Raw genomic sequence first — 134,738 nt, 5'->3', positions numbered from 1 at the left:
TGGCGACAAGTTTTGATTTACATGTTAGTGCATATCAGCTGTGGTTCATTTTCTTCTCATTCATATAATCAATTCCTACATCATTCATTTTTCTCCATGTACTCATGTATTCTCCTTTATAACAAAAGTTCACTAATTTATTGATTATAAAAAGAACGTTTTAATGTTTAACTGCAATTGCAGCAAGTACAATATGTGCAGATGTGTTACATTATTTACATGCGCCAAATGTGCGTGCGCAGATTGTGAGGCAGAAAGGGGCCCACGAGTCTTGTGTTTTGTAAACATTACTACGTTCATTTCGAAGAGATCATCACGGAGAAATTGATTTAAAACGAAACGAAATGCCTCACTGTTGTTGCGCTGTCGGTTGTCCAAACCGTAAAGATTGTAAGAACAAGCATCTGCATTTTTATCGCTTGCCGAAAGGGAAAACTCCAATCGAAAAACGAAGAAGACAGGATGGATTCATGCGATCCGCCAGGAGGACTGGAAGACGTGGTCAGAAGAGAGCAAATAACAAACGTGAAGATTTGCGGAGAACATTTCATATCTGGCGTGTATCCGTTTCTTACACAAGTAAGTATTGTGATTGAACATGCGCAAGTAACAGCTCTAAATGTGATACTGTCCTAGTAGAGCAACTGCCAAACCAACGCTTGAGTTGTTAATACATAGCCTTCCTCAAATTTGACAGTGATTCCATCAGCTTTCTTGTGTCATGATGTTGGAGGTCATAATTCGACTCCAGCCTCGATCTCATAACCGTACAAACAATTCAACTTTTGTTGAATACAAACAGTTCAGCCGTACAAACAAACTACGAGGGCTTACCTTTGATTTGATGAAGCAAAACTTGTTTTCCTTCGATAAGGGATGGTAAAAGCAGTCTTGGACATGTCCACCAGCAAAGTAATCGTATGCTTCTAAAGACTTGTAAGCCTTCATTGATTCTTTCATGAATGTACTTGGTGTGTCTATGAGGTATTCAGTCACATCCCTCCAGCCGATGTCTGGCAACTTCCCTGTATCACTTGTCCACTGAGCTTCAGCAAGCATAGATGGATCGGGAAGTTTTTCCTCCAGTGCTTAGCATAAGTTTAGACTCGTAATGCTTTCTGTCTTCCTTGCTTAGACCTTCAATATAATCTGAGATTTCCATTTTCTCATATTTCTAACTTTTCTCCATTTAATTTTAAGTTTTATGTGCTTTCATCTGTAAAATTCATAGGTATGCACGTTGTTTCTTGGCCATGTTTTGCCACATGTTGTGCTCACGCATCTTGTTTACAACACAGCTTTTACATCATGCGGTAAGGGGTTATTGTAACAGATATGTGTATTTTCACAGATTGTGCTTAGGGAGTCCCATTCTGTGCAGCTACAAAGCTGTCAGTGTACCTGTGTGGCAGGTACAGCTTTATGCAACCATGTGACAGCACTTCTTTACCAGACTGCACATTATTCCCAGCTGAAGTTCCCCCAACACACAGCTGCACGGAAACTGAACAGAAGTGGCACAAACCAAGAACCATGGTAACTAACTTTCTTAACATAGTACTTTTATTTTATTTATGGATATTTGTTTATGTTTATTGAAAACTTGTTGAAATTAAATGCCCAAATGTTTCAAGTTATGCGGACTGCCCCTACATTAAGATCAGTTAGGGCACTCATACACTAAGGAAATCCCATCCGTACTTTTGGCAGATCCAGGGTCAGCTGTTAATGTCTGGACTTGAATGGTGCGACTTTGTTGTCTACACACAGGGAGACATGTTCATTCAGAGGATTTCCAGAGACAAAGAAATCACAGCCACAGTCAAAGAAAAAATTGACTATTTCTTTTTTTTCTTTTTACCTCTCTGCTTCCCTGCAATAGAGAACTGCTCTGCCGCTGCCTTACTCAGCTCAGTTTGTTACAGGGATAGTCAGTGGTAGTGTGTATAATGTAATACTGTGTGTTTAAATGTTTATCTGTAATTTTCTGTAGTGCACTAGTTTTGTTGTTAAAGTGTACTGAAGTGGCAGATCAAATAACATGGTTAAAGTGTCTGAGTTAAAACAAAAAAAGGTTGTAAATGCAGTTGCAAGAACAATACTTTCCTCATATTTTCAGATGTTTGATTAGAAAGAGAACTTATTTTAATTGTAATTATAACTATTCTAATTATCTGTTAACACCCTCTGTGCCTTCATCTGTTTCGCTCTGTGGATGTGTCGTTTTTCTCTCTGTATTGAGTGGTTTGACAGTGATTGTTGTTATTTGGAGTGCTTTAACTCAGCGTAATAAAGAGAAATGATCAGCATTGGAATATTGTGTCTTGTATTAACTACAGTAATTGTTATAGAAAGGTAAATGAGCAGAGGTGACAAGTGGGTGACAAAAAAAGAAATCTGGTGAGTACCAGTTAAATTGAACCAAGTGAATGTAGTTCAGTTAACCAATATTCAGTAACTTGAACAGTATACAACAGATTTCATGTAGTGTATATACAAATATTTGCTATTTACAAGATCCACATTTTATCCTCAAGATGGTACACAAATCATTTCATCATCATTGAACAAAATGAAATGAATTCAATAAACCAATATCAAACAACTTTAAAAATATAAAAAAGCTTTCATGTAAGTATACAGATAATTGCTATTTACTGGATTGACATTTTGTCCTCAAGACAATACACATCCTCTGCTGGGCTTTTTTGGGGATGGAGGCAGTGGCATCTTGCCTAATGCCAAACTGCTGCTTCATCGTAAGCTTCTCAATTTGTGTCCTCAGCTGGCGGAGCTGCTCTCTGAGAGACATGTTTTCATCGAGAGTTAAATCGACAACTGCAGGATCCGGAGCCGAAGCGTAGTCCTTGTCCCTCCGGAAAGCGACAATCCATTTTCGCCTGGTTCCCGCATCGGAGGGAAACCTATGAAAACTAAGTACTTTGTTGTACTTACTGGAGGCTTGGTACGAAGGCACACAGCAATGTTCCGCTGTCGTGCTATCGGTGTGTTGAAACTTAAACTTATTTTTCTGAGACGGCATCGCCATTTGACAAAAATCATATGAACAGTATGGATAGCGGAAGTGAACAAGCTGGCAGAGATTTTACTGAAACTCCATCAGCACCACTGTGTGCATGTAGACCATTGCTTTAACAAAATTACACAACTTATTTGAGGGTTACATGTGGGTATCACTGTATCCACCAGAACTCATCTGCAGGTCCGTCAGGTGATTGGTTTGTATGAAAATTAGGAATAAATCATCTTTAGTATAGTTAACCAGCTAGCTCCATGAACAGACACACATCCTTTTTTGGCTTGAGTGCAGGATAACCAACAATAGTTATCTATTTAAGAGCAGATCTGCCTCTGGCCCAAATGGCCCCGGGTACGGTTCCTCCCTCTGTCTAACTGCACACGTCCTAAAGTTGGCTGAGAAAAACCCACCTAAGGGAGTCCAGGACTGCCCTCATGGTATGTCTATATAGAATTAACCCCCCAGTTCAGCAGCAGCATACAGTATGATGAGGACATAGTGAAACATGTCCTCATCAGCAACATCTTTCACACATGGGATGCTGAAAAGTGGTTTGGCAGTGTAGTGAATTGGTAAAAACCACGTGGCGTGAGAATGTTTATTCACTGATTCTGTCACAGGGAAATTCGGAGGTCACCCCAAAGTCAAATAAAAAGCAGCGCTGCCTAACTGATCCAGTAGTTTGTCAAGCCTGGGTATTTTTTGTAACCCTCCTAACATTTTACCAAGTTTGGTATATCCAATTCCCCGTTTTCCTAAAATGCCATCCTTGCACAACCATTACAGCGGTCTGGGAGGGTGTAGACTTCCACGTTGATGCATGTGGATTTTCACAACATTTCCAGGGCCCATAGCTATCAAACATCTCAGAAGAGAAATTAGTCCCAACTGTTTGACAGAGATTGAAAGACATGTCCACCAGTATTTAAGAGATCTGGAGAGATGTCATTAACCCATAAGGAGTTGCCAGGGGACAAAGATGTGTACATTTAATGTCAGGATTGAGGGACAAATTGGGATCTGACTGGAACACTTTTTGTCACTGACTATCCAGGATGCAATCTCTCTCATCAGTATTTAGAACTTGTCATTGCTGAAGAAGCGAACATTTTTTCAGCATTCTTGGCAACTGGAAAAATGTGATAATGCCATAGTGTTGATTTAGGTCCACAAACATCCATCAGTTGAATTATTACATTAAACTCCCAATGAATGCACAGATTTATTTTCCTACCATACAAAGAGACAGAACACAGAAACAAGCTGCTGGGTTTCTGGGAGCTGTTGATGTTATTAACAGAATACTACTGCTACTACTACTACTACTTTCAGCTGCTCCCTTTAGGTTATTAACATGGTTATTAACAGAATACATATTAATATTATTGCCCTAAGTGTGGACAAGGATTTTTGAATCTCAACCAATACCATGGCGTACACTTCTAAACTGTGATGGGTACAAACTAATTACCAATTGTCAAATGGCCCCAGACGTATGTATGACTTTAGGGGGCTCAGTGAGAGAGGTCTCCAACTTTTGTTTGAGAGCAACCAAAATCCCCTTGATCTCACTTGGTTGGTGACAAATGCCATCCATAAAAGTCACGCCATCAGTGAAATAATGTATGTGTATGCACTCGCACTTCAGAGAAAACTCTTTGTAACTTCACCTTGCGGCTTAAAGTGGCATAATCTAGTGATGTCAGTCTCTACTACTACTTTCAGCTGCTCCTGTTAGGGGTCGCCACAGCGAATCATCTGTTTCCATCTCTTCCTGTCCTCTGCATCTTCCTCTGTCACACCAGGCACCCGCATCTCCTCCCTCACCACATCCATAAACCTCCTCTTTGGCCTTCCTCTTTTCCTCTTCCCTGGCAGCTCCATATTCAGCATCCTTCTCCCAATATACCCAGCATCTCTCCTCCACACATGTCCAAGCCATCTCAATCTTGCCTCTCTTGCTTTGTCTCCAAACCATCCAACCTGAGCGGTCCCTCCAATCATTCCTAATCCTGTCCTTCTTCATCACTCCCAGTGAAAATCTTAGCATCTTCATCTCTGCCACCTCCAGCTCCGCCTCCTGTCTTTTCATCAGTGCCACTGTCTCCAAACCATATAACATAGTTGGTCTCACTACCATCTTGTAAACCTTCCCTTTAACTCTTGCTGGTACCCTTCTGTCGCAAATCACTCCTGACACTCTTCTCCACCCACTCCACCCTGCCTGCACTCTCTTCTTCACCTCTCTTCTGCACTCCCTGTTATTTTGGACAATTGGCCCTAGGTATTTAAACTCATACACTTTCATCACCTCTACTCCTTTGGAGTAGAGGTGGAATCATTGAGCCAATAATATGGGGGAATGATTAGGTGGCCAGATGGAGAGAGCCAGGTTGGGAATGTTGCCAGGACACCGGGGAACCCCCTACTCTTTGCAATAAGTGCCGTGGGATCTTTAATGACCACAGTGAGTCAGGACCTTGGTTTAACGTCTCATCCGAAGGACGACGTATCTCTGAGACAATTGATAGCTATGGGCTCAGATTGACGTTCCCAGATCCATCTGTACAGCTGGATGTGTCAGTGTACACCCGTAGGACACACTTGTTGCAATGACTGGTCACATTGCCTCTTATTAATTGATATTCTTGACAGGCAGCACAAATCTGCATGAAATGCACAGCCATTAAAAACCAGCCATTAGCTGATTGAATGTTTTATCCTTCCCCAAGGTGACCAGACATAAGATTATGATGAGCCACCTGGAAAACCATTTGCCGATGGATTTGGGGGACCAACAATTGGGTCATTTCCCAATTTATCACTCTGCACAATCCATCCATGGTCAAACAAAAATAAGTGTGTCTGTGCTGTCAGGTCGCCCATGCATGTTAATAATCTACTTAAATGCAAGTCACGAGTTGTCATCAGCAGACGGTTTTTAGGAGACAATCCTACACAGGGACTACCGGTGGGGGTGTATCCGATATCGCATCCTTCCACAGCATAATTAATGTTTCTGCAAGACCGTCAGAGCAATGGACCAATCACATTGCTATGCTGTCGTGTATATCCGACTCAGGGAAAAAGAATTGCGGGGTTAGGTTGTGGGTTAGCTATCAGTTAAGGTTAGGTTGAGGTTGAGACTATGCTGGTTAGCTTTGGTATTTTTTCCAGTCTTTTTCCCCGTGTCACAAAGGCATATGGTCCTGGACCAACATTAATTATGATGTCTTGGGAACAACACCGACATGGTGACATCAGATCGTACACAAGTGGGGCTGCCAGAGACTCACGGGAAATATTTGTTTTTTTTTTTTGTTTTTTTTTTTGTTCCTCTTGTTCAGTCCCAAGTAAAGTAAAATTCCTGTTGAACACAGTACAAAACAGACATTTTCCCATTTGTCCAAAGAGCTGCCCTGTCTTTTTCTCTCGGATGTCGAGAAAAGGGTCTCTACTTTCATCAGAGCCATCTTCTTTGATAAAGTAAAGAGGCGCGGGCCACTGGGAAGCCCGAGAACAGTGCACGTGTCATCAGAGACACCGCCTCGTATTGCTGCTGTATTTCAAGATGGCCCGTCCTGCAGGCAGGGTGAGGAGAGCTGACTGAGAATCTGGCAACAAGACAAGTCAGCCAGTAATGGAAGAGTTGGCAGTTTGAGTCCCAGGACTGGCTCGGTAATCCAGGTTTTGGACTTGGCGGACAACTGGAGGCTTTCTTGTATTAGGATCCTTGCCTGATATTCAGAGTGAATGGCCATTTCATTACCGCTGCAAGATTCAGTCTGTAATTACCTTTGCGCTAGCTGTTTTCGGTGTCTTTCTCCGGGGGGTTAATTTTACCAGAACCATTTACTGGTGACTGACGTCTCCAGACGCTCTGACATCATTTTTATCCATCCGCTCCATCCATTCTATTATCCAAGCCACTTATCCTACTCTCAAGGTCGCGGGGATGCGACGTAGGACGACCCGGGACGACCCCCGAGGTTGGAAAACCTCGGGGCTCGAACCCAAGACCTTGCTGCTGTGAGGCAACCGCGCTAACCACTGTGCCATCGTGCCTTTGATTAAACATACATGCATCATAATATGTACATTAAAAAGGAGATAGTAATATCTATCTCTCATCTAGCTCATCCGTCAGGATGCCCCTTTAGTGTTTTGGTTGCGCATTTTGTTTAAAGCATGGGGCGCTACTCCACATGCAGTTGTATGGTTCTCTGCTAACTGAGATTTTGTGCCTTTCCATTGTCAAGATGCATTGATCATCTGCAAAGCCACGATGTCCCAAGGTCCATAACATCAGTGTATCGATGAATGCACCTACGACTACTGCTACCCATAGGAGTAGCAGGATTTATCATCGAGGTTTACACCTCCAGATCCGCCGTGTTCTGCTCTGTTGTCTCCTGACAACGTTAACAGGATTACCACGAGGAGGGTGTTGCTCTTCACCACGCACGGACGGTCATTCATCATGGAGAGGCTATATTTTGTGCTTCACATGATGCTGGGGTGTATGGAGACCAGTCTAGGACGCCACAAAGGCCATCTAGGAAAGGTACTCCTCCTATACTTAACCCCTTAACCCCAATAATATCTAACCCCAGTAATATCTACTAGCATAAATTACATGTCTTCGTGCGACTTCATCTGCTCACTGCATTCCCGTCACATCCAAGTAACGGGGAGTGCAGAAGAGAGGTGAAGAAGAGAGTGCAGGCAGGGTGGAGTGGGTGGAGAAGAGTGTCAGGAGTGATTTGCGACAGAAGGGTACCAGCAAGAGTTAAAGGGAAGCTTTACAAGATGGTTGTGAGACCAGCTATGTTATATGGTTTGGAGACAGTGGCACTGACGAAAAGACAGGAGGCGGAGCTGAAGGTGGCAGATTTGAAGATGCTAAGATTTTCACGGGGAGTGACGAAGAAGGACAGGATTAGGAACGATTATATTGGAGGGACAGCTCAAGTTGGATGGTTTGGAGACAAAGCAAGAGAGGCAAGATTGAGATGGCTTGGATGCCGCTCTGATGGCCGAGCGGAATAACCCGCCGTTCTTGCAACCCGCTCGTCATGTGGCTGGGAGGTTCATATCCCGGACTCGCCGTATCTGGTCACAGCCAGAGCGTCCACGGGGTAAAGCATTCATTAGGCCACCCTTACCCGAGGGATAGTGGGTGTAGATCGGTGTAGTGTTCGGGGACTCGTCGTTCTCCAGCGACCCCTCTGGCCCACCCGGGCACCTACAGCCAAGCAACTGAAAGCATTCTCCCTACGCCTCCTTCGCGGCCTGAAGGTGATGCAATCCATGCGAGGCTTCAGCGTGTAAAATAGCGAGAGCAGCCAACACGAGTTTGAAGGAAGCTGGTGTTACGACAATCTCCTTCCTGTGGAAACGTGAGCCGGGGCAGTTATTCGACAAGAGTTCCGGCCATATGCCACTGGGTTAATCGGGTGGGATAAGGGGAAAAACTAGAAATAACGTTATAAAGAGATGGCTTGGACATGTGTGGATGAGAGATGCTGGGTATATTGGGAGAAGGATGCTGAATATGGAGCTGCCAAGGGAGAGGAGGAGAGGAAGGCCAAAGAGGAGGTTTATGGATGTGATGAGGGAGGACATGCAGGTGGCTGGTGTGACAGAGGAAGATGCAGAAGACAGGAAGAGGTGGAAATGAATGATCCGCGGTGGCAACCCCTAACGGGAACAGCAAAAAGTAGTAGTGGTAGTAGTAGTGCAGCTTCATCCACAGTCTTGAAGCAAGCATTTCCAATATTAGATTCCATGCACTGATCATCTTCGGGATGATCTATTGAAGTATGTGCTGGACAAAAATCGGCGACCAAGAGAGCTGATTGTGAAGCAAGGCCAAATCTGCCTCACACTAGAAGACTTTTGGAGGCTGGGTTTAAGCCAGTGCATGGAATCTGACATCATTTCCAGCTGGTTGCTACGGGTAGGTTGTCCTCGAGTACTGGGGATGAGCTCTGGGCCTGTTCCGGAAGAGTGTGTGTGTGTGTGTGTGTGTGTGTGTGTGTGTGTGTGTGTGTGTGTGTGTGTGTGTGTGTGTGTGTGTGTGTGTGTGTGTGTGTGTGTGTGTGTGTGTGTGTGCACTTGGCTGCTCTCCATCCGGCTGCACTCCTGCATCGGTCTTGCTGCGCTTTGCCCTTCTCTTCCAGTTCAAGAACGCATATGCAGCACACACACCAAATTATAGGCCTAGGATTTGCGGGACAGGTGAGGTGCAAGCCATTTGGGTGGAGGTGTGGTGAGCGGTTTAGATCTTGCCTGCGATGCTCCAACCCCTGCTTGCACCTTGGCAATATTTCTAAATTGAAATGCAGTCATGTGTTTCATGTGTGACTTTAGAGAAGGCTGAATGTAACCTTCATTATTTTTTTAATGTATTTCCTATGTGTGTCATGATTTTTATAATGTTTACATGCTAACATGTTTGTATTATCATGTTAACATGCTGAAATTTTATTGTCATGTTAGCATGCTAACATGTTTGTGTTGTCATGGTAACATGCTAATATGCTTATATTATAATGTTTACATGCTAACATGTTTGTGTTGTCATGTTAACATGCTAATATGTTTATATTATAATGTTTACATGCTAAGATGTTTGTGTTGTCATGTTAACATGCTAACATGTTTGCTATCCTGTTAACTTGCTAACATGTTTATATTGTCGTGTTAACATACTAACATGTTTTCTGTCATGTTAACATGCTAACATGTTTGCTGTCATGTTAACATGCTAACATGTTTGTGTTAACATGTTGGTGTTGTCATTTTAACATGCTAAAATATTTGTATTGTCATGTTAACGTGCTAACATGTTTGTATTGTCATGTTAAGATGCTAACATGTTTGTTGTCATGTTAACATGCTAACATGCTTGCTATCATGTCATGATGTTGTCCTGTGACCTGCTCTGACACCACAGCACATCTTCTGTGTGATGGTCTCACACCCTCTGGTTCACATGAGTGTTACCCCATGTTAAACATTAAGCCTTCCATCCGTCCATAGTGATGTTTAAAACACTTGTCCCTCCGCTGCGATGAATAGATTACGTAATCTTAAATAAATTTATAAATCCGAGGATTTGATAAATTCCTACTTCATGTACAAATAAAGTCTTTATGCCAGATGCTAAACTGACTGGTGGATATTAGTGTTTAACTTGGCGATCATCATAAAATCCACTGTCACCACAATAAATGTGTGCATCTTTCTAATTCATCAAATAAACATGGAATATTAACCCAGTATCAACTAGTATAATATGATAGTACAATAGAATATTAATACAATAGTAAATAATATAATTCATAATAATAGCAGCGTTCCATATATTTGTCTCCTGTGTTGTGGAGCGCCACCAGACAAAGCTGTGATAGACCCAAGTGTGGAGGGGCGTTTTTTTCCAAGTCAGAGAAATTTCAAATAATTTCAATAGTAAATAAATCTTGTTCATAATTTCTGAAACAAAAAGCCAAAACTCGCCTCATTGCTACAGTATAATTGGGGAATTAGGCGTATGCATGCCTCATGTTATATGAAATAACAGACTAAAGAGCGTTGAGGTGGACGGGTTTCATATGGAACGTCCCGATATCCTCACACAGGGAATGATCTGAAACTTTAACCGAGAAAAAAACAGAGCGACGGAGGGATCGACTCAGAAAGAGGTGTACGCTAAACAGCTTCCAGTTGTTTCCAGTTGCAATGTGTGCACATTAGTATTTGCATTGCTTTTGTTTTTTTGTTTTTTGCTTTTTTGTCATTTTTGTTTTTGTTTATTTTTCACTTGCCTTTGGCAATGGTATGTTCCCCATGCCATTAAAAGAGCTTTGATTTGACTTGAATTGAGAGCAAGTGAGACAGAGATCATCTCATAGCAAGAGAGAGAGAGAGAGAGAGAGGGATGAGCGAGCGAGTGAGGTGATGTTATAATCCTCCTCTCTGTATAAAGCAGGCTCCGGTGGAGCGTCCTCCCTGTCATCAGTCTGCATGGAGCAGCTGAGAGGATGCTGATGCTGCTCCGTTCCCGGCACAACACTTCACCCGCCTCCCTCCGCTTCACTGATGGACTATCTGCCCGTCTGATCCAGCATCATGACTTGGTTTATCGCTTTCTACACTCTTTTATACGTAGATGTTCTGAGTCCAGCCTTCGGTAAGTACAAGTACTCATCATGCTCTTCCAGGGGTTATTTTTTACTATGTTATGATATGAATCCTTGCACATTTTGAGAAGGTGTCGACACCGATGTAAAACCTTCATCTGTTATTTGGTCTTGTGCATTGTGCGTCATAGTTTGGCAGTAATACAAGTTTAATTCTTTAAAGATTGTGGTTCATTGTTTAACCGAGTTAATTTTACGACACAAGTTATTTCCACTGTTTAGTGGAGCAGTTGTGAGGACGTATGTTAAGCTGCTATACATCCTCAGATGATGACCCCCGTCTCTCATGATGACACCGCAGCACAACTGTAACACAGAAGTTTCCCCCTTTTTTTAAATACTGAAATTCAGTGTGACTTGAGAGTTTTTTACTTGAAATATGGATTTTCTGAAGGATAAAGCCTTTAATGTGACTACTGGATGGGTAACGCCTCTAAAATGATCTTTGACCCTTTCAACACAGAGTTGTGTGTGTGTGTGTGTGTGTGTGTGTGTATGTGTGTGTGTGGATATATATACAGAGAGAGAGAGAGCGAGCGAGTGAGAGAGAACGAGAGAGAGGGAGAGATATACAGAGAGAGATACAGAGAGGGAGAGCAAGAGAAGGTGAGAGAGAGTGAGAGAGCGAGAGAGAGAGATGCAGAGAGGGAGAGCAAGAGAAGGTGAGAGAGAGAGAGAGATACAGCGAGAGAGAGTGAGAGAGAGAAAAAGTGAGAGAGACAGAGCGAGCGAGAGTGAGAGACAGAGCGAGAGAGAGAGAGAGAGAGAGCGAGAGAGAGAGAGAGAGCGAGAGAGAGAGTGAGAGCGAGAGAGAGAGAGAGAGTGAGAGAGCACGAGAGAGACAGAGCGAGAGCATGCAAAAGAGTGAGAAAGAGACAGAGAGAGAGAGAGAGAGAGAGAGAGAGAGAGAGAGAGAGAGAGAGAGAGAGAGAGAGAGAGAGTGAGAGATACAGCATAAGCTTCATTTCACTAAGCCTGTGTTTCGCAGCATGCGGGAATCTACAGCGTGAAGCTAGAGACTCATTAGGATGTGAAAGAGATATTTATAGAGAAAGACAAACTAACAGAGAGGGAATAGAGATGGTATATTCAGGGTTGGTAGTCTGTGTGGACACAGTTGAATTTCCTACTAGTAGACCTACAGCACCTGAAGATATCTTAGACACGAAGACCTCCTGTCAACATGGACTACATGACAGATCTTCTGCTACATTAGGACAGTGAAGCATCTTCAGTGTTCTCCTCACATGACCAGTCTGTCATAGACAGGGTGCGTGCTGTGTATGTGTGGGTTCATATTTACTTTCAGTCTCAGCAGTAGACAAGGCTGTGGTCAAACCATGAAGGTGTTTGGGTTTTGTAGTCACATCTTAAAGGATAGTCCTGAACGTTCCACTACCTTCTCTCATCATTATGGTGTCTTCAACTTAACGATCAAAAGTTGGTTATCGGTTTTGCTGCTCATCATCCGTCATCACAGAGCAGATCCACATTTCTCTCTGTTCTGATTTTAGGAGTTCAGAGGAATATCTAATAGTTCCCCGTCAGGCTGGGTTTTTGCAGGATGACAGAGGATTCTCGTGGTGACTGTCCTGAATATGAAACCTAGCCCCGTGATTAAAAGACAGCACTCACATTTATTGAAGCGCTGGTCGTCTCCACAGAAAGTGGTTCCACGTGGATGGACCTCTGCCCTTCATCCCTTCAGACGGGAATGCTTCAGCTTGTTTATAAGTGAACGAGTCTGATCTCTCCTTCGAGAACAGGGCAGATTCTGCTCCTCCATTTAGGGAGAAAAATGCATCATGAGTGGAGAGATAGGACTTGAATGAACCAGATGGGAAAGGAAACTCCTTAAGAGCAATAAAAACACGATGTAACCCTGAATCTGATAAAAATCTGATATCAGAACCTTTTCTCTTTGTGACACCGTGAAGCGGTCATACTACTCTGAATCATTCATTCATTTATCCGCCGCTTCTCCGGGGTCGGGTCGCGGTGGCAGCAAGCTAAGTAAGATGTCCCTCTCCCCAGCAACGCCCTTCAGCTCCTCCTGGGGGATCCCAAGGCGTTCCCAGGCCAGATTGGACATGTAGTCCCTCCAGCAAGTTCTGGGTTTACCCCGGAGTCTGCTCTGAGTTGGCTGTGCCCGGTAAACCTCCAAAGGAAGGCACCCAGGAGGCATCCTAATCAGATGCCCGAACCACCTCAACTGGCTCCTTTTGATGCGAAGGAGCAGCGGCTCTACTCCAAGCTCCCTCTGGATGTCCGAGCTCCTCACCCTATCTCTAAGGCTGAGCCCAGACACCCTACGGAGGAAACTCATTTCAGCCACTTGTACTCAGAATCAGAAAATCAGAATCAGAAACACTTTATTTGTCATTTCATTTCATGCACTTGTGCACATGAAATGAAATGAAATGTTTCCCCCAGCCCACGGCAGTGCAACACAAAAACAAAAACACATATCCAAAAACTACAAGAACACATATATCCAAACTAACACATATATCTAAAGTAAAGAAAAAAAAATCACTGCCCAGAGAACAAACGCCAGCCAGGATGACCGCCCTCGGTGTTTCCTCTTCGGGTGCAGCTCCGGTCAGGGCCGTGGTCCTTGGGCCCACAGGATGCAGCAGACCAGGCTCCCTCAGCTGATCAAATGCCAGCTCTCCCAGCCAGACACCTTCGACACACCTCCCCGCACTCCACACGACAACACTAAAAACACAGTCAAGGCTAGGCGAGGCCGCCGTCAGACCACCCTCGGTGCTACTGGAACTGTCGGTCTACATGGGATAGCAGTTAGCTTAGCCTGCCCCGCTTCCGCGTCCTGTCAGACTGCCCTCGGTTTTTCCTCTTCGGGTGCAGCTCTGGTCAGGGCTGTGGTCCCTGGGCCCACAGAACGCAGCAGACCAAATTCTCCCAGCTGATCCAGCGCCAGCTCTCCCAGCCATCAAACGAAGACAAAACTTGGACGCAGACGTGGACAAAGACACTGCATGGACAGTACTGTGTGAGGCTGCCGCAAACGTGAATTTGCGCCGCCATCTTCCCTCATCGGTACTGGATGAGGCTGCCGCAAACGTGAATTTACGCCGCCATCTTCCCACTCCGGAAGCAGAAGTAACATTTAAACATGTTAAAAAAGTGTTCAAAAGTAACATTTTAACAATAACAATACTGCACAGTAACATTTGAAATAGGAGACATGAGTCTGGACTGTCTCATTTCAGCACCTTAATCTCATATGTTTCTTTCTGCTGCATTTAGTTCAAGGACTGCCGGTCGTTGTTTACAGACACCATTATAATCACTTGTCTCAGGGATGTCTCTCCACACACCAGCACTCCAAAATGTGGCAATCTGACCACTCTAGTGTGTGTGTGTGTGTGTGTGTGTGTGTGTGTGTGTGTGTGTGTGTGTGTGTGTGTGTGTGTGTAAGTGGACCAAGCCATCGCTCGGCAAACGGCAGGCTGTGTGGATGAAAGGCTGGAGGGGGATTAGGGAGAAAAACATGGGAAAAATAATCTGCAGGCAGGCTGACGTCATAGTGTTGAGGCCAGCATGGTGGAGGTGGGGCCGTCCATTATCATTCAGGGGATTTGCGGCGTCCTCGGCCTGCGGGACCGTTTGTACATGGAGTGATTATTCCAGCACCCTTACCTTGAGGCCAGGCAGCGGTTACCTGCCATAATTCAATTCAATTTATTGTCATTAAAAACAGTGTGCAGGCACATGGGTAAAAAAAAAGAGGGATGCAGTGCTGCGAAACAGTGCAAGACAGACATAGACAAACATAGTAAACATAGAATAAGATATGCACAGATCAAGACTAAAAGCTAAAGTTAAAAAAAAAAAGAGCATGAGTATACAGATATTTACAGACATTCAGTGGGTAGCCAGGTTCAGGTGGGTAACAGATTGGGGAAAGAAGCTGTTTCTGAGCCTGGTGGTGCTGGCTCTGAGTCTCCTGTAGTGCCCCCCAGAGCGCAGGGGGGAGAACAGTCCATGGTTGGGGTGGGTGGGCTCTCTGCTGATGCTGAGACCCCCTTCGAAGGGAGCGTTTGTGATAAATGTGTTTTATGGCTGGGAGCTGGGTACCGGTGATATGCTGGGCCGCCTTGACGACCCGCCGCAGAGCTTTCTGGTCTACTGAGGTGCAGCTGCCGTACCACGCTGAGATGCAGCTGGTCAGGATGCTCTCTGTGGTGCAGTGGTAGACGTTGGTGAGAATTCTGGGGGATAGACGGGCGCTCCTCAGCCTCCTCAGGGAATGCAGGCTTTGTCAGGCCTTTCTCACAAGGGCCTGGGTGTTTGATGTCCAGGGGCCTCATGTATGAATCGTTACTATGGGCAAATGTGTTCTTACACACCCATGGGATTTTTTACCCCTGAAGTTTGTCTCAGAGACCAGTGTAGAACCTGGGTAACCCCTGAATTTAGACCCCGATTGGCTAACACTGATGTCTTTGCAGGCCTGGGTGATTGCTCGTTGCAAGAGGTAGACAATAGATGTTAGGAGGAAGGAATTACAAATAACCATCATGCTTTGCTACTGACTGTCAAAACAATCTTGAGGGCTAAAAAATTCCATGGATGGGTAAGAACAAATTTGCCCATTGTAACGATTGATACATGAGGCCCCAGGAGAAGTCCTCGCTGATGTGGACTCCAAGGAATTTAAAGCTGGAGAAACGCTCCACTTCCACCCCATTGATGTATATGGGGGAGTGGCTGCAGCTTCTAGACCTCCTGAAGTCCACAATCAGCTCCTTCGTCTCCTGCACATTGCCATAAAGACTACCCAGTGTGAGTGGATGAGCCCAGATACAGATATAGAAATACAGATGGGTGAGTCTTGTTTAACAGTTCCGGGGGTTATTTTAACTAATGCTGTTTTACATTAATGTCACATGATTACTGAAGAACCACATGTAATTTCCATGTAATTACATGTGATACCCATGTGTACCACATATATTCATTCATTCATTCATCATCGGCCACTTCTCCGGGGTCGGGTCACGGTGGCAGCAAGCTAAGTAGGGAACTCCAGACGTCCCTCTCCCCAGTAACGCCCTCCAGCTCCTCCCGGGGGATCCCAAGGCATTCCCAGGCCAGATTGGACATGTAGTCCCTCCAGCAAGTTCTGGGTCTACCATGGGGTCTCCTCCCAGTTGGCTGTGTCCGGTAAACCTCCAAAGGAAGGCGCCCAGGAGGCATCCTAATCAGATGCCTGAACCACCTCAACTGGCTCCTTTCAACGTGAAGGAGCAGCGGCTCTACTCCGAGCTCCCTCCGGTTGTTCGAGCTCCTCACCCTATCTCTAAGGCTGAGCCCAGACACCCTACGGGGTCAGCCACTTGTATCCACGATCTCACCCTTTCGGTCACTACCACATATAGTCACCACATATAGTCAAGTCAATTTTATTTGTGTAGCCCAATATCACAAATTACAAATTTGCCTCGGGGGGCCTTACAGCAACACAACATCCTGTCCTTAGACCCTCGCGTCAGATAAGGAGAAACTCCCGAAAAAATCCTTTAATAGGGAGAAAAAATAGGAAGAAACCTCGGGGAGAGCAACAAGACGGACAGCGTGCAATGGGTGTTGTGTGTACACAATTTACAGAATAGAACATTGAAAGAGGATAACAGAATTATAATGGAATTATAACATATGGGCAGCACGGTGGCGCAGCGGTTAGCGTAGTCGCCTCAGCAAGAAGGTTCTGTGTTCGAACCCCAGGGTAGTCCGACCTTAGGGGGGGTTGTCCCGGGTCATCCTCTGTGTGGAGTTTGCATGTTCTTTCCATGTCTGCATGGGTTTCCTCCGGGGGCTCCAGTTTCCTCCCACAGTCCAAAGACATGTAGGGCAGGTGAATCGGCCATACTAAATTGTCCCTTGGTATGAATGTGTGTGTGTGTGTGTGTGTGTGTCAGTCCTGTGTGATGGCCTGGCAGTCCATCCAGGGTGTCTCCCCGCCTGCCGCCCAATGACTGCTGGGATAGGCTCCAGCATCCCTGCGACCCTGAGAGCAGGATAAGCGGTTCGGATAATGGATGGATGGATTATAACATATATGAAGAATATGATGAGGGGGGTGCCAAGCAGTGTCCAGGTGCCACCGGAACAGCCCAGGATCCGAGCCACGCAACCACCATTACCACGTAGGCCTGACAGGAGAACAGACTACCCATGCACACAAGAGAGACTCACATCACACCATTCACATACGCAGGAGAAGAGACAAGAAAAACACACTAGTCACACAGCTGAGTGAGAGAGGATGTAACATTGAAACGGGATGACAAAATTATCTGGATTTATAAGATATATAAAAAGATATGTGATGAGGGGGATGCCAAGCAGTGTCCAGGTGACGACCACCATCACCACGGAGACCTGGGAGGAGGACAGCCTGCACGTGCACACAAGAGAGACTCGCATCGCACCATTCACACACACGGAAGAGAAAGGAGAAGACATCATTCGGAGAGAGAGAAAAGACATGTGAGAGAAGAGAACAGTTTGCAATAATCAATCTATATCTATAATCTGGTTGGCAGAACAGTGATTGGTAAATTCATTGAGACAGAAACCGACCCGCCATGCAGTACAGGTTGTGAAGCACCCAACTTAAAGTCAACTAATTGTAAGCTAAGACAAAAAGATGAGTTTGAAGTTTGGATTTAAAGGACTCAGCAGACTCTGATTGTCTGATGGCAGCAGGCAGGTTATTCCACAAGAACCGGGCCCGATAGGAAAGGGCCCTGCCACCAGCTGACTTCTTTTATATATATATATATCATATACACATCACATCATATACTCATGTTTACTCATGCTTTGGTCACCAAATGTGGAAAGACATGCGTGAGAAGGCCTGCAAGAAATCACGCCAATCAACTTGTCAACGACACAGGATGTCCATCCTTCCAGCTGCTATGCAGGACAGAGACGGGTGGCGTGAGCGGGTCAGATCCATCCGAGGATACTCGACCTGATGATGATGATCCTCATGTTATCACATGCAGAGCACCTGTTCTGTGCATATTAACACAAGTTTTCTGTGCTAAACATGAACTTTGCCCACAAAACCATGAAAACGTTCAAAAAACATTTTTTTCCAAAGTGAAAAGCACATACATCTACATATTGGCCATGCAATTTTACCGAAATGAAACTGCACCAATGTGCCGTACAGTTAAACAGATGGACTTTTATCCCATAACTTACTCATGTCCCTTGAGCAGGGAGTGATACCATGAACACATCTTTTCGCTAGTGTCACCAAATTGCTGTAGAAAATAAATATGACCAAGTAAAAGCGAAGTTTTCTCATTAGATTTACTACCAAACATAGATGTTACCATGGTAACCCTTTTAATCATTTTCATTATTTACACCCCAGCCATGAATTTCACAGCCGGGGAAAGTGCTGAACGGTGCAGACGACATGATTTAACATTCCATCCATTATCCCGACCGCTCATCCTGCTCTCAGGGTCGCGGGGATGCTGGAGCCATCACAGCAGTCATATGGCGGCAGGCGGGGAGACACCCTGGACAGGCCGCCAGGCCGTCACACAGGGCACACACACACACATACACATTCATACCTAGGGACAATTTACATGCAAACGCCACACAGAGGACAATGTGGATCGACCCCCCCAAGGTTGAACTACCCCGGGGCTCGAACCCAGGACCTTCTTGCTGTGAGGCAGCCGCGCTAACCACTGCACCACCGTGCCTAAATGATTAAATATGTCCAACCTTAAAACTCAACCCACCCACTGCACAGACAGAAGCACGATGTCTTTCAGCTAGGACAAAACTATGTTTACTTCCATCAGCCACTGGCAACTAAAGCCTACCTGCAAGCATCAAGATAACGATTCCACACAATGCAATTAAATGCATAACTTTAATGTTGCTGGGTTGATTATCTCTCAATAGCCCTCCCGTTTGTAGGAACCCCAGATGAACCCACTTGGGTCCGGCCTTTTGAGATCACACCGTAATCTTACATGTGTGGCTGCTGAATCGCCTCGGTGTCCGCCGTCTTGGTAGAGAAATTTTGGGCGGAAACCGTTCTCCATATCTCCACGGTAACCACACAAAGTCGCCATTTTCTTCCAGAGTTGCGTCCAGTTGATCCATATTAGATATTTTTGGGTGAAAATAGTACACATCTAGGCATTTTTAGCATACATGATTTTTTCCAGACTTCTAACATTTTGATATAGAAGTGTGTACTATTTATACAGTATGTACAGTATGTACTATATACTATACAGTACACACTGCAGTGTTCGGACAGAACGCGTTTTTCTCCACGTGAATATAATATACACAGAAGGGTCTTTTTTGCTCATATGTTGAAGCTGCCGTTGATGAAACAGAGGAACCATAACAGACTTCCACATTTCCAATGTGACCTGAAGGGAATCTTTTCTCGCATATCATTAGTTCTCAATCAGGTCCTCAGGTACCGCTTGTTTCCTGTTCATTGCATTCGCCTCTATAAACTTGCTGACTAAGTGGCTGGAATACACGACTAAATGCCTCCGGCTCAACTGAAAGTAAAACTTTTCATTTTCTCCACCAACACCGGGGGCTGAGAGTAAATTAACTTTTATCAGATTTACCTAAGCAGCAGAATTTAATAAACGCCTAAAAACCTGCAGAGGGTGTCGTATTTGGGTGTGTGGCATGGGGCTTTCAGTCATTTGGTTGCTGGTTGCACAACATTACGGTGTCGATACAGTGTCATGAAAACTGGTCCAGAAAAACCATCCTGTCTGACAGTACACATCATGGTTCTGGAAGTTGAAATCCACTTTTGCCTCTTCTAAATAAATGAAGAAATTAATATTTTTTATGGTCTTTCTGAATTTATCGATTTCTAAACAAATTAAGAAATTTAGAAAGACCATAAAATGATTAATTGCTGACCGGTGATAAGTATGATGACGTGGTATTTAATGATGCATTTGAGTTTCAACTCCTGTGAATAAAAAAGAATAAAAAGAATAAAAAAAGCATCTTAAGACCATAAAATGTTGTATTAAGACGTATCAAAACTGTCCTTTCTCATCAACAGGTTACTTAACTGTCAGAATTGAGCATCTCCCTCCTGTTGTTATCGGGGACACGGTGACACTCAAGTGTAATTTCCGGACGGATGGCAACCTCCGAGAGATCGTCTGGTTTCGGGTAAGAACACATGGACTGAAGTACATTATTTTACCGTTGACTTGCCAGCTGACCCCATCGTAAGACTGTTAATGTCAATATTACCTTAAAAATGTCACAGTGTGGGGGTCCGGCTTGGTCGGGCATCCGTCCCTACAGACACAATTGGCCGTGTCTGCGGGTGGGAAGCCGGATGTGGGTATGTGTCCTGGTCGCTGTACTAGCGCCTCCTCTGGTTGGTCGGGGCGTCTGTTCAAGGGGGAGGGGGAACTGGGGGGAATAGCGTGATCCTCCCACGCGCTACATCCCCCTGGTGAAACTCCTCACTGTCAGGTGAAAAGAAGCGGCTGGTGACTCCACATGTATCGGAGGAGGTACAAACAGTACACGACCAATTGTATCTGTAGGGACACCAACCAAGCTGTAAGTAACACGGGGATTCGAACCAGCGAGCCCCGTGTTGGTAGGCAACGGAATAGACCGCTTCGCTACTCTGTTTCCATCTTTAAAATGGATGTGATGCCAGTAATTGGTGATGCCATGATACTGTAGTAAATAATGTATGAGAACAGTGGGTCATTTCAGAATTCATCTCAGCTGATAAAAATATGGGCTTGTAGCATCACTGAAAGCAAAAGAGTCTAAAAATACCGCTGGATGTTGTTAGAGGCAATATTTTTACACCCCTGCACATTTTTCCATTAAGCTGAAACACAAATGCATCTGGGCTTCCATACAAAGACATGGAAACGAGGTGCCCCTGTAGAGGTCCATTCACTTCACGGGGCAAGAAGGGCTTTGCATCGCCCCTGTAGAGGTCCATTCACCTCACGGGGCAGGAAGGGCTTTGCAGCGCCCCTGTAGAGGTCCATTCACTTCACGGGGCAAGAAGGGCTTTGCAGCGCCCCTGTAGAGGTCCATTCACCTCACGGGGCAAGAAGGGCTTTGCAGCGCCCCTGTAGAGGTCCATTCACCTCATGGGGCAGGAAGGGCTTTGCAGCGCCCCTATAGAGGTCCATTCACCTCGTGGGGCAAGAAGGGCTTTGCAGCGCCCCTGTAGAGGTCCATTCACCTCACGGTGCAGGAAGGGCTTTGCAGTGCCCTTGTAGAGGTCCATTCACCTCGTGGGGCAGGGTCCATTCACGTCACGGGGCAGGAAGGGCTTTGCAGTGCCCTTGTAGAGGTCCATTCACCTCGTGGGGCAGGAAGGGCTTTGCAGTGCCCCTGTAGAGGTCCATTCACCTCGTGGGGCAGGAAGGGCTTTGCAGTGCCCCTATAGAGGTCCATTCACCTCGTGGGGCAAGAAGGGCTTTGCAGCGCCCCTGTAGAGGTCCATTCACCTCATGGGGCAGGAAGGGCTTTGCAGTGCCCCTGTAGAGGTCCATTCACCTCACGGTGCAGGAAGGGCTTTGCAGTGCCCCTGTAGAGGTCCATTCACCTCGTGGGGCAGGAAGGGCTTTGCAGTGCCCCTGTAGAGGTCCATTCACCTCGTGGGGCAGGAAGGGCTTTGCAGTGCCCCTGTAGAGGTCCATTCACCTCGTGGGGCAGGAAGGGCTTTGCAGTGCCCCTATAGAGGTCCATTCACCTCGTGGGGCAAGAAGGGCTTTGCAGCGCCCCTGTAGAGGTCCATTCACCTCATGGGGCAGGAAGGGCTTTGCAGTGCCCCTGTAGAGGTCCATTCACCTCACGGTGCAGGAAGGGCTTTGCAGTGCCCCTGTAGAGGTCCATTCACCTCGTGGGGCAGGAAGGGCTTTGCAGTGCCCCTGTAGAGGTCCATTCACCTCGTGGGGCAGGAAGGGCTTTGCAGTGCCCCTGTAGAGGTCCGTTCACATCACAGGGCAGGAAGGGCTTTGCAGCATCGCTGTAGAGGTCCATTCACCTCATGGGGCAAGAAGGACTTTGCAGTGCCCCTGTAGAGGTCCATTCACCTCATGGGGCAAGAAGGACTTTGCAGTGCCCCTGTAGAGGTCCATTCACCTCATGGGGCAAGAAGGGCTTAGCATGCACCTCAGCCGTTGAGCTCAATGGAGACAAAGTGTTTTGCTGTCAAGTCAAATTTATTTCTTATAGCCCTCACCCAGAATTCAGTGCCACGGGGCTTTTCAACCCACTGCAGAGAATCGACATGCAGGGTACATCAGCGCCTAAACCCAAGGCTGTCGTGTAGAATGTTTTTTTTAATGCCATTTACAAAAGGGAAGGAAGCTGTGTTTATGTGTACCTGAACTTTATGAGCAGTACAACAACATCAGTTTACAGAACGGCACGGCGACTTGTTCAGCTTTTCTCCTGACTGCACTTTATGACCTGTTTTTATTAATGTGCTTGTTTTATCACATTCTGCCTTCACTTTAGGTCTTATCGTAGATTATTTTATTCCAGTGCCGCTGAGAGGAGACTGAAAGTCAAAGCGCTTCATTGCCAGGAACACGTCCACTACCGTGCTTAAGACAGATGACGCTTCAAACTTTCCAACGCGTCCATCGTGTTTGTACGTCAAAACAGACAAAAAAATAAACATACTGAAATGCTGCTTACAAATTTTCACAATTGCTTAAGTGCAACTCCTGAAACATTGTCTAATTTCTCAAAATTGTAAGTACAATCTGCACAACAGTCAGCACAACACTACACTTCACTTCACTATACTTACTTTACATACTGACCTTAACACCTGATGGTCGCCATATGGCTATCATTAGTCTATAGACTACCATGTCTACTGCTGCTGTCAGGAAAGACTGTTCTGCACACAAAGATTATAAAAAAAAAAATTGCAGAAATACTGTAAAGAGGGGTGGCGCAGTGGTTAGCACGGTCGCCTCACAGCAAGAAGGTCCTGGGTTCAAGCCCCGGGTTTGTCGAACCTTGGGGGTCATCCCGGGTCGTCTTCTGTGTGGAGTTTGCCTGTTCTGCCCGTGTCTGTGTGGGTTTCCCGCAGGTGCTCCGGTTTCCTCCTGCAGTCCAAAGACATGTAGGTCACGTGAATCGGCCGTACTAAATTGTGCCCAGGTGTGGATGTGTGTGTTGGCCTTGTGATGGCCTGGCGGCCTGTCCAGGGTGTCTCACCACCTGCCGCCCAATGACTGCTGGGATAGGCTCCAGCATCCCGCAACCCCAATTGGGATAAGCGGCTTAGATAATGGATGGATACTGTAATGAAGGAAATACTGGGAAGATAGTGTAAATGTGACTGTAGTATCTCAGCAGTCATCCAGTCTCTCCTGTCTGTTCGGACACATTTCAACACGTCACAGTGTCGGTGTGTTAACTGTCGGTTTTACTATTTTGCATGTTGAGGATTTGTGTAGTGAACATGAATACATGCAATGTGAGAGCGATAGAATTTGACTGATGAGCATACCATCCATTTTGATTAACAAGACTTGGTTCACTGATTTTTGTGTCAATTGTGTGAAGTGTGTTTACATGGTTGCAAAAATGTGTTTACCATTTGCAGTTTGTGTGAAAACTGTCAGACATTATATTGTGTTATAGTGTTATATGGTGTTCCATAGAGTTATATGGTGTTACATAGTGTTCTATGGTGTTATATAGTGTTACATAGTGTTACATAGTGTTACATAGTGTTCTATGGTGTTATATAGTGTTACATAGTGTTACATAGTGTTCTATAGTGTTACATAGTGTTACATAGTGTTCTATGGTGTTATATAGTGTTACATAGTGTTACATAGTGTTACATAGTGTTCTATGGTGTTACATAGTGTTCTATAGTGTTCTATGGTGTTACATAGTGTTACGTAGTGTTCTATGGTGATATATAGTGTTATATGGTGTTATATAGTGTTATATACTGTTACATATTGTTATATGGCATTATATAGTGTTACATAGTGTTATATAGTGATACAGAGTGTTAAATAGTGTTACATAGTGTTCTATGGTGTTATATAGTGTTACTTAGTGTTATACATAGTGTTCTATGGTGTTATATAGTGTTACATAGTGTTCTATGGTGTTATATAGTGTTACATAGTGTTACATAGTGTTCTATGGTGTTATATAGTGTTACATAGTGTTCTATGGTGTTATATAGTGTTACATAGTGTTACATAGTGTTCTATGGTGTTATATAGTGTTACATAGTGTTACATAGTGTTCTATGGTGTTATATAGTGTTACATAGTGTTACATAGTGTTCTATAGTGTTCTATGGTGTTATATAGTGTTACATAGTGTTCTATAGTGTTCTATGGTGTTATATAGTGTTACATAGTGTTACATAGTGTTCTATGGTGTTATATAGTGTTACATATTGTTCTATGGTGTTATATAGTGTTACATAGTGTTACGTAGTGTTCTATGGTGATATATAGTGTTACATGGTGTTATATAGTGTTATATACTGTTACATATTGTTATATGGCATTATATAGTGTTACATAGTGTTATATAGTGATACAGAGTGTTAAATAGTGTTCTATGGTGTTATATAGTGTTACATTGTGTTATATAGTTGTTATATGGTGTTACATGGTGTTATATGGTGTTTATAGTGTTATATTGTGTTCTAAAATGTTACATAGTGTTATATAGAGTTATATAGTGTATATAGAGTTATATAGTGTGTTACATGATGTTACATAGTGTTACATAGTGTCATATTATGTTATATGGTGTTACATAGTGTTATATAGAGTTATATAGTGTTATATGGCATTATATAGTGTTATATAGAGTTATATAGTGTTATATAGTGTGTTACATAGTGTCATTATGTTATACGGTGTTAAATAGTGTTATATGGTGCTATATAGTGTTTTATAAAGTTATTTGGTGTTATGGACAAATGAGTTAACGGTGTGGTGTTTGACGCTGTTTTGAGAATGCAGCTTATCATTTGAGGATTGTATTTAAGCAACTGAGAAAAACTAAGAAGTGAAAGCAAGGTGTCTTACTTCAAAAACTAAGATTGGAGGTGTGAGAGGGTCACCTGTATATAAAAAAGGAAAACCAGAACCATCAGAAGAGTTTCTCTGTCTGCATAAAACCTTTTATCGAGCGTCTGCAGTAGAGAGGTCTGAGGTTTGCTGAAATGTGTGTGAAACTAGACACATGTCAGAATTGGTACTACAGACCTGTAGTACTATTGTAGCACAGACTAGTCGTACAAGTGCTACAGGTTTGTAGTACTATTGTAATACAGGTCTCTGAGCCCGAAGTCTGACCGACTGTTGAGTCCGATTAAGGTGGATTTAGGTCACTTACCCAGTCTGTTTTCAGGGATGGATGAAACAGGTGTCGTCCATCCCATTAAAAGGCATAGATGACAGCTTCTCAGTCACACTTGTTTTTTTTGGTTTTTAATGTTTGTTTTTTTTAAAATTCCCCCCCATCCCCATTTACCCCACTCTTCCAAGCCATCCCAGTCACTGCTCCACCCCCTCTGTCGATCCAGGGAGGGCTGCAGACTACCACATGCCTCCTCCCATACATGTGGAGTTGCCAGCCGCTTCTTTTCACCTGACAGTGAGGAGTTTCACCAGGGGGACGTAGTGCGTGGGAGGATCACGCTATTCCCCCCAGTTCCCCCTCCCCCCCAAACAGGCAGCAGACACAGCTAATTGTGTCTGCTGCCCAACCAAGCCGGCGACCAAGCCGGCGGTAACACGGGGATTCGAACCGAAGTTCCCCTTGTTGGTAGGCAATGGAATAGACCGCCACGCTACCCGGGACGCCCTTGGTTTTGAATGTTGATTTGGGAACTGGTTTAAAAAAATACTGAGTCATCTAACATAATATCCCCTAGGCAGGACGTTGGGAGATCCAAGTGGCGTTGAGGCCATAAAGTCTTAAGTCTAGACTTTAGGTCGGCTAAAAGAAACCTTTGTGTTGGCTCAGACGGTTCTGTAATATAGACAGAGCTGTTACCCCGCAGTCATTTAAAAGGGATGGGTAAAATATCACGACAGGTTACTAGAGACTGAATGTCAGGATTGAAGTGATGCGATGAAATCTGTTTTTCCTTCACAGGTGTTGGACGACGGGACCGCTAAGCATAAAATCTTTACCTACGATGCCATGTACAACACCAACTACTCCAACATGGAGGACACCCACCGACCGGAGGACCTGGTGTATCAGTCCACCGTGCGGTAGGATAATCACTACTAAGTGACAGCTTGTTGTGTTTTGTTATTTCCTTTTGTGATGTTCAGATGAATTTAATCTGCAGTTTATTAAAATTTTGGTAGTACTGCTAATGAGGGTATTAATAGTTCTTTAAAACAACAAGAACAAAAAGGGATTGGTCTCATTGGGTTCATCATCTACTTTCATGCATAGATGTTAAATTATTGAGTCACAGCAGCGGTATCGTGACTTCGTGGACGTCGCCATCGCCTCACAGTAAGAAGGTCCCGTGTTATATCGAAGCTCTTCTCTGTGAACTTTTCCTGTTCACCACGTTTGTGTGGATTTCTTCCCTCAGTCCAAAGAAAAGCATGTCCGATCACCCGGAGACTTGATTATTATTTCCTATAACTGTGAATGGATTGTGTGTGCAGGCCTGACATGGACTAAAAAAAACCTGCCCAGAGCATCTCACCGTCTTCTGCCCAGTGCATGCTGGGACAGACTCCAGGTCGCCATGATCCTGAATTGATAAAGGATAAATGAATCTATAGTCAATCTATAATAGCAACTGCCATACATCTTATCATCTGTGTTGTAGCTGAAACAGTGGAGACCTGCCCACTAAAGGACCAGTAACTACACAGCTGTTGCTGAGTTTGATCTCTGAAAAAGTAATCAATTACTAATTTCTGACCTTGTGCATCCCTAGTGGCTGGGGATGCAAAAGCCAGTGCATTCTTAATACCGGTCCCAAGCCTGGATAAATGGGGGAGGGTTGCGTCAGGAAGGGCATCCGGCGTAAAACCTTTGCCAAATCAAATATGCGGCTCAAAATTCAGATTTCCATACCAGATCACTCGAGGCCCGGGTTACCAACGACCACCATCGGTACTGTTGGCCAGCAGGGTGCCAGTGGAAACAATGCTACTGTTGGGCGAAGGAGAGGGAGAGGAGGATGGCATGTCCAGCAGGAGAGGAGGAAGGGTAGGAGTGTGGAGGTGAGAGTCAGAACTTTGAATGTTGGCACTGTGATTGGTAAAGGGAGAGAGCTGGCTGATATGATGGAGAGAAGGAAGGTGGATATACTGTGTGCAAGAAACCAGGTAGGCCAGGAGCCAGTTTGCACCCACTCCTTACAGGAATGGGTTCAAACTCTTCCACCACGGTGTGGATGGGAGGAGAAATGGAGTAGGATAAGAGTGGAGGAAAGCGCACACAGGTGGACTATATCTTATGTAGGAGGCACAATTTGAAAGGGATTGGCGACTGCAAGGTGGTGATGGGAGAATGTAGCTAGGCAGCATCAGATGGTGGTCTGTAGGATGACTTTGGAGATCAAGAAGAGGAAGAGAGTGAAGACAGAGCCAAGGATCAAATGGTGGAAGTTGAAGAAAGAAGAGTGTTGTGTGAAGTTCAGGCAGGAGTTAAGACAGGCACTGGGTGGTAGTGAAGAGTTGCTGGATGGCTGGGCAACCACTGCAGAAATAGTGAGGGAGACAGCTAGGAAGGTACTTGGTGTGTCATCTGGACAGAGGGAGGAAGACAAGGAGACTTGGTGGTGGAATGAGGAAGTACAGCAAAGAAGAGGTTGGCAAAGAAGAAGTGGGATAGTCAGAAAGATGAAGAAAGTAGACAGGAGTACAATGATGTGGCGTAAAGCAAAAAGAGAGGTGGCAAAGGCAAAGGAAAAGGTGTATGGTGAGTTGTATGAGAGTTTGGACACTAAGGAAGGAGAAAAGGACTTGTACCGATTGGCTAGACAGAGGGACCGAGCTGGGAAGGAAGTGCAGCAGGTTGGGGTGATGAAGTATGGAAATGGAAATGTGCTGACAAGCGAGGAGAGTGTGTTGCGAAGGTGGAAGGAGTACTTTGAGGGGCTGATGAATGAAGAAAATGAGAGCGAGAGAAGGTTGGATGATGTGGGGATAGCGAATCAGGAGGTGTGGTGGATTAGCAAGGATGAAGTGAGGGCAGCTATGAAGAGAATGAAGAGTGGAAAGGTGGTTGGTCCAGATGACAACCTGTGGAGGTGTTTAGGAGAGATGGCAGTGGAGTTTTAACTAGATTGTTTAACACAATCTTGGAAAGTGAGAGGATGCCTGGGGACTGGAGAAGAAGCATACTGGTCCCCATTTTTAGGAATAAGGGTGATGTGCAGAGCTGTAGCAACTACAGAGGTATAAAGTTGATCAGCCACAGCATGAAGATATGGGAAAGAGTAATAGAAACTCGGTTAAGAGGAGAGGTGATGGTCAGCCAGCAGCAGTTTGGTTTCATACCACGAAAGAGCACCACAGATGTGATGTTTGCTTTGAGAATGTTGATGGAGAAGTATAGAGGAGGCCAGAAGGAGTCACATTGTGTCTTTGTAGATTTAGAGAACGCATACGGCAGCGTGCCGAGAGAGGAGGTGTGGTATTGTATGAGGAAGTCGGGAGTGGCAGAGAGGTATGTAGGAGTGGTGCAGAATATGTATGAGGGCAGTGTGACGGTGGTGAGGTGTGCGGTAGGAGTGACGGATGGGTTCAGGGTGGAGGTGGGATTACATCAAGGATCAGCTCTGAGCCCTTTCTTGTTTCTTGTCAACTGGAGAGGTGGAGGTATGCACTGGAGAGAAGAGCAATGAAAGTCAGTAGGAGCAAGATGGAATACTGTGTGAATGAGAGGGAGGACAGTAGAATGGTGAGGATGCAAAGAGTAGTGGTGACGAAGGTCGATGATTTTGTATACTTGGGGTCAACTGTTTAAAGTAACAGGGAGTGCAGAAGAGAGGTGAAGAAGAAAGTGCAGGCAGGGTGGAGTGGGTGGAGAGGAGTGTCAGGAGTGATTTACGACAGACCAGCAAGAGTTAAAGGGAAGGTTTACAAGATGGTTGTGAGACCAGCTATGTTATATGGTTTGGAGACAGTGGCACTGATGAAAGGACAGGAGGTGGAGCTGGAGGTGGCAGAGTTGAAGATGCTAAGATTTTCATTGGGAGTAACGAAGAAGGACAGGATTAAGAACGAGTATATTAGAGGGACAGCTCAGGTTGGACGGTTTGGAGACAAAGCAAGAGAGGCAAGATTGAGATGGTTTGGACATGTGTGGAGGAGAGATGCTGGGTATATTGGGAGAAGGATGCTGAATATGGAGCTGCCAGGGAAGAGGAAAAGAGGAAGGCCGAAGAGGAGGTTTATGGATGTGGTGAGGGAGGACATGCAGGTGGTTGGTGGGACAGAGGAAGATGCAGAGGACAGGAAGAGATGGAAACATCCGTTGTTGCGCCCCCTAATGGGAGCAGCTGAAAGAAGAAAAAACTGATGGAAAAGCTTTGTAATTTGAAGGTAGTTTTGGCGGATGTAGTCAGACTAAATGAGCAACTTTGCATGCTTCTCACCATCTATTCAGGCTGAACCCCAGACCCCATCAATTTATCAAAGTACTGCCTCTTAGATTTCATAGAGCTGAATCTGGAACTGGGCTTGTGCTTGATTTTAGTCTTGTGTACAGAGAGTAAAATATGAACAAACAGAGAAAGAGAGGGAGAGTCTGTCAGTAAAAGACCATGTTCAGGGTTTCATGTTTCATGCCGAAAGTAGTAGTAGAAGGTAGTAGTAGTAGTAGTAGTCGTAGATTAATGTTAATTGCACTACCAGGTTAAGTAAAAGTTGAATAATAGTAAGTGTATTCATCTTGTAATGGTTTCTTGTATTTGTGGTCAGGCTCCCTGAGGTGCAGATGGAGGACGACGGCTTGTATGAGTGTCATGTGGGAATCTACGACCGGATGCTCAGAGACAAAGTTGTTCTGTCCTCCAGCAGCATCTTCCTCTCCATCATCGGTAGGAGGAGAGACTCACTACTGCAGAGTTAAAGTGTTTCATTTCTGTTAATTCTCCACCCCCCTTTTTCTCTCCAACTGTATCCGGCCAATTACCCCAGTCTTCCGAGCCGTCCCGGTCGTTGCTCCACCCCCTCTGCCAACCCGGGGAGGGCTGCAGACCACCACATGCCTCCTCCCATACATGTGGAGTCGCCAGCCACTTCTTTTCACCTGACAGTGAGGAGTTTCACCAGGGGGACGTAGCGCGTGGGAGGATCACGTTATTCCCCCCAGTTCCCCCTCCCCCCCGAACAGGCGCCCCTACCGACCAGAGGAGGCGCTAGTGCAACGACCAGGACACATACCCACATCCGGCTTCCCACCCACGGACACGGCCAATTGTGTCTGTAGGGACGCCCGACCAAGCCGGAGGCAACACGGGGACTCAAACTGATGATCCCTGTGTTGGTAGGCAACGGAATAGATGCCCCTTTTCTGGGATATCTACACCGGTGTTTTTGAGCATCGAGACATATTGACAGATTATTTTGCCGGTTTTCTTACTTGAATGTGTGGTAATTTTGACACGGCGTTTTGCAGTGTATATTTGTGCTCTGTCGGGGGTGTCCTACTTGATAGGCCTTTAACCAGAAAACTGGTCTAAAAAAAAAAGAAGAAAAAAAAAAGACTTGATGAAGAAGGTACTAACATTCCAGTGGGGGCTCTATGGTGTTGTGTGTTGCGGGGGGTCGGAGAGGTTCGGCTTGCACTTGTAACCTGCTTATCTTGTTTTCTTTTTTTCTGTAGCACCTCCAAAGTCCATTTCAGTGGTGGCCGCCGATAGTCCGGCTCCCTTCAGTCGCTATGAGGCCCAAAACTTCACTCTGGTCTGCATCGTCACGGGAGGCAAACCAGCTCCTCAGGTGAGCTGAAACCTGGATTCAGATGTCATAATCTACGAAAACACCCATTCTGATTCTGGTTCTGCTGCCAGACTGCTCAGAGGAGCAGCAAGCCTCCACCAAACCTCCAATTGCTTTGTGAAATGGAAGAAAAAGAGGCCAAACATCTTCCAACTACAGTTAGAAATGACGTGAGAGGGGCGTCTGGGTGGCATGGCAGTCTATTCCGTTGCCTACCAACATGGGGGTCGCCGGTTCGAATCTCCGTGTTACCTCCGGCTTGGTCGGGTGTCCCTGCAGACACAATTGGCCGTGTCTGTGGGTGGGAAGCCGGATGTGAGTATGTGTCCTAGTCACTGCACTAGCACCTCCTCTGGTTGGTCAGGGCGCCTGTTCGGGAGGGGAGGGGACTGGGGGGAATAGCGTTATCCTCCCACACGCTACGTCCCCCTGGTGAAACTCCTCACTGTCAGGTGAAAAGAAGTGGCTGGCGACTCCACATATATCAGAGAAGGCTTGTGGTAGTCTGCAGCCCTCCCCGGATCAGCAGAGGGGGTGGAGCAGTGACCGGGACGGCTCCGAAGAGTGGGGTAATTGGCCAAGTACAACTGGGGAGAAAAATTGAAGGAAAAAAAAAAGAAATGAGGAGAGAGGAGTGAACCATCCACAGTAGAGAGCAGGGCTTGACTAAGGATGACTGAAGTACAGTCTTATCCATGAACATCTTTTACACGATATCTAGGACAAGATGTTTTGAAAATTCATATCCTTTTAAATAACTAATTTGGTGTTTTCCAGAGTGGATTTGACTAAAATATGGAGAAATTTTCTGAATTTGTTTTAGATATGTTAGGTCAGTTCAGTTTTTTGAAATGCTGAGTTTTCAGAAGAAACTCACAAGTTTCACCTCATAAGTTTCATCTCACAACTCCTTTCAGGTGTACTTCAAGCGGGACGGTGAACTTATTGAAGTTGTGCCTTCGGGCCAGTCCTCCTCATCATTGGTGAACGAGAGTAAACTTCAGGGAACAGGAAGGAGCCAGGCCAAGGACAAAGGGGGTGTTCAAAGCTCCCAGCTTCTCATCAGCCAAGACCCAGATGAGACCAAACTGCAGAGGTCTCTGTCTTTGCTGGAGGAAGAGGGAAAGCTGCCTCAGCTGGGCAAGGAGGGCCCCACAATGAAAGAGGATGAAGAGCAAGGGTTCGAGCCGGACCCCAACCCGACCACGGAGGTCATCCCCGAGACCGTGGTGAGCCGGGAGTTCCCTCGGTGGGTCCAGAGCACAGACCCACTCTATTACTTCCAGCATCAGCGAAAGGTTGCTCGTGACGGGACCATGGAAGTGCGAGCCATGCTGACCTGGAGCCTCAACCCCCAGCTGGACAACGAGGCGCTCTTCAGCTGTGTGGTCAAACACCCGGCCCTGTCCATGCCCATGCAGGCCGAGGTCACCCTGTGTAAGTGGAGCCATTTCAAACTAAACAAGAAGTGGTTGTACAACTGCTGAGAACATGTATTCAGTAATATGTGTTGAAATGGATTTGTTATGGACGAAAGACTTCAAATATAAACTAGAAGAGTGCACTCAGTAGACTGCAGATCCCCCGCCAGGTGTATCTCCTCTTCTCCGGTGCGCCACACTCAGTTGCGGTATAGAACAGGTTTTTCAAAGGTTTTGAATCACTACAACCACGAGAAGTTCTTCATCTTACACTCATAAATCGTAAATGAAGTGTATTTATACTTCATTTACGATATAGTTCACTTTTCTAGTCTACCAAATATAGTTCACTTCATAGTGGTATATTTGGTAGTGGTATTTGGTAGTGGTATATTTGGTAGTGGTAGTGGTATTAGGTAGTGGTATATTTGGTAGTGGTAGTGGTATATTTGGTAGTGGTATATTTGGTAGTGGTAGTGGTATATTTGGTAGTGGTATATTTGGTAGTGGTAGTGGTATTTGGTAGTGGTATTTCGTAGTGGTATAGTGGTATATTTGGTAGTGGTATTTGGTAGTGGTATAGTGGTATATTTGGTAGTGGTATAGTGGTATATTTGGTAGTATATAGAACTTCATATAGTTCACTTTTCTAGCCTACCGACCACTCAAAACTGTGCACAAAAAAAGTTAGGCTGATAGGTCCAGTAGTTTGCGAGATACACACACACACACACACTCCCATCATCATCGGCAGTCACTCGGGGTCGAGTATGACTGTCCTCCCTCTGGGTCCCTCTGGGTCTTCAGGTGGGTGTAGAGGTTGATCCTGGAGCCACATAATGGGAGGATGCCTGCGCATGACAGCTTTTCACGTGGAGTGGCTGGTGCTCCTGCAGCCACCACACGGTCCTTGGCAGGGGGTGGCCAGAGTCCAATGGCATAGAGCAGTGGTTCTCAACCTTTTTGGGGTCCTGGACCCCCTGCGTATTTTTGATCTACCCTGAGGACCCCTCCACCTGATCTTGGGGGAGGGGGGTTGCAATTTGATAGAAACAGTAGAAACTGCATTTTAAATTGCATTATAGCATTTATTCACTCTTTGGGGCAAAAATAAGAGCTTTCAGTTGTAACTTAGATATGGTTAACAAAACAGAGTTCTTATGCAGTAACTTTCAGATATATGTAACAAAACAGAATATGTATTCAGTAACTTTCAGATATATGTAACAAAACAGAATATGTATTCAGTAACTTTCAGATATATGTAACAAAACAGAATATGTATTCAGTAACTTTCAGATATATGTAACAACAGAATTTTTATGCAGTAACTTTTAACAATGCAAACGGGAGCGAGATCTCTTATTAAAATACAATAAATGACACTTGTGAAACAGATGTAATTAGAGAAAAAAGTCCTGTTACCCTTTATAGTTTAGGTAGATAAAGGTCTCAGTCACATTTGAGTAAAATAATCTTATTTCTATAAATGTCATAGGATCTTTTTTTTAAAGATATTTTATTTTCACGGACCCCTTGCAATTACACCATGGACCACTAGGAGTCCGCGGACCCCCGGTTGAGAAACACTAGCATAGAGAACCAAGACGATTGAGGACCACCCTCTGCAGCCTTCATCCGCCCTCTGAAGACATCTTCCTCCAGTTCCACCGTTGAGGTCTTTGTTGGATCGCGCTTCGTCTGGAATCTCCCCCTTGACCTGTCCGCCTTGGGTGACCCTACCAGGAGCCGAGCTCCGGACGGCATAGCTTTTGGGATCATTGGTACACGCAAGCTTCTCCACAACAGCAAGGGGGCCATCCAGGAGAAAACGCGCACACACACACACACACACACACACACACACACACACACACACACACACACACACACATAATCCCCTCCCAGGCTACCTGCTGCCTGGCAGGGATAAATAAATATGGAAGAAGAAAAAAATCCCTAATTCCAGCATTTTACATAAAAGACAGATTCAGGAGGTAATCCCAAAATATTATCATCCACTTAGTTCAGGGATTTAAGTAAATTTACTACATATAGCTGTACAGGATTATGTCTTTTCTCAGTAAGATGCTCAATATAAAGACATGTGGACTTAAAAAATGTTTTGGAAGTTGAACAACAAAACACTAGGATCACCTAATTTCGAATAAAAACTAGGTATACTATAGACTGTACTATACTATAATTATATATAGAAACCTAAATCTTTCTATGCAATATGGTGTAGAGAAATGAGTGTACTATGTACTGCGTGTGGTGGTGTATGGAATCACATTTCTGATAAAAGCATATAGGGCAGCGTGGTGGCACAGTGGTTAGCACGGTCGCCTCACAGCAAGAAGGTCCTGGGTTCGAGCCCCGGGGTAGTCCAACCTTGGGGGTCATCCTGGGTTGTCCTCTGTGTGGCGTTTGCATGTTCTCCCCGTGTCTGTGTGGGTTTCCTCCGGGTGCTCCGGTTTCCTCCTACAGTCCAAAGACATGTAGGTCAGGTGAATCAACCGTACTAAATTGTCCCTAGGTATGAGTGTGTGTGTTTGTCGGCCCTGTGTGATGGCCTGGCGGCCTGTCCAGGGTGTCTCCCCGCCTGCCGCCCAATGACTGCTGGGATAGGCTGCAGCATCCCCGCGACCCTGAGAGCAGGATAAGCGGTTCAGATAATGGATGGATGGATAAAAGCATATTACACACACTGGACAAAATAACGGACACTACACAGGACAAAGGAACTTTGAAGTAACTAAATTTAAAGTAACTAAAATCACCACTTCAACGGCCCATGAAGTTGAACGCCAATTTTCAGAGAAGAAATTTCGTTTTAAAAGCGGATGTGCTAGCAGTAGGTATAAGCTGTAAATGTTTCACAAGTACATGCAAAATTATAAAAACCAGATTATCATTTTGAACTATTGTTCTGTAAAACACATAATCCAGTTTCTTCTCCTACAGCGGACGACGACAGATATGAGTATTACGGAAAAATAGGGCAAACGAATGATTTTTATGATTTTTGCATGTACTTTTGGAAATGTTAACGCTAGGTTAACGCGTTAAAAGCCTTACTGATCAGCTTCAAAGGTGTATTTCCCTTCTACTGCGAGGAGACTCTGAGCTACGCTAGGCTAAACTCACCACTCGCCACACCTTCAGACTGCACACACAGACATAAAAAAATACATCCACAAGTTTCTCTGACTGTCTTAGTAGAACAGATAGTGAAAACCCCGTGAACCCAGCTACAACTTTAACCCGGTAGTTCTCAATCAGGTCCTCTGGTACCAGCAGTACTGCTGGTTTTCTCTTCTAGCAGGTAGCTCAGTACCTTCTCCTGTTATTCCAGGTGTAAAGCCTCCCTGGTTGTGATGATGTAACTTTATTGATCCCCGTTGGGAAATCACGCTCTGCATTTAACCCATCCTAGCTGTGTAGCTAGGAGCAGTGGGCAGCCGCCGTGCAGTGCCCGGGGACCAACTCCACTTCGTCTTGCCATGCCTTGATCGGGCACAGACAGGAGTATAAACCCGAACATGCATGTCTTTTTGATGGTGGGGGAAACCGGAGCACCTGGAGAAAACCCACCGCAGACACGGGGAGAACATGCAAACTCCACACAGAGGACGACCTGGGATGACCCCAAGATTAGACAACCCTGGGGTTCGAACCCAGGACCTTCTTGCCCTGAGGCGACAGTGCTCACAGCAAGAAGTGCCGCCCAAAAACTACTTTAAAAATACTCTGAGGGAGGTCAGCCTTCTATACCTCTACAATCCAATCCACAAGTTGGGGTGCCAACACTGAAAATTGTGAAGTTGAAAACCCTAGCAGCAAGGGTAAAAAAAAATCAGAATATGACCCTAAAAAGAGTATAGCCAAAAAAGGAACATTTTAAATATATATTTTTTCTGTTTCTTGTTCACAAGTACAGCTTTGGTTGTGGCTGAATAACTGAAACAACAGGTGAATGTAATGACTAACCTGCTAGAATAGAAAACTAGCAGTACTGCTGGTGCCCGTGGACCTGATTGAAAACCACTGCTTTAAGCAATTGCCCCATTGGAGTATATTATAGCCTAGCATAAAGATCCAGGAAAGTGGTAAGTTTCTCAATACTGAGGGAATCAGTGACGTTTATCTGTATTAATCTAAATGATGCTCGACAACCTTTTAATGAGGTGTGGGTTCAAAACAGGTGACACTGTCCTTTAATGAGTCCAGTCTGCATTGTCGAGCTGACTGTGGCTAAACCACAAAATGGCTTAATTCTCACAAAAGCCTCATCACTCCCACCTAAAGCCAGGAGGCCCGGGGAATAACCTATGCCAAGCACCTCGGTAGGTCCTTGCGGGGTTAAGATCGGAAACAGTAATTTAGCAAAGTGAATTCAAGTGGAGTGACAGACATGCTGGGGTCCACCATCATAACCAGAGGTGAGGAATGAAACGTTTTAAAACTGGGACTTCTGTTGGCATAACTTTTTCTTTCAGCTGCTCCGAGGGGGCCGAAGCTGTCGATGAGCCCTAACAAAGCCAAGGTCGGTGACACCGTCCGGATTACAGTCCAGGGGTTCCAGCTCGGGTCATCTGCAGTAAGCAATTCAATTTTTTGTACGTTAGTCACTGATGTCAGTGGAACGGTGGAGACAGATACCATTTAATATAATCAAATAGGGCGAGGAGCTCGGACATCCGGAGGGAGCTTGGAGTAGAGCCGCTGCTCCTTCGCATCGAAAGGAGCCAGTTGAGGTGGTTCGGGCATCTGATTAGGATGCCTCCTGGGCACCTTCCTTTGGAGGTTCACCGGGCACGGCCAGCTGGGAGGAGACCCCGGGGTAGACCCAGAGCTCGCTGGAGGGACTACATGTCCAATCTGGCCTGGGGACGCCTTGGGATCCCCCAGGAGGAGCTGGAGGGCGTTGCTGGGGAGAGGGACGTCTGGAGTTCCCTACTTAGCTTGCTGCCACCGCGACCCGACCCCGGAGGAGCGGCTGATGATGAATGAATAATTAAATCATGGCATCTATAACTATTTCTACAGGGAATAGAGTGTTTTACCTCATTGCTTTGTTTACAGAATGGGGTGTTTCCTGAACCCCTGTTCACCTGGACCAAGGTTGGTGGACATCTACTGGATGGCCGCGAGGCGCATGACGGCAGAGAACTCATACTGGAACGAGTTCCTGCCGAACTCAATGGCTCCATGTTCCGCTGCACGGCCCAGAATCCTCTGGGCTCAACCGATACCCACACACGTCTCATTGTGTTTGGTGAGTCCGTCTGTCGGCGTGTTCTTTAAATTGTTGTTCACCATTTGTACTTGGAGTTCACAGCGATTGTGATTTTCTCCCCCCCCCCCCCCCCAGAGAACCCAAGACTCATGAAAGGAAAAGGAAAAGAACACTTGATAGGTAAAGCTCATGAATATATCTCTCGATCATTTTACATTCCAGGCGGGTAACCTGTTCAGGCAGATGTTTTTGCAAACCCATAATTCACAGACACTTTTCTTTGCTATGAACTCCTATTAGAAGACGTAATAAGTGAACTGTTCATTTTGTCCAGCCACAGATGAGGCGTGCTGTCTCAAGTCGCTGGGCCTGACCTCCATCTTGCTCCGACTCACGCTGGTGTTAGAAGTGACGTGACCACTCAGGAATTTCGACTCCTTTTTCCAGTTATGTTGCGCCCCAACTCTACTTGCGGCACCCAGTGTGAAGTAACCCTGTAGCAGCTCTTCAACTGTTGATGAAGGTTGTCGGTTTGAAGAAGATTAGACATCCAGAAGGAAGACTTGACGTATTGAGTACTGTCAGAGCACAGAAGGTTGATGAGAACGTCCACCCCGAGACCCTGCGTGAGACGCCGCTATGCTTTTCTTAAATGCAACATGACAGAATTTTAGTCACAATGCAAAGTTGAAGCCCCCGCACACAATACCTCAGTACTCTTCTACACTTCCTGTGTCGTCTTTCCAGCTTCGCATTCATTCAAGTCTTTCATAAAATGAAGAGGACCATCTGCTTAACTTGCCAACGAGCTGAAGATTTCAGATATTAAACTAAGCAGGAGATGAATGAGTGTGATTAACGTCACAGTTTTGATTCCTGGAAAGGAATTTGGATTGTGTGCCGAGTGTTGTTCAACTGTGCCGACTGGCATGTAGGCAGACCGGTGTCATTACTCAACACTGTAGTCTACTTTTTTTAACAAGTTTATCCATTCTGTGTATTTCTTTTCGGAAACCTCTCGATTAGGGTAGTTTGAGCTGTGACGCCTCATTCCCACCAAACGCTGCAAGGCAACAGGAATAAATGAGAAGTAAGCGGAAAGCTGGGACTCGTGGCTTTGTTTCTTTAGGCTTCCTCACGTGCCACCAAATATCCCGAAGGAACAAAGCCACAGTCACTTCTGTTTGGGATCACAAGGCCATGACCCAGCTGTCATGCCGGAGAAGAGAGGCCAAAATGGAGGACAGATTGATTTGTTTCTGGAGTTGCATGATACAGAGACTGAAATAAGAAGTATTAACAAGGTGAACGGTCAGCGAAGTTGTTGGATTCTCTGGTAGGTTTTCAATGGCGTCGAACACGCTGTCGCTGTAGCTGATGCTGTATTTAATATGTAATGTATATTTATTAATGGTGTCGTCACGTGAACTTACGAAACTGTGGTGCTACTCACGCTACTTGGTAGCACTAGCATATTTAAAGCAATATGCAGCTTTTGGTGTGAGTTCAGCATGAGAAGGAAATCCTCCAAAGATCCAGTTTAGGGGGAAGAAAAAGTTCTTCTGAAGCCGCTCACACCTACTTAGGATAATTGTCAAGAGCAACTCTAAAAGGGTTTTATTTTCCATTTATTTATTTTAATAACGACTGACCTGAGTGCAGAGGGTCAGAAAGGCGTAACCAGCCAATCACAACCAAGTTCCGAACCAATAAACTACAAGGATTCAGACATACCTCTGCCTCACAACGTTGGCTCTTTATCCTGATCTTGCGTTTCTTTTTTGGGGAGAATTTTCCCCTCGTTTTCTCCCCAATTGTATCCGCCCAATGACCCCACTCTTCCGAGTCGTCCCGGTCGCTGCTCCACCCCCTCTGCCGATCCGGGGAGGGCTGCAGACTACCACATGCCTCCTCCGATACATGAGGCGTCGCCAGCCGCTTCTTGTCACCTGACAGTGAGGAGTTTCACCAGGGGGACGTAGCACATGGGAGGATCACGCTATTCCCCAGTTCTCCCTCCTCCCCGAACGGGTGCCCCGACTAACCAGAGGAGGCGCTAGTGCAGCAACCGGGATACATACCCACATCCGGCTTCCCACCCGCAGACACGGCCAATTGTGTCTGTAGGGACGCCCAACCAAGCCAGGGGTAACACAGGGATTCGAACCGGCGATCCCCGTGTTGGCGGGCAACGGACCAGATCGCTACGCTACCCGGACGCCCTTATGTTTCTTTTCTACAGGTTTTTTTTTTTTTTTTGCAGTGATATATTAAGCAAGTCTTCATCATCCAACTCATATTAAAACTTGTTTGAATAAAAAGCATGTTAATGTGTTTATCCTTGATCAGCCAGTATACACCTGTTTAAATGCTACCGTCTCAGCAAGCCTAATTAGTTGCATCCATCACGTGCCCCACTCAGTACAGCAGCAGTCTGACCCTCATCATCAGCATCTCCTGACCAGGCTGCGAGATCTGGGGGGCTTTTGAGTTCGAGATCATCTAAAAACACAACTTAATCACCGAGGCTTCAGCAGCAGGAAGCTAAAGGAAGAATCCTAAATGATACTGAAGTCTTTTTATCCTTTTATGAGCAGACAAGCCAACCAGAATACAGAACAGACAGAGGTCTGCTGCCATGACAACGCCAAACCTCCTCATGATGGACTAAACGCTACACCCAGCATCCCGGCTGCAACCACGAACAGAAGAGGTGTTAAGCCACTTTCACATTCAGACACGAGGCGGTTTTGCGCTGCGCGCGCCTCTGGATTTGGCAGAAGAAGACAAAGCAAAATAGGCGGAGATTCCAAAACCACTAGTGGGACTTTTAAAAACCTCTAGCAGGACCAGTAATTCATTTTGTTGTTGCCAAAAAACTAAACCAATTCTCGACTAAGAAACTTTAAGAGGTCTGTGGAGCTATTGAGGGGGAACACACCCAGCAGTCATTGGGCGGCAGGCAGGGAGACACCCTGGACAGGCCGCCAGGCCATCACAGGACACACACACACACACACACACACACACACACACACACACACACACCTAGGGACAATTTAGTACAGCCGATTCACCTGACCTACATGTCTGTGGACTGTGGGAGGAAACCGGAGCCCCTGGAGGAAACCCACACAGACACGGGGAGAACATGCAAACTCCACACAGAGGACGACCCGGGACGACCCCCAAGGTTGGACGACCCCGGGGCTCGAACCCCGGACCGTCTTGCTGTGAGGCGACCGCGCTAACCACTGCGCGGCCCCCATAAGACAATCACATCTCGTAAAAACGAACAATTATTTTCTCTATATTCAAATTTGTTAGCGCCTTTTTAAATCCTAAGCAGCCCGCGTGGCCTGATGCAGTAAAGCTGTTTGAGTCTGGGGGTGAATGCAGAGGATCCGTGTGAGCGCCGTCCTCAGTAAAGTTAAAGTACCAAACCTGCACACGGGGACTTCTGCAGCTGTGGTGCTTTATTATACGCAGTGTAAATTTGACTTTACAGCAGCAGTTTGTCCTCTTATCTTTTACGTCTGTCGGTGAGAAGCTGCGATCGTCCGCAGATCCTCTGCTGCTGAACCACCTTTCACCGAAACGAACGACTCACGCGCGCTCGGTTCGGCCCGGCGAAGGCCGAGTCCACTCGGCAAAACGAGCCGAGCCGAACTTCAAGTTCCTCCCAGGAGATCCTGTTCAGTTACGAGCCGTCCTCTCGGGAAATGTAGTTAGAAGGGACGTCAGTAAAAAAAGGGGCCGCGAAATAAAAAGTTGTCACCTCAGCTTCGAGGTCTGCGATTGTAGAAGACGGCAGAGACGGCGACCCGCAGATCCATAGTGGACTCCCACGTTGCGAGACAACCGGTACCAACATCTCCACCCGGGAAATATATTCTCTCATAAAGAAAATAGTTTTAAAGGCAGTTTGTTACAGCTGTTCACATAGACTTTCTTCATTATTTTCCATATATGTACACATTTGTTTTTGTTTTACAATTTTAAATCCATATGTGCATTTGTCTATTCACAAACATATAACACTTGTAGTGTCCCTCTGCTGGCGCCGGCGGCCGTATCCACATGCTCGCACAGGAAGAGAGCCAGTACACGTCCATCTGTCCTTTAAATATACACTGAAATAAACTACAAATCTGCTGTTATTCTTCCTGTATGTTAAATTCTCTGAACAGATTTGACAGACGTCTGGTCCGACCTCTCTCCGCATCCAGAAAAACGACTCCCTTTTAGTGCGAGTTTGTGATTTTTGTCAAACACGTCATCGTAAGTGAACTGGATAAGGGTCGACTATTCCCTTCGGGGTAGGAGAACTCTTAGTGTTTCTTAAAAACTGTGGTGGGTGCGATATCTCCCCTCACGCAACACGGGTAGACGGCAGTTCATCTGGTTTGGGGGTTTTAGGACTCCAGTAGTAAGCAGCTGTCGTCCTCGCTGGGCGGCAGCATCAGCTGCTGCTCGTAGTAAAGACTCTTGGCATAGTTGATTTCTTGAGAGATTTTGATCGCAAGACTCTCACTCTTCACATGAACCTGTGAAGGAGACAGAAAAGACAGCACTGAAATGGAGACCGCCACAGAATAGAGACAGACTTCATTTCCTGCTAAAGGGGAAGGGCTGCGGGCTGTCTCGTCCATCCTCAGTGTCTACACGAATGTAGAGACAAATCCTGATGGTCACAGATCAGTGGGAACATGACAGAGTCATACCAACAAAACATCCATCCATCCATTATCCCAACCGCTTATCCTTCTCTCAGGGTCGCGGGGACGCTGGAGCGTATCCCAGCAGTCATTGGGCGGCAGGCAAGGAGACACCCTGGACAGGCCGCCAGGCCATCACACAGGGCCCACCCCCCCACACACACACACGCCCACACACACACATTCATACCTAGGGGCAACTCAGTAAGGCCGATTCACCTGACCTACATGTCTTTGGACTGTGGGAGGAAACCCACGCAGACACGGGGAGAACATGCGAACCCCACACGGAGGACGACCCGGGACGACCCCCAAGGTCAGACTACCCCGGGGCTCGAACCCAGGACCTTCTTGCTGTGAGGCGACCGCGCTAACCACTGTGTCACCCTCAACAAAACATCTCCGCTCCTATTTGTAAGAAGTGATAGGTAACTTCTTACAAATATTTAGAGGTCCACATCGGGGCGTCCAGGTAGTGTGGCGGTCTATTCCATTGCCTACCAACCCAGGGATCGCTGGTTCGAATCCCCGTGTTACCTCCGGCTCAGTCAGGCGTCCCTACAGACACAATTGGCCGTGTCTGCGGGTGGGAAGCCGGATGCGGGTATGTGTCCCGGTGGCTGCACTAGCGCCTCCTCTGGTCGGTTGGGGCGCCTGTTCAGGGGGGAGGGGGAACTGAGGGGAACAGCGTGATTCTGGTCGGTCGGGGCGCCTGTTCGGGGGGGGGCTGGGGGAGAGAGTATGATCCTCCCACGCGCTACGTCCCCCTGGCGAAACTCCTCACTGTCAGGTGAAAAGAAGCGGCTGGCGACTCCACATGTATCGGAGGAGGCATGTGGTAGTCTGCAGCCCTCCCCGGATCGGCAGAGGGGGTGGAGCGGCGACCGGGACGGCTCGGAAGAGCGGGGTAATTAGCCAAGTACAATTGGGGAGAAAAAGGGGAAAAAAATCCAAAGAGGTCCACATTGATAGTGAGTTTCACTGGCACACATGTGGCAAGTGTCTGTGCAGGAATCCATCAGCACCTCCGTCTCCTTCAGACACGGAGTTTTTGGTGTTTGTGGGAATATTATAATTTTCTATAGAACTACTATAAAGTCCATCTTACGTTATGGTACTACCAGCGGGTTTGGAGACTAACGGTCAAGTTTAAAGCGCAAATATTTAGTCTGGTTAAAACTGCAGGGAAGATTGCGGGAAGGCCCACACCCCTCACTCCCCAAGACATTTTTTACCAGTCCACTATTTGGCAGGCCACCAGGATTTTATGTGACCCTTCCCGTATCTTGAACTCTGAGTCTGTACTAATGAACTTTGGAAGGAGGTGCAGGGTCCCTTTGTGTAAGCACAGCTGTTAGAAACATTCATCCATCCCTGTCAGTTAAACTTATCAAGGGGAACTTCCTGGAGGACAGACCCAACAGCAGGGAGACTAATTCAACTGCAGGTTCCACCAAGCTTGGTGCTGGTTTCTTACCATGGGCTTCTGGTGAGACGGGCCGGGGATGGCCACGCCGCTGCTGGAGCTCTCAGCCTTTTTTGTGAGCTGCACGTAAACCTTCCCGTGATCTTTAGAGACCAGGCAGTGGTAGAGGTCGTCGTACTTGACCTCCAGGAAGATGGCCTCTCGGTCCACGTATTCACCGGGCTTCAGGAAGTACACCACCTTGGAGGAGATGAGCACGCAGTAGGTGTCGATGGGCTCCACTGCAACGAAACTGGGGTTTTGGGGGGTGCGGGTGGGGTATTTAAGAATGGAGTTCAGAAACAACACGTTAACTTCAGTGTGGTCTCATACATGTGAAAGTAAACTAACATGAAACACCACCCACATGTCCAGTTGCACTTGATTCAACTCCTTTGGCTAACCATGACCTGGATGAATGAGAACATTCACAGACACCACCCACATGAATAATTACTGTAAGTGTGGAAGGATGGCAGTCGAGGATGGAAGGGATGTGTTGCAACAAGTCCTTAACTTTGGTCCTGGAGAAGCAATAGATAATACCCCTCCGTAATTCCACAAACCTGATTATTGAGTCCCCAATTAAGGGGAACTCAGGACGTCTGTATTTCCTGTTGTACACGGCAAGGTTAGCGGGTGCACCACTTGAACGGAGGTCAAAGACACAGACATTAAGCATTTCTGTCAAGGCGTTCTCTCCTATATATTTGTATACAGTATATTTTAATCCTCAACCCGTCAGTGTTTTGTGTGTTCTTTCGTGACAATTGAGTGTTTGCAGGCAATTTCCACGACACAACGTGCATTTCCTCTCAGTCTTGGAAGTTAGTATTTTGTCCTGAAACAAGATTGCAAGTTTTTTTTCTTCTTTTTAACGACATTACACACGGTCCTGAGCGGTAAATCGAAGTAGAATCTGGATGTTCGCCACACAAAATATCAAAAAGAGAAGCCCGTGACTTCACAATAAGTTTGACGGTTTAAATAGACAGAATTAAAAGGACTCACAATTCAGAGTGGATGTTGTCGGTGAGGCGGAACAGTTGTTCCTGTCCGTCGGCTTGCGTCACCAAGTAGCGCGGCAGGAGGCCCTGCGGTCCTTTACAGCAACGCGGCTTCCGGACGCGATGGACGCTCAGCCTGCCGGGAAAACCCAGAGGAAAACCACCGAGTCAACACAAACCGAACACAGCAGAACAGGAAAGGGTTTCTTTCTAACAGTCACTCCATAAGACGTCTGATAGAAATGAAAAGGGGGGGGGGGTATCGCAGGTTACAGGAGTAGCACTCTCACAAACACGTTAACCACTACCTGTGAAAATAATAAAAAACCTCAAGGACAGGAAATAGACCAATAAAATGGTGGACGAACAGCAGGAGACGAGAGAAATACGTTTTATGAAAGTGTTTTTGGGGGCACCTCTGTGGCCGAATGGTTACAGCGCATACCACATGGCCATAATGTTGCAGGTTTGAAACCAGCCAGCGACTTTTATTGCAAGTCATACCCCCCCACCCCCCACCATCTCCTGTCTGCCTCCACTATTATTATCCAATAAAGGTATAAAATACCCGACAACAAAAAAAACCTCGTAAAAAATGAGAGTATTTACATCTGAAAATTTTATTTTAGCTGACACTGGACTTGTTTTAAGTTGTATTAATCCTTCAGAGAAGACAGTAAACCCGCATGAGCATCTTGATATTTAAAATGCTATCTTGCTCACTAAACAATCCTTCGTCTCCCTCTGAAAAATCTCCACAAAGACAATCCAAAGATTCATTTAATTACGTCTCCTTCACACTGTCTCGTGTGACTTAATCTCCTCATTGAAAGATGGCGGACAGTAGATGGAATATCACACAAAGAAGACCTGATGAAACTAAGCCTCAATTTCTGATGAAACTGGGATACAAATGGCACCTCGTGTCCCTATGACCTCCGTTCTGTGTGTCTGTCCATATGATGAAGACTGGTTATTTGTTTTCTACTGTACTTTCTAATGTCTGACTTTGTCCGGGGAGACCAGAGGTGGGGGTCTCTGTGCGTACCTGTGGTTACTCAGGCTGGCCATGTCCCGGACCGTCTGTGCCGTCTCTGAGGCAAAGTCCAGTGCTCCGGCGACGGGTTTGGTCACCGTTCCCACCAGACCTTTACCGAGACCGGAGAAGAAACCGCTGACACCGCCCTCGGTCTTCACTCCCTCTACGGTGGAGGTGATGATGCTGGTCATGCCCCCAATAATGCCTGCGGAGTGCACGGTATTTCATTAACAGGAAGACGGAGCATTCACATGCATTCCAACACTTTTTTAAATTACTCCTTCGTTTAACCAACAGTCAGAAGCCTGCCTCCATCACTGAGTGAAAAGATAAACAGTAGAAACTGAAAAGTTTAACTTGTGCTGTGTTCCTGATATGGTGGGATCCGACCTTGTGTTGAAAAGTTGAACTGATGCATGATCCCCTTTCTACACATGCTGACAGTAAGTATTCCTACACATACACATATACAAATTGATCATTTACAACTCAAGCATAGACAAGACACACACTCAAGCGCAAGTAAAACCAGGTAAAAACCCTAATGAGGGCTCTCACATCAGGAGTTCACTTGAATCTCATCTATAGGAGCAACATGAATCCTCAGATTCACCCATTTTATCATTTAAATAATGCACGTGTGAGGAAATAGGGACTGAACTATTTAGTTCAGCTCAAGTACCTGTTGTGAAAAAGTAAAGAAGTTAGGATATCAATACTATTAAATGCTCAAATTAAACAAGCCATTTCGACCTGAAGCATTAAAGATATATTTCAGTGTCTCCACTTCCTTGACCACGTACTTAAGTCTTAACAGTTCCTTTAAACTCAAACAGAATCAGACAGAGACGTCTTTTGGTTCTATTGCGGTAAGGACTCAGCCTTATGTGGTCTGCACTCTACTGGGTGAGCCACCGGGGCGCCCCTCTATTCTGAGTGTAATTCTGAATTTAATCTGTACCGTGAGCCAGTCCATGGATTCCTGCCACAAGATGCTCCCCACTGGTGGCTCCATGATAACGGATGTATTCTCTTTCACTTTGGTGGCGGTTGTCCATGGTCTTACCCAGCCCATCTGATAGAGTGCCTGCAAACTGATAACAGAGAGAGAGACAGAGAGAGATAGCAAGAGATATTAACAACCCCTCTCAATTTGATTGTGAATAATTCAGTTAAGAGTGATAGTTTGATTATGGTGTCTACATGTATTTGCAATAATATGATCTCTTCAACAATTCGAGTTTTTTACTGTTGTTCACCATGTTGTTCTTTGTCCATCGTTTCCGGGACAGATGCCGGTCACTTTTTGGTGCATATTATTTAGTTGGCTATGGGTTATTTGAGTAGAGATGTGAAGTGTCCAGCCAGTTGTCTACAGAACTCAGGTGTTTTGTTGGTTGATTTGAAAGTGTAGAACATGATTTGCCAGCCACATACACCACAGTATCGTCAGCATACATTTGAAGACCTGCACCTGGGCATGCTTCTGGAAGATCTTTATATATAAAGTTAAGAGAATTTGTCCAAGGACTGAGCCTTGTGGGATGCCCATTTTTGTGTTCTGGAATGTAGATTGTATGTTATTTACATACAATCTACTATCTGTAGACAACCAGTTCTCTGAATGAACTCTTGATTAAGTTGAATACAAATCACAGTAAATCAAATGATCAATGAAAAATCTATTTCTGTTAATCAGTTTATGCTTACATTGATTTAGACCTTAATTTGATAAAGATGGTTGGATTAAGCTGTTTACATGGCAGTAGTTATTATCAAATTATAGCCTTAACCTGATTGAAATTGAATTTTTAACTTGCATGTAAATACACTGAGGTTTACATCCTGCTGTCTGCATGTAGACTCCTCCACCATTTCTGACCATCAGATATAATGGATATTCTCTTATATACCTTTGCTGCAGAGTTGGACACACCATGTGTGACGTTGCGGATGAGCCCGCCGACGTTTCCGTACTTGATGAGTTCAGAGACTCCCTCAGTGACGTCGTTGAGGAGGCCCATGGGGTTCCCCAGGAAATCCACAGAACCGAGAATCTGAGCTGCCTGGCTCATCAGCTCCTACAGCAAAAATACAGATATAAAATTAGTACAACACATAATATTCTACTTTAAAGAATTGATGGTATTCTTGAAGACTTTGCTGTACATCACAGTTTGATCAGTCTCGGGTAGTAACGGCGTCTAAACTCAAACAGCGGCATGTTATCAGAATTCAGCCGTCCATTACAGAGACATGGCCGTCCCTCATTCACCTTGTTTAAATTCACATCAACAAGACGCTAATACACTAAACACTGAAGTGTTTTGCTGCTGTCTGGTGAAAACTTATGCCGAATTTACTGTACTAAAATGTTCACAGGCAAAAATGTATGTTGTACTTCAGACAGTTGAGAAAATTAATGTGACAAATTTTGACCTCAGGTTGCAGCACAGCATCTGGATGCACACTCTGGTTTGTTTGCCTGGATGTGTATTTTCTAAATAAGAACTAAACAAAATTATACCAAACACATCCAGTTAAAAGAAAAAGAAAACATAATCACACGAGTATGTCTTCTTATGAAAAAACTGTTATATCTTATCCAAATGATGTGTGATGGTTAAATTCAAGTTGCATGTCACACGCATATCATTTTAGGGGCAAATGTGCAAAAAAATGCTCATAGCTGAATGTCTGCAGTCATCCAGGGCAACAAGAGACGATCTGATAAGAGTTCTCTGTAAATACCACATCCCTGTTGAACCACAGGGAGGTAGAAGAGGGAATGTATTTTAGGATCAGACACGTGCATAAATCATAAATATCCTTTTTTGACTATTCAAGAGGTAGCTGAGATGTGCATGAATTATTTCATTATAGTGGTACCCAAGATGCAACTGAAACTATGAAAAGTACACTAGCTTTTTTTTTTTTTAAATGAGTTATTGTGGAATTGGTGATCCTTAAATTGAAGATGTGTTTTTGGTGTGGGTGTTAGTTTAAATTGTCTTTTTGGTTGTGAGTGCAAAGACCAAATCTTTGCACTTTTCACTTTGGTTTTGTATGAAACCTAAATTATCAGGGTCAACTTTTTTTAAGAAATAATTTTTCAGGACTGTTCAAGGACATTTTCCATGACTTTACCTTACATATCAATGACAGGTGTCGCTGACTGAAAGTCATAATATTGATGGATTACATTTATATAGTACTTTATCTAGACACCCAATGTGCTTCACCTTGAAGGGAGTAACCCACTTCAACCACCACCAATGTGTAGCACCACCTGGGTGATGCACGGCAGCCATTTTGCACCAGAACGCTCACCACACATCAGCTTGAGGTGGAGAGGGAGGAATCACTGATCCAATTAAACGGGAGGATGATTAGGTGGCCAGATGGAGAGAGACAGGTTGGGAATTTTGCCAGGACACCGGGGAACCCCCTCCTCTTTGCGATAAGTGCCATGGGCTCTTTAACGACCACAGTGAGTGAGGACCTTGGTTTAACGTCTCATCCGAAGGACGGATGAGACATTAACCATCAGTGGAAGTCTCAACAGTCTCTAAATGGATTGTGTGACCCGACATACCGCCCAAACTTCACAAACTGATGTCACATCTCAGCACAGAAACAGAGAAAAATATGTCTCAGCCAAGAATTACACTATAAGTATGCAATATCAGCAGGTAAAAATACAATTTGATAAGAATTTGGTGACCTCAATAAGATTTCCAGGACGTTTTTTCCATAACTGGAAAACTAGTTTATGAATTTCCAGGTTTTCCGGGATGGTTGGGAATCTCCATCACGGCTGTCATAGGAAACTGCTGTGGATGAGACGCTGTCGAACGGGTGTCTCACCTCTCTGAAGTGTTTGAGGATGTCATTAACAATGATCTCCTGGGTCTCATATGGATGGACGCGGGTGAAGGGGTACATGTTGATCACAGCATCCTCAAAGCGGACCAGCAGGATCCCCAGCGTGCCCTTGAGAGCCTTGGATGAAAACAGAAACCACTCAGATGGAGGAAAAACCTTTATAGAACCAAAGCCTTTACAGAACTGGAGGCAATTGAGGATCTTCTTAATCGGTCACACCCACTGGTGACACGGTCTTTCTCAAACATAACTTTACCTGAGCAGCCGCCGAAAGATATTAATGGCAGCCGAGGTATATTTTCGGTCCCATTTTAACAATTTTTTTTTCTATCCGTCTGAAAACACAATGCCATCTGTGATTGATTAACTAGAAGACAAGCTCTTCTCTGACCCTTTTGCTTCACTAACTAAACTGATGTCATTCCTGTGGAAATACAGTTCTTGCTAGTTTTCAATGCATTTCAAACTTGAACAAAGGGTTGTCTATCTTTGCAAGCATGGCAGTGTTTTCGTGACAGCTTAGTAAAAATCCACTGGTATGAATGAAAACAGAGGATGTTACCTTCAGATCGGGAGGGAGTTTGTTGGAAGTGAAGACGCTCAGTTTGACCTGAGGGAGGCTGATTTTTAGGTTCTCAAAGTAGTAACGCTTTGGTGTTCCTGCATCCTCACTGGGCTTCTCATAAAGGTTCTCCTCCAACTTCTCCAGCTCTGGATCAGTTACACAGTAAAAAAAAAAAAAAATCAGACTAAGTCAAAACTTAGCATATATGGCTGGACCGGGTAGGGTCAGTGTTCAAAATTGTGGCCAATTTGTTAGCGGGATAGTTAGTGGTAGTGTCTATAATGTGAATTCCTGGATATTAAATGCTAATATGCAATTTTCTCTAGTGGTCCCGTAATATTTGTTGTTTAAGTGTACTGAAGTAGCATATCACATGACACCATTAAGCTGCGTTCAATACAATAGTTCCGTGTTTACCAGTGAAGTCGCTGGTCGGCCGACCAATCGTGTAACTTCAGTGAGGTCGTTGGTCACCTGATCCAGCAACTCAATCATGTAACTTGTGATTCCACCAGGCACGACTCTATAACGTCTCATCTGTGATGTGGTTTTGTTATGTCTTCCACACAGCTCTAATATACCCCATGGGCAGCGTTTCAGAAGCGGTGTTTTGCCTGCCCAGTTTTGTTGACTTGGACATTTTTCTTTGATTTTTGCACTTCTACCACGGGTAAGTAGGCTAAGTAGTGAAATGGTGTCCTTGTCTGTTTTAATTGTGTTGTTATTTCCTACTTCTGGACTTCTGGCCTGGTGCTACAGGTCATGACGCAGTGTTGGATGTACTGATGTGATGTACGATCAGGAGTCTGCACAGGGTGTTTATTTTGAAAATGACTGGATGCTCTGTGCTGTTCCTGTGTCTGACTTCCTGCCCGACGCAATCTGGTCTGTGCAGCTTCACGCGGCTTCTGTCAAAAATAGACTAGGCACATATTTTTAGTGGTGCAGAGCAGAGAGCTGTTTCTGGTACGCTTCTCAAATGTGCCAAGGTGCATCTGGTGGAATCACAAGCACTGTCTAGAGTGGCCACGAGTAGCTGCGACTCAGCCGTGCCCGGTGGAATCAAGCCATAACATGATCACTGACAGACATTCGTGATTGTAGGGTTTGTTGGCCAACCAACCATGTAACTTCAGTGACGTCGTGGGTCACCTGATCCAGCGCCCCAGTCGTGTAACTTGTTCTCTCAGTCAATCCAACATATTGAGCGACAGACATTTGCCGTTGTAGGCCTGGCCCCGCTGGCCGGTCCAGCCATAAAAAGTCTATGAAGTACAACTATTTTTTTTTTCAAACCAGTGGCACATTATCCATTTGTCTGAAGCATCACAACAAATATCCCCCATGACATTTCACAGAGAACCAACCTGCTTCTGTCTGTCCATAACCGAAGAAGCTAAGCAGCTTCAGCAGAAGTTTCTCCTCTATGATGACTGTGAAGCGGCGGGCCGTAACCATGAGATGCTGAGGAGATGTCATGATAAGGTGATTAGGTAAATGATTAGACTCTCTATCTCCATTAAACCTGTCTGGACTCAAATACTAGACAGCAGTGAGAATGACTTCAAAGTCCATCTAACTATATGGAAAATAATAAAGAGCTTAGCTGTTCCTGGTTGAAAAGTATATATACACACACACACACACACACACACACACACACACACATATATATATATATATATACATATAATATATATATAATAAAAAATCCCAAAGCTAGTACAGTAATTATTGCTAGCTGGGATAAATCAAACTTTCAGAGTTTATTCCATCCTTTTCTGCTGTACTGGATTCATGAAGTTCACCTTGAATAGATCGGTGAGCATGAGGTTGCTGGGAACCTTAACAGAGTTGACCTGTAGGGCGGCACCACTGTCCACGATGTTGCTCTCACTGGGGCCTGGCGTCACACACAGCATCACCGGCTGAGTTGTACCGAGGAGCTGGTTGTCAACCTAATAGAATGGGACAGATGGCAACTGGTTCAAACCAAATGTTTGTTGTAAACTACATGAATGCTTGAAATGTCCATGGAGAACTTACCTGGATGTTCTGGATGCTTAGCTCCAAGACCTCGTTAGTGGCAGTGCGGGTGAAGTGGACATCTATACCAGACAGGGTGGTAAAGACAAGCTCCTCGGGCAACTTGTTGACCAGCGACACACCGAGGCCTTCCTCCAAATTCACTAACACCTTAGATTAGATTAGATTGTTTTATTAGCCACACAACCAAGGCCGGTGGAATTTGTTTTTGGTACAGATTAAACTCCACAGCGCAATACATACATGAACAACAACAGACATTCTACACATTATCACAAATAATACTGTTACACAATAGAGGCAACAAACATATTACGCACAACAATTAGTGGAATGACAGTATGCACGCAAATGGTGTGTGAGGAGTGGACTATAGAGAGGAATTCAGAGTCCTGATAGCTAGGGGGGAAAAACTGTTTGTGAAGCATTCGGTCTTAGTGGACAGTGACCTGTAGCGCCTCCCTAAGGGAAGGAGCTGGAAGAGGTGATGAGCGGGATGTGAGGGGTCGGAGATGATTTTCTTTGCTTGCTTTTCAGTCCGGTATGTATGTAGAGATTCAACTGAGGGGTGTAGGTGTTTGGTGATTCCAGGTGTTGCAGGGCATGGTGGAGGGCTTTGCTAATTGCATCCTCAACAGACCGGCTGGCTTGATAGGCAAATTGATATGGGTCCATCACTGGAGAGGTGCAGGATTTCAAGTATGACAGAATGATACGCTCAAATGCTTTCACGGCCACAGATGTTAGGGCAACTGGTCTCATTTAGGCAGGTGATCTTTGAGGACTTTGGCACAGGAATGAGGGTAGAGTTTGAAGCACTGTGGGACTGTATGCATTGGCTTAGAGAGGTGTTAAATATGGTGGAATTTATTGGGGCCAATTGTGCTGCACATTGGCTCAACAAAGCAGGACTGATGCCGCCTGGCCCTGCTGTTCAGCTTCTTGAATATACTAGTAGCGCTCACCTCATCCTCCTGGAGGCAGAAGGGTGGCATTGGAGTGGGAGTAGGGGGGATGGCTGGTGGAATAGGTTTTTCAAATCTTGCATAAAGCTCATTAAATTTATCTGGGAGGTTATGATTATTATCTGGAGGGAAGCAGGGGCACTTGTTGTAATCTGTCATTTCCTTAAGATTTTGCCCTATTGATCTGGGGTTACTGGAAGAGAATTGTTGTTCCAGTTTTGCTGCGTCGCTGGACTTTGCTTTTCTTATTGCAGCACGCAACTTATACTCAGCTGCTCTGCACTGATCCCTGTTTCCATTTTTGTACGCCCAGTTCTTTCCTTTGTGTAGGAGGTCTAGTTCTTTGGAGAACCAGGGTTTTTTATTGCCATACAATGTCACCATTTTGGTAGGGATGCCAGTGTACCGTAGCGATTGGAGGAGACGGTTGCTGGACTGACGGCTACGCGCTGGGGAAGCGCAAGGGATTCTGGGACTGTTGAACGTTTGTGTTCAAATTGTTGATTTATGCTTCAATGATGTGTTCGTGTTCTTATTGTTGTGCTGTTTGTTTGAGGGTTGACTTGGACTGGGTAGACGACCATTTTACTGACTGACTGTAGGACCGTACCTCAGACTGACTGGTGTTTTCCATGACGACCGTGTTGCGGGAAGCCATTGTTTGGCAACTATTGGGGAGGGGCAGAATAAAGGTGCATTCCTGGTGTTGTGTGGTGTATGGGACACAGGAGCTGCCATAAACTGAATCCTTTGTCTCTTGCCTCTCCTTTCTGGTCAGTTCCATTCGGTTCTGACAGCGTGCTGAAATGAAACAGCACTCTCGGGGTCGTGCGGTGTATGGGACACGAGAGTTGCGAATAAGAGATCTCCATCTCTCCATTCTTGCACGCTGGCTCGCCACACTGGCGTCAGAAGTGGGATTACTGCGAAAGAATGGCGAGAGAGATCCAGAGACTGGAGCGGGACATCGAGCGGACTCTTTGGCGCTTGGAAAACCTGGTGTGGAAAAAGACAGAGCTTGCCAGAGACCGGAGGTTTTCCAGCCCAACCTGATGGTTCCAGGGCACTGCGGCTTCTCTGCCCCCTGGAGGCCAGGAGCACCAGCGCTAGGGAATGCACGCTGCCTGCCGCCGCTGATCGCCCCCTGGAGGCTAGAAGGACCAGCACCAGAGAGCAGCTTCCCGCCACCGGGCAGAATAAAGGTGCACTCCCGGGGTTGTGCGGTGTACGGGACACAGCAGCTACCATTAACTGAATCCTTTGTCTCTTGCCTCTCCTTTCTGGTCAGTTCCATTCAGTTCTGACGGTGTGTTGAAATTAAACAGCACTCTTGGGGTCGTGCGGCGTATGGGACACGAGAGTTGCGAATAAGAGATCTCCATCTCTCCATTCTTCCACGCCGACTCACCACGGTACGTAAATGAGAGATGCATTTAGAAAATAAGATTTCTTACAGAGGTCATGTCAATGTGTGCATTCATTAGTTAGCAATAACAAAAAACACGAAAAAAGGAAAATTGACATCTACATAATAAACAACTGAACTTTTTTTTTAATAAACAACGTGTCCATATCTGCGAATGCTTTGTTAGCTCTTGTGTGGGGTTTTGTGAACATGTTCCAGACTGGCTTATGTCAGCTGTCCTCACTTGACCTCCATCCATCAGGTTTACCTCAAGTTCCTGATGAGGCTCCTTCTTTCCCCCGCTGCCTTTTTTCCGCTCTTCCTCTGCGGCAGATGAAGCCCGAAGCATCCTCCGCTGGTTGAAGTCGCTTATCTGTGAAGAGGCAAAGACACAAGCGGCTAAAAACACAAGTCTGTGTGTGTCACAGCACCGCCGTAGTCCGTTTTACCGGACACATCCTTAAAGGACAAAACCGCTTCACACCATCGCTCTGAAATGTGTTATTTCTAAACTGGAGGATACTTTGGTTTAGAAATAGGTTGGTACCACGTGTTGTAGTGCATCATTTTTTTGTGTTTTGCCACTTGCTTAGAAAGCACATTGTACCTGGTTTAAAAAGTACTATTTAAATAGAAAGGGATAGACTGAAGATGGTGTAAGAGCTGAAATGTCCATCTTTTCCAGCTTCCATTCATTTTTTTTTCTATTTTTTCTCCATGTTAAAGCTTCTGTGGGTCCCTGCAGGCAGCTCTGTTGGAATTAGTCAAGAGTTTTTTCCTTAAACCTTTGAAAAGTCAACAATTGTCATTGGTTGTGTTTTCTACTATTTGGATTGAAGCGATTTAACAACCTCATCGTGTGTAGAACTAAACAACGCTAGGATTTAATTCAAAAGAAAACAGCTGACATGTTTTGCTTGATGTGAGAGAAATGCAACAAAAATCCTGTTTTCATCACTAAGCTGCACCGTCTCATTAATATGTTTATTTTACCACGTCAAGTGAGCACAAAATACTTCTGTGATGCTCAAGATTTTCTATCCACAACTTCCAAATCTGCTTAAAACAGCTTAGTGGTATCAGGTACAGAGATGGCTGACCCTCATAACCAGTAGATATGTCTTTACAGTCCATAGGACACCCTGGATACCTTTATTTCTAAAATCACAAAAGCCCTTTAACTCAATTGCCATTTTGTAAAGAAGATCTAGAAAAGATAAGCCATGCAATATCAACAGCAACAAAAGTGAAAATATATCACATAATCAAACATCCATCCATTCATTCATTATCCGAGCCGCTTATCCCAATTGGGGTCGCAGGGATGCTGGAGCCTATCCCAGCAGTCATTGGACGGCAGGTGGGAAGACACCCTGGACAGGCCGCCAGTCCATCACAGGGCTGACACACATTCACACCTAGGGACAATGCAGTACGGCCCATTCACCTGACCTACATGTCTTTGGACCGTGGCACCCATAATAAAACAGCTAGCATGAAATAGTTTAATAATTTATCAATGAATTCAAAAGGAAATGTTGATGCTTTAGAAAGAGCAAAGCTGTTCCTGTTAACCATTATTCAAGTCTTGCTTTTCACAACAGCTTTTTTTCCAAACCTGCAGCACTCTGGTGGGTCCATCTGGAAGTACCTGGACCGACAGCACCCCAGAGCCAGGTCTCATCTTCTGGTTGATGAACTGCTGTTCAGGACCTGGTTCCAGCAGTCCTGAGTCTGGACCAAGCACCACTTCCGCTCCGTCATACAATCCAGATACCCCACCTTTGGCCTGATTGTTTGGGACAGACACAAGGAAATATGACAAGGAACAAACAACGGCAAGTCTGTTATGCAGAAAACATTGGATAAGAATCTGAATTTTTATTTTTTTTATTTATGGAGAACCCCCCCCCCCTTCTCCGAATTGTACTTGGCCAATCACCCCACTCATCCGAGCCGTCCTGGTCGCTGCTCCACCGCCTCTGCCGATCCAGGGAGGGCTACAGACTACTATACGCCTCCTCTGATACATGTGGAGTCGCCAGCCACTTCTTTTCACCTGACAGTGAGGAGTTTCGCCAGGGGGACTAACGCGTGGGAGGATCACGCTATTCCCCCCAGTTCCCCATCCCCTCTGAACAGGTGCCCCGGCCGACCAGAGGAGGCGCTAGTGCAGCGACCAAGACACATACCCACATCTGACTTCCCACCCACAGACACGGCCAATTGTTAGTAGGCAACGGAATAGACCGCTATGCCACCCAGACGCCCCTAGAATCTAAATTTTTAGATGGATCTATTCACAATGATGGAGCAGTTATGCTGCAGATAAAGCATAGATTACACCAAGAAATTGAAAAAAATTAAGACTATTTGAACCAATTCTGAATCAGCAGAAGTCCATATAAACTGTAGACACTAGGGCAACTGTTCCTCCTGCATTTCACAGACTGGAGTCTACAGGACACCTGGATAAAGGAACTGGGGATGGTGTACTTGATAAAAACACATTTATACTGGTGAAAGAGACCTACCTGTACCACCAAACGGGGAAGTCCACAGGTCAGCATGCCGGAACTGAAGTGCCACGTTTGTGTTGTGCTGCGACGCGAATCTGGTCTCCTTAACATCAGTGGCTCAAAACTAAGAAAGGGGAAGTAACAGGAAGACAGAGAGAAACTCTCAGAGGCATCTTATAGTGACCATACACCTTAGTGATCTTCTGTCTAAGAGACTAACGTCTCTTTATGATAAATAAGGATAGTTGTTTGTCCATCGCAGCGATGAGGACCATCTAGTCATCCTGTAGGGGCTGAATTCTGTGGGTGCAAAGATGGCTGGTTAGTCCAATCTGCACCCTGAATGTTCTTTGGCAGTGTGGGCATGGGATAGTGGGAGTAGCTGGAGGGTTGCTGGCACGGTCTTTCCTGGCCTGCCTGTGGTTCTCTGCTGCAGTAATCCTGGCAGCCTCATATGTGTTTGCACCATTTGGGACAGCTGCACGCCACTCTCCTCTGTTCAAAGCTTTCTGTTCCCATGTGTTGTAGTTGATGGTGTAATAAGGATAGTAGTAAGTGGACGACTGGTACACAAATAAGGATAGTAGTAAGTGGACGACTGGGACAAAAGCAGTGACCTTTAACCTGGTTGGCGCTTTGGGGAATATACAAACCTGTTATCGGTCACAGCTGCCAACCCAGCGATGTCCAGCACCAAGGAGGAGTCAAGTGGCCTCGGCTGTGCTGGCTTACTCTGCGGGGGAGAGGAGCCCTCATGGCAAAGCATGCCGGTCCCAGTCATCCTCCACAGCTGAGAACGCTTCCCGGGCTCCTACGAGAGAATGTTGGAGACAAAAATGCATCAATTATTATTAAAACATTAGACCAACTGAACCTAGCACTACAAGATTAAGGCCACAATTAATCTGCAAGTGAACACAAAATGGTATGAAGTAACTAACGATAAAAGCATGATAATCTCATACATTGTTGTATAGTGGTTTATTTGTAGTAATATTAACAACAATAATCGGTTTAAAAAGTTGAACGTCGGATGTAACTCTAAAGTTATAAAATTCCATTTAAAATCCAAACGCCTCTACAGTCACGTTTCTTCTCGCAAAAGATATTGTGAATTAAATAAATCAGGCATATCAAGGGGCAGCTGCGTGGCGTAGCGGTCTATTCCGTTGCCTACCAACACGTGGATCGCTGGTTCAAATCCCCGTGTTACCTCCGGCTTGGTTGGGCATCCCTACAGGCACAATTGGCCGTGTCTGCAGGTGGGAAGCTGGGTGTGTGTCCTGGTTGCTGCGCTAGCGCCTCCTCTGGTCGGTGGGGGCGCCCGGTCGGGAGGGCTGGGGGGGAAGAGCATGATCCTCCCAGGTGCTACGTCCCCCTGGTGAAACTCCTCACCGTCAGGTGAAAAGAGGTGGCTGGCGACTCCACATGTATCGGAGGAGGCATGTGGTAGTCAGCAGCCCTCCCCGGATCGGCAGAGGGGGTGGAGCAGCAACCAGGATGGCTCGGAAGAGTGGGGTAATTGGCTGGATACAATTGGGGAGAAAAATGGGGGGAAAAAAAAATAATCTGGGCATATCAGTTCTCAATATTTAGCACCGAGTGTTCTCACTTTCACCCCTCGCCATTAGTTAAAAGTGGCGGGTAACTGAGCTCAAATCTGTGTTTTGGGATACCCATACCCCAGGAAAACATATCAGTAACCACCCAGCCAATTCTGTATGATTAAAAATGTATATAAAACAAAAAGTATACAAAAACTATATAAAACAAAGCTTAAAAAACGTGTAAAAATCTGCAGCATCCACTGGTTTCACTCTGGGGGTGTGGCACCGAAAGGAAGACGGCGACGTCACCAAGGAAGCCGGCCAAAAAAAAATCAAGAAAGGAAAACGGGAAAAATACCCAAAAACGGTCTAACTCCGCAAATCAGTTCTATACATGGTTCAACACATTTTAACATGTCAACAGCAATACATCTCCCACATTTATAAAGTATTTTGAAGCAAATCTGTCAATTTGGTTACCCTGCTCTTTAAAGGATGCCCTCTGGATGAGGCAATGGTTCATTCCAACAGTACCTTTTTTTTCAGGATGACCCTCTGAGTCTTGGTCTCAACATCTAGCACCAGTTCAGCACAGCTCACCAGGTGCTTCTTACCGGCAGACCTCTTCCCAGTATCCCTGCATCAGTGAAAAGGCATCGATTCATTATATAGACTAACATTTACATTTAACACGTAGCAATGATAACGCTACACACAGGTACAGAAAAGATGGTCCAAGTAACAACAATTCCATTTACATTATGTACCATTGTCCTGCTACCGTGAGTAGCTGATCCATACATCAGAATAGAACAAATACTGTTTGGTAGACTAAAATCAACCATCGGCTGCTGGCCTGCTTCACCCTCAACCTTTACAGAAGCGTAGGTGCTACGTACTGTGAGAAGGTGTGCGTAGCTGCGATGTATATGAAGTTCTCATAGTAGAGCTTATTGTATTCTCTGAAGAAGTTCATGTCTGCCGTGACCTCGGAGGAGCCGGCACCTTTCACAGTGAGGGTGAGGTAGGGCGGCAAGGTGGGCTCGTCGCAGGCAAAGTCCAGTACCGAGCCGGCCTTCACCTCCGTGTGGAGCCGCATGTCGGCCACCCCATGCTGCCAAAACTGGATCGGAACCTGGGAGGGACAAAATTCATGAAATAAAGCAAATCACTCATACCCCTAAACATTTAAAAAAATAAATAATACAATAGCTCTTAAAGGGGTCTTATTATTGGACTTTACAATTAGTTTCTATTATTCTCTGTGATCTGTAAAACACGTTTGTGGAGACTGACTCTTTTCTTTCTTTTTTAAAAAAATTTTTTCCGGATTTTTCCCTTTTCCTCCCAATTTAGTGGCCAATCGATCCCTATTTTAATTCAAACACCCACCCTCGTACTGTATGCGTTCGCCAACTGCATCTCTCCGGCCGGCAGTCTCGAAGGAGATGCCTCCCCACTTTCGTGACAAGGCAAATCCAGGCCGAACCACTGCTTTTTCCAACACACAAAGAAACGCATTCATGTGATGAACACAAGACGACTCCGTCCCCCTCTCGAAGACAGCGCTGCCAATTATCGCTGCTTCATCGAGTCCAGCCATAGTCAGATCTGACGACCGAGGCGCGAACCCCGGTCCCCAGTGGGCAATTGCATTGACACAAAGCCGATGCCTGGACCGCTACACCACCGCGGACCCCATCCCTTTTTTGTGTGTCTGTGCTGATGTCTGGTTTCACAATGAAAATATACATTTCAAAGTAAAAGATGGAAATACTTTTTTTTATTCACATAACTTTAACTGAACACAGTATAGTACTGGCTTACAGCCATACTGCCCTGATAACGCCCGATCTTGGAAGCTAAGCAGGGTCGGTCCTGGTTAGTACTTGAATAGAAGGCCGCTTGGGAATACGAGGTGCTGTAAACTTACCAAATTTCCCCTCGGGGATGAATTAAGTATTCTGATAAATGTTTTAAAACTCTCCCACCGTAATACTTAAATACGGCAGTCCTGTGATGGCGGGAACTGAGATGAAGAAGAGGAGCAGTACATTATTATGTGTAAGTCTCTGAAGATATGCTGCACGTCAACTTAGTAGGAACTTATTCATGAAATTCCAACTTTATGAATCGGATCTGAATCAGAATCATGTTTATTGGTTTATTTAGTTTTCATGTCAGAGATTTTTCAGTAATGTTTTAGTAAAAATGACATGTGGTGATGCTATTACACAAGGATTTTGTTTACCTCCTGTTTGAATAAAACCATATTTGTGTCTTCTCTAACTCTTGGCACTGTGATGCCGACAGCTCTGGGAGGCTGGGGTCATGGTAACTATGGTAAGAGTGTAAAATTTCACTTTGTACGACAATTACTTCTGAAAGGTTGTCGATGCGGAACGGTGGTGGCAGCTGGTCGGTATCGCTGAAGCAGATCTGGTAGGTGGCACCCTTCAAGGAGATCTCAGCCCGCAGGAAGAAACAGTTCCCCAGTGTGTCCCTGTTGGGAAAATTTAAACTGAGTTTCCTTTATTAACCCCCTTGGGGAGGTTGGACAACCCTGGGGTTTGAACCCATGACCTTCTTGCTGTGAGGTGACAGCGCTAACCACTGGGCCACCGTGCCGCCCAAAAGGGCATAATTTAACATTTATGTGATTTTTGTACATTTATTACTTAAAAAAACATTTGTGTGTGTGTGTGTGTGTGTGTGTGTGTGTTTACAGGGTATCGCACACCTCATGTTGACGTGGAAGGACTTCGGCTTGTTGACCTCAAAGCCGCCAGACCAAGTGCAGTTGGGCGTGTCCATGAGGCGCACACAAAGCAGCTGATCGTAGTCATTCCTGGGCCAGTGGAAGACCACGCTGGAGCCCGGCAGAGTGGATATGTAGCCGTCTGGATTGGCCGTCCCCTAGCAAGAAATTCATTCACTACCATCCTTACATTCAGATTTTTCTTGCTATAATTACCATCATTGTCATTTTACTTTCAGTTAACATTTTTTTTTATTGCATTTGGGTACAAATGAATAAAGGACATAACTAGCATGATTCAAAGATGTCCAAGTTGTGTTCTCTGTTGTTCTGCTGCGACTTCTACATCATGACCGACCGCTCTCACCTTGCCCCGTGCGAACTCTCTCTGCGAGAAGGCCAGCTTGTGTGAGGAGCGGTTGTCCAACAGGTAGCGGGGGGCAAAGGTCACAATATTGGTGTCTCTGTAGCGTCCCTTCCCTTTCCGAACACTGATACCTATGTGGGTCAGAGAAGGAAAAGTTCAAAGGCACACCACGTTTTTCACCTGAATCCAGTCCACCATGCTCTGAACCGACCCAAAGACGGAAGTGGAAGGATACAATTTTCAATTTTTCATTAGCTTGAATTCACTGAATTTCATTTCGTTGTTCATTTGTAGTGACTGTGGATGTAAAAAACTTGCCTATGTTGTAGATGAGCCCTGGTCTGTTTCCATGCTGGATAACCTTCACCGCCCTGACTCCACTCCCTCCATCCAGAGAGAAGCCCTGGCACCAACCTGGAACACCGTCCGGGTGAATCCCTTTCCCCGTTCGCATAGTGCACCTATGATCCACAACGCGGAGGATGAGAAAGGAGAAGATGATGAATGACAAGTAGATTAAACAGATTCAACTTTAGGAGGGAGGTAAAGGAAAATCATGGGGAGTGATAAAATAGGAAAAGATACCCGTCTTAATAGTGGAGACCAGTCCTTAAGAAAAACGTTGCTTATTTTGATTATCATTATTCTGTGCAATTATATTCAGAGTGACACATCACCTACATGTTAAATCAAAATAATAATATAATAAAAATGAACATTTTATTCAAGGTGCCCTTCATGACACTCAATGTCACCTTACATCAAATACAGTGAAACAGAGCAGTAAAAAGCATTAGTGCCATCAACAATAAAACACAATAAGAAATAGAGCATATGTCTGCAGGAGTTTAAAAAAAAAAAGATAAGTTTGTGCTGTTAATGCTGTTAAAGTGAGTAGGCTAGTTTAAAAGGGTGGGTTTTATGAGCAGTTTGAATTCTGTAATGGAGTCCAGTGAATGGATGTGACAGGCAATGGAGTTCCAGAGCTTGCGTGCAGCATAAGAGAAAGCCCTGGCCCCCATTGTGCTGAGGTGATGGCTGGTAGTGCCAATAGACCTGCTGGTGAAGACCGCAGGGAGCAAGATGGAGTGTAAGTCTGAAGGAGGTCTGTGAGATGAGCAGGGGATAGATTATGAAGAGCGTTTAATGTTAATAATACAATTTTAAAGTTAATCCGCTGTGACACAGGAAGCCAGTGTAATTGATCAGCAAGGGGAGAGACATGGTCAGTGGACTTTGGACATGTAAATATCTGTGCTGCAGAATTCTGGATGAGTTTTAAGTCGATGAATATGTTTGTTGGGGACGCCTGCCAGGACCGCATTGTAGTAGTCAATGCGTGATGTGACCAAAGCGTTGACTGAGACTTCCTTGGAGTATTGTGTTAAAGCAGGGTGTAGTCTGCAGATGTTTCGTAGGTGGAAAAAGGCAATCCGGGAGACATTGTTTACATGTCTGGAAAAGGAAAGGTTAGTATTTAAGACAACAACAAGGCTCTTAACCTGAGCGGAGACAGGTATGGTGGCTCCAGCAATGGGGAGTGAGCAAATATTTGATTTTGAGAGTGTAGACTTAGTGCCAAAGAGGAGTAGCTTAGTTTTACTACCATTGAATTTCAGGTAATTGTTAGTCGTTCGTATCTATATATCATGGAGACAAGCAGTGAGGGTACTGGAGGGGAGAATGGAAGTGGGCTTAGTGGACACATAAAGCTGTGTATCATCAGCATAGCAGTGGAAATGGATACCATAGTGCCGGAAGATGTTGCTAAGAGGGAGGAGGTAAATAATAAACAGGAGTGGCCCCAAACTGGGCCCTCTGGAACTCCATGAGGAACTACCAAACTTCCTGATTGGTAATTCTGAATTTGTACAAAATGTGTCCTGTCTATAAGGTAGGAAGCAAACCACTGATACACAGTGCCCCCAACTTCAATGCTAGCCAGATGATTCATGAGGAGCTGATGGGATATAGTATCAAAGGCTGCAGTGAGGTCAAGGAGGATGAGGATAGGGAGTAGACCGGCATCAGCTGCATGAAGGAGGTCATTAGTGATCATAACAAGGGCTGTTTCTGTGCCGTTTGGGGTGAAAGCCAGATTGGAATTGTTCAAAGAGATTATTGTTATCAAGGTAGATCTGGAGTTGAGATGCAACTACCCTCTCAAGGATTTTGGAGATGAATGGCATGTGGAAATAGGCTGGTAGTTGTTTTGGTCAGTAGAATCTAAATTAAGGTTTGTCAGAGTGGGTCCGAATATGGCAACCTTCAGTGAAGGGGGAACTGTACCAGTGGACAGAGGAGTTGATGATGGAGGTTATCAGGGAGATGATAGAGGACAGGCATGTTTTAACTAGGGTTATGGGAATTGGGTCCAGGTGACATGTGGAGGTGCTAGACTTAGTAATAAGTTCAGAAATGCAATTTTCAGTTGGAAGACTGAAGTCACATAGGATAGTGGATAGGGACAGTTTCATGGCGCTTCCTGATGGTAAGTCAGTCTGCATGATGTTAGCAGAGGCTAGCTGCTCATGAATGGTACTAATTTAGGAGTTGAAAAATGTCAAAAAAGCAGAGCATTGTTCATTAGAAAGGTTACTGGTCATACTGGTTTCAAGTGGCTTTAGTAACCTTTTAACTGTGGAGAAGAGAGTTCCAGTATTCCCTTCAACTGTACTGATGATATTTGCACAATATGATGTTTTCAGCTGTTGAAAGAGCATTTTTGTAATGGAGTGTATGAGCTGAATACATCTGCTTGTGAACAGCAAGTCTAGTCTTGGTGCAAAGCCTCTCAAGGCGCCGACCTATAGCCTTGAACTGACGTAGTTCAGGTGTGCGCCAGGGAGCAGTATGGGCAAATAAGACAATGCATGTTTTCAGGGGGGCTAAAGTATCAAATGCAGAAGATAAAATATTATTGCAGAAGTCCATGTCCATAAGATCAGGGAGTGAGGCGGTGGGAGCAGGAATGGGGTTTGAGGTAATTAAACTTCTAGGATCATCTGGATTAATATATCTAATGTGGTATGTTATGGTATGATGTACTCTTGATTTAATGAGCAGTAGGTTGGTGTCGAATAACCGTTTTATGGTCGGAGATGGATAGCTCAGCAGAGGTGATGCTTTATGGTACGATGCCAGAATAGCAAACTAAGTCAAGGATATGACTGTTGGTGTGGGTTGTAAAGTTGACATATTGTGTTAGATCAAAGCAATCTAACATTGCTTTAAAATCTTAAGTGAACATATTGTCAGTGTTATCAAAATCAACATTTAAATCCCCCATTAGGATTATATTCGGATACACTGCACTCAGATTGATCAGGTAGAGAGAGTGGCGTTAGTTTTATACCATCGCGATAGATCCGCGCAAGGCCGCCTCCTCTGCCCGAAGACCAAGGTTTGCGTATGTAAACAAATCCTGGTGGAGTTGCTGAATTTAGCTGTAGAAAGTCATTCTGTGACTGTCAGGTTTCTGTGAGACATAAATAGTCCAGTTTGTGCTCTGTGACGACGTCATTGCCAACAGCGGCTTTGTTGGTAATAGACTGGATATCGTAGAGGGCAAACTTTTGACAGGTCATGCACATTTAAACGGCTGATTTAACTAGCAGAGTTAGTACACTGTGGTCTACATGCTGGTCACGTCGTAATATGTCGTGTGGATAAGAGGCTCAGTGCCTAATGATAGTCTGTGTAGGGAAAATTCCCGTTGAGAGGGTTAATGACGGATGAGGCCAGTGGGGGGAGCTAGCAGGTAAACCAGTACTGTGGGATGCCATCGTAGGCGGAAACGGAGGTTCTGGGAGGGAAGTGTGGGATGCAAACAGTCAGTCATGTGAAGAATAGAATAGTATGTGGGGAGGATAGTATGAGAGCAGGATAGTATGGCATACTGCAGGTTAGCTGCTAGCATTCGGCTACCCAGCCTGTTCTGGTGGACTCCATCAGTTCTGAAGAGGGAGAAAAGATCCTAAAACAGATTAAAATTATCAATAAAACCTATATTATGAGCTCTGCAGGTGGAGATGAGCCACGTGTGTAGGCTGAGGATCCTGCTAAAACACCTTGCTTCATCGGTCAATGTCAGAATAGGACCTGAAATAAAAACAGACTTTCCACAAGTATTTAAAAAGCTGAAAAGTTCAATAAAATCCTTTTTGGGTAACTCAGACTGCTGATGAGCAGCACCATTTGTTCCCACATGAACAACCACTGAATTGGTGGAGGACGAGAGTGAGCGCAGCAGCCCTGGGAGCTTATCCAGGAGATCAGGGACTGTGGCTCCAGGGAAACAATGTGTGGCTGAATTGAGAAAACAGATTTTCTTGATTAAAGAATCCCCCAACTATTAATGTGGCTGGGGAGAAAAGGGGACGAGGAGATGTCGGCTGTGGGTTCTCATGGCAGGAGAGTACACAATCCACACTGTGTGTTGAAATCGCCGACTGGGAATATGATGTCCGAGCAAGCAAGTGTTGTGACAAGGCAGCAACATCAGCTCTGAGTATGGATTTCCCTGGGGGCTCAGGGCAAGGAGGATTTTGAGAGCGTCTAATCACGGCCTCTTGCAGGATCTTATGACGGGAAGAGGAGGTCACCACTGGGGATGAGGGCTGCTGTCTTAGCTTCACAGTTGTATGGTGAGCCACCTGAACACTGCTAGCCACTAGCGAGGAAGCTTCAGTGTTGGGAGATGCCATTTTTGCAGAAAGCTCCAGATTGGGACACATTGGAACCGCAGGAACATTGGCTGGGTGGACCGGAGCGTCGTCAGACAGGGTGACGTAGTGGTTGGAGAGGCTTAAGTGAGGGAGGGGAGGCAGCCCCGTCCGACCTTCTCTTGCTACCACGGACCACCACCTCGGCCCAGGATGACTGCTGGTTAGGTGTTGAGCAGGAGGAAAACTGTGGAAAGTGGAGGGGTCCCACAGAGCTGTGTTCTGGATGGATGCACTGAGAGAGGCACTCCGTTTGGACTGCCCAGAAGACACGTCCATGAAGCTGGTTAAAAGGGAGTTTTTCTTATGGAGTTCATTAGAAAGCTGTCGAACATCCTCTTCAAGGTCAGCGATCTTTCCATTTGCTTTCTTTAGTAGCACACAGTCCTCACAGAGCAAAGTTGGCAAAATCGTTTGGTTAGCTTAGCCACAAGCTAGAAACAAGCCACATACAACCCCAGCACTACAGAATCGGAGGCTTCAGTGCGATCAAGTCAGTGCAGGAGCCGATGATCGAAAATCAATAAAACAATAATAGAGGTAAACCATAAATCAATTAAAATAGTCTAATGGTCCCAAGGAGTTGTTGAAAGTTATTAAAGTTAAAAGCAAGCAGAGCAACAGACAAACAAAGCATCAGCTGGGAACCAGATGTGATGTAGTGTTACAACATACAAACTGGAGTCAGTTGGCCCATGTCAGTGGCTCCTTCCTGATCCATTTTCTGTTAAAGTACATAACTCTTCTAATGTGAAGGTCTTAATTGTTCTTAACACACCTCCTATGGTTACGTGTAGTTCAATCACCTGTTGCAATGCCTGGTGATGTGTTAGCATATACCCTGAGCATTGCATTAATCTTGCCAGGGTTGGGGTTAGTTTGACATCAACTGGGGTCACCCATAATGCAATGTGACGCAGTATTTCATTGTAACGTGCTGTGTGTACTAGGACTAATAGTGTGCTATATAAATGCAGTGATTTATTCATACTTTTGTTTCATGGGCATGTGAGTTATCTTTATTAATGTCTGGTAGCTCCTTATTCTGCTGCTAATGAGCTCATTTTGAAAAACTATGAGAACTCTTGCGAGCTCATTTTTTTCTATTTTCTACAAAGGATGACACTCATAGGTGAAGCACTAAGGAAGAAATGGCAAATTCCGGGAATTAACTTTCCAGTTGATTTCAACTTTCCCACTTTTCAGCCATCAGTCTCCCAGTGTGTATGTTACCTTAATAATCTGTTCCAGTTTTGAGACTCTTGATCTAACTTGGTAGTAAACAGGCTCTCAGTAGGACACAGATCTCTGAACAGTTTAGCTTCGCACAGAAAACAGCATTAGCAGCTTTAGGGAGGTAATCAGTCATGTATCTAGGTTGACTGACTGAAATAGACCTACATAGATGAATCACAGGGACTGTAGATAAGGATCCGCTGTACAGACGTGGGAAGTGAAGGTGCTAGAGATGAATGCGGTTATCTTACATGGCGGGCTGTTCCTTGTCGGTGTAACAGAATAGCAGCGGGCTGAGACTCCTGGCTAACTCATGCTCCTCAAACTGGCCTGCTGCATCGGCCTTCACATTGTCTTGGCGGAAAATCAATGGCAGGCCTGGGAAAACAGGGTTAAGGAAGTACATTTCAACAAGGAGTTTTATGTCACATCTTTTATACTAGAAATGTCTGATTCTGAAATAAAGGCAGAAAAAAAGGTACAAAGTGATCTTTTATGTGTTTTTCTAATCTGTTCTCATTAAAGTACACTGCATGGTCATGTAAGAAATGTGCTACATTAATAGATCTGGTAGGATTGAACATTACCAGTCTTATTGACGAGCCAGTAGGGAGCAGATATGAGGATTTTGAGAGCTCCTTGTGCTCTCAGGATGATGCGGATGGTCAGACAGAGCAGTCGCTTGTTGACGTCATACAGCCGCATGCGTACCACATAGTTCTGCGTGCCAGGGGGAATCAGCAGCTCTTTGCACACAGGGAAGTTTTCCAGTTGTACTCCTACAGGGAGCAAATGAAGAATGTTACAAGAGAAGAGAGCAGAGGTGGGAGATGAGGATAAAGCCGGGAACATACTAGAAGACTTTTAAAGTCCTAATCGACCTGGAAAAGACTCAGCATCTCTCATTTAGAAGAAGAAAGAGAGAAAGCCACTTTATTTTTGATATTGTACAGTTGTGTGGTTACAATGAAATTTGTCTTCTGCGTTTAACCCATCCTATTGTATAGGGGCAGTGGGCAGCTGTGATGCAGCACCCGGGGACCAACTCCAGTGATGAAGCACCCGGGGACCAACTCCAGGTCTTCTTTCCATTGCCTTGGTCAGGGGTACAGATGGGAGTATTGACTTTACCTAGTTGATATTCCTGTAGTAGTATGCATATCTTTTGATGGTGGGAGGAAACCGGAGCACCCGGAGGAAACCCACACAGACACCAGGAGAACATGCAAACTCCACACAGAAAGGACCTGGGATGGCCTGGGGTTCAAACCCAGGAACTTCCTGCTGTGAGGCAACAGCGCTAACCACTGGGCCCACGTGCCACCAACAACTGACGTTCAAGGATTATAGTTGTATAGACAAACACACTGGTTATGACTACAGTCATGAAGACACACTTGCCGATGAGCTCAGATTTATCCAGATTCTAGTCATAAAAATCGTAACGGCTTTGACTGGTCAAGACTCGATTGGGAGGCAAGTGATTTGAATCCTAAACCCTCACAAACTCCAAGATAAAGTACGCTGACTTTCAATGGTGACCTGAACTATTCTGTGCAGACCTGTACAGACTTACCATGATTTTAATGATCAGTTGTTATGGCCAAATCGGGGTTATAATCACCCTTTAAATCATTTAGTGTGTTCCCAGGTTAAGACACTGACCACTATCTGTTAAGTTGTGGGTTTTGGCTGGTGAACCCCATTTGATCCCCAGTAGAACTTTGTACCAATTGAGCTACAGGCATCTTGGCATAACTGCTGTTTCACCCTCAAATTTTGACAGTCCATTAACTGTGGTCATCTGTTTAAAAGTCATCGTCTGAGGTCTAAGAGTAAAAGTACAAACATCTGACCTAGTTCCATGTTCTGGGAGGTGTCAGCAGCATGGAGCACCGCTTCTTTTCCCGGCTTCAGGGAGCCTTTGATGGAGGTACCCTTTATGTAGTAGTTGATGTCACAGGGCAGGAGGTTGGCCAGCATCATGGTGGGCAGCAGGTAGATGGTGTGGCCTGGCTGTCGGTAGATCTGCTTGGCACTGCCGGACACTCTCTTGGCAGGCTGTTGCTCCGGATAGTTCTCCTTTTTGATAACTACACAGAACCTGGAGATGAAGTGGAATGGATGTGAAAAAGGGAGTGGGGATGGGTGCCGAGGACCAATATTTTAAAGGTACCAGTACCAAAGTGGAAGTTGCTGATTGGACTGATAAGGTCTGTACGAACATGTCTTTTCATCAGCGCCACAGGTCATATAAACATACAGAAGTAATATTCCACAGTGATATGATCAGCCGAGAGTAGTCATGCATCATACCAGATAGAGCTGTCCTGAATACCTTTTCTGGCTTTGAATACTCGGCAGCAAGTACTCACTATGATTGGTGGGGTGGGGGGGTGGGGGACTGACTGTGAAATAATCAAATTAAATAAATTACAGCCTTAAGACTATAAAAACTGAATTGTTCATATGTTTGCTGAGACTCAGCTTTTTGGGGGGGATCATCTTCACAAATTTTGAAGTTTTTCCAGACGCTTGACTTTCTGGACATTGCCAAACTAGATGTTAAGTCACATCCTATGATGTTGGACTGGGCATAGAAGAGATGAGAGCCAGCATGCTGTGTTCACCTGGACACCAGATGTCATTATTGTGGATGACAGCAGGAAGGTAGACTCAGATCACACCAGCAAGTTATGCCAACAATGGCAGACGGCACTGCCATCCAAAGTTAAATTAGTTAGGTAGTTGTTTTTTATTTCTACCCAAAATAAAACACAATGTTAATTATGTGGTTCGTGTGTGTGTGTACGTGTGCATTACTGAGTATTATCTAAAACAAACAAAACAATTTTGTACGATATAATTTAGTTTTTTTCTGCAAATAATACAATATCACCATAGCAACCCATCATCCTGTTGTTTACTGCCGTCTTGCCGGCTCCATCGTGTAGTTTGTTGTTTTTCCCGTGCTGAATTGCCAACTGCTGTTTACCGTCTCCCAGGGGGAAAAAAAAAAAAAATTAGAATACTGATTTTGCCGTCAATTACCACGGCAACAATTTAAGGCTTCAAACCTTCAAAGCATTTGGGTCAGCCCTAGTACGATTTTTAAACAGAAAAACTGTTAAAAGTTTTTGTCAGGGCGTCCGGGTGGTGTAGCAGTCCACTCTGTTGCCTACCAACACAGGGATCGCCAGTTTGAATCCCTGTGTTACCTTCAGGTTGGTCGGGCATCCCTACAGAAACAATCAGCTGTGTCTGCAGGTGGGAAGCCGGATGTGGGTATGTGCCCTGGTTGCTGCACTAGCACCTCCTCTGGTTGGTCGGGGTGCCTGTTCGGAGGGGGGGGGGGGAAATAGCGTGATCCTCCCACGCGCTACACCCCCCCAAGTGAAACTCCTCACTGTCAGGTGAAAAGAAGCGGCTGGTGACTCCACTTGTATCAGAGGAGGCATGTGGTAGTCTGCAGCCCTCCCCGGATCGGCAGAGGGGGTGGAGCAGCGACCGGGATGGCTCGGAAGAGTGGGGTAATTGGCCAAGTACAATTGGGGAGAAAAAAAAAAAGGGGGGGGGTTGGAGTTTGTGTCAACAAAAACTGAAATGCTCCAAAGCTGTTTGTTAGTGTACATGTGGCGGGACATTATGCTGCTGTAATGCATATTATATTATATATGTATTATATTGATGTCTGGTTGTTACCAACAATGAAAATGTTATTCATCAAATATGATGGTTTTGTTGACATTTGGCAATTACCAGTAGTAATATACGTCTTTTTAACACCATGACAAAATAAGGTACTGTTAAGTGGCGTCATCAAGCATCAGTATCGATGTCAATGAATTCCTAATGATACCCAACCTTAGAGAGGAAATTTGATTTCAGATGGCGTTATACAAACCACAGGGCTGAGAGACCAAATGTGACTGACCAAATTTACCTGAAGCTGCGTTTGAGGTGGTCCTCAAAGTCGGCTGACTGACACTCCCTCTTGCTGCTGCTGACCTCGCCGGGTCTCTCCACGCTGGTCCAGTGGATGGGCATCTTACAGAAAAACAGACCCAGGCCTTTTGGCCGAGCCTGTAGCCGCCACGACGTCAGGTGGAGAGGGACTGCTAAAGCCTGACGAGGCAGGATTGGTGGCAGCACAACTGGCTCTGTGGAGAGTATGTTCTACCTCGTTTCTTATTCTTCTTTTTTTTCCCCCATTCATTGCTCCAATTCAAGAAAATCTTATTTATCAGTTATACAGTCTCAAAATCTCCCAAAATAGTACATTTTCTCCTAATTCATAAAATCTATTTCTTCACATGGGTGATGTTGATAAGCAAGCAATGATCTTTCAAACATCAATCTTCTGACTACATTAACTAAGTGGTGGACTCACTTAATATGTGCTTAAGATATGGATTCTAACAAAAAATATTTTCATTTAGCGAATTAACACAAAATAGAGGAAAAAATGAACCAAATACAATACATGCAAACATACTGTCTGGAGCTGAAGGGCTGTCCAGTCTGACCTCCATAGGAACATCGAGTTTGTTCTTCACCATGAGAGCTGAGCGAACAGTGATGACCTTCCTGGCGCTGCCCTCCATGGTGATGGAGAAGACTACTCGCACCGGAGGAAGAGCCGAAAACTGGGGGACAGAACAGATTCGCACAAGCAGCAGTCAAAATCACCGTCAGATTTTACATGGCATGGTATTCAATCACTTCCCCTCATGAATTCAACATTCAGAAAATAAAGTCAACCTAAATGGGTATTTGTCATGCTTTTCACCCTGTTGATGATCTAAAATAAAGACGATGCAAGACTTACATAGACATGTGGGTGAATGATGTTGGTCCTACTGACTGGACTGCCAACCTTTGCAAAGGTGAAGGAGGAACATTCAATTTTAAAATCAACTCAACCTGTTTTTTTTTGTTTTTTGTTTTTTTTGTGTAAGGCAGACAGATACAGGAAGTTTAAGATCACCAACTTTACTTTTACTTGCACTTTTGTATTATAATTTTGACACTTGACACCAGCTGACTTTCAAGGGCAAATTTCATGGAGCACCTACAGTGCTGGAGGGATTATTCCGGTCTGGAGCTGCATAGCGAAAGAAGACCCCCACTTTGTCAACGGACACGGGTTTGACCTGCTCCCAGCCACCCACGCGCACCAGGAGCTGATGTAACTTCAGCTCATGCGTGTGTCTGCAAAAAGGAGGAGGCGTTTCAGAGGTCAGGACTGGAAGAGATACTCACACAAAACAAAACTTTTCCAAAAACTTGCAAATGTTTACATATGTGGCTGAGCTCCATAGGATTTCATTTTATGAAGTGAATGTGTGTGATGAAGGCTCCGTCAATATGGATTAACATCCTACTGGAGAAGAGGAGCACTGACAAGGGGAAGATCAGCCAAAATTCCAGCTCAACATTTGAAAGGAGCCGTATCGGCGTACAGCTGTGTACAAATTATACCTGTGGCGCAGTTTTTCCCGAGCCTCAAACTCAAAAGGAACTTCCTCCCCTGGCAGCACTTCTCTCCACTGGCTGACATTGAGCGTGTCGTCTGTCCCAGGACCATGTGTATCTGAGATGGAGTCCACACTGCTGCTGTGAGACAGCGCCACCCTGTTGTGGACACGAGCAGAACAATGTCATGGAAGTCTCGTGAATGTGGACAGCAAACTGACATTACCCTCCAAGGTTAAAGCTGCAATCCGCGACATTTCTCCATTAACAAGTGTTCATTTTATCCATTTGAAACATGATGTAGTGGTGGTGTTGGACAGACAGCTAGTATTCCAGCAGAACAGTGTTGTGATTTAGTGGATGTAAGAGGCAGAGAGAAACAGACCTGTTAACTCTGATTTTCTGGGACTACAAACAAGGTGTAGCAGGACTGCAAACAAGGTGTAGCAGGACTACAAATGAGGTGTAGCAGGATTACAAACAAGGTGTAGCAGGACTACAGACAAGGCGTAGCAGCCATTGTGGCTGCTGTGCCATCAGCTAAGCAGTAAACAGTTCCCACCCTTGTAAAAATGGATCCTGGGACCAAAGCTAACACAGACAGTCTAATGTATTACAAACTACATCACACTATATGGGAACATGTTGTACAGTCATATTGGTTGTCATGGATACATCAGCATCATGTCTCAGTCTTTTTTCCAACACGTACATGTTTGCTGCTGCACCAGTGTTCATCCTACCCAGTCACAATATTTCAACAGCGGTATACGGAGACTGGAGAGTGTCTCCAACTATGGTGAAAATGACTGGTAGTGTTATGGAGGCTGGCTCCACCATACACATGGAGAACATAAACATTTATCATGGGATGAATATCACAGATTTCAGCTTTAACCTTTGGCAAAGGTTATGATCGTCAACTGAGCAGTACATCTCATTAATTTAACACATATATACATGTCTTAAACAACATCAACATCAGTGCATTTGCTTCTACAGGCTGTGGTAATAGCAATAATAGTTAAAAGTGAACTGAAAGGGTGATGAAACCACGTACTACATAACCTATTTATTTGCACTATATTTCCTAACATACAAATAGGAAAATGTAGTCAATTCCTCAAAGCAACAACACCTGAAAGCCTGTTGAGTGGTGGAGGGGGAGTGATTACTGAAAGGCTTGTAAAAATCCCTGTGCTTCCATTTATGTCAAAAGCCAAAACACTTATTGTACTACCTACAGTTGGTATAAAAAGTCTACACACCCCTGTTAAAATGGCAGGTTTTTGTGATGTAAAAAAAATGAAACCAAGATAAATTATGTCTGAACTTTTTCCACCATTAATGTAAAATTGCAACCTATAAAGATATGATGACAATCAATCAGAAATATTTTAGGGGAAAAAATTATTTTTATTTTGTGGAGACAGTTGACAAGGGATTGTGGGGGGGAGCTGAGAGGATGGTCTAGTGCTGAGCTAAAGCTCCGTGTCATCAGCGTAGCACTGGAAAATTAAACCATGGTGGCGGATGATCTGACCAAGGGGGAGCATGTAGATAGTAAAGAGGAGGGGTCCAAGCACGGAGCCTTGTGGCATGCCTTGGTTGACTGGGGCTAGGGTGGAACTGGAGTCTCTGATGGTGACAGAATGTTTCCTGTTGGCGAGATATGACTGGAACCAGGAGAGAGCTACACCGGTGAGGCCTAGGTATTCAGATAAGTGGCTGAGAAGAATGGTGTGGGAAACGGTGTTGAAGGCTGCCAAGAGTTCCAGGAGGATGAGACTACTGATGTGAATGGAATCAGCTGCAATGAGTAGGTCACTGGTGATTTCGATAAGGGCAGTCTCCGTGCTGGGGTATGCTCTGAAGCCAGATTGGAGGGGCTCATAAAGTTCATGGTTGGACATGTGCTAATGGAATTGGGCAGCAACTGCTCTTTCTGGGATTTTACTGAGAAATGGAAGGTTGGAGATCGGCCAGTAGTTAATGAGGTCATCTGGGTCCAGGCCTGGCTTTTTGAGGATGGGGGTGACTGCAGCCATTCTGAAGCTGGAGGGTACCATACCAGATTCCAAGTAGGAGTTGATAATGTCGACAATTATGGGGCACAAGGTAGGTAAACATGCCTTGACCAGGACGGTGGACATGTGGTCCAGGGCAGAGGTGGAAGCCTTAGCCACGGTGACCAACTTTGCAGCTTGAAGAGCATCCACAGGGGAGAAAGAGTAGAGGTAGCACTTACATAGGTACGCAGCAGGGGGAACAACATCCTGCAACTGAGGTGCATATGGGGGGGAGGGGGCAGGTATCAGAAGCTGCTGGTGGATAGAATTCACTTTGACCCGGAAGAAGTCCAGGAACTTGCAGCAGAGGTCAGGGGCAGCTGAAGGATGGGGGGCATCAAGGGGACGAAGTAGTCGGTTGATGGTGGAGAACAGCATTTTGGGGTGATTTTGCTGGTTGCAAATGATAGTGGAGTAGTAATGCATTTTTGGCCTAGGAGAGAGCTTCTTTATAGGTCTTCACGTGGTCTTTAAAGGCCTCGAGATGGACAGTGAGGCAAGACTTTTTACAGAGCCTCTTCAGTCAACGACCAGTGGCCTTCATGATGTGGAGTTTGGTGGTGAACCAGGGGGCAGGATGGGAGAAGGAGACAGACCGGGTTTTGATGGGGCAGGAGAGTCAAGGCTGAGTGAAAAGGCTGCGTTGTAGTGGGCTATCAGGCCATTCATCGTGGTATCGGGGGGATATGAGGTTAGATTAGACACTATCATGTCGGTCAGGGCTGGTACACTCACTGTCTTGATGTTCCTGAATGTGATCGTACATTTTTTGTGTTGCCTGGGCAGGGGGACAGGAACATTAAAGTGGATGGCATAATGGCCGGATACGGCAAGGTCCAAGCACTTCAAATGGAGGGGAGTTGTACCAGTACAGCACACCAGATCCAGAGTGTGACCTTTGGCATTCAACAAAGGAATGTCTTCACGAAAAGAAGATCAACATTTTGGAATGGCCCAGCCAGAGTCCAGACCTGAGTTGAACTGAAAATCTGTGAGGTGACCTGAAAAGGGCTGTGCATAGGAGATGCCTTCAAAATTTGATGGATCAGGAAAGTTTTTGCAAGGAAGAGTGAGAAAATATTGCCAAGTCAAGATGGTCAAGCTGATAGACTCTTACCCAAAAAGACTGAGTACTGTAATAAAATCAAAAGGCACTTCAACAAAGTATTAGTTTTGGGGTGTACACACTTATGCAACCAGCTTATTGTACTTTTTTTTTTCTTCCTAAAAGGCTTCAGTTTGTTTTTCATCTTATTTTTATGGGCTGCAATTTCACATTAAAAGGTGGAAAAAGTTCTGACATGATTTATCTTGGTTTCATTTTTTTTACATCACAAAAACCTGCCATTTTAACAGGGGTGTTTAGAATGTTTCTACCCACTGAAAATATCTAAACAATGTGTGCGCACACCTTGTAGGGGTGGTGGTGAGAGTGGCGAACCACATGGTGCATCCCGTATGATTGCGTAGGGCATATGGCACAAAGGGTTGTCTCCTTTTCGACAGCTTGACATCTGCTGCAAAACAGTCAGTCACAAAAATCAGTCAAAAGGCAAGAACCAAACCATGACTTGTGTTCCTACCTCACTGAATTATCAAATATAGACTTTACAACATTATCTACTTGATTTGTACTTGACTGAAGGTATCAAAGCCAACTTTACGTGGTCTACCCTGAAATCAGTCCTTACATTTTCCTCAAGTACAAAGGAAACTAATCTGGATATTCAAACGGATTCAATGTATTTGTGTTTCTAAATATTTTTATTTTTCAAGGTTTTACTTGGTCAAAGACACAGTCGGGATATTTAACATGGGAATTATGATTTTCACGTGATAAACTGAAAAAAAACTATGAAAACTGATTATTTTTTTAAAATTTTGTACACAATGGATTATCAAATCACATAAATGTTAAGTAAGGTACTGCAGTATAACATATTGATTGATCATGTCCTATTAGTATTTCATTAACAGAGCCTCAAATACTATTCCAGAAAAACACACAACAGACCATATTCAAACAGTAAAGGCATACAATGAGTTTTGGCAAATCAGCTCTCAAAATAACTTGCATGGTGTGGCGAGAAGACGGTAGCGTTTTACCTGTGTGGCCGGTGTTCATTTAGTTGGTTATGAGGGGTGAGGAGCATCTAGCATGTTGCATTGTTTAGTGGTTCGTTGACTCTGATTTAACAGCATTTAGCAAAAAGATTTAGTACTCAATACTGGACAGTGGAGAGATAGCCTGTTTCAAAAAAATCTGTGCATTCCTGTAAATTTCATTGAAATCTAAGAATAAAAGCTGTAATACATTTGTGAAAAATCACAGTATGTGGTACTCTACCAAATGCAGTAAGGCTCCTATCACGTTGATAATAAACGGCCCATGTCAATGCAACATATGCCTGACTGCAAGGCAAGTGGTCATGTTGTGCAAACAAATGAAAAATGGTAAATGGTAAATGGACTGCATTTATATAGCGCTTTTCTAGTCTACTGACCACTCAAAGCGCTTTACAGTGTACGGCTCACATTCACCCACCCACACACACATTCACACACTGATGGAGGAGGCTGCCATGCAAGGCGCCAACCTGCTCATCAGGAGCAGGTGGGGGTTCAGCATCTTGCCTTCTTCAAGGACACTTCGACATGCTCTCTGGAGGAGCCGGGCATCAAACCCGCGACCGTCCAATTAACTAGATGACCCGCTCTATCTCCTGAGTCATGCCACCCTATAAAGACAAACTGTGCCCTGTGACTTGTTCTGGATAACTAAGCTAAACTGAAGAAAGGGAAAAAAACAAGGAGAGGCAAGCACTAAGTGAAACTAAAACCATAGTTCAATCTCATCAGACCATATCTGGTCTGAAGCGATTAAACGGTCTCCCCGCGCAGAAGACAACGCCATCGAAAACATTCAACAGAAAGATGGAGAAGGGTTGACCAGCCTCACTTGCCACTGAAGAAATTGAGAAAAGCTTTCCCCTTCCCTCTGTACCAACATGATGTCTGGTGTCATGTCAACTTCTGTTCTCAATATTTTGGTTGTTTTAACTAGCTCGACTTATTAGCAACTTCAAAAGACCCATGAAAATACCTTGGAAAAAAATGCAGCAACTGTAAGCTTATATGGAGCCAAACATGTCTCAAGGCTAAGTTGACAGACTGGCAGTGCACAGTCCTCCTGGTAACGCAATTAAGTGACCTTTATATTTTAAATTATATTCCTAATTTTTGCACACATATTGGTGTCAAAGAAGCCGTACCGGCAGCATGCCTTCCCTGGAGTGTGTATATTATTAAGTATAGATCTTACCAGTGGTGGCCGGCCAGTACAGGGCGCTGGGTCGCCGCCCCCTTCAAATATCAAAAAATGAAAATGTACTTAAACATGTTAAATGAAATTTAGTTGTAAAATGCAAATAATTATGAAGTAAAAGTGTTTTCAGTCTGTGAGCAGCCATTAAATATTGGTTCAAATGGCGTTTGGTTGATTTCTGTGTGAATACATATACTTCCTGGGTGAGGGGCGCCGGCCAAACGATACCTTATGTAAGCCCTCAAACTTGTGGCTAGCAGGTGACCTGAGGCTGCTGTCTGATTAGTTTCTTCAGATTTTCCAGGGGGCGCAGTTCTGTGCGCCCCAGACACTCCCACTTTTATTGGCAGTGAATTGGTATTGTTTTAATTTTTTTTATCTAATGTGATCGGACAATTCTCGTGGCTGTCAATCATGTTCACACCCACCACCACGCCTCGTCTCAACTGTCAATCATCCACCGTCTACGAACCCTGATAAAATCTATAGGCTACATTGTCCTTCTTAATAACTCTGTGACTGTGTGGACATTAAAGCAGCTGTCAGGTGTGCCGCACCAAGGTACATTGCACCAGCCGCAACTGGATCTTACCATCTTTAAAGCACATCAAAAGAGGATAACTGCCATTAATGTAAAGATACAACGGTATTCCTGGTACAGAAAGGTTTTCAATCTTCTTCACTCACTACGCTACATTCAAACCAGAGCAACTGAAAAAATTAACATGACAAATCATACATGCAAACGCCACACAGAGGAAGACCCGGGACGACCCCTTAGGTTGGACTACCCCGGGGCTTGAAACCAGGACCTTCTTCATGTGAGGCGACCGCGCTAACCACTGCCCCGTGTCTGCGTGGGTTTCCTCGGGGGGCTCCGGTTTCCTCCCACAGTCCAAAGACATGTAAGTCAGGTGAATCAGCCATACTAAAATTGTCCCTAGGTATGAATGTGTGTGTGTGTGTGTGTGTGTGTGTGTGTGTGTGTGTGTGTGTGTGCCTTGATGGCCTAGCGGCCTGTCCAGGGTGTCTCCCTGCCTGCCACCCGATGACTGCTAAAATAGACTCCAGCATCCCCGTGACCCTGAGAGCAGGATAAGCGGTTCAGATAATGGATGGATGGATAAATCATACATCGTAAATGTTTTGAGCTAAAACAAAAACAAAAAGGGACTATTAGGTGAGGGAGCGACCTAACTGTAATGGATTTACTGTTGAGTTTGAATTCACTGAGTGCTGAAAGGCTATTCAAGTAATCTCGCAGCTTTGGAGAAGTAATGATGTCATGATGCACAGACAACATTTTGAGGCAATGCACTTGGACAATAGTAATGACCAAAAGCATCTTGGTCATTACATTTTTGTTTTCTTTACTTTTACAGCCTACTGTGCAAACTGTAAGGAATGTTTCCCTTTGCTGGTCCTGTTCTCTTCTAATGATGTCCCTTCCCTTTTCGCTGCCTCATAAAGTTGTCTCAGCACTGATGTACAAGGTAACATTTCTGACACCTGTGATGGGCAAAAGTACCAAAGAAGCAGGTTTGGTACTGTTGCTGTTATCACAAATGATTCAAGGCGGGCTGCCGGGTACTTGTTTGGACTGTACCTCTGGAGTGAATCTGCTGCTCGAGGCAGGACAAGCTGGCTGTGCTTCTAGTTCTAAGGTAGGCAAGAGGAACACCTGCCAGCAGGGAGCAGACAAGAGGGTTAGGGCAAAGATGGAGTGATCGGGACTCTATGGTAAATGGATTTCTTCCCTTTATGTTAGGAGTGTACTGATTAAGTTTTTTTTTTGTGCTGAACCGATTCGCATCATTTAATACCGAGTTTCTACCAATACCAACTGCTGACCCGTACAGGATCTCAGTACATTGAGATCCTTTGCAAGTATGCAGAGAAAACACTCGGGAAAAAATTCTGTCACTTTATAGTCACAATAACTTTTTACTTGATCACCAAACACCCTTTTTGTACATATTCAGTAATAGCTTAAGGTCTTACCTTCATACTGGTCTCTGCGATGGTTTACAGAAGTCGTGGTTTATATCAAAACTACCAAACAGTAAGATTATGCTAAACCAGATGCTATGCGCTTGTGCGAGCAACAGCCGAGCACCTCGGAAGTTGGTCATTGTCATGACAACTGAGGCAGTTTCAAATAATTTCTTTATTTCTTTTTCTCTCCAATTGTATCCGGCCAATTACCCCACTCTTCTGAGCCATCCCGGTCACTGCTCCACCCCCCTCTGCCAATCCGGGGAGGGCTGCAGACTACCACATGCCTCCTCCGATACATGTGGAGTCACCAGCTGCTTCTTTTCACCTGACAGTGAGGAGTTTCACCAGGGGGATGTAGTGCCTGGGAGGATCACACTATTCCCCCCCAGTTCCCCCTCCCCCGCCGAATAGGCGCCCCCGACCGACCAGAGGAGGTGCTAGTGCAGCAACCAGGACACATACCCACATCCGGCTCCCCACCTGCAGACACGGCCAATCGTGTCTGTAGGGACGCCCAACAACGCTGGAGGTACCACGGGGATTCAAACCGGTGATCCCCATGTTGGTAGGCAACGGAATAAACCGCTATGCTACCCGGACGCCCTACAGTTGAAAAATAATTTAGGACGTAGCCAGAGCATTAATGAGCTAAAAAAAAAAAAAGTTCTTCAGTCAGCAACTGAAATAGAGCATATTGGTGAACGACCTTAACTAAAGAAACATTAAAAAGCCTTTTAAATGGTTCGATCCTAACATACCTGAACTTTACTATGATTGATTTGAACTGGTTTCTTTATAGGATTTAACCATATTCCTACAGAGAACATCCTTCCTTCACCAACAAAGAAAAAGTAAGAAAGTAGGCTTCTATGGTTTCTACATAACAAAACTTGTTTTACAACTAATGGAAGAATGAGGTTAAATGGAGGTTAACAGGAGCAGCCGAAAATAGTAGTAGTAGTAGTAGTAGTAGTAGTAGGAAGAATGAGGTTAATAGTGTCAAACTATCAGTTAAGTAAATCCGAAACTAGCGGCCAAATGATTCTGAACCTGTGTCTGAACACTGCTGAAGCAAAGCAGGCAGGTAACTAAACTTCTGGTTAGTGAATTTTTGGATGTGCAGGTGGCTTCAGTCTGAACACAAAATTCATTCCTGCATTTTATTTTTTAGGATTTTTTTGTCTTTGTTTTTCGCTTAACATTGTAATGACTTTTGACTTTGTTACTCCTGGGACTACAAATGTAGCCCATATTACACCATCATGTTTCATAAAATGTAATTAATCCAAATTCAACAACCACAGAGAGGTACATCATGTCAGAGCACCTGAAGGTTTTTACTCTGCATGTAAGATAATTTACATACATGTTCAGAATAAAACTGCAATTTTTCAGTGTCCCAACTAAATTCTTGTTCTGTTTGCTGTGTTTTTTTCCTGTTTTTTCAAAATGTGTTTTAAGTACTCTGCTACCCAGTGGACTGTACGTAGACGTTTCTAGCTGCCAGAATGCAGATGTGTGAAACTCACTCTGTCCGAGAGCGGGTGGGTCAACCGAGGAACCCATCCAAGGCATGGCAGCTGACGCATGGGTGGTCTGCTCCTCTTCCTTACGGTAGTCAGCCAGCCATGAGCTTTTGGTCATGTTGTACTGTTCTAAAAGGAAAAGAGGAAAGACAATAAACACTATGTTAGTTGGTGCTGTTAAATATGGTGACTACTGAATGAAACCTACAGACAAAATCACGTCCTCGCATGAGAAACCAGCCATGGTCTGTGACGCCCTTTAATATAAATCATGCTGTGGTGCCACATCCTCTTGCTCTCTCAAAGCTGTCTTTACTAAATTCCCAAGTTTTTACCGACATAAGCATCACACCTGAGTGGGCGCAGTAACTATATATGTACATTTTGAGGTGGGCCACTACTTCCATAGAACATCCTGAGATCAGAACTGAAGTTATTCCCATGGAAGGACATGGCTCAGTTTGCAGTTGTGAACACAAGCGATTCTCTCCCTAATCTAGCAGCCATGTTTCATGTTAGCCTGACCTGTCAAGCTGACAATTAGAGGCCGACCTTGTGGACTTTGTTTTCGTTTCAGCTTTAACACCGTGACTAAGCTTTAAGTCAGACAAATGACCCTCAGCACTTCCACTCTCCTGGCTCTGCTGTCGGTGGAAGTTATGAGTCCTCACTTCCTAGCAATCAGACACTTCTTCATGAACACAAATCAAGAATGAAAAGCAGGCTCGAGACGCCGGGCTTCACAACAGTATTCTGTGAGTTGACTATCGTGTTCTTGTTCTCGACAATCTTTTAGAACTTTGATCCACGGATACAGTTTACGTCTGAGACCTACCCAGCAGGACAGACGTGATGTTGACATCTAGTCTCTGCTTGGCATGGACTGCTATCTTGAGACGTGGAGGATGAAGACGGCCAGCGGCCTGCTGCTGCCAGGTTAGAAAACAAGGCCAGGGCTCGATGAAGGGCTCCCAACCTGGTACACACAAACACATAATCAAATGTGCATTCACAACACGTACAAAGAATAAAGAACTCCTTTGAGACAAACTTGTGTTGGTTGAACCTTGAATTGGTTTTCATGACTTGTAAGATGAAAACTGAGTGAAAGAATTATTTTAGATTTGGCTGCCCATCTCTGTCAGTTTGAAAGATTCTGTGTATTGCCCCTTTTCCACTGCATGGTACCGGCTCGACTCAACTCTACTCACTTTTTTTGGTTTTCCATTGGGCAAAAGTTAGGGATAGTACCTGGTAACAGGTACTTTTTTTTGATACCACCTCTGTCGAGGTTCCAAGTGAGCTGAGCCGATACTAAAAGGTGACATGAAAATACCACTGTAAATAAATAAATAAAACGAATAAATATAAATATATTTATATTTATTTAAATATAAATGAAATCTTACAAAATTAATAAATAAAAATATTTACATTTAAATATAAATAAATAAAATATAAACAAAAATATAAATAAAATGTATTTCTATTTATTTAAATATAAATAAAATCTGACCACTGATTGGTCAGAGAGAAATCTAACAGCTCTGTTTATAACCAAGAAATGCCAAAGTGAGTCCTATGAAACTTGTATTACAGTTGATAATCTAACCATGTAAAAAATTATTTGTCAGCAAATCTCTTACTTTCACTAATATTTTTCATGTGAAGCACACATTTAATCAGTCTTGTTGATTTTTTAAAAATAAAACACTCATGTGGGGCGCTGGTAGAGAAGGGAGGAAAAACTAGTCAACACGCCCACAAATGACCAGCGGGGCTTCGCCGTGAGGGGATACTATCTGCAGTGGAAAACGAAATCCCAAAAAGTAAAGCAAGTAGAGTCGAATAGAGTAGAGTCAAGCTGAGCCAGTACCATGCAGTGGAAAAGGGGCATATCTCTGGCACAGAAAGATGTATGCCTTGAAAAGATTATTGGACAGTAGCTGTGCATAGGCCCAATACCATAAAGACTTCAGACCTAACCACAATTTGTTGGTGTGAGCCTAGTTCAGGACCTGTTATTCAATCTCTCTACCCTGTCTTTCTTACCATTTTAGACTTGTCTATCAATAGTAAATACCAATAAAAATAAACTAATACCATAATCTAAAAAAACAGGAAAGGAATTTAAGAGCCGAATGTGAATATCTTCTAAATTTGGTATCTTGAATGGGAAGGGTCATAACCTGACGGGATAAATGGGAGCTCAGTGAGTCTCAGTTACCGGACAGTTCTCTGTTGTAATAGTCTCCTGACAGAGTGAAGCTGGCATTGCCTTCCTGAGTGGAACCGATGCGTTGCAGTACATACAGCCCTGTAACAGGAAACAGTTTGTTCAAGGAAAATGTAAAAAGCCAAAACCATTTTGACTTCTCGGACAGGTTATATCAGCTAGACATTAAAAGTTGGGCTTTACCTGCTGAGCTGATGGAGTTTCATACGTAACAGCATTCAAAAATTTAACTAGACCCAGACCAATTACATCATTGTAAGTATTGATAATCAACTTTAGTCCTGCTTTCATTTAAATTAAGCAGTCACATCCATTCCGTCTCCGGCTGTGGTGTAGGCAGAAATCACAGTATGGGTGGGCACAAAGAAAATCAGGTGGGCCTAGCCTGTCCAAGACAATCATACTTAATAGGTTCTGAAATGTGCATGCACGTACGCACGCACACGCACACACACACGCACACACACACACACACACAGCTGACAGATGCAACAGCATCATTAATCAAGTGTATGGATAGAGGTACACACAGGGCCGCTGACACCGGGGGAACACCGGGTCAATTGTCCTGGGCTCTGGGTCAAGAGGGGGTCCAACACCGACGGCTCCCGCTGCTGCCGCTTTGACGGCCTTCGGCGCGCACGACCACGGCACTGTTTTGGTGGCACATGGAGGACCAACATCGGGCAGGTGGTCATAATGTTTTGGCTCATCAGTGTGACTGCAATCCATTTACCATTTTTACATTTAGGCTAGTACTAGGCTACCAGATTAATATGTGTATCCAGCTATTCCTATTAGCTAACAAAAAGCTTACAATTCAGTAAGCAAGTCTAATATGACAAAATCAGTTGAACGTATTACAGCGGAGGTAAGCGATCCTTAGCAGAAGTTAGCAGGGGCTAGCTGTATTTTGAAAACATACCACGAGCGAGGGGGCAGATTCTTTCTAAGAGCCTCGTGAACATGTGAACTGATTGACAGCAAGAAGGGACGAATGGAGATGGCGGCTTGCAAAGAACTCCCTGATAGGCTGATAAGGAGCAGGTAGAAAGAAAATGTTTGGTCTCTATTTAAAGCGCCTAGGGTGGCGACAGAGGTTGGATTATTTTCTCAGAGCATCTACTTACTTGATAGCTGTGGGATGTAGAAAGAGTTTGATCAAATATTATAAAAAGTGCTCTAAATCAAAGTTCCTGGGAGCCACTATAACAGATTTAGGCTTTTGCTTACGAGAGAAGGTGAGTTCGGCCAGTGGGATGTCACAGTCCAGACAGTCGTCTATAAGGCAGATGCAGACGCTCTCAGCCTTGAGCTCCACTCCAGACAGAGGAGCCGAGTGACTTGCACTGTCCGTGTCTGTGTTGGATTTGCTGAGACCAGCTGTGGTTTGGGTGTCTGCATTCTCCAACAGCCAAGTGGCAGCCTGGTCTAGCTGACCTGGTGGTGATACACACATATGTGGATTTACTTGGCAGAATAAAAAACAAAAACAAAAACAAGAATCAAGCAATTATGTTCCAAAGAACTAAAGTTGTTTATATATACACTACCGTTCAAAAGTTTGGGATCACCCAAACAATTTTGTGTTTTCCATGAAAAGTCACACTTATTCACCACCATATGTTGTGAAATGAATAGAAAATAGAGTCAAGACATTGACAAGGTTAGAAATAATGATTTGTATTTGAAATAAGATTTTTTTTACATCAAACTTTGCTTTCGTCAAAGAATCCTCCATTTGCAGCAATTACAGCATTGCAGACCTTTGGCATTCTAGCTGTTAATTTGTTGAGGTAATCTGGAGAAATTGCACCCCACGCTTCCAGAAGCAGCTCCCACAAGTTGGATTGGTTGGATGGGCACTTCTTTGAGCAGATTGAGTTTCTGGAGCATCACATTTGTGGGGTCAATTAAACGCTCAAAATGGCCAGAAAAAGAGAACTTTCATCTGAAACTCGACAGTCTATTCTTGTTCTTAGAAATGAAGGCTATTCCATGCGAGAAATTGCTAAGAAATTGAAAATTTCCTACACCGGTGTGTACTACTCCCTTCAGAGGACAGCACAAACAGGCTCTAACCAGAGTAGAAAAAGAAGTGGGAGGCCGCGTTGCACAACTGAGCAAGAAGAAAAGTACATTAGAGTCTCTAGTTTGAGAAACAGACGCCTCACAGGTCCCCAACTGGCATCTTCATTAAATAGTACCTGTTAGAGCCTGTTTGTGCTGTCCTCTGAAGGGAGTAGTACACACCGGTTTAGGAAATCTTCAATTTCTTAGCAATTTCTCGCATGGAATAGCCTTCATTTCTAAGAACAAGAATAGACTGTCGAGTTTCAGATGAAAGTTCTCTTTTTCTGGCCATTTTGAGCGTTTAATTGACCCCACAAATGTGATGCTCCAGAAACTCAATCTGCTCAAAGAAGTGCCCATCCAACCAATCCAACTTGTGGGAGCTGCTTCTGGAAGCGTGGGGTGCAATTTCTCCAGATTACCTCAACAAATTAACAGCTAGAATGCCAAAGGTCTGCAATGCTGTAATTGCTGCAAATGGAGGATTCTTTGACGAAAGCAAAGTTTGATGTAAAAAAAATCTTATTTCAAATACAAATCATTATTTCTAACCTTGTCAATGTCTTGACTCTATTTTCTATTCATTTCACAACATATGGTGGTGAATAAGTGTGACTTTTCATGGAAAACACGAAATTGTTTGGGTGATCCCAAACTTTTGAACGGTAGTGTATATATATATATATATATATATATATACACACACACACACACACACACACACACACACACACACACACACACACACACACATCCATCCATCCATTATCCAAACCGCTTATCCTGCTCTCAGGATCGCGGGGATGCTGGAGCCTATCCCAGCAGTCATTGGGCAGCCGGCGGGGAGACACCCTGGACAGGCCACCAGACCATCACAGGACCCACACACACACACACACACACAAACATTCACACCTTGGGACAATTCAGTATGGCTTATTCACCTGACCTATGTCTTTGGACTGTGGGAGGAAACCAGAGCACCTGGAGGAAACCCATGCAAACACGGGGAGAACATGCAAACGCCACACAGAGGAAGACCCGGGACGACCCCCTAGGTTGGACTATCCCGGGGCTCGAAACCAGGACCTTCTTGCTGTGAGGCGACCATGCTAACCACTGCACCACCGTGCCGCCCAAGATAGGAGGTATGTCATTTACAATTCAGGAAGAAGAATTTACTTGAATCACTGGATTATATATATATATATAATCCAGTGATTCAAGTATATTCTTTATGAGACAGTACAAGCCTGTTTCATGCCATAAGCAATCACCAGCTGGATTATTTTGCTCCTTATTTGTTGAGCACTTTTTCTATCGTTGAGTGTGTCTTTAAACAAAGTTATATTATATTATATATCTATCTATATATCTACATCTACATCTACATCTATATATATATATATATATATATACTTACTATGATGAAGGGTTTACTAATAGGGATGTGATGTGCTATAATGCTTTTCTCACCTTTACAATAAACCAAGGCTTTCTTGCAGTCCTCCTTCCTAAAGCCAAGGTCCTGCAGGTGAGTAAGCTGGCCTTCTAGAGAATTAAAAACATATCCTCACTAATGGGATCGTAGATCAGAACAGCATTAAAATGAGAGGATCATCATTCATCTATTGCATCACAGAAATAATATTGATAGTAGCTTGTCAGGAAAATTCATAATAGGAAAAAAAATGCCCGAACCTAACAGAATGTCTGTCTTGTGCCTGAAGCTGTCTTTCTGGGTAGAAGACTGCTCTGTGCTTTCTGTAGAAATGCTGGCAGGATTGCTGGACAGTGAAGCATTAGCAGTGGGGAGGGACTTGGCAATGGCCAGGAAGAGCTGAATGTCGTTGTAGGACAGACGAATATCTAGTGCAGGAAACTGGATCTGTTGGTTTAATAACAAGGAGACAGATGAGAACATATAATGTACATCCTCGCCTGCACATGTACTTAGTCTGGTAAAATTTAAGACCTTTGACAATGCCAGAATAGGGCTTCAGGTGAAAGAGGAGACCGATTTCGATGGAAAGGAGAATACTGTACAGAATGAAGACCTCACAGAGCTTCCGTGACAAAGTCATCACAGAATTCTCAAGGACGGAACAGAGGATGAATTTTACTTACAGGTGGGAAGTTGTTCATGTTTCTTTTGAGTGCTTTGTATTGAGTGTCATAGCTGTATTGGTGTGTTCTGGCCCACCAAGGCTGTCACAGGCTCTGGTCCACCATGACCTGTTTATTTATTAGGTGATGGACCAATCTGTGCGACCACACTGCCAAAGTGTAGTAATAAAGGTTACTTATAGTGTGGGGCGCAAGTATTCATTAGTAACGTGTGTGTGTGTGTGTGTGGGGGGGGGAGGGGTGGGGGCAAGCATAGCATGCCCAGCTTCAAATACTACCGTTTACCACTGACATATATGTAAAATAATATCATTAACCCCTCTTTGTGTACCCACATCAATACAGGGCACCACTTGAGTGTCCATAAGCAGTACATAGCATCTCTGTTCACTCTCCTGAGTCTTATTTGCTTTAAGTCTTGTTTGCTCTTGCATTAGCCCAATGTTCCAACTAAGACTGCCTAAATGCTGACCTCCAGCAGCGGTGGGAAGTCCTCCATGTTGAAGGCATCCAGTAGGCCTGAGCTGCTCTGATAGGTTGGGCTCCCGCACAGCTCCACCTGAACGTTGACTGGGTCGATGATAGACAGTGCCGTCTCCTGTTCACTGCCCAGACGACAGGAGAACACCTGGAAGATGGAGAGATGAGGGCATGATCACCAAAAAAAGACCTGATATAATTTCAACATAAATAAACAAAGAGACTAAGAATAGATTCAGTTCTTGTAGGGGTAAAATAATATGACAATTTAAATTTGAATAAAGCTCAATTTGGACACTAAATAATTTTTCCATGGCCAATCCTGGCTGACAACATCATGGAAAATGCTTCTATAATGATCTTTAATGAACGGAGAGGTAACCTCTATTCCTGCAAGGCTGCCAGAGAAAGGTCTGTCTAGCAGACGAGGTTTGTAGGTGAGGACGGTGGTGCCCTTTAGAATGATAGCGTTGGTGTCCAGACAGGATGAGTCCTCCACAACCACAAACTCTGTCCCTGAAGACCAAAGAGACAACCAATTACACAAAAAAAAAAAAATCAGAAATAAAAACTCAACAAAACTATTTTCTTTGGACTTCCAGAATTGAGCTGCATCCATTTCAGATCAGCAAGGAAACTGTTTTTTTTTTTTTTGCATGAAATTTAGTGGAGGCAGTGACCAAGGCAGCACTATGACGGTGGATAGAAGAAGAATAGAAAGTCGTGGGAAACTCCATTATCTACATTTGACATATTCTATTGCTGTTCATCCATCGCAGCAACGAAGACCATCTAGTCATCCTATAGGGGCCGAGTTCTGTGGATGCGAAGATGGCTGGTTAGTCCAATCTGCACCCTGAATGTTCTTTGGCAGTGTGGGCATGGGATAGTGGGAGTAGCTGGAGGGTTGCTGTCACAGTCTTTCCTGGCCTGCCTGCGGCTCTCTGCTGCAGCAATCCTGGCAGCCTCATATGTGTTTGCACCATTTGGGGCAGCTGCACGCCACTCCCCTCTGTTCAAAGCTTTCTGTTCCCATGTATCGTAGTTGATGGTGAAGGCCTTTAACAAAACTTTCAAAGTGTCTGAAACGCTTTTTTTGACCACCATGGGAGCATTTGCCTTGCTTGACTTCACCTTATAACAGTTTCTTTGGTAGCCTGTGGTCTGGCATGCGAACTATGTGGCCCACCCAACGAAGCTGTGATTGCATGAGGATGGTGTGTATACTTGGAAGTCTTGAGTGAGTGAGAACCTCTGTGTCAGGGATCTTGTCATACCACTTTATACCAAGAAGTTTTCTGAGGCATGTGGTGTGAAAGTGGTTTAGTGTTTTTACATGGCATTTGTAAACTGTCCATGACATATTCTATTACTATGAGGAGCAATGGGAAGCCACAGTGCGGCTCCCAGGAGATGCTTTCAGAACAAATAAATTTCAGAATAATAAATTGTTTCACCGTTGTTCATTGTAAAGTGACTTTGAGTGTTAAAAAAGCGCTTTATAAGATTGATTTTGTTATTATTATTATTATTAAATGGAACTGGTGGAATGCCCTGATATGGGAGGTTAGCACTGGAAATGAATGAAAGTAAATGACAGCCAACTTTGAAAGAGGAAGTACATTTTTTGAACCGGTTATAGTATCTGAAATGTACTAAAACTGACAACTTTTCAGTCGACATGCAACCTAATAATTCCTCACAGATTTAAAAACAGCTTTACTTTATACGAGCATGAAGACAGAAGTATCAGAAGCTGAGACAACAGAATTGAATGACTGTTCTTTAGTCAAGCTGAATTTAGACAAGGGATGTAATGATTTTCTTAAAGGCTAGTGAGACCTGTTCCTGCCCCACAAGCTGATCAATTAAACACAAAATATGGTTATTTACATCAAAATGAGATAAAAACTTTTCCATCTTCACATTTTGTAGGTGTCACTTTCTGACCTGTGACATTGATCTTGACCTCCAGATAGCGGTCCTGAGTGACAGGCACTGTGGACCTCTTGGTCACCACACCCGTCTTAACGGTCTTGGGCATGACGGCCCCAGTGGCGGCACCCGAGTCACTGCCGCTGCTGGGCCAGCGCTGGCGAGGCTGGGCATCATCTGAGCCCTTTTCCACAGGCATGTGCAGGAAGTCGCGAACTAACTGGAGCCAGTCAAACAGGAGGAAGACCCTCAGGTTGTTGAGGACCATTGTGAAGCAGGAGGAGTCACGCGTGGACCTGAGGGAATATATTAAACAGCTAACTTGGCATCAAAGATAAATGTTTATGAAGTAGTTTTATATAAGGGCTGAGGTTCAATCACCAACTAATACTCTGTTTTTAATTACCAAAATGGACAACGCTTCATTGTTTTACAACCAACAATGTAAAACCTGAAAATGACCTAAGAGATACCAATGGTACCTGTAATGCAGTTCCAGCTGCAGTGATGCGCGGTTGGTGCCTGTTTTGGAGGGCTGGAGGATGCAGTCAAACACATTGTGCTTGGTCCTGCCACCTGCACCAGTGTACTTGTTAGGCCCGTTGTATCGTGTGTCGTAGGCCAGGAGGGAGTGAGACACCAGGTTGACAGACTTGGAACCATTGGAATAACTCTCAAAGAGCAGCTTGGACTTCATGAAATCAAACCTTAATGAAAGGACAATAAGTATCCAAGTTATCCGCCTGATGGAGTCTTAATACCAATGGTCAACACAAAACAAAATGCCTTCTTTTGACTTAACACCAATCCATTCAGCCTAACTCACTGTGCACTCATTGGGCCTCATTCATCGATCGTTCGTAGGTACAAATTTGTTCTCACACACCAATGGAACTTTTTTTTTTTTAGCCTTGAAGTTTGTCTCGGAGACCAGTGTAAAACATGGGTAACCCCTGAATTTATTATTATTTTACAATTACAATGTCATTTAGCAGACGCTTTTATCCAAAGCAACGTACATCTGAGTTAATACAACACAAGCAAGGATCGAGTCAGGAGACAACAACGCAAGAAAGGGCCAAGAAACTACGTTCAAGTCTGATAGGACACAGGTGTCAACAGGCAGTGCACAAAGGCAATGCATAGGGTGCATATAAGTGATTTTTTATTTTTTTTATTTTTTATACCATCAGGTGTGGAGGTGTTCTAGAAAGAGCTGGGTCTTTAGCTTCTTCTTAAGGACGGAGAGGGACTCAGGGGATCGAATGGCGTTTGGTAACTCGTTCCACCACCAGGGAACTACAGAAGAGAAGAGTCTGGCTAGTGACTTAGGGCCCCATCGTGTCGGAAGTGCCAGGTGCCTTTCATTGGCAGAGTGTAGTGAACGGGACTGAGTGTAGACCTGAATGAGGGAGTTCAGGTAGGCGGGAGGCGTTTTAGTTGCTGTTTTGTAAGTGAGCATTAAGGTTCTGAATTTGATGTGGGCAGCAACTAGGAGCCAGTGGAGGAATATGAACAGCGGCGTGACATGTGCTGTTTTGGGTTGGCTGAAGACAGATGCACCGCCGCATTCTGGATCATTTGCAGAGATTTTAAAGTGCATGCAGAGAGACCTGCCAGTAAGGAGTTGCAGTAGTCAATGTGTGATATAACAAGAGCCTGTACCAGGAGTTGTGCTGCATGTTCAGACAGGTAGGGTCTAACTTTCCTGATGTTTAGAGACCAATTTAGACACCTGAATTTAGACACCAATTGACTAACACTGATGTCTTTGCAAGCCTGGGTGATTGCTCATGGCAAGAGGTAGACAATAGATGTTAGGGGGAAAGAATTACAAATAACCATCAGGCTTTGTGCTGACTGTCAGACAATCTTGAGAGCTCAAAAAATTCCATGGGTACATAAGAACAAATCTGTACGTGCAAAAAAATTGATGAATGAGGCCCATTGAGTGCTGCTTCTCTGTGAATCTGAGACTGCCAATGGGGAAGTCAAAAATACAAAGGCAAGGATTTTCGTTGCTTACTTTGACCAACAACAAGACAGGTTTCTATTGAGCTTGGACTGAAGCCCTGGGAGCATCAGGAATGTAGTCATGTATTTCCAAGGAAAATGTGAATATACTGGTGGTGGGGGCTCATAAGTAGTACAGAGTCCTTTGAGAAGGGTTTGTGAGCAAAAATTAAGCAAAGGCCTTCCTAAAAAATATTATCGAGACATCACCAATAGGATACTGTTGAAATAGAACCCGGATAGAAAGAAAAAAAAGAAACAATTCCATCTTTTCACACAAAGACAAATTTTGTGCCAATATTCCAAGCATATTTGGGATGTGGGGTGGATAACTATTATCAGGGGCTTTAAAGAGTCTATCCAAGGATAACAAGACAAGAGTAGATTACAATGAGATTTATAAGCCCTACCTGGCCAGTGAATATTTTTGGCCAGCATCTTTGGGATTGTCCAGAAGCTCCAGACTAACATCCATCATGTCTACCAGGAAGGACAAGCTGGTGTACACATCACCACTTAACACGGTCTGTTGGGCAGGCAGGGAAATAGAAAAGCACAACATCTAGTCAAGAAGACAATCAAATGAACCATGTCAATACAACATAAACAGATAAGATGAACAATTAAACAATTATGGAAAAAAGCATATTGAAATGTTAAATCACAATGACAAAGGGGGCTGCAGAAGTGTAATATGTTGAGAGCCAAATGACAGTGTTTCAGCTTCAAAAAAGGAGGCTTAACAATCATCACATGCCTATACGAGTTTTCAAAGCCAACTAAAGAAACAAACATCATTTCAAAATGGTCAATAGGGTCGCCGCAAGGCTCTTTTACTGCCACTGATGGCGACTTGTCATGCTCTTTTTGGGGCTCTTTACTAATTAGTGACCAATTGCTGGTTTCAGTCATTTAAGAAAAAAAATCAGGCTTTCCTGGTCTCCTTCTGGAAATGTGACATCATGACATTTCCAGAGTTAAATGTTGCATGTGGTAGACCACAGGGCTAGGCCTTGGGCCCCTTACTAATTAGTCTCTACAATTGTTCTTTCTTGACCACCACAATTTCAACATCATTCAGTCTTCAAAGAATTAAAGGTTTCCATTTTGGAAGTCTGACCAAATATGCAAGGTTCAGGGCTTGCTTGAAAAAAATCATTAGGAAAGCTGGTCTTTTTGAAGACAAAAAGGGGCCTTCTTAATCCTTATTGAATATTTTATATTAATCCAAGGTCTTTCCGTCCCCATATTTTTTAGGAAAAAATTAATTATACCAGAACAAGCAAACAAGATTAAGCCAAAGAAACGGATAGTGAAAGTAAAAGGTTGGAGTAAAAGCAGTACAAAACAAAGGGGAAAAAGAGGGATGCTGTGGTTTTGTCCGTCCTCACATAGCTGCTGGGGTCCTGCAGGTTGTAGGGCCGGAGGTACTCCTCTATTGGCTCCCCAAGGTTGTTTTCCAGGAGCCCTCGGATCAGATGGTAGTGTTCCAAGTCCAGCAAGCAATGAACTGATGACAGGCTGCCGTGGATGGACATGTCTGGCACTGCATGGCTCAGCTCCCTGATATGAGCAAATGCATACACACATGCAAATACATACATAGGTTTTGCCCCCACACCCCCAAGATATGTTCATAAAGAATGTCAAATATTTACACTAAGATGATATAACAGAACAACACCAGGCTATAATAGGGTATTATATCAGATTTTTTTTTCCAGTATTAAAATCTGAGGCAAGAGCCATACTTAAAGCTAAGCAACTTGACATTCTGACCATTACACTTAGAGCTAGATATTACATATTTCTTTATAGAGCACAAAAAAAGACGTGTCAATAGTTTGGTCCAATCACCCAATACGAATGGTTTAGTTGTATATTGTTCAGACACGGAAACTAATATTGAGATACAGCACTGGCCAATTCTTGGTCAATACATTTTTAAACACTGGTAATAGCCAAGGTAGAGTACTAAAACCTGTACTTGAGTAAAAGCATGATTGTTTTATGGAAAATGTACTTAAATGTAAGTCAAAGTAGCCTTCACGAGAATTACTTAAAAATACTGACTTACTTGTCTAGGTTACGTTCCACTTTGAGTTTCAGGTGACAACGTTCCTTGAGTAGGCTGTCTCTGGTGCAACGGATAGAGTAAGAGGGAAAGACGAGATCCGAGGAGTTGGTAGGCTGCTTTCCACCATTGTCCAGGAGCTGAGATGGCAAACGCTCTGCAGCAAAGATATCCATCTCCTGCAGATCCAGGGCAATGCAATCCAACAGGCACACATGGTCTTTGGAGGGGAGGGGGGAGGACATAACCAAAATGAACATTGTATATACAGACTACAACTTTTCCTCAGAGGTTAAAAATGAATGGCAGATTATATAAAAAGCTTCTTAATCAAATCAAAAGTTGCTATATGTGAATTTTTTTTATTCTTGGTATATCTTATTATATATTAAAGAGTTTCAAATTTTAAGCAGTTCTTGGCTGCTATCAACAGACCTGACTGTTTAGATACTTGCTGAATCGTACTTCTCTCCGGACCTGTTTGACAGGAGTCAAAGTCTCCAGTGAGCTCACCTTGGCTGTGGGGGCTGACCTCATCAGTACTTCTCCACATCTCAGACGGCTGAGGCCTGCCCAGGGTGAAGCCAGAGGAGGAGGTGGTTCTAGAGGCACAGCTTTTAGGCTTCTCCTCATTACCTGTCCCACCTACACTCTGGGTAGGGGTGCTGCTTGCACGTTCCTTTGGAGATTGGAAAACAGGCGTACATTTATCCATCAGTAGTCAGGTGAGCAACATTACATAATATGTCTACACTGGTGTTATCAATGACGGCATTGTCTCCAAACTTAAACCGTCAGCAGAGGCAAAATAATACAAGACAGTGGACACTGACATTCAAAGTTCAAGTCAAGCTCAAACAGTACTGAAACAATGTACCTGCTTTTCACTAATAAGTTCTGATCAGTGTATTCTACATATTTAGCACCCTGTGATTATTAAGTAGGCTGAACAAGCCAGCACAGAATCCTCTTCACAGGATTTACATCTGTACAACTGATCACTAAATATGGGACACCAACAGGTAAACTGCTTACTGGCTGTATCATAGAAACTTGATGAAAGAATTTATTTGCAAAAAACAAAAAAACAAAAAACAAAACAATGTCTCCAATTTGAATGGATACACAAAACCACAGTGAGGGAAAAAAAATGATCAAGAGTGACCAGTGCAAACAACAAAACTCAAACTTCAAACAAGTATTGCAATATAGCTCAGCACCAAAGCATTGTGATACCAAACACAACACCTCTATGAACAAAGATTGTGAAAAATTTGCCTGTCAACTGTATATAAATTCATGGTTCATTACCGGTAGTCTTAACAAAACAACAAAACATGTACTTCAATAATGATATATTTTATAAGACAAACTTACGAAAGAGCTGCTAAAAGGAAAACTGAATTTTAAATTGTGTAGTTGTCGGTATTGATAGTTGTGGTATCAGGATACTTGGTGTTTGGTGAAATCGTGGTATCATCACAACTCTATTTCAAACCAAAGCAAAAGCATGCCGTGGTACCTTGTAATGTGATGGATCCTTGTATGAATTTCCATGCAATATTAAATTCTTCACAGACAAGACAGGATGCAGGTGAAATACTAATACAATAAAACCAAATTTCTCATCCTTTATACACCACAATATTTTTGTAAAACCAGAAAGAAAAAAAAAACACTAATAAAAAGGATTTTGAAGAATTGAATGGCTAAAAGATGATCATCCAATGTAAAGCCCAGGGAGCCCTGTAATTCAGAAAGCATTTTCCATCTGTCTAAACTTCTGAAACATTTTCAGGAACAACTTACTGAATTCCAGACTTCATTGACGATATCAAACTATTTGGTTGTCAATAGCAAGGCTGAGGGAGCATGGATGATAATCTCAATACTATGGTTGAACCTTAAGTGTTGAGGGGTATGTACATGTGACAACCTTAAGGAACAGACACAAGGCTACAGAGAGCCCATCACAAACTTTGTGCCAAGGAAAGTCATCATAAAACCTTATCCACAGCACATAGGCAGAAAACTGCGACATACAATGATGAGCCAAATATTATGACCACTCCCAGGTAAACTGAAGAATGCTGATCATCTCTAAACAAGGGCATATGTCAAGGTCTGGGTAGATTAGATGGTATTTACAATTTCATTTCGCAGATGCTTTTATCCAAAGTGACATACATCTGAGAGCTAATACAACACAAGCAAGGATCTAGTCAGGAAGCGACAACGCAAGTAAATGTAAAAAAAAAAAAAACTAGGTTCAAGTCCTATAGGATATAGGTGTCAACAAGCAGTGCACAAAGGAGAAGGTGCATAGAAGCATTTTTTTTTTAAGACCATCAGGCGTGGAGGTGCTCGAGAAAGAGCTGGGTCTTTAGCTTCTTCTTAAATATGGAGAGGGACTCAGCAGATCGAATGGAGTTTGGTAACCCATTCCACCACCGGGGAACTACAGATGAGAAGAGTCTGGCTAGTGACTTAGGGCCCCGTTGTGGCGGAAGTCCCAGGTGCCTTTAATTGGCAGAGTGTAGTGAGCAAGACTGAGTGTAGACCTAAATGAGGGAGTTCAGGTAGGCGGGAGCCATTTTAGTTGCTGTTTGTAAGTGAGCATTAAGGTTTTGAATTTGATGCGGGCAGCAACTGGCAGCCAGTGGAGGGATATGAACAACAGAGTGACATGTACTGTTTTGGGCTGGTTGAACACCAGACGCACTGCCACATTCTAGATCATTTGCAGAGGTTTGAAAGTGCATGCAGAGAAACCTGCCTGTAAGGAGTTGCAGTAGTCAATGTGTGCTATAACAAGAGCCTGTACCAAGAATTGTGCTGTATGCTCAGACAGGTAGGGTCTAATTTTCCTGATGTTGTATAGGGCATATCGGCATGATCGAGCAATCAAAGCCACGTGAACTTTAAAGGTTAGTTGGTCATCAATCATGATACCCAGGTTTCATGCAGACTTTGTGGGCATGAGTTGGGTTGATCCAAGCTGGATGTTGATCTGTTGTTGTAAGGACGGACTGGCTAGGATGACAAGGAGCTTAGTCTTAGATAGGTTAAGCTGAAGGTGGTGTTCTTTCATCCATGCAGCGATATCAGCAAGGCATGATGATATCCGTGCTGAGACTGTGAAGTCATCTGGCGGGAATGATAGGAAGAGCTGGGTATCATTAGCATAGCAATGGTATGAGAAATCATGGGGGTGGATGATTGCACCAAGTGAGGAGGTGTATATTGAGAACAGGAGGGGACCGAGCACTGACCCTTAAGGTACCCCTGTGGATAAGCTGTGCGGTTTGGACACTTCTCCCCTCAAAGATACTCTAAAAAATCTTCCCGAGAGGTTGAACTTGACCCAGCGAAGGGCAGATCCTGAGATACCAAGCTCAGTGAGTGCGGAGAGGAGGATTTGGTGGTTAACTGTGTCAAAGGCAGCTAACAGATCTAGCAGCAATAAAGCTGAGGACTGACCTGCAGCTCTAGCCAAACGCAGGGATTCTATTACCAACAGGAGTGCAGTCTCAGTAGAGTGACCCCACTTAAAGCCAGACTGGTTCAGATCATACAGATTGTTCTCAAAAAGGAATTCGGAGACTTGGTTAAAGACCATGACTTGGTTAAAGACCGCTCAAGTATTTTTGAAAGAAAGGGTAGTTGTAGTCAATGTGTTGGATGCAGGAGAAATGGGCAGGAGTAAAGACCTGAGAGACTTTGACAAGGGCCAAATTGTTATGACCAGACGATTGGGTTAGAGCATCTCTGAAACGGCAAAGCTTGTGGGGTGCTCCCGGTCAGCAGTGATGAGTACCTGAGTACCTACCAACAGTGGTCCAAGGAGGGGCAAACCACAAACCAGCGACAAGGTGATGGGCGCCTAAGGGTCATCGACGCATAAGGTCAACGAAGGCTATGTCGTCTGGTCTGAACTGACAGAAGGTTTAATGTGGCACAAGTCAGAGAAAATTTTAATGATGGTTACGGGAAGAATGTGTCACAATACAAAGTGCTTCGTACTCTGCTGTGTATGGGCTGCGTAGCCGTAGACCGGTCAGAGTCCCCATGGTGGACCCTGTCCACCAGCAAAAGCACCTACAATGGGCACACGAGTGTCAAAACTGGACGTTGGAGCAGTTGAGGAAGGTTGCCTGGTCCGATGAGTCCCGTTTTCTTTTAGATCAGGGAGACGGCTGTGTATGTGTGCACCATTTACTTGGGAAGATGATGGCATCCGTATGCACTGTGGGGATAGGACAAGCTGGTGAAGGGAGTGTGATGCTCTGGGAAATGTTCTGCAGGAAAACCCTGGCTCTAGCCATTCATGTGGACGTCAGTTTGACACGTGCCATCTACCTAAACATTGTTGCATACCAGGTACACCCCTTCATGGCAATGGTATTCCCTGATGGCAATGACCTCTTTCAGCAGGATAATGCACCTGCTACACTGCAAACATTGTTCGGGAATGGTTTGAGGAACATGATGAAGTGTTGTTCAAGGTGTTGCCATGGCCTCCAAATTCTCCAGATCTCAATCAGATTGAGCATCTGTGGGATATACTGGACTGACAAACTAATCCACAGGGGCTCCACCTCGCAACTTACAGGACTTGAAGGAAGGATCTGCTGCTAATGTTTGGGTGCCAGACACCACCAGACACCTTCAGGGGTCTTGTAGAGTCCATGCCTTATTGGTTCAACACTGTTTTGGTGGCACATGGAGGACCAACAGCATATTAAGCAGGTAGTCATGTTTTGGCTCATCAGTATATCTCAGATTAAAGTTCTCATTATAGTGGTCCTTAGGTCAGAAATGATTCATTTTGCTGACAAGGCAAAGCATTTTACCATTCCAAAACTAAAAACATTATGGTGGCCTTGTGGTCTAGACCAGTCATTCCCAGAGACTGGGTTGCGGCCCACAGGTGGCTCGCAGGAGATTTTATTTGGGTCGCCAAATATATTTGCAGCATTTCTTCCATAGTCTTTTATTTAAGATTTCTACCTGCAGTACACCTTTAACCCACATGAGGGAGCTCGTTGGCGTGATAGCCTGTTAACTTTGCCTAAATGCATTTATTTGGTCTCATTTACAAAGTATTTAACATGTCTATGTTTTCAATAACGTGCATATAACGAACTTGTGATTTATCAAATGTATATCTCTTTGAAATGGCTTGTTTACCTATTCAAAATAACATAAAATGATAGAAATCTGACTTATGATCCGCATATTTGATTTGGCAAAGATTTTACGCTGGATGCACTTCCTGACATAACCCTCCCCATTTATCCGGGCTTGGGACCGGCACTAAGCTGGCTGCAACTCCTAATGGGACTCCTTCCTACTTACTTACCTCCTTACTTACAGTGCATCCGTAAAGTATTCACACCCCTTCACTTTCCCCACATTTTGTTATGTTACAGCCTTATTCCAAAATGGATTAAATTCCTTTTCTTTCTCATCAATCTACATACAATACCCCATAATGACGAAGCGAAAAAGGTTTTGTAGACATTTTTGCAAATTTATTAAAAATAAAAAACTGAAATATTGCATGCACATAAGTATTCACACCCTTTACTCAGTACTTGGTTGAGGTACCCTTGGCAGCGATTACAGCCTCAAGTCTTCTTGGGTATGAAACTACAAGCTTGGCACACCTATATTTGGGGTATTTCTCTCATTCTTCTCTGCAGATCCTCTCAAGCTCTGTAAGGTTAGATGGGGAGCGTCGCTGCACAGCTATTTTCAGGTCTTTCCAGAGATGTTCAACGGGGTTCAAGTCTGGGCTCTGGCTGGGCCACTCAAAGACATTCACAGACTTGTCCCGAAGCCACTCCTTCGTTGTCTTGGCTGTGTGCTTAGGGTCGTTGTTGTGTTGAAAGGTAAACCTTTGCCCCAGTCTGAGGTCCTGAGCGCTCTGGAGCAGGTTTTCATCAAGGATCTCTCTGTACTTTGCTCCATTCATCTTTCCCTCGATCCTGACGAGTTTCCCAGTTCCTACCGCTGAAAAACATCCCCACAGCATGATGCTACCACCACCATGCTTCACTGTAGGGATGGTATTAGCAAGGTGATGAGAGGTGCCTAGTTTCCTCCAGAGGTGACATTTGACATGCAGGCCAAAGAGTTCAATCTTGGTTTCATCAGACCAGAGAATCTTGTTTCTCATGGTCTGAGAATCCTTTAGGTGCTTTCTGGCAAACTCCAAGCGGGCTGTCATGTGCCTTTTACTGTGCAGAGGCTTCCGTCTGACCACTCTACCATAAAGGCCTGATTGGTGGAGTGCTGCAGAGAGGGTTGTCCTTCTGGAAGGTTCTCCCATCTCCACAGAGGAACGCTGGAGCTCTGTCAGAGTGACCATCGGGTTCTTGGTCACCTCTCTGACCAAGGCCCTTCTCCCCCGATTGCTCAGTTTGGCTGGGCGGCCAGCTCTAGGAAGAGTCCTGGTGGATCCAAACTTCTTCCATTTATGAATGATGGAGACCACTGTGCTCTTCGGGACCTTCAAAGCTGTAGAAATTTTTTTGTACCCTTCCCCAGATCTGTGCCTCGATACAATCCTGTCTCGGAGGTCCACAGACAATTCCTTTGACTTCATGGCTTGGTTTCTGCTCTGACATGCACTGTCAACAGAGGGACCTTATATAGACAGGTGTGTGCCTTTCCAAATCATGTCCAGTCAATTGAATTTACTACAGTTGGACTCCAATCAAGATGTAGAAACATCTCAAGGATGATCAGTGGAAACAGGATGAACCTGATCTCAATTTTGAATGCCATAGCAAAGGGTGTGAATACTTATGTACATGCAATATTCCAGTTTTTTATTTTTAATAAATTTGCAAACATTTCTACAAAACCTTTTTCACTTTGTCATTATGGGGTATTGTGTGTAGATTGATGAGAAAAAAAAGGAATTTAATCCATTTTGGAATAAGGCTGTAACATAACAAAATGTGGGGAAAGTGAAGGGGTGTGAATACTTTCCGGATGCACTGTAGTTACTTACTGTTACTTACTTCCTTTGTTAAAGGAAAATTACTTACATTACTTTAATTTACTTTGCTTTAAGATGTTAGTTACTTCCTGTGACTCCCCTAACAGGAACAGCCGAAAGTAGTAGTAGATAAAGTGATGCGGAAGTTGCAGTAAAAATGGTCAGGAACGTTCATTTATGCACAAACTCGCTCTTCTCATGATTTATAGATATGGCCTATTGTGAATTGGGTCACGTTGGTTTGTCATTTTTAAAAAGTGGGTCTCCAGAAAAAAAAAGTTTGGGAAACACCAGTCTAGACATTTGCCTCTTCTAAAACCTATGCAACTGCATTTCATGCCTAACTGGACACAGCAAAACCAGGTGGTGACCAGACGTGGAAGAACCAGGTCCGGTCCTAACCATGTATTTGCTGCACTTATGCACTAAATCAGCTGATTCCAATCAATACTACTCTTCATTTAGGTAGAGCAAAGTATTTAGTGAAATAATCTGGTTTAGTACATGGCTGGAGCAAACATATGGTGAGGTCCGACTTTGTGGACCTGGGTTTTACACCTCTGGTGGTGCAGAAGGACAGGGTCACTGCACAGACAAAGAGAGTGCCGGTGGGACTCACCAGAGAAGGGAAAAAGGCATGTACCATGGTAAGTTTCTCTACCTTATCTTGAAGTGAGAAGGTACCATGTGTGCCAGCTGGTAGAAAAGAGTTGCGCACGCGCAGCTGGCCGAGGTTTGCCACGATGACCCGAGGTGAGCGGGAGCTCTCTGGGATGACGAGCACCGGGGCACCGGCTTCAATGTCCAGTAACACACGGGAGGCTCTCTGAGGATGCTCATGCACCTAAAGTCATTTGGTTTTTATAAAACAGAGCAGTGAGAGAGAGAGGAGTGATATTAGGGAGGTAGAGAAAAAGAAGAGAGCAGAAAAGAGAGAAAGGAAACAGTAAAAATATGGGTTTGGTTTCCAACCTGTGCTTATACAAGGAATTGTACAATACATCTTTACATGCCCCATGTTTTTAATCAAAGCAGAGCAAGAGAACATATTAGAACTAAATCTTGGCTAGGATATGACACATCCAGCCACTAAACGCCTGTTAGAAACCAATTTCACATTGGACTATAAGGAAAATGCTGAAGTAGTTATGCAGAAAAGAATTCAAATGACTTAGAACCAACAGTATCACCATTTGTCCACGAGCTTATTAGTGCTTCATTTCTGATCTATCAGGAAGATATGCAGATCTCTATGTTTATTCGTGACAGTCTAACACTTAAAGAAATAGAAATATCTTTTTTGCTGCTTTGTTATCTTCATAAACCTGACAGCATTACTTGATACACGTTTGTAAGCCCAGTGACAAGGCTTTCGGTGGCAGAGGACCGGAGGAAGGTCTGTAAATAAACTGCCTGAAGACAAAGTAATGGTGTAAATGAAGGTTTGTTTTGGAAACTGGGCAATGATTAATATGAGATGGCCAGCTGACCCTGTGCTCCTTCAGGTTGGACACTGGCCAAAAGATAGTGATGACAGCTACTCGACAAATCTTATCGTTTTATGTTCTAGGTCCGTCTTTTTGAATTAAAAGAAAAAGTCAATCTGATAGAGGACTTGCCGGTTTCCAAAAAGTTCCGTGTTATCTTTGTTTGGTTGGATTTCCTTCTGTCGGGAGTTTGCTGTACTCGATTTTCTCTAAATCCCCTCTTCCGTGTTTCTACTCAAAGGTGTAAATAAATGCACGTACATCTGAGTGGGGACAGTAAAGCAGCCCTGCACATGTTAATCTTGTCCCTAGAAAAAGTGCTATCGAGAGTTTACACGAGATAGCAGGAGTTGGCTCCAAAACAGCTTTTATAAATTATTTATTTCGGTCTTTTTTACCCGGAACTGCAGCAGATGACAACTCTATCGCTGCACTCTTTTCTACTCTTTCTACCAATATATCACCTGCCACTTAACAGGGCTGAGAAACATCACCTTATACAAACAAGCACAGGGTCTTGGGAGCCTGGAGGCAAGACAAAATAAATCAGTAGAGGATGGAAAGTTACGGACGGCCACTGAAGAGGGGAAATTAAATCCTTTTTTTTTTTTTACCCCTTTTTCTCCCCAATTATATCTGGCCAATTACCCCACTCTTCCGAGCTGTCCCAGTTGCTGCTCCACCCCCTCTGCCGATCCGGGGAGGGCTGCAGACTACCACATGCCTCCTCCATGTGGAGTCGGCAGCCACTTCTTTTCACCTGACAGTGAAGAGTTTCACCAGGGGGATGTAGCACATGGGAGGATCGCGCCATTCCCCCCAGTTCTCCCTCCCCCTTGAACAGGCGCCCTGACTGATCAGAGGAGGCACTAGTGCAGCCACCAGGACACATACCCACATCCGGCTTCCCACCCGCAGACATGGTCAATTGGGTCTGGAGGGATGCCCGACCAAGCCAGAGGTAACACAGGGATTCAAACCAGCGATCCCTGTGTTGGTAGGCAACAGAATAGACCGCTACGCTACCCGGATGCCCCATGGGGAAATGAAATCTTAATAGAGAAAAATGATCAACTAAAATAAAAACCATATCTTGCAGGTCTATATTCAGTATCTGAGGCATTTGACAACATTTAGACATGAATACTTCTGTTTGCATTGCAACCATTACACAACTGAACAAAAACACTCATCCATGCAACCTGGAGAGACAGTGTTCTGCTTGGGGAATCAAATATATTTGAGTCCAAAAACAGAAAATAACAACCCAAGGTGCCACTCACAGCTTGGCCTTCCATTGCTGCTCTCTGTCTGCCTAAGACGTCCTGTAACTGGGTGAAGTGTTGGATGAATGCTACCACCTCTGCCTGGAAGCGCTGGGTGTGGACGTACTGCACAGAGGCCATCTGCAGCGACACTTTGATATCGCATTCCCGTTCCATGCAAGGGTCAGGCTCACCATATCTACACGAGATGAAGGAAAGAGGTTGATGATTTTTTTTTCTTTATATAGGTGGATACCAATACCAGCGAGGTTCATGTACAATCTGAAATACTGAAGTCGGAAAAGGGAATTTAACATTAAAATATCATTTAACAGGAGATTGTACACATATTCAGTTTTTGTCTGTGAGCTTTGTAGGTACAAGGGTAAATCTCTGTATGCTCGATACTGACTTTACAGCAACATTTTGTATTTTTTTGAGGCTTGTAACCACTTGCTGTAGATGTTGTGAAACATTCCTCCTGTAACATCATCAAAACTTTCTATGACTTGTGCCACAGTAGACCTTCTGTCGGTTCAGACCAGACAGCATAGCCTTTGTTGCCCTCGCGCATGAATGAGCCTTGGGCGGCCAACACCCTGTGGCCGGTTTGTGGTGTGTTCTTCCTCGGACCACTGCTGGTAGGTACTCACCACTACTGACCAGGAGTACCCCACAAGCCTTGCTGTTTCAGAGCTGCTCTTACCCAGTCGTCTGGCCATAACAATTTGACCTTTGTCAAAGTTACTCAGGTCTTTACTCCTGCCCATTTCTCCTGCATCCAACACGCTGACTAGGCTATGCGACGTAGACAGCGAATGCCATTCTCTTAATCTACTCTGATGATAATGTCCATCCCTGGTTTGGCCTTACGGCCTAATGACTCCTTAATCATGTCTAATGAAAACAAAGATAAAACCATGGCAAACTGACTTATTGCATATTCACGGTGCTTTCCCAACAATTTTGGGGTCACTGGAATGGGTCTTGAGCTACTTGAAAGTGCTGCAGGATCAATTTAAGAAAACATTTCCAAAAGGAAGCGTCAAGCAATGCCTCAGATATCCTATATGCTTTTTTCTACACCCCTAACATCCATGCTACATTCCTACATTCTCATCTTATAAAAAACGAAGAATATTTCATCCATCTGTTTCTGACTGAAGTAATGTGTCAAATAAATGTCCTTTAATAAAATCAGGGATGCATACTTATGGATGTTGAAGACCAGGGCCTCCCCTCCCTGTGTGGTAAAGCGCTCTCGGTAGAGGTCACCATGTGGGGTTAAGTCACTCAGAGACAAACTTCCCAGACTCCCTTGCAATGCCAGATCACCATCTAAAATAAGACAAACAAGACAAAGTCTAGTTACAAAAAAACCTTACCTGTTCAGTTTTGTTTGGTCTTACCATTTTGTGTATGCAGAGATATTGTAATTATTTCATCTTTTACACACCCATCATTTCCAGATGAGCGGATAGTTTGGAAACACTCGCTTTGGCAAGCTCATTGGTTTTTTTATTCAGCACAAGAGAGAGGGCATGAACCTATGAGCAAAAACATCGAGAAATATTTTCAGAGGCACTCACTTCAGTCATTTTTTAAAATATTGTAACTACACACATTCATCATTTTTTTATTGGTGTGATGAGGTATGGGCCTGAATTTAACTTTAATATTGCTATAATATTTTCTAAGACAACATAATTCTGGTAAAAACTATAAAAAATGTATTCATAAAAAGAAAATCAGGCACCATAACTGCAAAAGTATCTCAATAATTATGCAAACTATATAATTCTTTTACATCTTCACACCTTTTTATGGTAAATACTGTCTTTTGGTATAACAACCCACCAGCTGACCAAGCCTGCTTTTCTTGTTTTATCCTTGTTTCGTTTTTTTCGGATCCCCCCCCCCACTTTTCTCCCCAATTGTATCTGGCCAATTACCCCACTCTTCCGAGCCGTCCTGGTTGCTGCTCCACCCCCTCTGCTGATCCGAGGAGGGCTGCAGACTACCACGTCTCCTCCGATACATGTGGAGTCGCCAGCCGCTTCTTTTCACCTGACAGTGAGGAGTTTCACCAGGGGGACGTAGCGCGTGGGTGGATCACGCTATTCCACCCAGCCCCCCCCCCCCCGGACAGGCGCCCCAACCGACCAGAGGAGGCGCTAGTGCAGCGACCAGGACACATACCCACATCTGGCTTCCCACCCGCAGACACAGCCAATTGTGTCTGTAGGGACATCTGACCAAGCCGGAGGTAACACGGGGATTCAAACCCGTTATCCCCGTGCTGGCAGGCAACGGGATAGACCGCTACACTACCCGGACGCCCGTTTCATTCTTTTTATAACAACTTTGACAACGTCACAGATTCAGAGGAGAGGAGTTATGTCAAACACTAATACTCATTATGACAGCCAACACCACTAGGAGACCCATAGAAAATTGTCAAAAATACTGAGTGTAATTTGATGTTGTTGAAATTTGATTTTGTCATATATGGGTAAATTAGGTAAGTGATGTATCACTCCCCTTTGAGCAAACAGGCCAAGGTTTAAAATGCCCCCCCCCCTCCCAAAAAACAAAACAAAACCCAATGGTGACATGTCCATTTGTCAAAGTTTTATAAAAATGCAGTTGATATTGTCTGAGATATCCCATGTGAAAGATGGGCAGACAAATGAACAAATGATCACATCTCCCTAAGACAATAAACTTGCATTGGCAGACAAACCCATTCTGAAGTGCCACTGGCAAAGTCTTATTAAAACCAAACCGAAATATCTCTAAATGGAAGAGCACCAAAATAGATACTAAATCTTAAAGTAAAAAAAAATCATCTTTGTTCTTTTCTTATTCAAACTTTTCTTGTACCCCACAGGAACATGTTTCGCTTGACAGCTAAACTTCATCCTGATGTAAGTCAGGATGATATACACATGTACTGTTCAGCCAGACAAGCATCTCTAACAAGGATGGTAATGCCCAGTGACTTACCTTGAGATCCAGCTTTGTGTTGATTACCTCGGTTACCTCCTCTCTCACAGTGTCAGCACTTATGTCTGGCTCATACAGGAAATGCTGAGGCACATCCTGAGACAACGCTGTGGGCGTCTTCAGTGCATGGTTATTGGCAGTGGAACCAATTCCAAAAAAGTCCAGGATAACCACCCAGGTCTGCAATGTGATCAAAACATCCAAGCAATTGAAGTCAACGTCCACACTTCGTTCCACACTGCCATAACGTGATTTGAATTCTGGGTGGCGCCGGTCAACCAGTAGCAGGCTGATGTGCACAAGAGAGTCGTCAAAGTCTGGAGGGGGGTTTGAGGGGGGCATGTGATGGGTTGGAGAAGGTGGTGGAGTACTGGGACAAGCTGGATCATTCTTGGTCTTGTGACTAATAGGTGTGGGGGTGTTGGGGTGTCTTTGGTAAAGCTGGAAGACATTCTGAGCCTCCTCCATGTGGGCAGGCAGAGAGCGTGGCATGTCGGGATACAGGGCATTGGATGTGGATGGGCAGCTTTGTGACAAGTATTCCTTAGGACTGAAGGTTGAAGGTTTGGGAGCTCCACGAGACACCATTAAATGCTTGTACTTGGACTCAGGGTTTTGTTCCAGGAGGTCCTCCATAAGCAGCGAACGCAGGGCAAGCTGGACTGCAAGCGAATGGGGGTGGTCTTTGGTGAAGTCTCCCTCCAAGTCTTGGAAGCGTAGACTGACCAGGCCCTGGGAACCCTGGGTGAGGTCAGCACTAAGGTGGACTTGCAGCTCGGCCACCCGAAATGTGGCTCTCACCTGAGTGAATGAGGGGGTTTGAAGAGATGGTCTGTGAGACTCCAGTGGCAGAGGAGAGGAAAAGGACGAGTATGAGAGGGTGACATTGGGTGGATCCCTGACAAACAACCCTCCCTGAGGGTCAGGGAAGCGGTGAGGTTTGGAGGATGAGGGGGTTGGAGGTGGGGGCGTTGGTGGCTGACTGGGTGTAGCGCGTTGCTCCTCAATCAAGGTGAGGTTGTCTAGCGTCTGGAGGACTTGCTCATACACAGGCTTGCAAAGGAACACCTATTTCCAGAAAGTCGAATAATTACAGTTGACAAACAGCAAGTACCGTCATACTATTTCAAAAACGGAGTAAATGCCAAGCTGCATCAACTAAATAACTGCATTTCTAAAAAAAAAAAGAAAAAGAGTACTAGTTTTCAACTTAATCTTTATCTTGGAATGTCACCCATTTACTAAGATTTATATTGTACCTGAACAGGATTGACAAATTTCCCCTCAATGCTCAGTAAACTTGTTCTCTTATAGGGCTCATCTGTGGTAAGGCAGTTAAATGGATTGTCTTCATCAACTGAAATTTTCTCCAGTGTGAACTGAATGGTGGTGTCTTTCAAAATATGAAAGGCTGTAAAAGACAAACATTTTTGCTGGTAACTGCTGAAAAGTCACAAAATCAATGTTAGGCAGCATGTTTAGGTTATTTGCATTACAATTTAGAAAGCTTACAAAACAGTACTGGATAATTACAAACAACACATTTGGATTTTATAATAACAGATGGAAGTTACCTTAAACATCTGTTCTGACACCAACGGTTTACTCACCTTTTCCACAACTGAGTGATTCAAAAAAGTTGAGGCGTGTAAACTGTGGCTCATCCTGACTGGTGTTCCTGTTGAAGGGCGGTGACATGCTGGAGCTTAGAGTATTATCACTTCTAATATTCTTTCTTGATACCAGATGGCTCATATTGAGGGAGTAGAGGCAAATATCTTTTACCAACACCTGTAATCTCTCTCCTTCAGAGTCTTGTCCGGTGACAAAGTTCTGGATCAATATACTCCCCAAGTGACCAACTAACAGCTCTGGATGTCCGGGTTTTCGTGGAATGGACACAACTGGTGATTCAATGCTGATATTGAGGGTAAGCTTCACTAAGAATGTGTCTAAAGGGGATTCTGTCACTTCCACAGTAGTATTTTCCTCATCATCAACCCAGCTCTGGCTCTGTGTGCGAGTTCGTCGTGAGGGAGTCTCAAAAAGTGAAACCATACCACTGTACTCTGCCGTTTTAGTGGCCAGCACTGTCGACACTTTGGTGGCAGCAGTTTTTAACATAGAGCGGAAGTTGTCTTCCACCTCATTGGCAGAAAGACTGAGTTCCTTAAGAAACTTGGCTGAGTGGTTGTAGTGCAAGGATGCCATCTGAAGGTTTAAGGAGCACTCTCCTTGGGACCTTTCCAGAAGTCGGAAGTTCAGAGCTTCTGAAGACGAAACTTCGACACCTACAAAACATGCACGTTCCCCAGGGGTTAAGGAAATATCTTCCACATTACCAATGCTGACCACAAACTGACTCCGACCTCCTTCCTGAGTCAAGTCAAGTAACTGCAAAGACCCCAATGAACCATTAACATCTAACCTACTACCCATGGAAACATTGACCTTGGTGCCACTTATGCTGGCAGTGGCGATCTTCAACCCCTTCTTCTCTGCACCTAAAACACTGCCCGTGGACACAGTTCGAAGGAGAAGGAGGTTTAGTCGGTGGATCTCTACTGTAAGTTCTTGGTTTTGGTCATAGGTGGACTGATAGTTCCCTTCCTGTTCTTCATCTTCATGCTTTGTTGTTGACTGTTGCACTGATGGTGTCCAAGTGCTCTCCTCTTTGGGGAAGGATTTTTGAAGGAATTTGAGAAGCTCCACCATGGTCTCAGGGTTAAGAATAATGTCTAGGTTGTTAACCTGCATGGTTGTTACCTGAAGAGAGCTATCCAGGTTCATGGAGGGACATTCTGAGCTGACAAATTGGTATTCAAGCTTAATAAGGGCATCTTGGTCTTTGAGAAAGGAACTGAAAGGGAAGGTTCTGTCCAAGAGCATTCCGGATGGTGACACATGACGAAGACCCTGGTAATCAGGTGACTTCCCATCAGATGAGACAGGAGAGGAGGGCTGGCTCTCTCGGAGGCTGCCAGTAGGTACGTCAAAGCTGAGATGCTTGTGAGAAGCAACCAAGAGGTCAAAATCTGAGCCATAGGTCTGTAATGTGTCAACCAACAAAAGGCCATGAACAGTCAGGGAGACTTCAGCATCATATGGGCGCTTGACAAAATGAGCATTGGTACCAAACACCTTGAGAACAGAGATATAGCGACCACCACTCTCCACACCGAGCTGCATGTAGTTTATGTTGAACTCAGCCAAGAGAAGACGCGATTCCACCAATACTTCCCGTGTGTGCTGCTCCAGAGTCATGACACTATGGGTCAGGTTTCTTGTGGAACCCTGAAGCTTCCATGAACTGTCCTCCCGTTGAAATATCTTCTCATGGCGGAGAAAAAGAGGATCAGGGGACTTGATTTTTCGGCCTCTCTCCTGGCCCTTTTTCTCCTTCCCCACAGGGGGACTACTCAGCTTAAGCAAACAGCTCCTGATGGCAGTCATTTTCTCCAGGTTGATGTGAACTTTGAGGTCTGGTAGGGTTCCTGACAGCACAGCCCCCGGTAGCTGAGGATCTGATGTATAGCGTAGTCTCTGCTCCAGCTGAAGAAGCACATTAAATTTCTCCACGACGTGGGTCGGCCCTACCTCACTCTGCTGAAGATGTTTCCAGTTGTCTTTAAAATGACCAACCATAATCTGCAGGTCATTGAAGGACAGGGAATACTTCTCATACAGTTTTCTACTATAAGCCTGGGTACTTCCAGGAGATGTAAGGCTGGGCATTTCAGAGCTCTTAAGAGATTCTTTCACAGGCATGTCTAGTTCAGGAGGTGGAGACTCTGGAGGAGTGGCAAGTGGTGTCTGGTACTCGTCATCACTTGCTTCTTCCCCCTCAGGTTGAGTATCTTTTGAACTAGCCTTTGTATCATCTATATAGTGGAACAAACAACAACAGGTGAATTCATTTTACATGACCTGTAAAATTTATGTGAAATTAATTGATTTTAGGGAACCTGAACTGAAATATAAATTGGGACAATATGACCAAATTATTTATGATTGGGGAATTGGAGCAAATTTTACCTTGTGAGTTTGTAAGGAGAATCCTACCCAAATCGACTACCACTAACATAGGGTCCTCTGATTGGAAGTCATCTGGAAAAATCACTTGGGGTGCACAAATGTCCAGTTTCAAGTTCCACCGCTTACTGTTCTCCTACAAGCAAAAACAATAGAAATTAAACACAACTTCTTCCATTGTCAATCTGATTTCACATCCAATTGAATATCTTACAATGAACTCTCCAACGAGCAGCTGATCAATTGTTTGTCTAATCTCGGTCTTGGTCTGCATCTTCAGTTTGTTATACTGCCTCCTGGCAGCCTCTGCCACTCTCAGCTCCAACTCTGACTGGTATCCAAAACCTGGTCGTCACAAATTCAAAATAAAATAATCTATATATTGTTGAAATCACTGACAATCACCGATATATATAATAGTGCGAGAAAACATACTTCTTTCCCCCACTTTGTCAATTTATATTACCTACACAGTTATACTGAATATCTGCTCATAAATCAGTAATTTCATCAGCTGCAGTTAAGAATTTCAGTGACACACAATTCAATTTTCTAATTGATTTACCGTAATTTTCTAAATGACATAATTGATTTACCTGAAGTGTGGACCTTTCCTTTATAGAAAAATTCAGTGACTTTCTTTATTGCTTGAGGGTTGTAGATGATGTTTAGTGGACTAGTATTCACTTCCAGATTCCTTTCAAATTTACATCTCATAGGGTTACGCTCATAGATCATCTCAAAAACAGGTGGTGCTGAAGACTCCAAATGAGATCCTGCCAGAGAAAAAGGACATCCTGTATTTATACAAAGTGAAAGGTTTCACTACTTCTGCTAAAAGCTACAATTTCTACTTGCTTTTCTACCTGTCTGGGAGTACTTTGATTGCGTACTTATGTACGTACATACATACATATATACATACATATTGATGAGCCAAAAGATTATGACCACCTGCCTAATATGCTGTTGGTCCTCTGTGTGCTGTCAAAACAGCACCAACCCGCCAAGGCATGAACTCTACAGGACCCCTGATCATGTCCTGTGGTATTTGGCAACAAAACATTAGCAGCAGATCCTTCAAGTCCTATAAAGTGTGAGGTGGAGCCGCCGTGGATCAGACTCGTCAGTCCAGCACATCCCACAGATGCTCAATCCAATTGAGATCTGGGGAATTTGGAGGCCAGGGCAACACCTTGAACAAGACTTCATCATGTTCCTCAAACCACTCCCGAAAAATGTGCAGTGTGGCACGGCGCATTATCCTGCTGAAAGAGGCCACTGCCATCAGGGAACACCATTGCCATGAAGGGGTGTTCCTGGTCTGTAACAATGTTTAGGTAGGTGGCACATGTCAAATTGACGTCCACATGAATGGCTGGACCCAGGGTTTCCCAGGAGAACATTGCCCAGAGCATCAAACTCCCTCCACAGGCTTGTTGTCATCCCATAGTGCATCCTTGTGCCATCACTTCTCCAGGTAAACAGCACACACTACATTCACATAATCTAAAAGAAAACGGAACTCATCGGACAAAGAGACCGTCTTCCACTGCTCCAAGACCCAGTTCTGATGCTCACGTGCCCATTGTAGGGGCTTTCGATGGTGGACAGGGGTCATCATAGACACTCTGACTGGTCTATGGCTACACAACCCATATGCAGCAGGGTGCAATGCAATGAGTTGTGATACATTCCTCTCATAACCGTCATTAAAATTTTCTGACTTGTGACTGCTGTGGCACACGTCAAGCACCCAGAGTTTGACATGTGGCCTTCTTTGGAGATGATCAATGTTATTCGCTTCACCTGTGAGTGGTCATAATGTTTTGGCTAACACACACACACACACACACACACACACACACACAAATTGCTTTTTTAACAGTTAAAGAGCTGGATGCCATCCCAGTATTCATGGACTTGTGCCCATGCGTATCACCATATGGTTTTAGTAGACTGGTCCAAATTATTTGACGTGTCTACCAATTAACACTAAAGCAGTGGTTATATCTCACAAGAAGACGAAGAAGAATACGAAGGAAGAACGTATACTCAAACAAAATGAATTGTACAAATAAATATAAAACTCACCTGAGCCAGTGCTGCATTGTGCAAATGGCTGGTTAATGGCAACAACCTCGTCCTACAACAACAGGTGGACAAGATATGGTGATTAATAATATACATTATTAATAATATAGACACAGAAAAGGGTGGTTGCTGGGTGGTTGCTAAGAGCTTTCAAGTGGTTACCAGGTGTTAAACTAATGGTTGCTGGGTGCTTATTTGAGGGTTGTTAGGATGTTACTCGGTGGTTATGGAGAGCATGGCAACCATCACACCTCCGTTAATAATTAGGATTTAACCAGTCATAACGAGCAGATGGTGCAACAATCCCCTTGCAAGACTTAGCATTCCGCCATTAACATCTATGGCAAAAAAAATTAAAATAAAATGAGCATATTTTAAAAGTAATTGAATACATCCTCAAATTTCTTGAAGTAGCGAAGTATCTCAAAGTTAGAATAGTGCTGGTAAGTTGTAGCATAAGTTTTTGAAGATAATAATATGAAATAAACAGTATAACTCTAACCCTAATGACATCATTAAAGGGCTGGAAAAAGAATAAAACTTGGTGCTAAGTGATATAAAGAACATATGCATCCCAGCTCTGTTAAGAGGCTCTGTCTCCTACTTCTCACCGTTTTAGGGGAGACCAGGACAGGGAAGATGGAGCCCTGAGTAGTCAAGTCTCTCAGGAACAACCCCCCTAGCTTAACAGACAGCATGGAGGATTCTGAGCGAGGCAGAGACTCCACTATCACCTTCACCCCTGTGAAGACATGCTAGTTATTATCCAAAAAAAAAAAAACAAAAAAAAAAGACCTTTTCCATCTCGGCACATACTCCTCTTGCATACCTGTAAATTCCAGCTGGATGACCCCACTTTCATTCAGGGAATCCTCTTTCTTGTCTTGATGGAACAGAGTTACACCACCTTTCTCCAGGAAGAACTCCATCCGGGCAAACAGGAAGTCTCTTCTGGTGAATGTGTTTAGAGTCTGAGAGTCTTCCAGAGGGTCAAACAAGTCCTCCGTCTCTGCTGGGGAAAGAAACACTGTAGATGTAAATCTAACAGGATGGATTGGTGGTAATTCGCTCAATGATTCCTCCCTCTCCACCTCAAGCTGATGTGTGGTGCCCCCCCCCCCCCCAGTTTTTCTCCCCAATTGTATCCAGCCAATTACCCCCACTCTTCCTAGCTGTGCCGGTCACTGCTCCACCCCCTCTGCCAATCCAGGGAGGTCTGCAGACTATCACATGCCTCCTGCAATACATATGGAGTTGCCTGCCGCTTCTTTTCACCTGACGGTGAGGAGTTTCACCAGGGGGATGTAGCGCATGGGAGGATCACGCTATTCCCCCCAGTTCCCCCTCTCCCCCCAAACAGGCACCCCGACTGACCAGAGGAGGCGCTAATGCGGCGACAAGGACACATACCCACATCCGGCTTCCCATCCGCAGACACGGCCAATTGCGTCCGCAGGGATGCCCGACCAAGCCTGACGCAACACGTGGATTCGAACAGCCGATCCCTGTGCTGGCAGGCAACAGAATAGACTTTTATCCTACTCAGAATCTTTGTTTTTCTTACCTCTATTAAATATAGATTAGTCAATGTCTATGACTTGCACCCCCGACATTTCTATCGTTTGACTCTTGTTATCAACGGCTGTTTGGTAAAGTTACATGGCAAGGTATTATGTGCTAATCAATATGAGTAATTGTGCATCAACCTGTGTGGATTTAACCATAATTAAAATTCACAATGTACTACTCGAGTATTTTCATTTATGCGCCGTGCGTGGGCTTAGCCAACTCACATTTCTGTTTTGCAGTTTTCCCGTCAGGTTTTGGTACAAGATAAGATAAGATATTAACCCATACTAGCTGTGTAGCTAGGAGCAGTGGGCAGCCGCAGTGCAGTGCCTGGGCACCAACTCCAGTTCTTCTTTCTTACTGCCTTGCTCGGGGACACAGACAGGAGTGTTAACCCTAACATACATGTCTTTGATGGTGGGAGGAAACCGGAGCACCCGCCAACCCACGCAGACACAGGCATGCAGACTCCACACAGAAAGGACCTGAGATGGCCTGGGGTTCAAACCCCGGACCTTCTTACTGTGAGGCAACAGTGCTAACCTCCTGAAAATGCTAGCAAGTTAGAAGAAGTTGAACACCCGAGGTGTGATATTCTACTCATTTTTTTCCCAGTTCAATGGGACAAACATCAGACTTCACGAGATTTACAGGACAAAGGGAAACTCTGACCACTAAGTGAACTAACACAGTGATGTTAGCCACTACATTAACTAACAGCTGTTCAAATGACTCCTATGCATTTGCATTTCACAGTAGCTCTGATTCAGTAGATCTAAACTGGATAGACTCTCTCACCCAGAATATCCCAGGTGGCTGGACCAGGTAGAAGCTCTTCAGGGTTTCTGTCTAGGTCCTCAGTGTCTCCATACCAGCCCCCCCAGCCAGGGAACCAAGACTGCAGATACTGGATCATCCCAGAACTCCCACTTTTAGGAATGGAGCTGGTAGGTGAACAGGGTGGCGGTTCACCTATGGGCTCTCGCAGACTCTGATAGCAGAGTGAGGAAGGTAAAAAAGGGTTCAAAAATGATTATAAAGCTGTTAGACGTGTATAAATATAAACATGTTAGACATTGTTAAATAGATAGGCTGAATCTGTAAGACTCGACTGTTTTTATTTTCCATGAGGCAAGACATTTCACACCATGCTTGTTGGAGCAATGATGACTGACAGTGGGTTGGTCTACCCTGGATCCATTCAACGCCAGCATAAATCATTTTAACTTGCCTCTGCTACCTCTTCCTGCTTTCTGAAGCGGTCAAAGACGATTTCCCTCAGACTCTGTAGCTCTTCCAAAGTCTGTTCGTCTTCTACTCTCTCCAGCTCGCACTGGTTAACAAGAGCCAAAGCAGAAACAACCGTTTGACTAAATGCAGAACAATCACGTGACACCAAGGATGTCAATTTGATGTCAACCAGAACATTTTAACAAATAAACTCAATAATCACTGTTAGCAGCAACGGGTAAAGGGTAAAAGAAATAAACATCAATATGATTTCAGTGGTCTAAATAGTCACTGTTATGACTTGTCATCAACGCCGGTGCAAGTTCGTACCTGTTCAGACTGACTGAGGGGCACTCCCTTGAGTTTTTGGAAGTAGATGTTGGTATAGAGCTTAGTGTCCTGTGCCCGCTTTAGAGCAAACTCCCAGCTGCTTCTACATCGCTGCTCTCGGATTGAACTCAGGTTCGCCTGAATGGCAAACAGCCACCACTGGCGGCAGCTGCAGACACAAAACACACACTGTTGACTCACAAATACAAACTATTCATCAGCCAACTGGGCACCACATGTATTGGTTTGATATATCAATTTAATTAATTGTATTGATTATTATTAATTTAATTAATTAATTAACTTTATTAAATACATTATCAAAGTATAACTTAATTAATAATAATAATAATTACTAATAATCAATAACTATTATTATTAAAATAAGTAATACATTTGAAATTGACGTAACCTTGTCAAACGAAACACTCAATGGTACGGAAAGTGCTCAACAAATAAGGAGCAAAATAATCCAGTGAGTCAAGTAAATTCTTTGAGAAAGTACAAACCTGTTTCAAAAAATTAAAAATCAAAATTAAAATTGATATATTCATTTAATAATTTCATTAATTGATGTATTGATTTAATATATGATGGATGGACGTATTGATGTATGTGTTTAATACACCACATGTATTGATTGACCTGAAATCAGGCTCAAACAAACGGGTGAATGTTTTGCCTTCACTTGCAGTGAACGAGGTTGAAAAATTGTGCACAATCTGAAGAGTTTTTGGTTGCAAAATTGTGGTTTCAATAAAAATCTTGACTGTCAAATCATTAAATGACAAAATTTTGGAGACAAAATTATTTCATTCCACTCTCATGCATCAACCATACTTGAATAAAAAGTTTTCTGACATTCCCTATATTAATGTCATATTAAGTATTAGCAGCAGCAACCAGAAAGTTCCTTAATCTGAAGTTACATTTCTTTGTTGGGTGGCACTGTTTCATTACACAGTTACTGGTAGACCTATAATCTACTGGGAGAACACAATAAGAGAGAACCAAATAAGCGAGTGGACCAACAATGGTGACAGGTAAACTGATCTGCTTTAGGAACATGAAACAGTGGATGTCAATACAAACAATCAAACTTCACACCGTGCACGCCATGGCTGTGATTATGGACAGCACTTACTGTAAATGAATGAAAAATAATCAGTAGACACTCCCCCCCTCCCATTTTTCTCCCCAGTTGGCCAATTACTCCACTCTTCCGAGCCGTCCCGGTCGCTGCTCCACCCCCTCTGCTGATCCGGGGAGGGCTGCAGACTACCACATGCCTCCTCCAATACATGTGGAGTCACCAGACGCTTCTTTTCACCTGACAGTGAGGAGTTTTGCCAGGGGGACATAGCGCGTGGGAGGATCACGCTATTCCCCCCAGTTCCTCCTCCCCCCAAACAGGTGCCCCGACCAACCGACCAGAGGAGGCGTCAGTGCAGCGACCAGGACACATACCCAAATCCGACTTCGCACCCGCAGACACAGCCAACTGTGTCTGTAGGGATGCCCGGCCAAGCCGGAGGTAACACGGGGATTCGAACCGGGATCCCCGTGTTGGTAGGCAACAGAATAGACCGCTACACCACTCGCACACCCCTAAAAATCAGTAGACTTTTAATCATAAACACTAAAATGAAGATTAAAAAAAGCTCGCATTAATGCTACCCATACTTTTATGATCATTTGAAGATCTAATTTCTATTTTTAATTGCTTTTTGATTGTTCTTAATTGTTGCTGAGTCACAGTACTACTAGTGTACTCCATTATCATTTCTAGGCATTACTTCCATTTCACCTGACAGCATTCGATGCTAGTGCCCTGTCTCAACCTTACTCGGATACAAATGACATTAATTCTGAATGCTGCCCTTTCATAGACTATAACATGCATATGTTGTGGAGCAGTTGTGTTTTTAGTCTATTGTTTTTGCACCGTTTAGTGCTGCACTGTTGTGTGTCTGTCTGCTGCTGGACAAGCCAGGTTTCCCACAATCAATAAAGATAATCTGTATGTTTTTAATGATCAATATTCTGTTTAAGCATGCTTGAAATATGAGGGGAAAAAAAATTTTTTTTTACTGACTTGTAAAGGAAAAAACTTACTTCCCAGTAACTGAGATTTTTGGCCTCCATTTTCGGTAGAGCATTTCTCTCTCCCTGCGGTCAAGCTCTTTCAGGAAAGCCATGATCTGTTGGTACTGGATCTGGAAGAACAAAAGCAGTTTACATGGTCACTAGTTCTACCTGAATGCTCAGCATACATTATGTCAGCTCTTCCAGGTTATAATCTTTCATAAATCTCGTGCGCTAAAATTACACTGGGGCTGATTTCCACATACAGCTGTTTTGTTCGGTGGTGTTTTCTCCTGTCATCAAAACGGTCACTTTTTCAATGTATGAACAGCTGAGCATTATACTGATGCTGCAAACCGACAAGGTGCCCACCATCTCTCCAAATTCTAACAGTTTGGACAATTTATTCAGTGGCGCTCGAGTTCTTTAAAAGTGGGTGACCCCCGGACCGATTAGTGAGAGAAAGAAAACCACTTTGTTTTGTCATTGTGTTCTTACAACGAATTCGTTCTGTGCATTTAACACATCCTATTGTGTAGGATCAGTGGGCAGCTGCAGCACCCGGGGACCAACTCCAGCTCTTCTCTCCTCTGCCTTGCTCAGGGGCACACGTATTAACCCTAATGTGCATGTCTTTTTGATGGTGGGAGGAAACCGGAGCATCTGGAGGAAACCCACGCAGACACGGGGAGAACATGCAAACTCCACACAGAAAGGACCTGGGATGGCCTGGGGTTCGAACCCAGGACCTTCTTGCTGTGAGGCAACAGTTCTAACAACTGGGCCACCATGCCAACCCCCGTAAGCGAGTAAGAACCTTGACAACATATTGGACTGATTTACACACACATCTGCCAGGAAAGTTTCTCCCAAGATAGGAGGTCCTGACAAACACGTAAGGAGGACTTTTCTCACTGATATACTCTTTGTTTCATTCAGATATGGCTGTGTGAGAAGTTCAGGGATAACATGCTTCAAATGGAAAAATACTGAGAGGAGGTGGAGGCTTCTAAGGCAGCGAACGACTGAGAGCAGGTTCGTTTTATACAGCTGTTACAAATACATTTTGTGAGAAAATGAAGTGGGGGGGGGGGCAATGTATAGGTCTGTCCCCAAACCTTCTGTCAAATCTGTTAGCTTATATTGTCTTCCACTGATGTCCACAGAAAGTCCCAGAAAGTTCATCTGGACACAACGTTTAGTGGGAGAAATGTTTCATCGCTCATCTAAGTGACTTCATCAGTCTCAGCTGACAGCAGGTATCTCCAACCCTACAAACAGCACAGATGTATACCGACCAAAACCAGCACAGTTATGTCACAACCGAAACCGGCGATCGGTTTCATATGCAAATTACCGTGAACATTAATTACAGTTACAATGGCCACCTGTACTATTCACAGAGGATTAGGGACGAGTTGCTTTTTCAGAGATTTAGGCGCTACACGGATCAAAGATGTTACAACCAGCTCACTCTGACAGCATACGTGCTCTGGATTTAAACTAGTTTTCATTTTGAACAGGATTAGGAACAATTATATTAGAGGGCCAGCTCAGGCTGGATGGTTTGGAGACAAAGCAAGAGAGGAAAGATTGAGATGGCTTGGACATGTGTGGAGGAGAGATGCTGGGTATATTGGGAGAAGGATGCTGAATATGGAGCTGCCAGGGAAGAGGAAAAGAGGAAGGCCAAAGAGGAGGTTTATGGATGTGATGAGGGAGGACATGCAGTTGGCTGGTGTGACAGAGGAAGATGCAGAGGACAGGAAGAGATGGAAACGGAGGATCCGCTGTGGTGACCCCTAACGGGAGCAGCTGAAAATAGTAGTAGTAGTAGTAGTTGTCCAGGAGGGCACTTAACAATATCATAAAGGGGACTGCTATCCTTTGGGCCAGATACAAGGCTATTGGGTATTCAATACAAACCTGTGACATGCGTAAGGACATGGGCTCCAGCTGAACTTGCCCCTCAATCCGGGGGGTGTGCCGAGACCGCAGTGGCTCCTTACAGGCATTTCTTCTCAGTAACACGGAGGCATACACAGGTTCGAAGATGTACTGATGCTCGCGGCTCTGCATACACTTGATCATGGCCTCCTGTAAATACAAGAAACAATGAAGGGGGATGCTATGAAATGAGTACATCGACTATTAGCTATAAAGAAAAATGTTGTTAGATATTATTGTTGCAACTGTAGTGGGATGGCATTGTTGTTCCCTTACATAAAACCCTGAGGGATTTTCAAAAAAAATTAGTATGAGGACCCTGAAGACCCTTTACTTTGATCTCTTTATGAAAGGTAAAAGTCAACTGTGAAAATATAATGTCCCTCACGTAGACCTGTCTAAAACACTTCAGCTGAAAGTTCACAAATTAAGTTAATAAATAACATTTGCATCCTGGGGAATCAAAGTCCTGTGATTGTCAAGCAGGGGAATAAGTTAATTTTGAATTAAGTATGTTTCCAACAGTGTGTCTGATATGCGGAAACTGAGGTCAGAGAAAATCTGGCATTAGAAAATCAAGTTCACTGTTTGGAGGACATATGAATGACCCGATCCAGGATGAATAAAATTAGCTGGTGTCTTTATGCATGATCAACAATCCAGGTAAGAAAATCACAGAAAGCCGAATCAGTTCATCTGGACACGACGTTTATTGAGAGAGAAACGTTTCATCACTCATCTAAATGACCTCTTCAGTCTCAACTGACTGCAGGTATCCCCACCCTTATAATAGATGTACATCTGTCGGCATCTTACAATGCTGTTATTGCAACCATTCCCAAATCCTCTGTGAACAGTACACATGGCCATTGTAGCTCTAGTTAATGGTCAGGGTCATTTGCATATGAAACCGACGTTGGTTTCGGAGGTTAGGCCACTGTATTGTTTATAAGGGTGGGGATACCTGCGGTCAGTTGAGACTGTAGAGGTCACTTAGATGAGTGATGGAACGTTTCTCTCAATAAACGTTGTGTCCAGATGAACTGATTCAACTTTCTGTGAAAATTAGCTGGTATTTGTTGATGGTAATTGGGTCTCTGACCTGGATCTGGTTTGCAGGGAGGTTTCCCAGCATGTCACACTCTGTGTCCCAGTAAACGCTGAAGTCCTCAATCTCCAGCTGCTTCTGTCTGAGGAGCTTCTGAACCTGTGGTCAACAAGAAATCCACTGTAAGCTCTGAACCTGGACAGCAATAACATTCCGAGTATACAGACAGCTACTAGTCTTGGACAGCGCCAGCAAAAGGAAGCCAACAGGACAACTTTCCCATGCATTATCATCATCATTGTGACATCATCTTGTCACTCCAATGAGTGACAAGACTAGATCTCAAATTTCTCCTAAATGAGAGTTTCATTGAAAAGGTGCTCCAGCAACACAAAGCAAAAACAGAAATTGCCTTGTGCTCTTGTGAAAAAAATTCTTGACGGAAAGACATTTGGATTACAGTGCATGTGCTGAATTGGTTTTTAAGGCTTTTTTAACCTACCGAGTTCAAATATGAAACATGGTCTAAAACGTTTGGCATCTTGAAATGCACAATCCGATATGACAATAAATGATCGAGAGGAAACATTTTGTATCCATTCATGTGTATTTTGTGTTAAGTATGAAGAGCTTTTTTATCTACATAGTTACTCAACATCAGTGAAATAGAGCTGAATTTTGTGTTATATGGTATATAGCTTCTCAACCCCCCCAGAGATGGTAAGTGAGTTCCTTTACACATCCATGAGTCTGTGAGGGTAGGATGGAGTGGGAAATTGACAGGCAGATTGGTGCAGCATCAGCAGTCATGCAGACGTTGTACTGGACCGTTGTGAAGAGGGAGTTGAGCCGGAAGGCAAAGCTCTCAATTTACCAGTCAGTCTTTGTTCCAACCCTCCTATGGTCATGAGCTTTGGTTAGTGACTGAAAGGGTGAGATCGCGGATACAAGCGGCTGAAATGAGTTTCCTCCGTAGGGTGTCTGGGCTCAGCCTTAGAGATAGGGTGAGGAGCTCGGACATCCGGAGGGAGCGCGGAGTAGAGCCGCTGCTCCTTCGCGTCAAAAGGAGCCAGTTGAGGTGGTTCGGGCATTTGATTAGGATGCCTCCTGGGCGCCTTCCTTTGGAGGTTTTCCCGGCAAGTCCAACTGGGAGGAGATTCCGGGGTAGACCCAGAACTCACTAGAGCAACTAAATGTCCAATCTGGCCTGGAAACATCTTGGGATCCCCCAGGAGGAGCTGGAGGGCGGTGCTGGGGAGAGGGACATGTTAGCTTGCTGCCACCGCGACCCGACCCCGGAGAAGCGGCTGATGATGAGATGAGAGGAGTCTGTCACATTTAAAACCACACTGAGATGCTGGTCAGTGGCCCTGCTAGACACAGACACCAATTTGATCAAGTAACGATAACAATCTTCAACCCTGATTTCACTAAGTGTGGCAGCCAAAAATCTTGGTGTTACGTTTGAGCCCAGCCTTTCCTTTGATAAGCACATTGAAGAAATCACCAAGACTGTCTTTTTTCACTTACGTAACATAGCTAAAATTTGGTCTGTACTGTCCAAGGCGCTGGCAGCAGGGTGCTCAATGGTGTTTGCAGAAGAAGAGCCCAATAGGATCATCAGCCCTATTGGACCAATGGCACAAACATAAGATGGCATGCAGAGGAACCACTGTTGGTCAATGGACGGCATCAATTGACAAGTGAGCTGTCGCTGCGGGGGCAATCTCTTTATGTACTGAGCCCGTTGCACTACAGTGTACCGCTTAGGAATGGGTTCTGAGGTCCAGAGAGACTGCTCGGCCGGGGGCACGACACCGACTGTCTTAACTACTGTGCAAGGCATGATGTGAGGACAGCTCGATCAACATGCGCCTGTCACAAATGTGGTTGATATTGTCGCTCTAATGCGGGCCTGATGGCCCACAGGCGTCCTTGCCGAGCTTAAACTGCATCACAGTCATCATCGTTTTCGATGGACTGCCGAAGAAGATTGTCCATGGCTGACGCAGAGACTCTAATGCATGCATTTGTTTCACCCAGACTTGATTACTGTAATATTGTTTTCAGGTCTGTCACATTCTAGTACTAAAAGTCTTCGGTTACACTTTATTTTAGGGGGTCGGAAATTACCTAGTAATTTCCTAGTAATAAGGTGTTAATTATCACGTAATTTCTTAGACATAAGGTTGAAATTACCTTGTAATTTGGGTTAGGGTTAGCTGTAAAATTACCTGTAAAAACTACCACCTTATTGCTAGGAAATTACAAGGTAATTTCAACCTTATTTCTAAGAAATTACGTGATAATTACCACCTTATTACTAGCAAATTACTAGGTAATTTCCGATCCCCTGAAAGTGTTACCAGGTCTTCTGATGGTTCAGAATGCTGCAGCTAGAATCCTAACTAAATCTAAAACATTTGACCATATTGCACCAATTCTTTCCTCCCTTCATTGGCTTCTTATCTATGTTAGATCAGAATACAAGGTGCTTCTGCTGACTTATAAAATCCTAAATGGACTTGCCCCATCTTACCTGTCTGATCTCCTTAAAGCGTACATTACATCTCGAGCTCTCCACTCCCAAAATACAGGGCTCCTGTGTGTACCCAAAGTTAAGAAGAAGTCAGCTGGTGGCAGGGCCTTTTCCTATCGGGCCCCGTTCTTGTGGAATAACCTGCCTGCTGCCATCAGACAGTCACCAGAGTCTGTTGAGGCCTTTAAATCCAGACTTAAAACTAACCTTTTTGCCTTAGCCTACAATTATATGCCTTTAAGTTGAGTGCTTCACAACCTGTACTTCATGGCGGGTTGGTTTCTGTCTCAGTGAATTTACCAACCACTGTTCTGCCAACGAGATTATAGAGTATAGATTATTGGCTACTTCCAACTGTTCTCTTCTCTCACATGGTCTTTTCTCTCTCTCTGAATGATGTCTTCTCCTTTCTCTTCTTCTGTGTGTGAATGGTGTGATGTGAGTCTCCCCTCTGTGCACATGCAGTCTGTCCTCCTCCCAGGTCTCCATGGTGACGGTAGTCGCTATGTGGATGCTGCTTGGCATCCCCCTCATTACATTTTTATATATCTTAAAATCCATATAATTTTGTTATCCTGTTTCAGTGTTATGTCCTTCTCTCACTCCGTTGTGTGACTAATGTGTTTTTCTTGTCTCTTCTCCTGTGTATGCGAGTGGTGTGATGTGACTCTCCCCTGTGTGCATGTGCAGTCGGTCCTCCTGTCAGGTCTACATGGTGATGGTGGTCGCGTGGTTCAGGTCTTAGGCTGTTCCAGTGGCATCTGAACACTGCTTGGCATCCTCCTCATCATATTCTTCATATATTCTATAATTCCATTATAATTCTGTTATCCTCTTTCAATGTTGTATTCTGTAAACTGTGTAAACACAACTTCCATTGCACGTTGTCTGTCTTAGGAGAGAGATCCCTCCTCTGTTGCTCTCCCTGAGGTTCCTTCCTATTTTTTCTCCCTGTTAAAGGGTTTTTAGGGAGTTATTCCTTATCCGATGCTGAATATGGAGCTGCCAGGGAAGAGGAAAAGAGGAAGGCCGAAGAGGAGGTTTACGGATGTGGTGAGGGAGGACATGCAGGTGGCTGATGTGACAGAGGAAGATGCAGAAGACAGGAAGAAATGGAAACGAATGATCCGCTGTGGCGACCCCTAACAGGAGCAGCCGAAAGTAGTAGTAGTAGTAGTAGTAGTAGTAGTAGTAGTTCCAAATCCGATGCGAGGGTTTAAGGACAGGATGTTGTATTGTTGTAAAACCCCCTGAGGCAAATCTGTAATTTGTGATATTGGGCTATACAAATAACATTGACTTGATTTGAGTATGAATAACTTAGCTGTCTGTAGTATTTCTAAATGTAGATTATCATCATTTCAGTCACAAAGTTTCTTGCTTGAGCTTTGCAGCCACGCTGGGCTGCAATGAAAATTACCGGTTCTTTGGATGAGTTCTGAGCGGACACATTGTTGATGCAAACTCCGAAGGAAAACGGCTTCTCGGGGTTGGAGAAGTCATCCTCAAATCTCAAGTGCACACCTTGGATTTTCAGCTACAAGCCAGAAAATAAAGTTCTGTTAGTCTGACCTTGAAATGCTGTACATGTGTATGTATATGTACATATTACATGTAGATTATGTGTGTAAAGAGCTTGATTCTTTTAGATGGCTTACCTCAATGTTCTCAACTATCCTGGTGACCACTGAGGCAGTGACAGAATACCAGTATGACTCTCCTCTTTGTTCACATTCGCTCTAAAGGAATCAAATAACGAACATGTTCGTGTGCAGTCAATGAAGCAGCATTTTCAACACTTTTAAACAGAGGGACTCTTTTGGCATTTACAACTCATCATCAAATATGTCTGCTAAGTATTAAAGTTGGCAGCATACATTTACCTCTTTTGGTTCATACTAGAGTATAATCAGGATCATGTTTGGCCAAATTTTAATATCTCTTGGTATAGCTTTTACCACTGTCCTTATATATGTTTAACATTGATTATAGTTAATGCACAATTTTCAGAAAGGAAGAGACAACATTTCTTGACTCCAGATGACAAATGACTTCATCCACTTACTTTCCATTTTTCCTCAAGGGCCTTCAGGAGCTGTTTTTTGCGCTCTCTCGCCTCCTCTTTCTCCTTCTGTTCGTCGTATTCCTGGGGCCGGGCAGGGCCAATGATCAGGTTAAGCTGGGACATGGAGATGACCCAGGGGTCACTGTGAGGCCGGTAGAAAGGGATCTGGAGAGTGATCTTTCCAATGAAGCCTATCGGCAAACAACAGCATGTATAAATCAGACCAAAGGGATCAGGGCTACACAACTCACCAAAAAAATAATACCTACAACCTATAATATTTATAGAAGCTCTCACAGTGCTGTGCAAATCATGGCTGATAAGACATGAAGCATGTTGGAAAAAGCTTTCATGATGTGTAACTAAGCACAGTATGAAATATGATGGCCTTGAGCTTCCAACTCAAGGCCATCATATTCCAACTGTCCTTCCAACTAAGCTTCCAACTGTCCCCATGATTTTAGTTTAAACTGTGACCTGCTGATACAGTACTCTTATGCTTGTTGTCCATAGCTTGTCTGCCCAACATGAAACCCCAATGCCGCTACGTGTTGTGGGGGTACCGCTAGTAACACACCAGCACTCTGTTCACCTTCACAATACCATAGACATTAGGGTCTGCTTTGTACAATAGAAAAAGCAATTCACCTGCAAAGAATGGATACTATTTGCCCACTCATAGCAGTAACAATGCTAAAAATTGCACATAGGTCAAGACTCTGGTGAGTGTGAATGCTACACCTGTTGGGTGGAATGGGAAATGGGAAATGGTCACTTACAGGGATGCAAACAAATTTGTGCGTCAAATTTGAGGAAAAATGAGCATCTTGTGTGCATGTTAAAAATAAGGGCTTTAAATTAAGTTGATGAAACATGGAATCAAAACTTAACATGTTTCATTTCACATTTTATAATTTTAATCTTGATATCCTATAACGTATGTGGATAACAATGCGTAACAGCAAAACTGCTCTGTAAATCTGGTATTGTCTTCATCCACCAACACATACAAGCAAACACTGGATCTATATTTTTTCCCTTGATTCTAATTTTGTAAATCATTCATTCAACAAAAGGGTCAGTGCATCCACTTATCTGGCATCTGTCTACACTACAATTGGCCACTTGGTAACTTGCAAACTGGTTCAGGCTCAACTACACCTTCCACTAGTACAGTAGGAGAAAATCCCACTCGCTAAGCTTCCAACTGTCCTCAGCTAAAGCCAACCCAGTTGTTTCAGCTTTCATCACCTTGGCCAAGCTAGTGCCGAGTTGGGTAGAGCTCACTGGAGCTTATGGGGCGTCCAGGTAGTGTAGCGGTCTATTCCATTGCCTACCAACACAGGGATCCAGGTTCGAATCCCCGTGTTACGTCCAGCTTGGTCAGACGTCTCTACAGACACAAATGGCCATGTCTGCAGGTGGGAAGCCGGACGTGGATATATGTCCTGGTCGCTGCACTAGCGCCTCCTCTGGTCGGTCGGGGCACCTGTTCGGGGTGGGAGGGGGAACTGGGGGGAATAGAGTGATCCTCCCACGCGCTACGTCCCCCTGGCGAAACTCCTGACTGTCAGGTGAAAAGAAGCAGCTGGCGACTCCACGTGTACCGGAGGAGGCATGTGGTAGTCTGCAGCCCTCCCTGGATCAGCAGAGGGGGTTCAGCAGCAATTGGGACGGCTCAGAAACGTGGGGTAATTGGCCAAGTACAATTTGGGTGAAAAGGGGGGGGGGGCTCACTGGAGCTCAGAAGACAGCTTGGAGCGTGACGAGTGGGATTGTACTCACGTGCCCCTCAGTTGGACATCTATTGCATAATAAAGCAATGGAGTAGTGAGTCTAAGCAAAGATATATGTAGGCTAGTGTAGCTACAGGGACCACTGTCTATATGCCATGTAATTTTCTAACCTAATTCTAAGTCTTAAATTGTGTCATTATATCACATTCAGTTGTTCACCGTTAACATAGAAACATAGAATATACTAGTATAATGCATGCTGGTCTACAGCCAAACATGCTGGACAGCATGGACAATAGCTACCACAACAAATGATGTCCCATGATTTTGATTTGCGTTCTGTTTCCTGATGAACAGTCTTACATCAAATAACTTTGACCTCATTTTTATAGCCACCACTGAGCTTCCATTCACTTATAACAAAAGCAACAGCTCCAGTTCACTGAGAAATGGGCCTGACACGATTTGCAAGCATGTGAGACCAAGTATGGTTATCTCACATAATCACACTGGAGCACACTTGTCACCAACTCGAAAGTTTCGTTTGTTAGCATTTCCTGAATAGACCAACAGGTCCTTAAGACACTTGTTCCAGAGGTAGAAGATGTCAAACGTGCAATTAAAAAAAGCTGAAATCCTCTTATCTATTTTTGTATCCAAAGCAGTCATCAGCCCATCCATGTAAATGACCCACTTTTATAAATTAGAAATCAAATCATTCAGACTATCAATTTAAGTCCAGAGCAAGTGATGGACAAAATCCAACACAGGAACCAGCAAAACCCTTACAAATGTTTGATGTGCTTCATATATTTTCCTATTCCAGTACATACTTTTTACATAATCGACTAGTCTACATTATTGTACAAAACAATATGGCCGAAAAGACAATTAAGGTAACCACAGTTGGGGAATCCACCAGCCACTCTGACCAGTGGATCAGTAACTTTGTTTCACGCACACTTTTAAATTATGATTGTAAAACAGAAAACACTGAACGCCTCCTCCTCACCTGCTTTGACTTCAAAGGGAAGGTCAAACTCTCTGAGAGCATCCTTCCTCAGAGGTAGATTCTCTAGCTCCACCGCACCTGAAAATAAAAAGGAGAGAAGCTTTACAATAGATTTACTCATTTCACTAGTGCTGCTGGGTCACTTGCCTTCAAGTGCTACAAAACGTGAATTTTACAGCACTAACATCATGTTCATATACTCAAAAGTATTAAGTAAATTACCAAAGGGAAATGATTTGAAAAAGAAAAATCTATAATAAGTGTATAAGCTAAGAGTGCCATAAAATGCTGAGTTATATAAACTTTTTACCACCTATCTTAAAAAAGGCTTCCTATAATCCAAATGAGAGCTGATCACAGTTATTGTGAAAGAGATGCATGTTAAAACAAGCCTATGCAAAGACAGAAAACTCAAATTCCTGAATTGTAAAATAGTGGTGTGTGTGATTCACTAAACATTTCCGACACATGCCTTATTTGTCCACCACAGAAACTGTCATGCACGAGGAATATTTACCTTTAAGAAGGGCAATGGAGAGCTGATCTGTATTTAGGTTGCTGACATATTTACCCAGGTATGTATTCAGTACCCAGGCAACAAGTCCCTCCAACATCCTGACAGAGGGGATGTGGGTGGAGGCTAGAAGCTAACAATGTGTCGCCACAAAGTTTGAGCCTCCACAGGGGGGGTGCAATGTCTGGACAGAAAGCAAGCATACGATCGACTACTTAACATGGGACAAAATAACCTGTTGGATAACGAAACAGTATAGCAGGGGGTTGTCTGTTTTGATAAAGTGATCCCCAAATAACTGGCTCAGCAACTGCAGCCTCGTGATTCTTTCTCCTGTTTACAGCACTGCAGGAATGTGACGGCAGTAGACGTTTATTCATGGCAAAACTAAACCACCTTCGCTATGCATCCACACTGTCAAGACACTTAACATGAGATAACTTGGATGCAAGAATATCCGCACAACGTTCAATTGATACTAATCATCACTGTTAAGTTAAGAGTGAATTAATAACAGTAGCAATGACCAACCGAAAGGCAGGGGGAAAACTGAAGCTCCACATCGGGTTTTGGAGCGGCTGAGTCCAGGTTAAAGTTAGTCAGTCATCAGGATTTGGAGCAGGTGGGTCCAGCTTAAAGTGAGTCAGTCGCCAGGTTATGGACCGTTTGACTAGTCCTCAAGATATCGACATCAGGACAATCCAGGGACGGGAATATAAAAGAGGAGGTAAGACCGATCTGTCAACATACGACATAAATGGGTTGAGAGAAAGAGCAGACAGAGCAAGGCTGGACTCCTAGCGAAAGCTAACCAGTTAGCCAATTAGCTAACGCTAGCAAACTCGAGCACCCCCTGTCCTAAAAACCGGGGGCTACAGCCGACACATATGCCCTTCAGTCAGCGTTCGCTTTCAGAGAAGGTACAGACTTCCAGGGAAATATCTCCGAGGTGGGCTTTTCCCGACTTGAAAAGTTATACGTCAATGAAGTGGAGGCAATAAATGCCCTTCCTTGTTGTCACTGTGGACTTCACACTTGTGTTTTCCTGTCACATGTCGTCACCAACAAACTCCAACGCAATGAACCAATCAGGAGCGCCTACTGCTTCTTCTTCGTTTACTTTGCGTTCGGCCTTCAGTTTTAATATGCGTCACTGACATCTACTGCACCGGAGTGTGGCCCAAATGACCGCGGAGGCCTCGCAGTTCCAACAGGACTTGTTTGATAAATTTGAAGCAGATAAACAGAATATGCTAATAAATCACACAAATGTGTTTGATCAACAAATTATACTTGTAAATATTATACATACATTATAATCATGCTAACTCTTCAAATAAAATGTTATACTACTAACATTCTACTACTAATAAACTGAAAATATACTATACTACTAACTACTATATTACTTTACTAATGTACTTTAGTAAAACTATTATTCTTCACTGGTATACAAGTAAATTATACAAATTTTCTAATAAGATACCAAATACCACTATAACGCCATACTTTAATACCACTAATATATATATTATATATATATATATATATATATATATATATATATATAATACCACTTAATTTCATAATGACTATAAAGTCAATATAACACTAAGTCATAGAAATGAAACTACTTTATTAATGCAAAACAAAAAATATTTGTAAAAAAATGTCTATGCATTCCGTAAAAAAATTAGGATACAACAATAACTTGTGTTGCTGGTGTTTCTTTGTCATTTAGTCTGCTCACACATTTGGGCAAAAACCTCCTGTTAACTAGCTATTAGTTTTAAGGAGTAAAGAATTGCAGCCTTTACCCTGATGGCAGTGTCTTAAAGTGAGACTTAACCTTAAGTTTTCCTGAAATCTGGCTGAATTATGACTAAATACTTTTCAGGTATATGGACCAATATTCTTACCCTATAGGTACAATAGAAACAGTATGACCATCCCAGAAACTATCTTTACCTGTCTTTGGTTACAGAAATCAAAAATAGTTAACCTCCATCGTAGTTTTGGAGGGACCTCTTAACTGAGTTGAAACTGCTATTGGGTACATCCACCTCTGTTGAGACACGTCTCCACTTACAACTACAATGCCAAATGTGTCAATCAATCAATCAATCAATCAATCAATCAATCAATCAATCAATCAATCAATCAAGTTGCATTTTATATAGCGCTTTTCTAGCTGCAACAGCCACTCAAAGCGCTTTACAATTAATTAACACACACACACACACACACACACACACACACACACACACACACACATGTGGCATGGAAGTGTCGGAAATGCTGGTTCTCTGTGATTGAAAGAGGCATGCTGCATCCTATCTCCAGGTCAGGAATGTGTTATATTTTTTATTCAGGATAAAATTTACAGTTTATTCGAATTCCACTTATTAATCCAGCCACTGAAGATGCACAAGCCAGTGCATTCTTAGTGCCAGTCCCAAGCCAAGATAAATGAGGAGGGTTGCACCAGAAACGGCACGCAGTGTAAAACCTTTGCCAAATCAAATATGTGGATCATCAATCAGATTTTCATACTGTACTGTTGGCCAGCAGGGTGCCGCTGGAAACTATGCTTCTGTTGGGTGAAGGAGAAGGAGAGGGGGAGGGCATGTCCAGAGGCAGTGGGAGAGGAGGAAGGGTAGGAGTGTGGAGGTGAGAGTCAGAATTTTGCATGTTGGCACTATGACTTTTAAAGGGAGAGAGCTTGTTGGTATGATGGATAGAAGGAAGGTAGCTGTACTGGGTGTGCAAGAGACTAGGTGGAAAGGGAGTAAGGCCAGGAGCATCGGAGGTGGGTTCAAACTCTTCTACCATGGTGCGGATAGATGGAGACATGGAGTAGGGGTCATTCTGAAGGAAGAGTATGTCAAGAGTGTGTTGGAGGTGAAGAGAGTGTCAGACAGAGTGATGCGTATGAAGCTGGAAATAGAAGGTGTGATGATGAATGTTATCAGCGCATATGCCCCACAAGTTGGGTGTGAGATGGAAGAGAAAGAAGAATTCTGGAGTGAGTTGGACGAAGTGGTGGAGAGGGTACCCAGGAGGAGAGAGTGGTGATTGGAGCAGACTTCAATGGGCATGTTGATGAAGTGAACAGAGGTGATGAGGAGGTGATGAGCAGGTATGGTGTCAAGGAGAGGAATGTGGAAGGACAGATGGTGGTGGATTTTGTGAAAAGGATGGAAATGGCAGTGGTGAATACATATTTCAAAAAGAGGGAGGAACACAGGGTGACGTACAAGAGTGGAGGAAAGTGCACACAGGTGGACTATATCTTATGGTGAAGGCGCGATCTGAAAGGGATTGGAGACTGCAAGGTGGTTACAGGGGAGAGCGCAGCTAGGCAGCATCAGATGTTGGTCTGTAGGATGACTGCAGATCAAGAAGAGGAAGAGAGTGAAGACAGAGCCGAAGTTCAAATGGTGGAAGTTGAAGAAGGAAGACTGTGGGTGGTAGTGAAGAGTTGCCAGATGGCTGGGCAACCACTGCAGAAATAGTGAGGGAGACAGCTAGGAAGGTACTTGGTGTCATCAGGACAGAGAAAGGAAGACAAGGAGACTTGGTGGTGGAATGAGAAAGTACAGCAAAGTATACAGAGGAAGAGGTTGGCAAAGCAGAAGTGGGATAGTCAGAGAGATGAAAAAGTAGACAGGAGTACAAGGAGACGCAACGTAAAGCAAAGAGAGAGGTGGCAAAGGCAAAGGCAAAGGAGAAGGTGTATGGTGAGTTGTATGACAGGTTAGACACTAAGGAAGGAGAAAAGGACTTGTACCGATTGACTAGACTGAGGGAGCGAGCAGGGAAGGATGTGCAGCAGGTTAGGACGATGAAGGATAGAGATGGAAATGTGTTGAAAAGTGAGGAGAGTGTGTTGAGAAGGTGGAAGGAGTACATTGAGGGGCTGATGAATGAAGAAAATGAGAGAGAGAGAAGGTTGGATGATGTAGGGATAGTGAATCAGGAAGTGTGGTGGATTAGCAAGGAGGAAGTGAGGGCAGCTATGAAGAGGATGAAGAGTGGAAAGGCGGTTGGTCCAGATGATATAATATCTGTGGAGGCATGGAGGTGTTTAGGAGAGACGGCAGTGGGGTTTTTAACTAGATTGTTTAACACAATCCTGGAAAGTGAGAGGATGCCTGAGGAGTAGAGAAGCATACTGGTACCGATTTTCAAGAATAAGGGTGGTGTGCAGAGCTGTAGCAACTACAGAGGTATAAAGTTGATCAGCCACAGCA

General features: G+C 44.3%; 2 protein-coding genes across 2 annotated transcripts; one reads left to right on the top strand and one right to left on the bottom strand.

The window, feature by feature from the left end:
- Nucleotides 1–14,811: 14,811 nt before the first annotated feature.
- igsf21b (immunoglobin superfamily, member 21b) lies at nt 14,812–38,357 on the top strand. Its single transcript, XM_056275177.1, has 10 exons — nt 14,812–14,875; nt 20,360–20,472; nt 26,449–26,570; nt 30,255–30,373; nt 31,162–31,277; nt 32,195–32,714; nt 37,201–37,301; nt 37,787–37,979; nt 38,076–38,120; nt 38,281–38,357. Exons 1-10 carry the CDS (start codon nt 14,812–14,814, stop codon nt 38,355–38,357), a joined length of 1,470 nt encoding a protein of 489 aa, XP_056131152.1.
- A 3,994-nt stretch (nt 38,358–42,351) lies between these two features.
- vps13d (vacuolar protein sorting 13 homolog D) lies at nt 42,352–131,031 on the bottom strand. Its single transcript, XM_056275532.1, has 70 exons — nt 131,017–131,031; nt 130,489–130,669; nt 129,972–130,049; nt 127,224–127,414; nt 126,817–126,897; nt 126,579–126,695; nt 122,674–122,778; nt 121,551–121,721; nt 119,655–119,755; nt 117,540–117,708; nt 117,211–117,312; nt 116,778–116,970; nt 115,240–115,419; nt 115,022–115,152; nt 114,411–114,462; nt 112,913–113,092; nt 112,531–112,661; nt 112,320–112,452; nt 109,895–112,165; nt 109,544–109,695; nt 108,285–109,352; nt 106,735–106,825; nt 106,490–106,616; nt 105,297–105,477; nt 103,188–103,370; nt 96,031–96,196; nt 95,521–95,737; nt 94,835–95,006; nt 93,854–93,969; nt 91,913–92,137; nt 91,446–91,726; nt 89,878–90,011; nt 89,488–89,643; nt 88,590–88,776; nt 88,365–88,439; nt 86,049–86,255; nt 84,807–84,896; nt 83,415–83,555; nt 82,583–82,708; nt 80,662–80,736; nt 77,142–77,247; nt 73,668–73,820; nt 73,262–73,397; nt 73,015–73,062; nt 72,682–72,832; nt 72,130–72,346; nt 70,043–70,290; nt 68,774–68,965; nt 68,438–68,564; nt 62,545–62,687; nt 62,227–62,357; nt 61,842–62,017; nt 61,481–61,604; nt 60,001–60,236; nt 59,636–59,738; nt 58,208–58,365; nt 57,570–57,678; nt 56,654–56,824; nt 55,304–55,408; nt 52,666–52,815; nt 52,428–52,577; nt 51,987–52,083; nt 50,617–50,765; nt 50,037–50,171; nt 48,083–48,250; nt 47,131–47,263; nt 46,179–46,374; nt 45,135–45,266; nt 44,136–44,376; nt 42,352–42,487 (listed from the first exon to the last, which is right to left on the bottom strand). Exons 2-70 carry the CDS (start codon nt 130,583–130,585, stop codon nt 42,356–42,358), a joined length of 13,170 nt encoding a protein of 4,389 aa, XP_056131507.1. The 5' UTR covers nt 130,586–130,669; nt 131,017–131,031; the 3' UTR covers nt 42,352–42,355.
- Between the last annotated feature and the right edge of the window lie 3,707 nt (nt 131,032–134,738).

Source organism: Lampris incognitus, chromosome 2 (genome assembly GCF_029633865.1).
Source record: "Lampris incognitus isolate fLamInc1 chromosome 2, fLamInc1.hap2, whole genome shotgun sequence".
NCBI classification, from domain to species: Eukaryota; Metazoa; Chordata; class Actinopteri; order Lampriformes; family Lampridae; genus Lampris; species Lampris incognitus.
The sequence above is the reverse complement of the archived record's forward strand: the minus strand, read 5'-3'. Positions and strand labels throughout refer to the sequence as shown.

Excerpts from the sequence above, each read along its gene's own strand:
- vps13d (XM_056275532.1), bottom strand. The coding sequence starts at position 130,585 with ATGTTGGAGGGACTTGTTGCCTGGGTACTGAATACATACCTGGGTAAA. Across the intron at positions 121,722-122,673 it reads TCCCTGCAAACCAGATCCAG|GAGGCCATGATCAAGTGTAT; the intron begins GTCAGAGACCCA and ends TTGTATTTACAG. Across the intron at positions 83,556-84,806 it reads TTACAACAGAGAACTGTCCG|GTTGGGAGCCCTTCATCGAG; the intron begins GTAACTGAGACT and ends TGTGTGTACCAG.
- igsf21b (XM_056275177.1), top strand. The coding sequence starts at position 14,812 with ATGGTGGAGGTGGGGCCGTCCATTATCATTCAGGGGATTTGCGGCGTC. Across the intron at positions 20,473-26,448 it reads GAGAGATCGTCTGGTTTCGG|GTGTTGGACGACGGGACCGC; the intron begins GTAAGAACACAT and ends TTTCCTTCACAG. Across the intron at positions 37,302-37,786 it reads TCCAGCTCGGGTCATCTGCA|AATGGGGTGTTTCCTGAACC; the intron begins GTAAGCAATTCA and ends CTTTGTTTACAG.